This window comes from Trichomycterus rosablanca, chromosome 17 (assembly GCF_030014385.1).
Source record: "Trichomycterus rosablanca isolate fTriRos1 chromosome 17, fTriRos1.hap1, whole genome shotgun sequence".
Classification (NCBI taxonomy): Eukaryota; Metazoa; Chordata; class Actinopteri; order Siluriformes; family Trichomycteridae; genus Trichomycterus; species Trichomycterus rosablanca.
The window spans coordinates 1246841-1357476 of NC_086004.1; the positions used below are offsets into that span (position 1 = coordinate 1246841).

General features: G+C 43.8%; 6 protein-coding genes across 7 annotated transcripts; 4 read left to right on the forward strand and 2 right to left on the reverse strand.

Moving 5' to 3' along the window:
* Nucleotides 1–7894: 7894 nt before the first annotated feature.
* Nucleotides 7895–65373, forward strand: atp11b (ATPase phospholipid transporting 11B). Its single transcript, XM_063012890.1, has 30 exons — nucleotides 7895–8105; nucleotides 21606–21722; nucleotides 23017–23106; nucleotides 24130–24210; nucleotides 25464–25571; nucleotides 26231–26359; nucleotides 26456–26559; nucleotides 27005–27052; nucleotides 27152–27216; nucleotides 28398–28479; nucleotides 28570–28720; nucleotides 29592–29789; nucleotides 31190–31348; nucleotides 32123–32298; nucleotides 32516–32584; nucleotides 33353–33426; nucleotides 34442–34545; nucleotides 35905–36086; nucleotides 37816–38019; nucleotides 38777–38930; nucleotides 40083–40185; nucleotides 41114–41259; nucleotides 41372–41431; nucleotides 42068–42195; nucleotides 42286–42424; nucleotides 43048–43113; nucleotides 44759–44862; nucleotides 45784–45949; nucleotides 60529–60632; nucleotides 62266–65373. The coding sequence occupies exons 1-30, from the start codon at nucleotides 8079–8081 to the stop codon at nucleotides 62345–62347; spliced, it is 3420 nt and encodes a 1139-aa protein (XP_062868960.1). The 5' UTR covers nucleotides 7895–8078; the 3' UTR covers nucleotides 62348–65373.
* A 499-nt stretch (nucleotides 65374–65872) lies between these two features.
* Nucleotides 65873–79624, reverse strand: mccc1 (methylcrotonyl-CoA carboxylase subunit). Its single transcript, XM_063012876.1, has 19 exons — nucleotides 79530–79624; nucleotides 78254–78300; nucleotides 77611–77744; nucleotides 75964–76059; nucleotides 75411–75532; nucleotides 75167–75314; nucleotides 74775–74896; nucleotides 73481–73592; nucleotides 73230–73311; nucleotides 72302–72429; nucleotides 71344–71527; nucleotides 70748–70857; nucleotides 70260–70476; nucleotides 69950–70036; nucleotides 68791–68840; nucleotides 68572–68709; nucleotides 67417–67524; nucleotides 67256–67327; nucleotides 65873–66378 (listed from the first exon to the last, which is right to left on the reverse strand). Exons 1-19 carry the CDS (start codon nucleotides 79583–79585, stop codon nucleotides 66250–66252), a joined length of 2142 nt encoding a protein of 713 aa, XP_062868946.1. The 5' UTR covers nucleotides 79586–79624; the 3' UTR covers nucleotides 65873–66249.
* Nucleotides 79625–81439: 1815 nt separating this feature from the next.
* On the reverse strand, nucleotides 81440–87059 carry lamp3 (lysosomal associated membrane protein 3). Its single transcript, XM_063012886.1, has 6 exons — nucleotides 87005–87059; nucleotides 85549–85748; nucleotides 84448–84567; nucleotides 83909–83981; nucleotides 82955–83125; nucleotides 81440–81966 (listed from the first exon to the last, which is right to left on the reverse strand). Exons 1-6 carry the CDS (start codon nucleotides 87039–87041, stop codon nucleotides 81827–81829), a joined length of 741 nt encoding a protein of 246 aa, XP_062868956.1. The 5' UTR covers nucleotides 87042–87059; the 3' UTR covers nucleotides 81440–81826.
* A 4102-nt stretch (nucleotides 87060–91161) lies between these two features.
* Nucleotides 91162–97508, forward strand: kng1 (kininogen 1). Of its 2 annotated transcripts, none has more exons than XM_063012884.1 (7): nucleotides 91162–91435; nucleotides 92972–93088; nucleotides 93190–93259; nucleotides 94415–94590; nucleotides 95357–95467; nucleotides 95794–95889; nucleotides 96980–97508. In XM_063012884.1, exons 1-7 carry the CDS (start codon nucleotides 91238–91240, stop codon nucleotides 97370–97372), a joined length of 1161 nt encoding a protein of 386 aa, XP_062868954.1. In that variant the 5' UTR covers nucleotides 91162–91237; the 3' UTR covers nucleotides 97373–97508. The 2 variants fall into 2 exon arrangements, with proteins under 2 accessions (XP_062868954.1, XP_062868952.1); XM_063012882.1 differs by having other exon boundaries at nucleotides 91163–91435; nucleotides 96977–97508.
* A 1819-nt stretch (nucleotides 97509–99327) lies between these two features.
* On the forward strand, nucleotides 99328–100641 carry cart1 (cocaine- and amphetamine-regulated transcript 1). The gene is made up of 3 exons (XM_063012887.1): nucleotides 99328–99681; nucleotides 99770–99853; nucleotides 100475–100641. Exons 1-3 carry the CDS (start codon nucleotides 99553–99555, stop codon nucleotides 100580–100582), a joined length of 321 nt encoding a protein of 106 aa, XP_062868957.1. The 5' UTR covers nucleotides 99328–99552; the 3' UTR covers nucleotides 100583–100641.
* A 1251-nt stretch (nucleotides 100642–101892) lies between these two features.
* On the forward strand, nucleotides 101893–110126 carry timm13 (translocase of inner mitochondrial membrane 13 homolog (yeast)). Its single transcript, XM_063012889.1, has 3 exons — nucleotides 101893–102104; nucleotides 107581–107649; nucleotides 108820–110126. Exons 1-3 carry the CDS (start codon nucleotides 101985–101987, stop codon nucleotides 108916–108918), a joined length of 288 nt encoding a protein of 95 aa, XP_062868959.1. The 5' UTR covers nucleotides 101893–101984; the 3' UTR covers nucleotides 108919–110126.
* The last annotated feature ends 510 nt before the right edge of the window (nucleotides 110127–110636 follow it).

Consider the following 110636-nt stretch of genomic DNA (forward strand, 5'->3'; position numbering starts at 1 on the left):
ACCACCACTTCATCCTGGTCAGGGTCGCGTTGGGGCCGATTCATCCGGGGCGAATAACAGGAAACACCCTGGATTTGTGTCTTTGGACTGTAGGAGGAAACTGGAGCACCCAGTGGAAACCCACTTTGACACAGGGAGAACATGCCAACTTTACACAGAAAGGACCCGGACCGCTACACCTGGGAATCAAACCCAGGACCTTCTTGCTGTGACGTAACAGCAAATAATACATAAAATAATACATATGATTTTGTTTCCATGTCATTTTACTTTCACCTGGTCAGGGTCACAGTAGGATCAGTGGGAACAATGCAGTAACGCACCAATATCTCGAGGGGCCTCTGCCATCCCGTCCCATCAGACGTAGCCTTATTATGTCTGTGTAGACGTCCAGCCAGTTGATGGCACCGCCGAGATTCGGTCCTGGATCTCAGCAGCAACTAAAAAAGTTCCTCTTCGCACCCGGTTTGTATCTTCAGTTCCCCGGTTTACTCTGGCGGCCTCTGGTGGCAGCACGACGCCCTCGCCTGAGATAAAAGCCTCCGCCGACACGTCAGATCTTTACGCTGGTCAGTGATGGAATCTTACAGAGAATCGAGTAAGCGAGTATGGATGACCGCGCTCCTCGCTTCGTATTTTTCTGACGCTCGTAGCCACTGCTGCAGCAACAAGGACGTTATCGACCCTCGAACACGGATGAGAGAGTTGCGCCCAACCTACACCAGGCCTTTCTGATTTATCATTATGTGGTTAGAATTACAGCTGCTGACGTCTCTGTGCCCACGTCTGGACAACAGGCTAGTGTGGACAAAAGTATAGTGACGCCTCTTAAAATTTATGGATTCATGTGTTTCAGTCACAACAGCTGCTAACAGGTGTAATGAATCAATATGATAAAGGAAACTATACAGTATGCTTCCAATTTTGCAGCAACAGTTTAGGGAAGGTCCTGTCCTTGCCCATGAAGAAAGCCTGGATTAAAGAAACTCCAGTGTCCTGCAGCTCGGGAATGAACCTGAACATCGACATCAGAGCACAAATTCCCACAGACACACTCCAAAGTGTAGCGAGAAGCTTCTCAGAAAGACCACAGAGACGTCACTCTGTTTTAATACAGTTTGTGTTTGAACGGGACGTCCGACGAGCTCACGATCAGGCGTCCGAATACTTTTGATCGTCACCGTATGCTTCAGGGAAATTTGTGTAAATAGATGTTTAGTCTGAGGATGAACACACTCCACCATTAAAGCGTGAGTGTGTGTGTGTGTTGTGACGGTCGGACTCAGGCTGGAACAAGTCCCGGTGGAAATGGAGCGTGTGGTTAAATCCCCGCTAAATTCCTCTAATAGCCGCGCAGCAGCGGCAGCGTCTCAGCTCCCGTCGGCGCTAATTACGCTAGCTTTCCTTCCCGCTCGCCTACAGGCCCTTACTGAGAGAAAAACACGTTTTCCGACCACAATTATCACGTCGGGATGGTAAAGCTGCGATAATGAGAGAGTAGATTTTAGAATCTCTTGATCAAAGAGCTCGAGAGTAAAATCTAAAAAACAAACATGAGCAGGATGAGAGAGAGTCTGAAGTTTATTGCTGTGCACTGATGTTGCCGCTCGGATAAACGATAATTAGCTTAGCTTGCTCTCAGCTTGCAGATATTCTCTTATAAAATTAATCAAATTTCAATATTAAATATAATAATTTAAATACATTTGTTTAAAGAATGTGGAAATAATAAACTTTATGGCTCTGCTCTGCGATGGACTGGCCAGGGTGTTATAGTGTGCCTTGCGCCCATTGAAAAGCCCGCAACCCTGATTGGATAAGTGGTTAAGAAACTGAGTGAGTGAACGCCATGTACTCTTCTGAGAAGCTTCTTGCAAGACTTTGATGTATGTCTGTGGGAATTTGTGCCTGTACAATAGTTCAGTTGATGTTCCAGTTCATTCCGAAGCTGCTTTCCTTTTTGTATTTATAGAGCTTGATTATGCTGGAACAGAAAAGGTTCTTCCCTAAACTGTTGCTGCAAAGTCTGAAGCATATAACTTCCTTTTTATTCCGAATTATTACACCTGTTAGCGACTGTTGTGACTGAAACACATGAATTCAGTAATTAGAAGGGGCGTCCCAATAGTTTTGTCCATACAGTGTGTATTTTGATGATTGGACTCACTTGTACAGCTTTTTGGATGTGCAATAATTGAAAGGATGTGTTTAAGGACCACACACACACACACACACACACACACACACACGATATTCAGTCATCCATAGGAAAACATACAGCTGTATTTGAAGCAGGTCGGGTCAGTGACTGTGAGAGCTGCAGTGAGGGATGAAGGATTAGTTCCTGTAGGAACTCAATCCCACACACACACACTTAAATCAAGCCAAGCAAGACCAACAGGAACCAGACTAAGTAGGCAATTACAAGTATCTTCCATTAAATGGGATTACAGAGCAGCAAACAGAAAGCCGACTTGCCCAAACTCGACGAGTTTCAGTGACCCGCCGCTGCCACTGCTGCCGCCCTCATTCACTCCTTCACGCTCATTCACTCTTTCACACTTTAACCTGGAACCGAGACCTCCTCAGAGTGAACTTGCTTGCCGATGGTACTGAGCAACACCTCCAACTCTTTGTCAAGTTCCTCAAACCATCCCTGAGGATCATGTTTTGCAGGGTGGCAGGACACATTATCCTGAACTTGGTCTGCACCACTGCTCAGGTACTGTAGGTGGGTAAATGGGACGTGGCCGTAACATCCACATATGTTCCAGGACCCAAACTTTCCCAGTAAAACATTGCCCTGAGCATCACACTGCCCCCGCCGGCTTGCCTTCTTCACATAGTGCCTGGTAGGCGGTTTTGGAAGTGGACAGGGGTCAGCATGGGAACTCTGACTGCCAGTGCAGCCCCTTATGCAGCAAGCGGTAATAGACTGTGTGTGTGTTTGTGCTAATGCCTAGTTCACACTACATGACTTTTGCCCTGATTTTCGCTCGCCGACAGGTCGCTGCTAGATGTGGCAGCTTGAAGGCAAATCAGTGTTTGCCGACTCGATCCAAGCACCTCGCTGAGTGCTCACCAATCGTTCGCAGACTCAAGTAAAATATCTAGAATCCTACATATCTGGACCAGTCGGCGACTGATTGTTGTGAACGCAGGATACAGAGCGATTGAAAACCCAGGGGACGAGTGTAAATATGTGGAACAGGGGCATAATATAGTTTCTATCAGAATACATCGGCACACACAAGCTTTAGAGCAGGGGTGCACAACTTCTTTTTACCAAGGGCCGATTTCACATAAACACCTACACCAGAGGGCCACAAATTTCATTTTTACAGACCTGTCCACATGAATTTGTAAAACAGTTACATCAAATCAGGTACTTACAAGAAATGTCTCAGTCAATGGGAGATATTGCGGCGTCTTTCTGACACCAACTGATTAATGTGGTGGTCGCAAGTCTTTTAGTGCTTTAATCTTTCGCTTTCTGTCCTCACCTCGGAGATCACCGAGTTTTGGGTGTTTTGTTTCGTATTGCGTCCGTAAATTATATTTCTTTGCCACTGCCATGCATTCCAAGCACACCAGACATGAGGAAACACCATGGCCTGTTTCATAAAAAAAATACTTGTATGTCTATTCAGGGTTAAATTTCCAACGCTTAAGATCCACTTTTCTTTTTTTACTCGTACTTGGTTTGGACAAAGACATGGTATCGCTGAAGTAACTTGTATTTACTTCATTTAGCAGTCACTCTTCAGTCGCAATTTCATGGAATTACCAGGTGAATTTAAAGTGACAGCATCATATATTTAAAAATGCATCAGCACTTCATTTGGCGGGCCGGATTGAGAGTTTTGGGAGTTTGTGTGTCTGGCTCGCGGGGCCGTATGTTGTGCACCCCTGCTTTACAGTATTTGTGACCTTATCGTCCACGCCAAACCATAATACCCACGCTGCATTGCAAAAAATATTTATTAACCTCCACCTTTCTGCAGAACAGACGATCCCTGCTGGTCGCGTAGCCCAATCCACTCAGATTTGTTTATTTTTCCTACTTGCTTTTATGCTGCACATCAGATCGCTCACTTACTGTTGACGTGCATTTTTGGACATGGCGTCATTAAACCCCTCGTCACTTCTTGTGTGTGTTTTCGTGACTAAACGTAGTTTGGGAGACCAGACAGACTCGTCTGAGTTTCTCCCGGTGATAGATGGTGTAGTGTGAAAACCACAACGACTCCCGATTACAAGAGATCCAAGTCATGTACATAGCTCTACTTCGTGCTAGCCTGTGCTCGTCATGCACATCATCATGTCGATGGTTTAATGATGTCCTTCCTTGGACCTCTTTTGGTAGATAATGTCCACTGAATGCCAGTAACACCCCTCAAGACCTGCTGGTCATTTTGGAGATGCTCTGACCCATTCGTCTTGCTATTACCATTTAGCACTCGTCACAGTTGCTCAGATCCTTATGTGTGCCCATTTTTCCTGCTTTTAAATCATCAACTGACTGTCTAATATATCATATTTCTCTACAGGTACCATTATAACAGCACAATCAATCAAATTCACTTCACATGTCAGTTGTTTGAATGCTGATCGGTGAATATGCTAAGTTGTGTGGCTAAACACCCGAACTCGGTTGTTAGGACGGGTGTCCACATATTTTTGGCCATATAGCTTAGTAGTTTACAGTAATAGCTTAGTCAGTAATAAAGTTAATAAAGAAAAGGTCACTGATTTTAGGAAATATTCTCGTTTTTTCGTGTCGTTAAATGAATTTCTGACTATGCAGTTTCTCTTACTGTCCACCAGAGGTCGCTGTCGGACTATAAAAGGATTGACGGCGCTCTGGCGCCTGTATAATTCTATGCAAATGAAATAGAATTTCCATGCATTCAAAACACATAATTCAATTCTACACTTGTGCAAGACTCGATGTGTAGAGATTTGACAGTAATACAATAGCTGCCATTAAAACATTCAATCGTTTTGCCACAGCTTTATATTGGTCAGGGTCAAGGTGGGTCAAGCAAAATGCAGGAAACACCCCGTACCAGTCAGTCCATCACAGGCCGCACACACACATTTAGGGCAGTTAACCTGACTGCATGTCTTTGGATTTGTAGAATGAAACCAGAGCACCCGTAGGAAACCCACGTGGACACAGGGAGAGCATACAAACTCACACAGAAAGGACCTGGACCGCCAGCTGGGGAATTAAACCCAAAACCTTCTTGCTGGGAGGCGACAGAGCTTCCTACTGCACCCGTTTATTTTTATATATTTTGAAACTGAAATTGTTAGTATTTGTTGTAATGACTCTATTTTATTCTTATTTTAGTTTAGTGCCACCCAGAAATATACCCGGGACAGGCCACCAATCTACCTTCTGCATGTTTTTTTTTACTTAAAAGAACTAGAACTAGAATCCACAAAGGAACCTAAAGAAACATGGGGAGAACACTCCTCACAGACATGGAGGCAAGGATTAAACCCAGGTCTTATAACAGCTGCATCAGTAATAATCGTGGTCAGGGTCACGGTGGGTACGGTTCCAACAGAAACACAGGGAGCAAAGCAGGTACAGGAATTCTGCAACAGCGGGCAGCTGGACAGTGGCACTACTGGTAAAGTGGGTCCAGCAGAGCAACATGTGCTTTGGGGACCTGGGTTCAATCATTGCCCCCAGTCTGTCTGAGAGGAGTACCGCATGTTCTTTTTGTCTTTCTGGGAAGAATATACATTAGGTGGATTGGCTACTGCACCGCACCCCCAGATGTGAGTGAGTGAGTGAGGACACTGGGGGTCATGGAAATGCTGGTAACAAGGCAAAAATACCTCCTAAACAGGGCTCTAGACAATCGAAAGGCAAGTCTTCAATCAGATACTTAGACATACATAGGTACAATATAGTAGCCAGTGCACTTACTGGCATGTTTTGGGAAGGTTGGAAACCTGAAAACCCTGAGATAGAAAGTAAATAGAGAGACTCAAGCCCGAGTTCCCAGGAATCTAATACTGTGCAGCACCCAGGTGACCTGCTGATGTTTCTTTGCTCACTGAAAGTGGGAAAACCAGTTTAGTGATTACACAGAAAACAAAGAGCTGGCAGCATTTGACTGGCACAGCGGGCTATTATACCAACACATCTCTGCTGAGACTGGGTTGGAGTCTCAGAGGTGCCACCGGCAAAAATGTGGTCTGGTCGAAAACGTGCAGGAAGTGGAGGAATATTTGAGTATAGTGTGTTCCTCAGTGTGTGTTATGGCTCTGGATCGGTTACTCCATTGCAACTACTGTATGTGTGACTGAGTAAATAATTAAATGAATGGGTGAGTTTATGGTGCCCTGAGGTGAACTGGCACTTTGTTTAGGTTACGTTCACGTCTTAGTGTTCCCGGGTGGCGCCAGATAATTAAAAAAAAACAGATTTTAAAAAACGGCTGGAATATTTATTTGCAATTATGAAACAAAATTCCATTAATTTATTCTCACCAATCACTTCATTCTGGTCAGGGTCACAGGTCAGAAGCATTAGATCGTGAGATTGATATTGTTGAACATCCCATTTCAAAACCATGAGCATTAATCTGTAATGGCCACCTCTTGAGCAGATCAAACAGCCTCCACTCTTCTGAGAAGGCTTTCCGAAATATTTTGAACTGAATATGTGGGAATTTGTGACCATTTAGTGATTCAGAAAGGTCAGTCACTGTTGTTTTTGTAGGCCCGGCTCACAATGCTCTAGTTAATCTAGAAGGTGTTCAGAGGAGTAGATGTCAGGGCTCTGTACAGGGCGGTGAAATTCCTCCACACCAAACCACGTCTGTGTAGACTTCGTTGCAAAGAGGCAAAGCCATGGATTGCTCAATGTGCGCTGTTAGTCAGTCTGTATTGCATTTTCAACAGTATTACAACAGTGAGCTGTTGCATAAAAAGGAAATTGCACATCTGCACACTAGAGTGAAAAAATCCACTAAATATTAATATTAAAGAGTTTAATACAAATGAGGAAAGTTTTATTATAAAAAGGGGCGGTACCGTGGCTCGGTGGGTAGCACTGTCACCTCACAGCAAGAAGGTTCTGGGTTCGATCGCCAGGTGGGGCGGTCCGGGTCCTTTCTGTGTGGGTTTACTCTGAAAGCTCCGGTTTCCTCCCACAGTACAAAGACGTGCAAGTGAGGTTTGTTTGTTTATTGGGATTTTATCGTCATGTTTTACACTTTGGTTACATCCACGACAGGAACGGTAGTTACTCATTACACAAGATTCATCAGTTCACAAGGTTATATCCAACACAGTCTTGGACAATTTTGTATCTCCAGTTTACCTCACTTGCATGTCTTTGGACTGTGGGAGGAGACCGGAGCACCCGAAGGAAACCCATATGGACATGGGGAGAACATGCAAACTCCACACAGAAAGGACCCGGACCGCCTGGGGATCGAACCCAGGACCTTCTTGCTGTGAGGCGACAGTGCTACCCACTTAGCCACCTGCAAGTGAAGTAAACTGGAGATACAAAATTGTCCTTAACTGTGTGTTTGACATTAAACTTGTGAACTGATCAATCTTGTGTAACGAGTAACTACCGTTTCTGTCATTATTGTAACCAAAGTGTAAAACATGACGTTAAAATCCTAATAAATAAACGAATATTATAAAAAGACTGCACACTACCAATCTGGCAACCTGTCCTATATCCCTCTTTAACACTTCGCTTATATTAATCTAACCTGGCAACCCGGTGTGTATGAGGTGAACGGTTGTTTGGGTATCAGTCAGTCAAACTGATCTCTACGAGAGCGGAAAAACTGCTGAATTTCACTAATATCTCCGTAAACATGAAGGATTAACGCCTTCATTTATCACCGCACACTTGTACTCTGTGTGTAGGGATGTGCGCAACACAAGCGTCGAGGTTTTGGTGTGGAATTAAATGTTGTGGAGCTGTTTCGGCGGACAGAGCAGAGCTGGATAACTTCTGCTAAGCTAACCCGTTAGCAACCCGGCTATTGCGCGAGCTCTGCTACACTAAGCTAAGCTAAGCTAACGTCACCAGGATGCTGCGCTGGATCCGACAACAGTTGGTACGTTAAACTGGGTTTTTTTGTCTCTTTTAAAGCAACGTTTTGTTTTTATTTTTTAACTTTGAAAGGAACAGTGTGTGTTTATGATTGATATTGTTGTTTGGAGTATTTAATATTAGCTAGTTTGGTTAGCTTTTAGAAGAACAACTTAGGATGGTTTATATGTAAACGCAGGTAGATCAGAAGCTCATCGGTTCAAGTGTTTATAATATAAAATAAATATATTAACATATAATAAGTCATACAAAACCTTTTATAAAGTCTAACGTTTAAATACACTAGTAAGGGACATGATTAACCACTTTCCATTATTTATTATTTGTTTATTTATTACTGATTTTTATATCATTTACCAATAAGAAAAACAGAAGACAAAGTTGGTGACAGGCAATTTGAAAGTGTGTGTATATATATATATATACACACACACACACATACACTGACATACAATTACTGACTGTAGTCCATCTGTTTTTCTACCTACCTTCTTTTACCTACTGTTTCAGCCTGCTTTCACCCTGTTCTTTAATGGTCAGGACCCCCACAGGACCACCACAGAGCAGGTATTATTTAGGTGGTGGATGATTCTCAGCACTGCAGTGACACTGACATGGTGGTGGTGTGTTAGTGCGTGTTGTGCTGGTATGAGTGGATCAGACACAGCAGCGCTGCTGGAGGTTTTAAACACCGTGTCCACTCACTGTCCACTCTATTAGACGCTCCTACCTAGTCGGTCCACCTTGTAGATGTAAAGTCAGAGACGATCGCTCATCTATTGCTGCTGTTTGAGTCGCTCATCTTCATGGTGAACTTCATCTTCTTGGTACATTTTCAGTTGCCTGTATCCAAAGCGACTTACTAATTGAGACTGTATACACTATACATTGTGAGCAATTAAGTGTTAAGGGCCTTGCTCAAGGACCCGACAATGGCTGCTTGTCAAAGCTACATTAACTAGAGCATTGGTTGTGAGCCGGGCCTTCTGATCCTACAAAAACATCGATGCCTGACCTCATAGATGCTTTTCCTAAATCACTGAATGACTGAATGGGCACAAATTCCCACCTATTTGGTTCAAAATATTTCAGAAAGCCTTCACAGAAAAGTAGAGGCTGTTAGAGCTGCTCAAGAGGTGGCATCTCGATATTAATGCTTTATCCCAATTAGGGTTAGGGTGGGTCTGGTGACACTAATTTTACACTCTGGATACACCCAATCCGTTACACGGCATCACACAAGCACCGTTCTATGTACTTATTAACACCTAGAGCAGCAAATCCACCTTCTGTCTGTTTTAAGAGGTGTGAGGAAACCTTGGTAGCCAAAGGAAACACATGGGGGCATGGGGAGGACATGCCAAACTCCCCACAAACAGTGACCAAAGCTGAGTTGTGTGTTCTGAGCTCTACAGAACCCTGGAACCTTTGTGTTTTCATGCTTTACACAGTACCGTGTGTGTGTGTGTGTGTTTTTTAAAAACATTCAGGATGTTAAATGCAGTGTTTGTCTCATAAGCACGTCCGTGGTCGGTCACCAACCTGATGTCCACCCCTGATGACCAGGTGTGAAGTTTAAAGCAGGGGCGTCGGACTTAGGTCCCGGATTCTGCAGTGCTGCAGAGTTCAGCATTCTACCTCATTTCACCTGATTCAGCACAGCGGCCGCTCAGCAGGTCTCTCAGGGGCCAATTTTTGTGGTGGAGAGAAAACACAAACCGTTTCCTGTTTTTGTTTCCTTTAGGAGTTTGACAGCACTAGAAAAGTTTTACCTTTAAACCAGTAAATTATAGATGAAAGAGTTTAGTGTAGATCATGAAAACGCACCATAACGGGCAGCTAGTCGCAGTTAGAGTAGGTTTGTATAGTGTCACTGTCCTAGGTTGGAATCTCTAGGTACTGAAATGTGCCTATATATCAATTAATGACGCTTCCATTATTTAGTTTATGCTGGAAAGTCTCACTGATGCCTGTATGAGAGAATATTTCAAGTGTGTCGTCGATTAGGTTTGTTTTAGTGGTTTAAACAGTAACAGTGGAGACAGTGTTCACTCTTCCAGACTAGTGGAACAAACCACTATTAATCGTCATTCGTTCACTTCAAATTGCTTTCGTTTGTAATTACGATCAAGTCAGACAGAGTCCGAGAACGTGACTACGCTCGTGAGAAAATCCCTTCACGACACACCTGTAAATTCACACTTCCTGCACACCTCGACTCGACTCACAAGGCAGAATCCAGTCTGATCACAAACGGCCGCCATATCAGGTCTAAGCCACGTTTACATTCCAGCAAGGAAAAGAAACTGAAACGGAGACGTTGCTAAACATATTTCAGCACTCAAAGACACACAATCTTCCAGCTCTTTCGAGTAAACCATCCAGTTTCTAATGGAAAGCAACCGCGACTGGATTAAGACTAGTCTAAGTTGATCGTTTTATGTGCAAGAGGAGGAAGACATCTGACCATGAGCTTGTTGGGCATTTCTTTGCAAAACCATGCGCCACCACCTAAATAATACCTGCTCTGTGGTGGTCCTGTGGGGGGGTCCTGACCATTGAAGAACAGCATGAAAGGGGGGTAACAAAGCATGTAGAGAAACAGATGGACTACAGTCAGTAATTGTAGAACTACAAAGTGCTTCTATATGGTAGGTGGAGCTGATAAAATGGACAGTGAGTGTGCAAGTGCAGAGAAGATCCTTGATTCTCGTCTTCCTCGAGATCTGAATGGAGGATCAAGTCGAGCGAGACCAGTGGCTCTGAGGTTGTGTGGTACAGAACGGGGTCTTATTTAGACCTCAAAGGTAGCTCGGGGCTCGTCCTTTTTTTGGCTTTGTAAGCGAGCATCAGTGTTGGGCAGCATTCAGCATTCAGATTTAAAGAGATTCTGAGTTCGTCCAATCTGGATCATTCCTTGAGTTGACCTGGTAGAAGTTAAAATGAATTTGCAGCCTTGATAGTTTTTTATTTCTACTCTGAAACAGGTTGATAGTCGGATGTAAAATTCTCACGGGTGGTAGATTTATGCTGACAGTAAAATCGCTGGTTGTAGCTTTAGAGGAGTTCGATTTTTTTACTGCCTCAATGTCCCTGATGGTTATTAGTAGATAGATTTATTGCTGCTTGGCGTTGCAGAGGCTTAATTACCTGCAGATTCGGCCTGCAGGCAGAGCCGGTCTCACCTGACAGGTTTGTTGGTGTCACTGTGCTGTTGCAACAGGTATGTGTGACCTGCACTGGGTGCTCAGGTGATGCAATCGCGGACGGTTACAGGAGAGAAAAAATATGCTTATTATAATAAGTTTTAATACTAATTTATTCAACATTATTCTGTCTTTTTTACCAAGTACTTAATTCTGACTTAATTCGGTTTGTTGAGGGGTCCAGCGCTCTGTGGAACCTTTAAACGAGGCAGGAACACAATGGTGGACCACACTTACCCCTTTCACTTTCACACTCCGTTACACCCAGAGGCATTCGAGAGTAAACCATGTGAGCCTGGCTTTGTTTACATTTCTGTACTGTTTAGATGCGGATCATAAACTTGCTTTATATAGTTTTATTATATTCTCCTGATTTTTCCACCAGTCGAAGTCCCAGTAACTTGACCAGTGGATCTAAAGGAGGAAATAACTGAAGCCACTAGCATGTCTGTCCATAACTGAGGCAGCTCACCTGACTCTTTGTCTTTCTATAAACTGTGTTTATCTACCTGTGATGTTGCCGGTGCTTTTTACTCTAGAAATGTTTAACCACTCACCGACCAGTATTAGTTGACGGTTAACCAGTGACTGACAAGCTTATAGCGTCCCATCAAGATACAGAACTACCTCTTCTTGCGTCGCTTAGATTTTCATCATTTTCAACTTTTTTTTAAGTCGAAGGAGGGCCGTAACCAACACACACACCCGCCGACTGCTTCTTTTCACCCACATGAGGGTTCACATGGAGATCCGTATCGTGCACAGAGTCACTCATCAGTCTCCATTATCATTATCCATTAATCAGCCAGCAGGGGTCGTATTAACAGCCCTTCCTCTCTCGTATGAACCATTAATTGTCCGTACAGGCGTCCGACTTGCCGGTATCTGAGCTGAGATTTGAACTGGTGAATTTGTCAGCACTAGTGTGCATGTGCACTGAGGGTGAGTTACAGATCAGCATTCTGAACCCCCGTACGTCGAAATCTGTCTCTCCGTTCTCGGTTCATATCGAGCCTCATCTGACGTTTTTACCCGACCGCATTAATCCGAACATGGCAACATTGTCAGATTCCTCCTTCAGACGTAAAATTCATCGTCTGTGCCGAGCTTCCACCTACAGACAGTTCACTGTTAGTCTCATCAGTTATGAATGAGGTGTAACGTTAAGCTCCATGATGTGCATTTAACCTGTCGTCTTTGTTCTCGTGAACGGACTGTACTTGTACAAGCAGTATCTGTAAGCTCAAGTAGCAGTTTTGAATAGAAATGGTGGAACTAATAGGTCGTAATAAGTGCTTTAGTGAAAAAGAAAGGCTGGGTGATGGATGATCTTGCTCCACGAACATGAAGCTGCACATTTTTGGATGCAATCAGAGCACTGATTAAGATCCAGCCCATACTGTCTGCCCTGCCCTGCCCTGCCCTGCCCTGCCCTGCCCTGCCCTGCAGACGCCGAGACGTGGCTCATTATTAGAATTACCCTACAGACTTAAAACCCAGGAGACGTTTGTTGTACTGTTTTAGAGCGAGAGATGCACATCAGTACACATTATTGCACCTGAGCTCGGGAGTAAATGTGAAATTATTCTTATGATCATGACTTAACGGTTAATGTTCAATTAACCGCTCATGTCCCATTATTATTTTCATTCATTGCTGCTTACACTGATCAGCAATAACATTAAAACCACCACCTGTTTCTACACTCACTGTCCATTTTATCAGCTCCACTTACCATATAGAAGCACTTTGTAGTTTCTCTACATGCTTTGTTAGCTCCTTTCATGCTGTTCTTCAATGGTCAGGACCCCCACAGGACCCCCACAGAGCAGGTATTATTTAGGTGGTGGATGATTCTCAGCACTGCAGTGACACTGACATGGTGGTGGTGTGTTAGTGTGTGTTGTGCTGGTATGAGTGGAGTTTTTTAATACCGTGTCCACTCCTACCTAGTCGGTCCACCTTGAAAATGTAAAGTCAGAGACGATCGCTCATCTATTGCTGCTGTTTGAGTCGGTCTTCTTCTAGACCCTCATCAGTGGTCACAGGACGCTGCCCACGGGGCGCTGTTGGCTGGATATTTTTGGTTGGTGGACTATTCTCAGTCCAGCAGTGACAGTGAGGTGTTTAAAAACTCCAGCAGAGGGCCGCTCAGGTGGCGCAGCGGTAAAAACAGGCTGGGCGGCTATATGAACAACATATTGGCCTGTTGTTCAGGTGGGGGGGGGGGCGGGACCCCGGAGGGGATGCTCTCTCAGGAATGGGGCGGTGGCGCCCTCTGCTGGCTGGTCGGGGGCGCCTGTATGGAGACGGGAGGGGGTGCGGCGGAGTGTGCGATCCTCCGTGCACAGTACTCTGACGCGCTCCACTCGTCAAGTGTGGGTGATAAGACGGTCGATTGGCTGTGCACGTATCGGAGGAGGCGTGGAACGGCCTCGTCAGCCCCCAATCAGGAGCAGGGACCGGTACAATGAGAGATTGACTGATGGGATGAAAATTGGACGCGCTAAATTATAAAAAAAAAAAAAAAAAAAAAAAAAAATTATAAAAAAAATAACACTCCAGCAGCGCTGCTGTGTCTGATCCACTCATACCAGCACAACACACACTAACACACCAGCACCATGTCAGTGTCACTGCAGTGCTGAGAATCATCCACCACCTAAATAATACCTGCGCTGTGGGGGTCCTAACCATTGAAGAACAGAGTGAAAGGGGGCTAACAAAGCATGTAGAGAAACAGATGGACTACAGTCAGTAATTGTAGAACTACAAAGTGCTTCTATATGGTAAGTGGAGCTGATAAAATAGACAGTGAGTAGAAACAAGGAGGTGGTTTTAATGTTATGGCTGATCGGTGTATGTACACCATTGTAGGCGGGCATGAGGGCATGAAGTGTTGTTGCCAGATATACCAGTTCCTAAACATTTTTTAAACATGCCTGTGTTCAGACTTTCTATTCATGAGAAGATTTGTTTCTGTTTTTCCTGAGTTCCACATATTTGCATTTACATTTGCAGCATCTAGCAGACGCTTACATTTATGACTAAATACTGAATACAATTTAGGGTTAAGGGTTTTGCTCAGAGGTCCAACAGTGGCAACTTGACAGTGGTTCAGGGAGGGGCCTTGAACTGGCAATCCTCTTATTCACACTAGTCCAATACCTTAACTGTTGAGCTACCCCTGCACATGTTAAACTAGCCATGTGACACGTGCATTACTGGACGTATCAGACCTTTTTAAGGGAGCTTTTTAGTTCTTTGCACAAGTGGGTTATTTTCCATGAAGCCAGAACCATCATGGTACTTGTAATTTAAATAAATTCCAGAGGTTTAAATCTACAGCTAGGCTCACAAATACAGAAGCCATTAAGGGGACACATCAGTGCACCCCTAGCGCCGGTCTCAAGCCTGGACAAATAAAAAGGTGCTTCATGACGGTGGGTGTTCTAGTCTTTCACTTGCAATCAGACAAGCTTGTGTTATCGATTTTACTGGTGTAACAAGTTCATTTTTAACTTTTTAACTTTGGTACCAGTTTGACCCCCCAGTGTTCTGTTTATTTGGTGGCCTAACAAAGACAACCTAGTTCGAAAATAGATGCGGCACTGGACATGCAAAGTTAACACACTTTTTGCCTAATGAGGGGTGAGGCTGCCCCGCACTGTGAAACCTGCCAAGCTCCCCGTACAGTCGCATTTACAACCGCAAATCAGAAAAAGTTGGGACAGCATGGAAAATGCAAATAATAATAATAATAATAATAAAACACAGTTTCTTACTTTGACTTTGCCTTTTATTTCATTGCAGACAGGATGAACCTGAGATATTTCATGTTTTATCTGCTCGGCTTTATTTCACTTATTAATAAACATCCATTCCTGCATTTCAAACCTGCAACACATTCCAAAAAATGTTGGGACAAAGTGGAGATCCTCTGGCCATCTTTGCTCATCAGAGACTCTCAGCCTTTCCTGGATGCTGCTTTAGTACCGAACCATGATCACAATCACATCATTATTTAGTTTTTCCACCTCATTACTAGCCCTAAATTGCCCCCGTCCCAACTTTTTTTGGGATGTGTTGCAGGCCTGAAATGCAGGAATGGATGTTTATTAACAAATGAAATGAAGTTGAGCAGATAAAACATATCTGAGATACAGAAATATCTCAGGTTCATCCTGTCTGACATCAAGTAAAAGTGACATGAAAGATGTTAATTCTGCAGAGCACTAACAGTTAAGGACAGCTACACCTAAACCAAAGTTCCTATCAGTTACAGGACTAAATTCACATATCTCGGTACTCAGCTGTCTAGAAAATAGTCTATGAGCCATCTTGGGATTAAATCCCATCAACTAACTGGTGGCCTAGCAAACGATAATATTCGTGAGTCACAGATGGTGCACTTCACCAAAAACATGACGAGACATTTAAAGCATGTAATCATACAGTCATGCCACTAAAAACGCCTTCCCTGATTTCTTTAGCGCCGGAACAGTAATGGATTTCTAAATGCACGTGGGCGCAGCCAACAGAAAGCGTAAAAGCCTAACAGATGAAAGTAAATATGTTCGTCAGCTTCTAAACCTAACTTAAATACAGCAGGTGAAACGGTGAACTGCCATCCAGCCTGGTGGCTCATACTCACGTGCACGCTCGTCACGTCAGCTTTACAGAGCTGTACTGTGCAATCCAGGGTTTCACAGAGACGCCTGGAAATTTAGCATTGCGTCACGCTCGTCACTGTTTCTTAAATTGCCGTGGCATTTAGAAATAATCGCGTAAATCCAGTGGTTCGTTTACAGCATTTAGCAGGCACTTCTTGAATACAATCCAAGCAATTGAGAGTAAAGGGCCTTGCTCAGGGGCCCACCAGCTTTGACGACTGCCCAACCATGGATATTTTCAATCTATTGTTTCAATCTGTTCTTTTACATTTATGGCATTTAGCAGCACTTATATCCACCCTGACAGTTTGTGACTGATTGACTGGTAAGGAGCTTGGCGATGGTAGGGCTTAAACCAGCAACCTTCAGATAGTTTTAGGTGTGTTAGATAGATATAGGTGGTGGTGTGTTAGTGTGTGTTGTGCTGGTATGAGTGGATCAGACACAGCAGCGCTGCTGGAGTTTTTAAACACCTCACTGTCACTGCTGGACTGAGAATCGTCCACCAACCAAAAATATCCAGCCAACAGCGCCCCGTGGGCAGCGTCCTGTGACCACTGATGAAGGTCTAGAAGATGACCGACTCAAACAGCAGCAATAGATGAGCGATCGTCTCTGACTTTACATCTACAAGGTGGACCGACTAGGTGGGAGCGTCTAATAGAGTGGACACGGTGTTTAAAAACTCCAGCACAACACACACTAACACACCACCACCATGTCAGTGTCACTGCAGTGCTGAAAATCATCCACCACCTAAATAATACCTGTTCTGTGGTGGTCCTGTGGGGGTCCTGACCATTGAAGAACAGCACAGTCAGTAATTGTAGAACTACAAAGTGCTTCTATATGGTAAGTGGAGCTGATAAAGTGGGACAGTGAGAGTAGAAACAAGGAGGTGGTTTTAATGTTGATGTCGCACTGTGACGTTTCTGCTCGCTGTTTTACTTTGTAAATGAAGGGCAGGCAGTCGACATGCAAAGTAAATGTAAAGTAAAGGCTGAATTGGGCTGATTTACTTTAAAAGTCACCAGAAACTTTATTCCTGGTCGGATTCTTTACAGTGTTTTGAGTTTACAGATGTTACGAATGACTTCGGTTCCATTTGCTCCCCTTCCCACCACTGTGGGATCATTTATTTTGGGAAAAGACGGTAAATAACGTTACTAGACCATGTCATCGTGCTGATATCAAACATGGCCTTGATGTGCACGTAAATAACGACAGTCGTGTTTGTCTAATCCTTCTGCATCAGCCACTCTATACCCGTGTGTGTGTGTGTGTGTGTGTGTGTGTGTGTGTGTGTGTGTGCAGTGATCTCATACCCTGAGTGTGTATCGTAGCAGATGTATGAATTACCGGGGTTTATTTTTTTCAGCCCGACACAAAAGCTTTGCTTCAGGAAAGAGAGTTCGATGTCTGTCTGGCTACACGGTATCAGATGGTGAATGCACTCAGGTTGTACGTTAGAGCTCTGTGTGTGTGTGTGTGTGTGTGTGTGTGTGTGTGTGTGTGTGTGTGTGTGTGTGCAGTGCAAACACAGAAGCTTAGTAATGACGGCTATTGAAAGTGTGTGTCACCACATGGGTCGGATGACGTGGCTTCCTTTCTAATTTCCATGAGACAAAAACAGCAGCTTCAACTTCGTACCTTTTTTCTAATAGACACCAAAATAGCAGCTGGTCGTTTTTTACCTTGTTTTTCCAGTAATGACCTTATTTGTTCACCACCTGAGTTCAGATAAGATGAGTTTAAGCTGCGGCAAATAATTACAACAACTTTTATAATTACGTTTATCGATTTTTTTTTTTTTTTATATGTGTAGAGTCTATCAGATCTGTCAGATTTACGTTTAATTTGTGCTTCTCACAAACACAAGGATGTTTCCCAGTTATAAAAGATGTAAAGCAGGTAGGGCTGCAATAACTGTGACAAAATCAATAAAACAAAACAATACAAATCATTGGAGACAATTTCCATGATTGATTTCACACTAATATGGACAGTATTGAAAACGTTTCGGTGTTTTGTTTTAGCTGCACTCGCTTATATTTGCATTTACATTCGTGGCATTTAGCAGACGCTTTTATCCGAAGTGACTTACAATTGTGACTGAATACAGTTCAAGCATTAGAGAGTTAAGGGCCTTTGCTCAGGGGCAATGGTGGGGTTTGAACCGGCAACCTACTGAACCTTCATCTTTCATCTTTTTTATCAATTCACTTTTTTTCACTCATCTATTTACCCAGAGGGAAAAAAATCTTTAAAAAATGTGTTTCCCAGTGCGCCCAGGTGGTGCAGCGGGATATTCCGCTAGCACACCAGCGCCGAGATTCTGAACCCCTCGGTTAGAAACTCGGTGTTGCCACCGGTCGGCTGGGTGCCATTTAGCGGGCATAATTGACAGTGCCTGCAGCAGACACGTTTCTGCTAGGGCGGGAAGACCGGACTATGTGGGTGGGGTCTTCAAACGCTGTGTAAGGACCCTGCTTGGCAGATAGAGGCGCCTGTGCAGAATGCCCCCTCCGACACGTGAGCAGTACAGACCGCTTCTTTTCACCTGCACCAGGCGGGTTTATATGGGATCTTTCCACTCGTTTATTCAATTTGGTCTCATATTAATATCTAATCATGTTAAACTCATTGATCACTAATTGTGATTAGGCATTATAAAATAATTGTGGCATTTTTCCTATAAAGTATTATTTTTTAGACCAACCCTCACTGTGTTCCTCAGTTTTTAATCTGTCCTTGACCTTCTCTGTTCTGACGAGACGGCTCCAGAGCAGAGAGCTTTCTGAGATGTTTCATGGAAGCGACTCTCGGTCTCATTACCATCGATCAGGCTTTGATTCGGTTAGCGTCCTCATTAGGTTTTATCCTTCAGCCCGGATGCACGACAGCTCGGTTTTAAGGGAAATTGGAAAGACTTTGTAATCTGGTTACTGTAAGGATTAGCGTTCGCGTGATGTGGCAGGTTTGTCATGAGGTCACGTCCCTATGAAAAGGACTGACATCACATACATACATGCATGTGTTTTTTTTTTTTTTTTAATCATCGTGAATATAAATCTGCCGTCAGTGCGTCATGTCTAACGTACTGCGCTCGGCCCTGAGGGACGGTTAATGAAAAGCCAGTAGTGGAATTCAATAGTAAGTCATTAAGTCTCGAGTGCTGTGAACAAGAACGTCTCGGAATTAATAGTTTTGCCGCTTTACTTTTGAATTATTAATGACCCTTTCAGACTAGCTCGTCAGCTCTTTTGTTTTGATGATGTCTGCGGTGATGCTCAGGAGGTGGATTGTTCTTCTCAGATTTGTAATATTTGAATAATTTGGTAGGAATCGTGTTAAATGCACCCTTGTTGACTAGCCCTCTCAATTTGTCCTCTAAACATCCATAAAAATTAGTGCAAGTGATGTTTGTTTTATGACTTTTGGTGAGTGTTTTAGGGATTTGAAGTCTATGAAAAAAGCAGCTTTAGCTACGTTGTTCTTGCCCACACAAAGACTTTATTATTATTTGGTATTATAGATGAAGACTCAGGTGTTTATATGTTCACTCTACTCAACAATCTGATGGAAATCTCAGTTTACATACATGCACAATACAAGTAAATCCCATCCAAAGTGACGCTCATGTGTAGAGTACCGCTTAATGTACGCGTTACCATGACAACCAGCATCACGTCAGTCCGGCGATTATGCTTCTATTTAAGGGATTATTTAAAGCAGGGTGATAATTAAATAAACCAATTTTAACAAGTACATAATTACGGAATGAACTTCTCTGCGCACGCCCCCAGTGTGGAGGCTTTAAGTCACATCTTGTAAAGCACAGTGGGACCAGATTGCCACCGTTTCTATTAAGTATACACCAACCAGGCATAGCATTATGACCACTGATAGGTGAAGTGAATAACACAGATTATCTCTTCATCATGGCACCTGTTAGTGGGGGGGGGGGGGGATATATCAGGCAGCAGGTGACATTTTATCCTCAAAGTTGATGTTAGAAGCAGGAAAAATGTGATGTCTAGACGACCGGTTCAGAGCATCTCCAAAACTGCAGCTCTTGTAGGGTGTCAGTATCTATCGAAGGTGGTCCAAGGGAGGAACAGTGGTAAACCGGCGACAGGGTCATGGGCGGCCAAGGCTCATCGTTGCACGTAGGGAGCGAAGGCTGGTACGTGTGGTCCGATCCAACAGACGAGCTCCTGTAGCTCAGATTGTTGAAGTTCATGCTGGTTCTGATAGAAAGGTGTCAGAATACACAGAGCAGCTCAGTTACAGGGCTGTTTTGGCAGTTAAGGGGGACCACCACGCCTGATGTAGCTTGAAAACAAGTTTGAAAAACCCTGATTTAAACGATTAGCCGCCTCGTTCAAACAGGACAATGTGTGTAATCTAAAAATCCAGGCATCACACTTGTGCAAAACATCAGAGGAATGAGGAAGAGGGTTAAATCCTTTTTCACATCACCGTAGATGGGTCGAGATGAGCTGTGTGCAGCACGTGCGCTTTATAAATCGTTTGTGACGGACGGTCAAAACACACCCACACTCCTGCCTCCGGGAGAAAAAGTGTTTGGTTGAAACATCAAACCTGTCCTGTTTCATTTCTCCACTTCGGTGCGTCGCCGATAGGAAGTCACGTTAGCGTTTACACGCTGCAGTGACATTGATTAACGCGGCCTGTTCACGCCTTCCCTTCTTAGTCATGTCCTCTTCACCGCATCACAGCGGGAACGCACGAAACTAAAGACGTTTGTGCTTCCAGATCAGTCAGCAAACGACACGATCAAACTGAAATTCCACTAGAAAAGTACAAGAGTCTGGAATTCATTTTGTGCTTAATTTCACGGACCTCATTTTTCAAAAAACACAGATTTTACAGATTTTTTTTTTTTAATGCATTTTCTCCCCATTTGCTTCCTGATTTAGCAACTCAGTTTTGTCCTCCGCTGCTGAGGGATACCCGATTGCATCCGAGGAGAGCACGTCGCTGTACACGCCTCTTCCGACACGTGTACATCCCTGCTCTTCTCGCCCCTGCTTTCTGCACAGGCGTCTCTTCCGCCAGTCAGGGTCCTTACACAGCGTATGAAGACCCCACCCACCCACAGATAGTCCGGTCCCCACTCTGCAGATATGGTGGCCAGTTAGTATCTGCTGCAGGCACCGCCAATTATGCCCGCCAGATGGCGCCCAGCCGACCGGCGTTTCGAACACAGAGTTTCGAACCGTTTACAGATTTTTAAAGAAGTCAGTCATTACATTACACTTAAATTTAATGATAGAATAAATTGAAGCTACGATGCACAACACAGCTCTTTTAATAGTTGAATGTAAACCTAGAACATCCAGCGACCGTGCGAGGCTTCATGTTCCGTCTCAAATACCAAAATACTCGTCCACCGCCAGCCCCCCCCCCCCACACACACACACGTCCACAGAATCGGTTATTAGTTTTCCAAACTTGGTTGCCCGAGTCACTTCGACATCGTGGACGTTTTGACTAAGCTAACTGAATTGCCGTAGGATCGCTAGGACGTAAATGGTAAGGCTCGTCTCACCGTCGTGAATTAGGTCCGTTTCTGACCTTCTGCTCTCTTGTTTCTTGCAGGGTTTTGACCCGCCGCATCAAAGTGACACCAGAACGGTTTACATTGCAAATCGCTTCCCTCAGCACGGCCACTACATTCCACAGAGGTTCGCAGATAACAGAATCATCTCCTCCAAGGTAGGACTGCTTTATATCAGTGTCTTCATAATGTACAAACTACTAAATTTTTCTCCCAATCTAGTCATATCCAATTCCCTGATTGTATTAACTCACACCCCCCTGACACGTGTGCTATAGCTGACAGCTTTTCACCTGCACAGTATTGGTTTATATGGAGATCCGTATCACGCCCTGATCTCCATTATTCCCCGTCTCGAGCAGGCGCCATCAGCCAGCAGAGGTCTTGTTGTTATTGCAGCAGTTATGAAGAACCCCGACATCCCTCCCTCCCTCAGACAGTCCAGTCAACCTCCATGTAGGCACCTTTCCGGCCAATAGCAGAGCTGAGATTTGAACTTGCAAGCTTGAGCTGTTGTCGCATGATGAGCATCGTGTGCTTCGTTCACCGCCATGGCAGACGGATTTCGAACTCTCAAACTCTCCTAGTACTATATGGAGTTTATTATCAGCTATCAGCTGTTAAGTTAGTAAAATAATTGATCCCTTGATAGACGACTATTGTAGCTGCACACACAGCGCTGAATTTTTTTTACACTGTCTGAACTTTTTCAGCTGGCTCTAATCAGCCACTGGTGACCATATCACCATATCACACAAATAATTCCTGTCCAATCTGAGATTTAAAGATGGATATAAGGGTAATAATTCACTTAAAGGTCAAATTTTTGTTTATTTTTTTGCGTCTAAACTGTGGAACTCATTACCATTTACAACTAGGCAGTTAAGTTCTGAAGACGATAAATAAACATTTAAAGCTCTCAAGTTCGAATCTCAGCTCTGCTATCGGCCAGTCGGGTGCCTACACAGACGTGATTGGCTGTGTCTGATGGTGGAGAACCAATGATTACTCATTACAGGTGCTGCACGGTGAGGTGAATAATGCAGAGCAGTGCATGACTCTTAGGGTGTGATCCTGATCCCAGTATGAACCTGCCTTGCGCTGGTGAAAAGAAGCAGTCGGGTATAGCACACGTGTTGGAGGGGACGTGTTAAGTACGGCCCTCTTCAGTCAGGGTCGGGGTCTGCAGCAGTAAAGGAGATACAACTGGGGAACTGGATATGACTAGGTTTTTTTTTTGATGACGACTTATTTTTGTTTAGGAATAATTAATAAACTTTAATATTCTGCGTGTGTGAGTGTTGCTCTGTTACTAAATGTTGACGTAGCAGCTCTATATTGACCCATATACACTGTAATTCAAAATCAATTCGCATTTCAGAACACTTTTCTTGTGCTTTGCTTGATACAGTTAAGATTCACACTGATTTCTTTCTTCTTTTCTCTCTGCAGTATACGATATGGAACTTCATCCCTAAAAATCTGTTTGAACAGTTCAGAAGAATAGCAAATTTTTACTTCCTTATTATTTTCCTGGTCCAGGTAAGCGCCGCCGCTGCTCTGTGTTTGTCTTGGCGTGTGTGTGTGATGTTTTTACCAGCCCCGAAGGAATCTGGCACGTGTCTGTCAGCTTCTAAAAGGGTTTTAATTACAGTGAACTGACCGTCATGTGATCAAGAAGTTTCTGCTTTTCTGTCTAGCTTATAAAATAAATGCATTTTGGTCCCTAGTTGAATTATATGGGAGGAATGTAATTTTTTTTTGACCTGTGATAAATTCGCTGCCTTGTTCCCTCTGATAGGACCTTTATTTAATCATGCCGCTGGCCTTGAGTGCGCTCGGTCTTTATTAGATCTTCCTCTCCGGAGTAACGGAGTAAGGGTTCGCTTCCCGAGAGTCACGGCTGCGTGCTTCTGCCCAGACTCATTAGCGCTCGCGATTGGCGTGATTTGTGAAACCTCCGGGCTTCTCACACACAGTATCGGTGCTTTGGAAATACGCGTCTCCACTGTGTCACCGGTGATGCCACATCGGCCTGGTCTGATCGAGTAAACGTGAGACGGGAAGCAACAGTGACACCTACTGAGCGGTGCAGGAATACTAAAAGCTTAGCGTGTTCATTTACATTTACACTTTCAGCATTTAGCAGACGCCTTTATCCAAAGCGACTTACAGTACAGTGACAGTGTACAGTCTGAGCAATTGAGGGTTAAGGGCCTTACTCAAGGGCCCAACAGCAGCAACCTGGCAGTGGGGGGGGGCTTGAACCTGCGTCCAGTAACTTAACCACTAGGCTACGGCTTGCCCAAACAGTCCAGAAGTGTTCATCTATACAAGCTAATGTGCAAGACCACACCCTGATTTTATGAATAATATTTTCTCTTTATATGTAATACTCCCTAAATAAGTTTCACAGCTCAAACTTGTCTAATAAAGCGAAAATGAAAGGAGGTTTCAGACTCCAGTCTCGATCATTTAAAAATCATTGTGGTTTTGTTAAATAAAAGTACAGATTAAAGGTGTGATGTGTAGGAAGCTCTTCTCACACTCTTCCTTTTTCTACAGCTCATGATAGACACGCCGACTTCCCCTGTAACAAGTGGACTTCCTCTCTTCTTTGTCATTACAGTAACTGCCATTAAACAGGTGAGCTTTTCTGACTCGAATGTATATTTTTTAAAAGAAAATATAATGTTAGTGTTAAGAACATTTAATACAACCCCAAATCAGAAAAAGTTGGGACAGCATGGAAAAAGCAAATATTTCTTTGACTTTTATTTGATGTCAGACAGGATGAACATGAGATATTTCATCTTTTATCTGCTCAACTTCATTTCATTTATTAATAAACATCCATTCCTGCATTTCAAGCCTGCAACACATTCCAAAAAAAGTTGGGACAGTAAAGCATTTACCACTCTGTAATGTCGCCGTTCCTTTTCACCACGCTTATAAAAGACGTTTTGGCACCGAGGAGACCAAGTGATTTAGTGTTTCAGCTTTTATTTTGTCTCCTGCAAACACATCTTAAGATGTGCAGCAGTATGGGGGGGTCGTCGTCGTTTTAAAATCCTCCACACGTTCTCTATTGGGGACAGGTCAGGACTGCAGGCAGGCCAGTCCAGTACCCGTACCCTCTTCTTCTGCAGCCACGCCTCTGTAATGTGTGCAGCAGGTGGTTTTGCATCGTCTTGTTGAAAAATGCTGGACGTCCCTGGAAAAGACGACGTCTGGAAGGCAGCACATGTTGCTCTAAGATCTCAACGTACTTTTCTGTATTAATGCTGCATCACAGAGTGTAAATGACCTTTACCAAGGGCACTGACACACCCCCATACCATGACAGACCCTGGTACTGACACACCCCCATACCATGACAGACCCTGGTACTGACACACCCCCATACCATGACAGACCCTGACTTTTGGACTTATTGCTGATAACAGTCTGGATGGTCCTTTTTATCTTTGGCCCGGAGCACACAGCGTCCATTTTTTCCAAAAAAGACCTGGAATGCTGGTTCATCTGACCACAATACACGTTTCCACTGTGTGATGGTCCATCCTAGATGCCTCCGAGCCCAGAGAAGTGAACGCGGCTTCTGGACACGGTTAACATGAGGCTTCTTTTTTGCACAGTAAAGGTTTAAGTATGATTAGTGCAGTAACTCTGTATTGTAGAGCTTGATAAAGGTTTGATAAACTAATCCCTCACCCATGTGGTTATATCAGCTAGTGTTGAGTGGAGGTTCTTGATGCGGCTCCGTCTGAGGGGTGGAAGATCACGAGCGTTCAGATTAAGCTTCCATACTGTCCCAACGTTTTCTAATTGTATAATAGTGAGTATAATAGTTAATAATAATTCAGATCTTCTTTTCTCCTCTTTTCTACACACTGCAGGGCTATGAGGACTGGCTGAGGCACAGAGCCGATAACGAAGTGAACGGAGCTCCTGTGTTCGTGGTGCGCAGTGGCAGTTTAGTGCAGACTCGCTCCAAAAACATCCGAGTGAGTTACGTTCCTGCACGTCTCTTCTGTCCTTATTAAAAACTTAAACATTAGACAACAAGAGGCAGTTGAATAAAATGAGCTCTAGTAAAGAAGTATGATGACCACATTGCAAAACCGAAGATCTAAACATTTATATCTATAGCATAAATATATACATGCGGTGTTTCCCCCCTCTGAGTCTCAATCTTAAACCCCGATAACACAGAACGTTCCCAACGTTAGTCATTCGTCTGCACACGTTCGCTCCCCAGACTTATCATGTGCAGCGGTAGCTCGGCGGTCACGGTACTGGACTATTGATCACAAGGTCTCTGGTTCAAACCCCACAATCTCCAAGCTGCCACTCTTGTGCCCCTGAGCAAGGTCCTTAATCATCGATCGCTTGCATCGCGTTCTAAAGCCGTGGTGGTTTAAAATTAGGTCTCAGTGGGTAGCACTGTCGCCTCACAGCAAGATGCTCCTGGGTTCGATTCTGCATGTTCCCCCTGTGTCTGCGTGGGTTTCCTCCTGGTGCTCCGGTTTCCTCCCACAGTACAAAGACGTGCAAGTGAGGTGAACTGGAGACAACGTGACACGTGACATTAAAACCCCAATAAGTAAATAAATGTGAGTGTTTTATTACCACCGACCTGAAATGATTGTTTTTGGATCTGCAGGTGGGAGACATAGTGAGAGTAGCGAAAGATGAGACGTTTCCAGCAGATCTGGTCCTCCTGTCCTCGGATAGAGCGGAGGGGACGTGTCACATCACCACTGCCAGTTTGGACGGAGAGACCAACCTCAAGGTCTGAATGATGATACGTTTGTGACTTGACGTTCCTACACCCGGGCCTGATGGTGCAGGAGATAATATTTACCTCTTTATTCACGTCTGTGTTTAGACTCACAGTGCGGTACCGGAGACGGCCGTGTTACAATCCGTGACCCGACTCGAGGGCCTGCAGGCCGTGGTGGAGTGCCAGCAACCAGAGCCTGATTTATACAGGTAGGGAAATTACACTTTTATTATTTCGCTTGTGTTGAAAATATATTTTTGGAAGAAATAAACAAGAAATGTAGCGTCCAGCTGAAGGGGATTTTTCCCTTGGTGTGTTTTACACCTTAAATATCTAATACCTGATTTAGTCTGGTCTCCAGTCACAGATGGTGTCTCCCCGTGTCTGCGTGGGTTTACTCCGGGTGCTCCGGTTTCCTCCCACGGTCCAAAGACATGCAGTTAGGTGAATTGGAGATACTAAAAGTGTCCATGACTGTGTTTGATAGAACCTTGTGAACTGATGAATCTTGTGTAATGAGTAACGACCGTTTCTGTCATGAATGTAACCAAAAGTGTAAAACATGACGTTCAAATCCTAATAAACAAACAATCACAGATGGTGTGTGAAGCATTGGTCTCGACTGGTTTTATTAAGCATCTTTTCCTGCTGTAGGTTTGTTGGGAGAATTACAGTAACGCAGCACGGCGAGGAGATCGTCAGGTAAGAGTTCCGAACAGAAAGCTTCGTTTTTTATTCCATTTTCAGTGAATTTGGCCAAAATAGAAGAAAAAAATATGTATTTTAATATATTTGTTTCAGACCTTTAGGACCAGAGAACCTTCTGCTCCGAGGGGCACGACTGAAAAATACCAGAGAGATTTTCGGTACGTTTTTCAGTCTCCTGTTGTTATTAATGATAGGCGACACAGCCAGTCGTGTCCTTGTGCCACAGATCTTGCAATGGTGGGCAAGCGCATTAGACCACATATACAGTGTGTATGTGTTTAAACTTATTGCAGTCGAATCTGATCTGAATCTGCATCAGTGTGGAATAAGGTGCAGATCCAGGGTTACAGCTCCACATGTATCTGTGTTTATCTGGATTCTCCTCCCTGTTTCACTTTTAAACTTGTGTTACAGCTCCAGCTTCTGAGAAATGGTGAGAATCAGAATCAGCTTCTCCCAGAGTCTAAAACGCTTCTGGTTGAAAATAAAGCTTAACGTGGTTTAATGTAGTAAAAGAAGGAGACAGGAGCACTAAACTTCTCTTCATTATTACTGCTCATAAGTTCCTCCACTAATCACATTCCTCACTCGCTGTTTTACTACAATAAGTCACGTTGTAGCCTAGCGGTTAAGGTGCTGGGCTAGTCTTCTAAAAGACGCTGGTTTAAGCCGCACCACTGCCAGGTTGCCACTGTTGGGCCCTTGAGCAAGGCCCTTAACCCTCAATTGCTTAGACATTATACTGGCTTTGAATAAAAGCGTCTGCTAAATGCCGAAAATGTAAATGTTGGTCGCTTTTACCGCCTCGTATCAAACAGTTCGTCTCATTGGAGGAGCTTTGAAAAGGTCAGCAAACAGCAAACTGGGTCAAAGTTCAATCAGGTGAACTCGGAGCACAGCAGAAAGCACAAAAATCATTTTTGTGCCTGGGAATTTAGGGAATTTAGGTTGCCTGGGACCCGCATCTGCTCTGGCACCAGCACCAAGGAATTAGACTTGAATTTTACCATATTATCACAGAAAATAGGTGCTGAATAGAGAAATAAAATCAGTTCCCTTTTTAGAGTCAAACCACACACCGTGTTTGGATAGGTGTGGTCCAGCGTGGCTGTTAGCGTTGTTCTAAATGCTGTGGTTTTGTGACTAATAATGAGTTCACAGTTTGACTGATGTCTCCAGAACTGTCTGAAACAGAATATTAGGGTTTGTTTATTTATTGATATAAATTTTTTTGTTCTTTGCTCTTTAGACATCAAACAAATGTTTGCCTTTAAGATGAGATAACAAATAATCGATCAATAAATAATCTGTAACTTCATCTAATCCCGTTTCTACACAGGTGTGGCCGTGTACACAGGAATGGAGTCCAAGATGGCCCTAAATTACAAGTGCAAGTCCCAAAAGCGCTCGGCGGTGGAGAAGTACGCCAGCGTCCTCATTTTATCCCGTTTTTAAATAGCTTTTGGATTTCATGTTTTGTTGATCCGTAACGACGGTAAATCTCCTGTCAGGTCGATGAACACGTTCCTCATCATCTATCTGGGCATCCTGCTGTTCGAGGCCGTTCTCAGCACCATTCTGAAATACGCCTGGCAGGCGGAGAAGAAATGGGACGAGCCCTTCTACAACGAGAAGACCGCGCAGGAGCGCAACAGCAGCAAGGCAAGAACACTTAGTGTGAACGTGTGGGGTAAACGTGGAGAAATTTGGGACTGTGCTGTTATCCAGGGTTTGGGAGGTTAAGTGCCAACTGTGCCGCCAGCTAATGTAGTTGTGACTAGGAATCTGGGGCTAATTGTCCTCCTATTTATTACGCAACATCAGACTATTTCTGGGATCAATTTATTTATTTTTACTTCTTTCTTTGTCTCCCATATATATTTGGGGTCACTACCGTGGATCATTCTGGTCTGCATCCCTGATTTGGAACATTCCTGGCACAGACCTCCTATTTTTTAATGCATTTCTCCCTCCAGTTTTACTCCCAATCTAGTCGTATCCAATTCCCCGATTGTATTTCACCCTCCACTCCTGAACAAGGAGGGCCGTGGCTGACACATGCCCCCTCGGACACGTGTGCAGAATTGACCGCCTCTCTTTACCTGCAACAGGCGGGTTCATACGATTCATTTGGAGATCCGAATCACGCACGGAGAGTCACGCACCGATCTCTATTATCCCTTGTTTCTGTGCAGCGCCATCGATCAGCCAGCGGAGGTCGTTATTGCAGCAGTTGTGAGAAATCCCTGCTGACCTCCCTCCCTCTGACTAGCCCGTTATTGTCTTTTTGAGCTGAGATTCGAACTCATGAGCTCAACTCTACTTATTTTTATCTGGCACTCTTTTGCCACGTTTTTGCCAGAAGTGCCATAAACTGTTAGTTTATCAGCTGCATGTGTAAATATTTAAACAGTGTGTATAATAAAAGTCCCCACCATGTGTCGCTTGTGATTACATGTGCAAACTTCACGCTCCCTCTTCTCTCTGACCGTTTCCGGAGACCTTACGCTTGTCCGTGTCTCTCTGTCTGCAGATTCTCAAGTTTATTTCAGATTTCTTGGCTTTTCTGGTTCTGTACAACTTCATCATCCCCATTTCACTCTACGTCACGGTGGAGATGCAGAAGTTCCTGGGCTCCTTCTTTATCGGCTGGGATCTCGACCTGTATCATGAGGAGAGCGACCAGAGAGCCCAGGTCAACACGTCCGATCTGAATGAAGAGCTCGGCCAGGTGTGTGTGTGTGTGTGTGTGTAAATATACACTGGATAAAGAAAGTATTTAGACCCTGCGCTGTGGCTTTGATTGATTTACCTTTAATCACCCATGATGATGAAGTGAACGTGAATTAAAAACCCCTCAAGAAGCCCCTTTGACAGCAATCACAGCTTTAAACAATCTCTCTTAAGCTTTGTATGACCTGGATTTGGGCAGTTTAGCCCATTTTTCATGGCAGAGCATATGTAAACTGCATCTTTAGGTTTAGCCATGGATGTCAGACGGGGATCAAGTCTGGGAATGTGACATGTAGAGACGTGCCATGAAGTCACTTGGTGTTGTTTTTGCTCTATGCTTTGGGTCATTTTCATGCCGAAATGTTTGTAGTGTTGAGAACGTTCCTGTACATGGCTGCATTTATCCGTACGCCAATTCAAAAAATAAAACAGAGAAATAGTTCCTTCCGAATAAATTAAATGGAATGTAAACAAACAAGTTGCTTACGAAATTTACGACATTAAATTATAGGTTTGTGTTTACTTGAGCTTATGTCGTAGCTCTATGGTGAGATGCAAAATCCAGAGAGGAATTACACAGAAGATTGTACAGAAAACCAAACCTCCTCCTCCTTTATTGTTCAATTAGTTTAATTTACAAGGTTTGTGGAGGGTGGATTTGGGTCAAGAACATCAGTACAGGTCTGAGGAATCAACTTCAAATTCTGTAGGGTGAAAATAGAGCTCCACCAACGTGAAAAACTGAAGTACAGAAGGGATGGAACTCATGCACTTCATAAACGTGCCACCTATTTCTATCAAATGTATACTGACCGAAGGCCCTGAATACTTACAAGAACAACAATGTATAGCAATACCAAAAACTATGGAATAAAATAGAAACAATCATCATTTTTTTTTTTTACTAAAACAACGCCTGACAAGGACTATAGACTAATAAAAAATTACTTAACCTTCCATCCATACATTTAAGCATTGTATAAGCACGGTGTAAAACATCTAAATAAATTTAAATTAATAAAACATCATAAATGTCCCCAAATGTTCAGGGTTTAATTTATTTAATAAACTTACATTGTACATTATTATCACTTAAATCAGTTAATAGTTAAATATTGTGAATTCTTTGTAACATTGTATTTTAGAAGATCTGTTTAGCTTCAACATTCATTAGTCTGTGGAGTATAATTGCATAAAACACGTCTGATGTCCTGTCCCCGATGTCCAGCTTTGCGTCCAGTTCTCTGAAGTAGCCTTTGCAGCAACCGCCACCCTCATCAAGGGTTAAACAGATTAATTAATGAATAAGATCATAAATGTGCCAGCTTTGGTAACCCAGATGTGATGCTTGTTATTAAGAGATTATTATTAGTACATAAAACTTGTGCTCTGTCGCAGGTCGAGTACGTTTTTACTGACAAGACTGGAACTTTAACTGAAAACGAGATGCAGTTCCGGGAATGTTCCATCAACGGCATCAAATACCAAGAGATCAACGGCAAGCTCGTTCCTGAGGGCATGATGGAGGACGTGTCGGACGGCTCTCTTCCACGCCTGGTAACTAACTCATATTTATTAATAACACTTGTGTACTAATCTTGGTAGTTTCAATCTAGTCATATCCAATTCCCCATGAGCCCCTCTCACAGGTGTGCTGCAGCCAACCGCTTCTTTTTACCTGCCAGGCATGTTCTCACAGAGATCAGAATCAGGCACTGCTCTCCATTATTCATCATCTCTGCAGCGCCTTTACCAGCCAGCAGAGGCCGCAATAACAGCAGTGATGAGGAATCTTTTCGCCCACCCCACCTCAGACACAGCCAATCGTGTCTGTGTAGGTGCCCGGTCGAACTCCAGAGCTCATCAGAGTTGGCCTAATATATACCTGTATATGTTAGACACTATATGGCTAAAAGTATGTGCACCCCTCCTAATTAGTAGATAAGTTCAGGTGTTTCTGCTACGCCCATTGCAGTTGGTTGAGCACTCCAGTGGCCTAAACAGAGCCTTGACCTCGATGCCATGGGAACAAATTCCCACAGACACGCCAAAATCTTATGGAGCTCTTACATCTCTAAAACAGGGTTGCCAGGTGCACTGTTTTTCTACGGAATAGTGCTTTTCTGTAGATGCAAATTCATTCTTGGTCCATGATCTGGAGCTGAACACTCCAGTTCAGACCGTGTGGTTATTCTGTACAAAGAAGGGATAATTGCTTGATGCTGGCCATCATCAGAACCTTTAACCTAACGGCAGTTAAAGAAAACACACCGTTAACCCACGTTTACCTGAATATGAAACCCATCGTGTGTGTCGTGTCGTGCGTTTCAGAGCATGGAAGAGGAGCTGTTCCTGAAGGCCGTCTCCCTGTGCCACACGGTTCAGATCAGCTACGATCAGGCAGACGGTTTCGGCGATCCTTTCTCACATGCTAATGGGTTCACGTCTCACATGGAGTATTACGCCTCGTCTCCAGATGAGAAAGCCCTAGTGGAGGCCACCAAGAGGTAAAAGTAGATTCGCAATTGATTTACAAATGTAAATGGAAAGTCACTTTGCTGCCTCATGCCGGGATGATCAGTAATGGTTACGAACGACCTACAAACTTAATTCCAAAGAAGTTGGGACAGTAGATTCATTGCAAATATAAACAGCCTCGAATTTTTATTAATAATCTGCAATGTTTTATTTCTTTTTTGTTGACTTTTTTGCTTGATCGTGCAGGATGGGTGTGACCTTCATGGGGAGCAAAGGAGAAACCATGGAGATCAAAACACTTGGGAAATCAGAAAAGTAAGGCCTGCTTTGATAATGTAATTATTTTATATTTATAATGTGTAGCACTGTGAGAAATAAGGCTTAAGGGTTCTGCTCAGGGGTCCGAAGGTTTGTGATGATGGGACTTGAACCAGCAATCATTCAGGTGCTTTTCTTTTTACTAATTTGGTTAAATGTACACTATATGGCCAAAAGTATTTGGACACCTGATTGTGAGCTTGCCGGACATCCTATTTGATGTTTTTTGAGAAGGCTTTGAAATATATCTGAAGAAATTTGTGCCCATTGAGTCAAAAGATGACCGCATTCGTATGGCTGGGCACTGATTGATCAGTTGACGTTCCGGTTCATCCCAGAGCTGTTGAGTGGGGCTGAGGTCAGGGCTCTGTGCAGGACACTGGAGCTTCTTCATGTCTTTATAGAGCTCGCTCATGCTGGAACAGGGAAGGGCCTTCCCTAAACTGTTGCTGCAAATCAAGACAGAAGCATATAATTTACTTTATATCATTGATTTATTACACTTGTTAGCAGTTGTTGTGATTGAAACTTGTCAATTTAATAATTTAATTTAATAGGGCAGTGATAGCTCAGTGGTTAAGGTACTGGACTAGTAATCAAAAGGTTGCCGGTTCAAACCTCACCACCACCGGGTTGCCACTGTTAGGTCCCTGAGCAAGGCCCTTAACCCTAAATCCCGAAAATGTAAATGTAATAATTATAAGGGGTGTCCCCATACTTTTGTTCCTATAGTGTATCTACATCCATCTCTTCTGTTCCACACAGGTTTAAACTCCTGCATGTGTTGGAGTTTGATGCGAACCGAAGAAGAATGAGCGTAATATTACAGACTCCATCAGGTTTGTGTGTTTCTGTTTGAAGTGATCACTGATGTGTTCAAGGTTGAGACGTCAGCACCGGTGTGTTATCGTGTTTTATCGCTCCGCCACCCCAAACAACTGATCATTATAATAATCCATTAATCTGGTGATTATGTCTTTGATTAATCTATTAGACGGTTTAGTTTTAAAAACTCAAAGATTAAGTGCTTGGTTGGCATCCAGCAGACAATACAAGGGAGGAAGGGTGACAGGGTTTCATTCTTGTTGTACAAAATACGACCTCTGCTGTCTGGTCGAGGCCCATGCATGGTGGATTTCTTTTTTTTAATGCCTTTTCTCCATTTCTTCTCCCAATTTAACGTAGCCAATCCACTGCTGGGACCTTGAGGGCATCCAAGGAGGGTGAAGATTCGCCTGACACACACTCCCTTCAACATGTGCGCAGTCCATCAATCCATTCTTATTCCCCCGTAATTCGGTGGATTTGCACGTGAGGTCGGCTTCACATACGGAGAGCCACGCCCGATCTCTGTGCTCCTGTACAGGCGCCTGGGGCAACCAAGGTCCTTACCCAACATGGGTAAGGTCTGGTCTTTTTGAACACCGAAGCTCAGAATCTCGCTAGCACACCTGCGCCACCTGGGCTCCCTGTGTGGTGGATTTCTGGCGGTGGGGGGCATATCTGTGAGACCCCTCTGCCTGCAGGTAATAAGAGGCGTGTCGGCTCCACTTGGGTAGTGCAGGATGCAAGAGAATTGCAATGGGGAGTTGGAAACGACTAGATTGGTAGCAAAAGTGCAGACATATTAACTACAAGGATTTATTTGCTGTAATTTAATCAGATACATTTAGTTAGTGGATGCTAAAGGATGCAGCGGTGGATGAAGGTGGTACAGGAATGCAAACACAAATGATCAGTGCAGCATTTTTCTCGGTGCCATCTGAAAGGTTGTTGGTGAATGAGTGATTACCCACAGGGTTTAACCCACCTCATTCCAGCTGTTCTTATTGATGTGCTCTTGCTGTACTACAGGGGAGAAGATATTGTTCACCAAAGGAGCAGAATCGTCTATACTTCCCTACACCAAGAGCGGGGAGATCGAGAAGACCAGAGTGCACATAGACGAATTCGCTCTGGTAAGAGACTCTGCACATTCCTAACGCAGTAATTTAAGGTCTTTCTGCTTTATTATGCCGTCCACTTTGTATTGCATTACAGTAACACCAGTGTTGTTGGGTTTGAATAGTTCTCTGTCTTTGTTTAATCTGATCTCACAGCCTCTCCAGGTGGATGTTTGTCCATGTGATCAGAAAAAAATCTTTATTTAAGCTTTAGTAAAGCGCCATGGCTTTAGATTGAACTAACGTGGCCTAGTAAAAGTGTATCGTAGTGATAAACGTCACACCCATGCGAGAGCTCGTTTGGCAGCTGACCTACAGCCGACATGCCACATGTTTTCACTCACACACCCAAACACACACTTCATTCTCTGAGATCTGTTCGTAATGAGTGGTAATGCAGATCTGATGAGAGACCAGGCTCTCGTGATGGTTTTTCCTAAACAAATACACACTTTGTTTCAGTCTTGATGCGTCCAGATTGCTAACATCCATTCACATTATTTTAAGCAGCACGAGGATGTGTGCTGTCCCTTCCACCCATGTCATTTCATGTCACAGTTATGGTTTCAGCCATATTCAAGGACCAATAACACTATCGATGGACTAGAAATCTTATCCAGTACTGTGCATTGTCCTTTTAAATACAAAATCATATGGAACTAATGAACAACTCGTCAGAATTAATCAATGCCGGCTAAACAGCAGGGCTATTTCTTTCATTTTTCTAGATTTTCCCCCCTTTGTCTTCCAATTGAGTCATTTCCAATTCCCGATGTAAATCCAAGGTGAGTCGGATCACCACACTCCCTCCGACACGTATCCAACCTGCAACCACTTCTTATTACCAGCCAGTGTTGAGTTTCCACACAGAGATTTATCGCGCTAGGCTCCGTGTGCGTGAACCAGTCCCGGAAGAGACCCCGCTGACCTTCCCTCCCTTAAACACAGCCCATTCTGTTTGTGTGGATGCCCGGCTAGTCAGGCGTCTCGGCCAAAATTAAACCAAACAAAGCCGCCTTAATGTGCTTCGTGAATTCTGAATGTTTTGGAACAATTAAATAACCATTTTACCAAGTCTAGCCGATACTAAACTACAATCCCTCCCTCACTTGGATTCTCTTTAGGAGGAAATTAGTGTAAATCCTGGTTTAAGGGGAGTCTAAATTATTCTAATGTACATTACAAGTGGCGCACATTACTGTTCTTTACATTCAATTCTCTAAACATTTTAAATAAAAGTTTATTTTTCTTCTTATTATCTTTTATGAATTGAACAAATTGTTATATTTGCTTTCGGCAAAGCGAAGTATCATCGAACATGACTTCTTATGAGACCGGAACCTGAGCTGTCCCTGCCGTTCTCGCTGTTTGCAGAAGGGTCTGAGGACGCTGGCGGTGGCCTACAGGCTCTTCGGTGCGGAGGAGTATAAGGAAGTAGAAAGGAAGCTCCAGGAGGCTCGTACGGCTCTTCAGCAGAGAGAAGAACGTCTCAGCGAGGCCTTCAGCTTCATCGAGAGGGACCTGCAGCTACTGGGAGCCACTGGAGTGGAAGATAAGTGAGTTGCACATAGTTACACGTTCCTCATCATCCCAACCAATCAGAAGATGGATTATGAGCTTAAAAGCTAACAAGCAGGCCGAATTTGATCCTCACCATGGAATACAGTCTGTCGAGAGTTTTGCATGTTCTTCTCATGTCCATGTAGGTTTTCTCTGGGCCCCAAAACAAGCACAAGCACACAGACTTGCTCCTTAAATTTTCCCCTTGGTGGGAATGACCGTCCGAGTTTGTGATGCCTTGTGCCCAGTGTATTTGAGCGATGCTGGGTCCACTGTGACACTGACCAGGTTGAAACAATGAGCATATATTTTTGCTTATAGCCAAGCCTAGCAATTAAGGTACTGGACTAGTAATTAACCCTCAATCGCTCAGACTGTATACTGTCACAGTAATGTAAGTCGTATGGGATGTAAACTCCCTTTTTTGCTGCTGCAATAGTGACTCCTACTGGCTAAATGAGGGATTGGTACAAGTGGTGGAGGAATACAGAGTGCATAGCGTGGTCCACCAGCGTGTAAGAAGTGAGAAGAGTGCTGTTGGATAAAAAGAAGCAGTCGGCGACTGTGCCTGGGTGCAGTGGGTGTTTAGAGTGCAAATGGGAATTGGATATGACTAAACTCCAGTACACTAAACAGAGTGACTGGTATTATACAACTGGACAAATACTAAATGAATAACCCAGAATGACCTCATATTGAGGTAACATTGGTGTCATCGTCCTCCAGGCTGCAGAGTTTCCTTTATTGTGACCTCATCCCAAAATGAACTGTTTATTGGACCCTAAAACTAAATTGCCTCCCCTCAACTCACCTCACCCCACTCGTCCTTTCTTACCAACTCATTTTCTTTCTATTGCTTACTCATACCTCTCCCTCTCTCTCCCTCTCTCTCCTAATGTCTCTCGCCCGTGTGATTCAAGCATGTGACGAACGGTCCCGCTTCACCCCGGTCCTGTTCAGAACCCAAAACAGGAAACGAGCATCACAGATTATATTCACGTGAGCAGCGTGGTGTGACTGCATCACGTTTCCAGCCTCAGTCCCCCGAGTCTCCTGAGCTCGCTGGCGCTAATCGTACTGATCAGCCTGTCGTCCCGATGTCACGCTGAAACCGTTCTCGCCCCGTCACCGCGCTTACGTAACGCGGGCTCGCTTCCAAATCGCTCGCATCCTGCCTGCATGCTGAATCTGTTTTTGACTCAGGGCTCTTATTCAGGCGTACATGTAGCTCAGATTCTACAAATTGGAGACACATTACACGCTATTATAATACGTTATTACATTGAAATAAAGAGTAATAGTGTATTATATGAACAGATCATGTGCTTTTCACCCTGCTGGAGGAGCGTAATGTCAGCGGACCGTGAATCAGAGTCAAATTACAGCCTCTAAGGGCCAATTAGTGCTTCTTCACCCCAACATGAATTCTCTAATGACTGAGGTGAATAAAGTGAGCTGGTGCACTGATTTATTATTTATTTTTACACTTTCTTATATTTCTATATGTCGTACCTGTCCACTGCCGCTTGCACAATCTCTACATGCCTCGTCTGACACGTGTCCAGTCTTGTGACTTGGGAGGCCATTTATTATAAGGATCTATTCATTCATGCCTTTCCAGTGTACATTATATCACACAGAAGATTGTTTTTGTTTTGTTTAGTGATTTATAGGTCGTGTGATTATTATACAATGTTCTGGGTGGTGTGTGTTGAATATGTGAAGGCTCCAGGAGAAGGTCCAGGAGACGATCGAGGCTCTGCGATTAGCCGGGATTAAGGTGTGGGTGTTAACAGGAGATAAACACGAGACGGCGGTCAGCGTGAGTCTCTCCTGCGGCCACTTTCACCGCACCATGAACATCCTGGAACTGGTGCAACAGAAGTCAGATCACGAGTGTGCGGAGCAGCTCCGACGACTCGCACGCAGGTAAATAGACACCATTTGGTTTATTATTCTATGACTTATTATGGCAGGCTAGAGGATATCTAAATCAACACATAATAAATAAGTAAAAATAAAATAAACTAGGAAAAAAGGATGTCCTTCCTATCCAGAAGTTCAGAAAGAGAATAGCATGAGACAAGCATCCCTAATTATTACAGCATAATTAAAAGCGAGAACCAGAAGGTACCCCAGCCAGCCATGAGGGCCCTCACAGGACGTCAGTGCCTTCGTCTTGCACTGGCAACAAACCTGAGTGATTGCATGCGAGAGCCAGAACGACAGCAAACCTTAATGACCGTGAACGTTCAAGCTGTGCGGCTTATTCTAACGCAGAAGTGGACGCTTACAGTCCCGAATGAGGACAGCGGGTGGGACGGATCATGCGAGTACCAGACTGCTCAGACTCCAGGGATCGGAGCCCTAGGTGCATGGTTTGCAAGGACTAATCAAAAGCCCAGGAGTAAATAGATATGGTTTGAACGAGCAGCTCTGTTAAATCTTCTATTATGTTTAGTAATAAAAGTAAAGACTGTGGTAAAATAGACAGTAAATAACTGAATAAATGTGCTACACTATGTTACTTGACTTGTTATCTGTGTGTGTTAAGTGTTTAGGAGTGGGTTACGGCTCATTCTGACTCGGCTTGCCTCGAGCGTCAGCTGATTCATGCGGCGTCTTTGAAATCAGCCTTATGTTACGGCTCGTGATCGAACAGGATTTTACGTTTGTGTGTGTTCAGGATCAAAGAGGACCATGTGATCCAGCACGGGTTGGTGGTAGATGGTGTGAGTCTCTCTCTGGCTCTGCGCGAACATGAGAAGCTCTTTATGGAGGTCTGTAAGAACTGCTCGGCCGTGCTCTGCTGCAGGATGGCCCCCCTGCAGAAAGCCAAGGCAAGTTACACTCCTACACACCAAATAAAGTGATGATGGGTTTTAAAAATAATCGACACCCCAGGTTCTGTTTATTAGATACTTCCACATCGATCGGCTGCTTTAAATGTCATTCTTTTTGCCTTGTTGACCATTCCACTTGCAGTTCAAGCACATTTTTCAGGTTTAGGGGGGGTTTGGTGGCCGAGGCCCGGGGATAGATCGGCGTTCTGTCCGGGGGTGGGTGCGTACCTGTATTGCGACCAGTGAAAACTGGATCCACCGCAATCCTGACCAGGATGAAGCCGTGGTAAAACACAAATGAAATAGCTCATAATATTTATATCTGCCTAATAACAACAGTAATAATAATAATAACAAATAAATTAAGCGTTATTGTTAATAATAACAAATAAATAAAATTAATAAAAATTACTACTAATAATAATTATGTACAATGATGTGGCGAAGTGGTACAATGAGCTAGTGCTTTACTAGGGTTGAATTGATCAGTCTAATAATTAATAATAATAATAAAAATCTCCTAATAAATTCAAATAAATGTATAGTGAATTATAAATAAATAAATAACAGTATCAGACCCAGACCCACTGCAATCCTGACCAGGATAAAGAGGTGGCAAAATCTAATGGGAGGCTTAATAAAAATTGCTTATAATATTTACATCTGCTAAATTACAACAATCTTAATAACAAGTAGCTAAAAGAAATTAAGCGTTACTGTTTATATTGATGACAATTTTTTTTTTTATAAAACAATAATAATAATTATTGGGCACTGATGTGGCGAAGTGGTAAAATAAGCTAGTGCTTATCTGATGTGCTATCATACGATCGGGTGTCTACACAGACGTAATTGGCTATGTCTGAGGGTGGAGGTGATCGAACAGTCTAGTCTTTGGGAGGTACACTTGTCAGTGCGCTCACAGTGCCGGTCCCAAGCCTGGATAGGCATCCGGTGTAAAAGCTGTGCCAGATCGTGTATGAGGACTGAAATAATCAGCTGTGGTGAATCATACCTAATAATAATAATTATTAATAATAAATACTAATAAATTAGTAGTACATTATACATAACTATAATAATATTAATAGCAGACTGGTGTGTTGATTCTCCTGGAGCTGGTTGTGATCACGGCGCTGTGTTTAACAGATAGTGCGCTTGCTGAAGACGTCTCCAGAGAAACCCATCACGTTAGCCATTGGAGACGGAGCCAACGATGTCAGTATGATCCAGGAGGCTCATGTAGGGATAGGTAAGTGCTGTAGGAGTACACAGTCCTGCTAATCAAGCTAATAAAGTAAACCCAGATTCAACCCTGATGTGTGTGGTGTTACCATTCTACTGAACCTGCACCATTACAATCTCAGCTTAATAGAAATGGGTGACGGGGCCAAAACTGTCTCCAGTGGACCAGTTTAAAGAGCTCAAAGTGTTTGAAACCCACCACAACCACACAGAACATGGACTTTAACCAATCTTTCATTTATTTGTTTGTTTAGTGTTCTATTTATCTCTCTCATCACTGCTGCAACCCCCACCCCCGATTGAGGAGGGCTGAGGCTGTCACATTCCCCCTCCAACTAGCTCAGCTGTAGGTCACTTCTTTTAACCTGGCAGGGACACGGTCTCACAGACCGCACTATCACGTCATCAGCCACACCCCCGGTCAGCAGTGACAAGGAACTCATTCAGGCATTGTCCCTCCCAGTTGAGATATCTTAGCACTGGTGGCCTAGTGTGCTTTACTGTCGCGCCACCTGAGCGCCCACAGCGCATCTGGTCAGTTTTTACACTTCCCTCCTTATTTTCTCCGGGCTTGGAACCAGCACTGAGAGCGCACTGACAAGTGCACCTCCCAATGGCTGGGCTGCTCTGCCATTCCAGCCCCTCAGACATTGCCAGTCATGTCTGCGTAGACGCCCAACTGGTCGATAGCACTGAGATTCGAATCCTGGATCCTAATAGAATAATGCACTATATAATGCAATATATAAAATACAAAATTGCTCTGTATCGCAGATATAATAAACAGTTCACATTGATAGTTGAGTTTGCTCAGGGGTCCAGTAGTGCTGAATTCGCAGTTGTGGGGATAAAACCAGACTTTTAAAGAAATGCCCGAGTGTGTGTTATTACAGCGCAGCTTCATAACTGAGCTAACAGGGTTTGGTGATGTTCAGGTATCATGGGAAAGGAAGGAAGACAAGCGGTGAGAAACAGCGACTATGCAATCGCGAGGTTCAAATTCCTCGCCAAGTTACTGCTCGTCCACGGTCACTTCTACTACATTCGAATAGCCAACCTGGTGCAGTACTTTTTCTACAAGGTACGTTCATAGAGCGCGAGGACACACCTCAGTGTTCATGCTTTAATATCATTTAATGTTGTTTGTTTTATCATGGGTTGTGTGTGTGTGTGTGTGTGTGTGTGTTTTGTAGAATGTGTGCTTTATTACCCCCCAGTTTTTATACCAGTTCTTCTGTCTGTTCTCACAACAAGTAAGTGACTATGTATCATAAATCATTTAATAGTGTTTATTTCTATTAGCTTTTTGTTCTGAGACTGAATAATTGAAACAGATACCCTGTAAGGCCAAAAGTATTTGGATGCCTCAATTCAAAAACGAATTGTATTAACATAGATGGCTATTACAACAGACGCTCTTCTGAGGTCTATAGAAATAGGACCAGTTTGATCACAATCAGACTGAGCTGCAAACATTACAGATTCTCAGTAATCGTATAAGACAATTTCCCACGTCGGAGCAACTTGAGTCACTGTTCACAGTCAAACAAGCTTCATATTAATATGAGCTTACAAGTCGCTGCACAAGAACGAAGCCCCAGCAGTAAAACAAGAACCTTAACACTTCAGGGTCTGCTCAACCATTTGAACGTTATTTTCTTGATGACACCGTTAAAGGGTTGAAGTCTAATCTCCCTGTGTCTGTGTGGGTTTCCTCTGGGAGCTCCGGTTTCCTCCCACAGTACAAATAGTCAGGATAATTGTCCATGACTGTGTTTGTCATTAAACCTGAACCAGTAACTACCTGTCCTGTCATGAATGGAAACCAAAGTGTGTAAAGCATGACGTTAAAATCTTAATAAATAAATAAACCGGTGTTTGTTCGACAGACCCTGTACGACAGTGTGTATCTGACACTTTACAACATCTGCTTCACCTCCCTTCCCATCCTGGTCTACAGCCTGTTCGAACAGCTGGTTCATCCACATGTTCTCCAAAGCAAACCTGCACTTTACAGGTAAGACGCACTGCAGGTCGACACTATACAGGTTGCTCCGCCCGTCTGCAACAGCTCAGACTCATGGAACATTTCTGCCTTTATTAACAGAGACATCAGTAAGAACTCGCTGCTCTCCTTTAAAACCTTTTTGAATTGGACAATTTTGGGCTTCTGCCACGCCTTCGTCTTCTTCTTCGGCTGCTACATCCTGATGGGAGAGGACACCACTCTGATGGGAAACGGACAGGTCTGTCTAGACACACACACACACACACACACACACACACACACACACACACACACACAACCCAGAGTAAATGGATGTGCTGCAGCACCGTTAGTGTGAGTGTAGAAATGCAGATGTTTGCAGTGCCTTTATTAACATCGCGTACTCTGAATGTATTTGCGTATGCAAACCCTATTTCCGAACGTGCATTGTTTTCTTTTCCTCCTGCGTTTCTCATCTTCCTCTCTTTTCTGTCTCTCTTTCCCGCTCCGCATGGTCTCAGATTTTGCGAGCTAACAGGCAGCTGGTAAGAGATGATTGGATCACAGTGGATTCATGTGTTTCTGTCTGATGAACGTGTGTTATGATCTATACCGTCCTGTTCCAAAGAGCCGGTGCCGGACGTTCTTCTGATGTGGTGCCAGCTCCGGCACTCGTGGCTCACGTGACAGGAAAAAGCTTCCGATCGTATCTAGATTTCCGTAGCGATGTTCGTTCATGTGAAAGCGCTGATCATTTTAGCATCCGATGGATTAATCATCATCCGCTCATCATCTGAATGTGATTCTGCTCATAGCTGTTCAGTTATACCAGGAATTCACCTTTATTTATTTATTTATTTATGTATGTGTTTGTTTCTGTAGATGTTTGGAAACTGGACTTTTGGTACATTGGTCTTCACAGTGATGGTGATTACTGTAACCTTGAAGGTAAGAGCCCACACATCAGCCTGAAAACCTGACAAAGCACTATAGATATCAGAAATGTAAAGGATATAAGTTCATCATGAACCCTAATACACTTCATGTATTTTCATTAACCGCTTCATCCTGGTCAGGGTCATGGCGATCCCAGTTTTTAGATGTAGTCACTTGCGTCTGTTTGTAGCAATTGAGGGTTAAGGGCCATGCTCAGGGGCCCGACAGTCCTGGGTTGAACCCGACAGGCCTGAACCAACAACCATATGATTACTGGTCCAGTATCTTAACCACTGAGCTACCACTGCTCATAACTGTGGATCTTTAAGCTCTATCAACTGCTGCAAATGTGTACGAGATGTGTAGCAGATTTATAGGCCAAGTAGAAGTAGTGTACTAGTAGTTTAATAGTAGTGTACTAGTAGTTTAATAGTAGTGTAATAGTAGTGTAATAGTAGTTTAATAGTAGTGTACTAGTAGTTTAATAGTAGTGTAATAGTAGTGTAATAGTAGTTTAATAGTAGTGTAATAGTAGTTTAATAGTAGTGTAATAGTAGTGTAATAGTAGTTTAATAGTAGTGTACTAGTAGTTTAATAGTAGTGTAATAGTAGTTTAATAGTAGTGTACTAGTAGTGTACTAGTAGTTTAATAGTAGTGTACTAGTAGTTTAATAGTAGTGTACTAGTAGTTTAATAGTAGTGTAATAGTAGTGTACTAGTAGTTTAATAGTAGTGTACTAGTAGTTTAATAGTAGTGTAATAGTAGTGTACTAGTAGTTTAATAGTAGTGTAATAGTAGTGTACTAGTAGTTTAATAGTAGTGTACTAGTAGTTTAATAGTAGTGTAATAGTAGTGTACTAGTAGTTTAATAGTAGTGTAATAGTAGTGTAATAGTAGTGTACTCGTAGTTTAATAGTAGTGTCCTAGTAGTGTACTCGTAGTTTAATAGTAGTGTAATAGTAGTGTACTAGTAGTTTAACAGTAGTGTAATAGTAGTGTAATAGTAGTGTACTAGTAGTATAATAGTAGTGTACTAGTAGTGTACTAGTAGTTTAATAGTAGTGTAATAGTAGTGTACTAGTAGTTTAATAGTAGTGTAATAGTAGTGTACTAGTAGTTTAATAGTAGTGTACTAGTAGTTTAATAGTAGTGTAATAGTAGTGTCCTAGTAGTTTAATAGTAGTGTAATAGTAGTGTACTAGTAGTTTAATAGTAGTGTAATAGTAGTGTACTCGTAGTTTAATAGTAGTGTAATAGTAGTGTCCTAGTAGTTTAATAGTAGTGTAATAGTAGTGTACTAGTAGTTTAATAGTAGTGTACTAGCATAATTACCGCTGCTCCACCCATTTACATTCACTCCATTTAGCTGACACTTTTCATCCAAAGCGGCTTACAGCTGAAGCTATTGAGCTTTGCAACTTGCTGATTGTACGGCTTGAACCAACAACCTTCTGATCGCTAGTCCAGCTACCACTGGCCTCCCGAGCGCGTTAGTGTGTATACATTACAATCATTTAGGAGAGAGCATCCAAGTCTGCGCCTCTGTCCGATCCAGGAACACATATGGGACGAATTGCAACAGGGAATTGGAAATGACCAAATTAAGAAGTGACAGAAGGCGTGTCCATGTTAATGATTTCTTCTCACTGTGTACAGCTGGCGCTGGAGACACACTTCTGGACGTGGATGAACCACTTTGTGACGTGGGGCTCCATCGCCTTCTACTTCATCTTCTCCTTGTTCTACGGCGGTATTATCTGGTACTACGGTGTTTTATTCTCACACTGTCAGATCAACCTGTTTACCATCAGTACCATCGGTTACCTCAGGAGCTGAGCTGTGATTATTACTGGACACTGTGTGAATGAACTTTCATAACCTGAGCTGTGGAATCATCTCCACGTTGGAGAGGCTGGACGCTCTCGTCTGTGTTACCGTATTACATTTGTACATCTGATAATGTAAAATCACCTATATACACTCCTATATACACACCTATGTACAAAGAATGTGGACGCCTGAGCGTAAGCTTGTTTTATATCCTTTTTAAAGACTTAGTTCAGCCTCTATTCTTTTAGAAATGCTTTTTTAGTTCAAATTCTTAACAAATTTCTGAGATCACAGGCGTTCAGGCATTCCAATTCGTGTCAAACCTGTTAAATTTTGTCTGTTTTGCCCTTTACTTTGTGCACATGGGTACAGCCATGCTGGGACAGAAAGGAACATTAGTCCTGCCACAAAGGAAGCCTGGCATTCATGTAGTAGAATGTATTTTATACTTAATAATTAGACGTGGCGCGGTGGGTAGCACTGTCGCCTCACAGCAAGAAGGTCCTGGGTTCGATCATGTGCTCCCCGTGTCTGCGTGGGTTTCCTCCTGGTGCTCCGGTTTCCTCCTATAGTCCAAAGACGTGCAAGTGAGGTGAATTGGAGATAGAAAATCGTCCATGACTGTGTTTGATTTTAAACTTGAGCTGGTGAATCTTGAAACTACCATTTTTGTCATGAATGAAACCAAAGAGTGTAAAACATGTCGACAAAATCGTAATAAATAAATAATAGAAAGGGTCTTTACATACTTTTGGCCACATTGAGCCAAAACATTAGGACCAGCTCTGACCCAGTAGACAGGTATTTAATAGTGGGATGTAATGACATCCAGTGTGTTTCCTGTCCCGCAGGCCGTTCCTCCACACACAGGACATGTACTTCGTCTTCGTCCAGCTCCTGTCGAGCGGCTCGGTCTGGTTTGCCATCTTCATCATCGTGGTGACCTGCCTGTGTCCGGACGTCATCAAGAAAGTCTTGTACAGACACGTACGACCCACCAGCACCCAGAAATCTCAGGTCAGAACGCTTTTTCTGAAGGTGTCTAACACACCGTACGCTCGCTGCACGAGTCCGTCACTTCTGAACGACGTTCGGAGCAGATGGACGGATTATTTACAGAGGTCGACACTAAGCGAATGTGAGCATGTCACTCACTGCAAGCATGGCTACTCACTCACTCACTCACTCACTCACTCAAAACCACTGGTGAACCTCTAGCTATCTGATCCTTATCTAGAACATGAAGTTAAACCACAGTTTAACACAGTTTCAGGTTGTACCATGATGGGGTTTCCTGCTCGTCTTGTCTTCCTTTGTGAGATAAAGGTGCAGAATTCAATTCAGAGCTCGCTTTATTATCAGATTATTTACATTGTACTGCTGTCAAGTGAGTAAAAACCAAAGTCATGTCTTTTTTCTCCAGACATGTGAAAGGTGGACTAATTATTGTTGGTTCAGTCACTGTTTCTGGCAGAATTAATTTAAAGCTTACATTAGTGTCTTTTAACTGTTTGGAAAATCAGCAACTAACAGCAGTCCTTCACTTTTGTGTTTCCTTAAAGCCACGCCCTGAACACACATGCATTACAGCGTAGATATCAGACAGGACCCGGAAACTCCTGGTGCTTATTGTTATTGGGTAAATACAACCAGCCAGTGGTACCAGTGTTTTTTTATTTTTTTTTCTGTTTCTGGAGGTTTAAGGACCTCACAGCCAGGTTTTCCTAAACATGCTCTATGATCTGTGTAAGGCAGGGGTCATCAAACTTTATTTAACCGGCCCCTTTAACCACAGCAGCAATACATGTTGTCTGGCCCCTGTTCATCTCTAAACTCACAGTATTATAGTGGAAATAAATAACAGAGGAAACAAAAATTGGCCACCTGGAGTCTCCGTAGATTATACGGCAGCGATCCAACGGGTGGCGCTCCAAGCATGGTGGGTTCTGCGAGAGGAGCGATTGTGCGTATCAATAGAGAGATGACTGACCGCAGCCACTGCACTGCGTTGCAAAGCAGTTAAATGGAATTTCATTATGAAAATCGTCGTGTCCTGTGTTAATTTCATTAAAACTAATGCTCTTAACTACAGGCAGATTCAGGAATTATTGTCCTGTTTGGACGCGAACAATGTTGCTTGGTATACGACCTTTGTTTGGAATACGACTCGCGTGCTAGAACTTGTACGGGTCAAAATGAGTCATGACACCGCGCGCGACCCTTGTTTACCTCTCGCGAGACAAAGCCACGAGCGTTAACGGTGTGCCGTGTTGCTAAGATAAGATAAGATAAGATTAAGCAACATGAGGGCGAACATAACATTCGCAAACTATTACATTATTTCTTGGATGAAACACCCGCTTAATGATTAAGATTACTGTTTATATTAATCTGGACATTTCCATGTATAGTACATAGTGTTCAACCAAGTTTGTACTTGTTCTTTTCAGTGGCGTATTAATATGGGATGATGTGAGGTGGTCATAGGTGCGCGTATATCGGGGATTTTACAACGGCTTTGAACGCAGCTCAGCCAATCAGATTTTAGGACCGGAACTATCTGTTTTATAAATTATTTTATACAACCCCATCAGCGTATAATATGTCAATAACAATAGGATTTTTTTTTTCATGGGAACGGATTAATCATTTTCCCTTTATTTCTAATGGGAAGAATTCGTTTGGTACACGTCCTGTTTGGTATGAATCCAAGGATCTGGAACGGATTAAGGACGTATACCGAGGTACCACTGTACCTGTGAGCAGACTTTATCGAAGTTTAAACACCTTAAATCTCCAACCAGATTCAGACTCACTCATCAACACTTATTACCTATTATGACTGGCAGTAACAAATATGGAACCTGATGCTGACTGTCTCGTCAGGCAAAAGCAGACTCACAGTTCACACTGATTTTTGGGGGAACACTGTATGAGTTGGGATAATGGAAACGATTAAAATAAATAAAATGTCTGCATTATCATTATGAAGTAAAATTATACTAGTTATACACAGCAGACAATACATCCAGTATACATAGCAAATAGCTTTTTTTTGGGGTGTGTTTACCATTTCGTCTGCGGTCCGGCCCCCCAAAACCCTGAAGAACAGTAATCCGGCCCTTAAGTTAAAAAGTTTGAGGACCCCTGGTGTAAGGAATGTAAGAAGAATTTTTATCAAAGACTAAAAATAAATGTTCTGACTAAAATTTACTACAATTTATCCAAAATCATGCTTCGTTTTCTGTTACGTGTATTAAAATATGGACAGAACTCACCTCACAAAAACCTTGTCTGCGAGGTCCTGAATATTTGGGACACACGGCAGTCCAGCTAGCCAACCATCACAGGATATAGTGTCCAAGGAAAGCAACAGTGACTCCTACTGTCTGCTCAAAGCACGGCATGAGTGGTGGAGGAATACATGTTCATATATACATAAATCATTTAGACACCAATACCATGCCCTGCTGCCGATTCGAACCCTGGATCCCAGCAGTAGTAGGCTACTCTAATTAACCAAATATTTTTTATTTTTTTGAATTTTCTATTTTTCCCACTTTTTTCCCCCAATTTTTTCTCCTCCCCCTAATCTAGTCGTGTCCAGTTCCCCTGATTGCTCCTCTATACTGATTCGACCCTTCACCGCTGACTGAGGACGCCTCTTAACTGACATACGCCCCCTCCGGCACGTACAGTCAGTACAGACTGCATTTTTCACCTGCACGAGTCGCGTTCATACACCGACGGGCACCGTGTACGGAGGGCCACACCCCCATCAGCATTATTCCTCAGCCCTGTGCAGGCGCCATCAGTCAGCCAGCAGGGGCCGCAGTCGCACCGGTTATGAGGATCCGACTTTTTACCCCAAACCCTGAACAACAGCCAATCGTTGTTCATGCAGCCGCCCAGCCCAGAGCTGAGGTTCGATATGATGTATTCGAAACCCCAACTCTGGTGCGCTAGCGTACTTTACCGCTGCGCCACCTGAGCAGCTAATGAACCAAATATTTACTTTGCTGTAGTTAAATTTAGTGCAGTCTTTGGGTCGGTCTGAACACCTAGTGACCCGCCCTGCTCCCCACTACCTACCTGATCAGCTCCTTCAGTAGAGAGGATTCTAATAAGACCTGTAACTCATAATCAGATTATTTAGATGTCACCGCAGTTTTAGTTTACTAAGCTAACACAGTTAGTCTCAGGTCGTTTAACCTGCTAGCACGCCGGCTAACGTCTCCCTCTGTGTACCGAAACCGCTTAAACTGTCCCTGACGCCCCAATTTACCAACCACCGACACTCGTATACTTACACCTTTATACAGATTAAACATCAACCAGAATTTATTTACATGTGAAAGGAACTCATGGGACGCTCCCTCGTTACTCAGTCAGATTACTAAGGCGAATTAGTAGGAGCATTTTAAGGGAGCTAAGAATTTAGACATGCCCTGTTCTCAGGAGTGCAGGATGACGTAAAATACGCTGGCGCAAACACCTCCTACTGGTGCCTCCTACTGGTCTGGAGGATACACAGAGAGAAGCTTGGTCGTCCGTACATCCTGAGCCCGTCTGCATGAATCCGCTGCTAGTCGTACAGATACGAGTGTAATGGTGCGTGTGCTAGTCTGCAGCCCTCCATGGCCAGTGTGGGTGTCATGCAGCCAGCATAGTGCATAGGGAAATGAGGTATATCCAAATTTGTGGTAAAAAGCATGTTGTTTTGAGAGCATATTTAAACCTTTACTGTGAACAGCATGTCAGCGCTTTCTGGCTCAACGTGTATATTATGTCTGGTTATTTACTATATCATTAGTGCTTGTGATAACATAATTAGTGCTACTATATAATGCTGTTTACACATTCTTTAGATGATAATTAATACTTACTAATTTTATCTGAAGTGAGGCTAGACCTGGTTAGTAAAAGCTTCTTTGTCTGATGAGAGCCGAGCAGGTTTGGCACTGCGGTACATGAGTGCACATGCTCTGTGGTTTCTGCTCATTTCCTGTTTCTATCCTTTTCTTTGTGTTCGATTCTCTTTGTGTATGTTTATGTGTAGGGTTTTTCTGCCTGTGCAACACTGTGGGTGTGAGTGAAGTCTGTCTGTCTGTCTGAAAATGTTCTGTGTTACTGTATGTTTAAGTCCAACTCTGCGTACACACAACAGATTAAAAAAATGCTTCCTATACTGCTGCAGACCTCTACACCCGATGTAGGAGGGCTGTGCTTAGGACGCACCCCCTCTGACACGTGTGCAGTACCGACCGCTTCTTTTCTTTTCACCTGCACTTGGCGGGTTCATATGGAGATCTGTATCGTGCACGGAGAGTCGCTCACCGATTCACAATCTCTGTGCAGCTCCATCGATCAGCCAGCAGAGGTCGTAACTGCAGCAGTTATGAGGAATCCTTACAGATTTTCCTCTCTCTCTCTCTCGGACTAGCCAGTCTTTGTGTAAGCGCCCGGTCAGCACTGGTGCTCATGACCACGACCAGTTTGATTGGATTTGGGGTCCAGTACATGAGCAAGGCTAGCCTGTCAGACCCCTAATATTCACCAGTAAATAAAGATTATTTTTATTAGGATTAGTAAGTAACCTGGTGAGATTTGCTGACTGTTACTGTACTAGTCAAGCACTAGTCACCCTGAATCCCTGTGATTTTAATGATCGGTCTTAATACATCTGACCACTTTTTGATTCATCTTGCAAAAAATGTACTTTATTTAGAACTTAGTGTGTCTTATTTCTTATAAAAACAATAAAATGCCGCTCAGGTGGCGCATCATCGGTTCGAGACTCAGCCCTGCCATCTGGCTGAACCGGGCGGCTACATGAACAACGTTTGGCTTGTTGTTCATACAGGGAGGGAGCCGGATAAGGAGCTCATAACTGATGCAATTACGACCGCCGCTGGCTGATTGATGGCGTCTGCACAGAGTCGAGGAATAATTCTGATCAGGGTGCGTCTCTCCGTACACAAAGCTGATCCGCATATGAACTCGCCCCGTGCAGGTGAAAAGATGCGGTCTGGTACTGCTCACGTGTCGGAGGGGGCGTGTCGGTTCGCACTCCTCAGTCAGTACCAGTAGAGAGGAAGCAATTCCGCTAGACCACCAGTGCTGGGATTGCGAACTCCCAGAGTTCAAAACTTATCACTGCTACCTGTCTGGGCGCCCCCTGCAGGCATAATTAGCAAAATTGGCCATTAAGTCTGCGGGGTGGGAAAAGACAGACCGAAACAGTGGGTGAGGTGTTCGATTCTGTGCAAGGACTCCCGAGGCGTCCGTACAGAAAGTGAAGGAGCCGGGAGATTAGGGCGTGGCTCTCTACACACAAATTCACTGAAAGTCTGGGCGAATACGGCTGCGCAAGTGTCGGAGGAAGTGCGAGGCAACCCCTCCTCAGAGTCTCCAGCAGCGGAAGACTAATTGAATACGCTAAATCATCTTCCTGACGAATGGAATCGCATCCAGACGATGTGACAGCAGGGTTGCCATGTATGAGCGTGTTCAGTGTCTTCTGTCTTTGTCCTCTTTACTGATCCTGTGTGTTTTCCACCCCTCTCGCTCCTGTAGATGTACTCCAACAGAGTCGCCATAGGTGACGACTTCATCGCTCTGCAGCCGCTCTCCAGAGCCAAGAATCAGCTGGGCAAGATTAGGTAGAGTAGGAGAGCCTTTATCCCCCCCACCCCCTGGTCTCGTGCTGCATGCTGTTCTCAAACACCCACCCAACCCCACCAAACCCCACTTCACTAACCTGCATTCAGAGAAAGCGAGTGAACCGGAGACGTAGGGGAGGGCGGAGAGGTTGTGTCCCAGTACTAATGAAGCACGACTTTGTGGGATATTTTACTCTTATTATTTACGTCTTATGATATAACAGATTAACAGATTGTGCATCCTGTAGACTTCAGGTTCCGTATTCGCTGGTCCTGACGTGTGTCGATGTGAGACCAAGGCCGTGTTTCACAGTACTGGGAAGCAGCGGGAGAGAAAATCTGGTCGATAAAGCAGCGGTCACACGGTTCACAGTGCATGAAAACCTGCGTGAACCTGCATGTTCATGTTTATACGCTTCACCATTTCATGATCTGCTCCGTCAGAAAAGCAGTTTAATAAGTGATCCAGTATACAGTATACACGGACAACCTACGTGTGCATATAGTTTTTAAATCATTAATAGTCGGTGTGTACAATGGTATTGAGGCTCATACAGGACGTCGCTGTGGCGGTTTGGATGAACCGTATAGCAGAGCAGACGTCCTAGGTCGTAGGTTTGCCGAATTTGGCTGGACGTTTACACAGACGCGCGATCGACTTTGTGTTGTTAATTGCCGAAGAGGGTTCCTAGTAAGTGCTGCAGTTACGACCTCTGCTGGCTGATCGATGGTGCTGCACAGAGACGGGGGATAATAGAGATCTGTGCGTGATACAAATCTCCGTATGAACCCATCTGGTGCAGCACACGTGTCTGATGGAGGTGTGTTAGCAGTAGAGGGGAAATACGATACGGGGAATTGGATACGACTAAATTGGGAGGAAAATTGGGGGGGAAAGTGTTACGGCTCTACGTAGGAGAGGGCAGTGTAGCTCTGTGGTGAAGGTACTGGACTAGTAATCAGAAGGTTGCCTGTTCTGTTGCCACTATTGGACCCCTGAGCAAGGCCCTTAACCCTCAATTGCCGTTGGCTTTATACTAGTGAGCCAGCGGGAGGTAGTGAATCATAACTAAGCGTAAACCACAAAGAAAAAGGCGAGAACGAAGCAAGCCTCCCGACTAAACAAAGCCTCTCACTCATGTAAACAGAGAGACGTGCGCCGGCTAGTGGACAATCAATGAACTACTGGTCTTGGTATGCTCAACACTTGGACCGGACATTCGGTTTTCCAGATTTGGTCCATTAAATCCGGAATACAATAAATGGAGGTTCCTCTGTACAGTATATTGGGATTTTTATTGGATGGAATAAAGATGAATGCAGGTTTAATTCCCGTCCCATTGCTGCTTGGATTTTTTATAAAGCAGCTGTTTTTAGACACCAAGGTGCACTAAAGGTTCAGCCCTCTACAGCGCCCCCTACAGCCTGAGGCAGGAAAGGACTAGCAGTAAAGGGGTGGTGGACAATCAGAATCTAAATCAGTGAATCTGACCCAGTTGGGGTTTGTACGGGATTTTTTTATGGGGTTTGTTTAGGGTTTGTACGTATCGTGGTGACGCGCACGGCTGAGCGTCCCCCAGAAACCAGAACTGATCCTAGTCTCGACGTACAACACAGCGACTGAACCCAGTACACAGCCACCGCTCTGTAGTGTGTACATGGTATAATAATAATACGAGGGATCTTCAAAAAGTGTCTGCATTTTTATTTTAACTCTATTTCTTAAGAGTTTAAAAACAAACTCAATTGAGCTCGTAGCCACCGATGCGCCGCTGCTTTCACATCATCATCACATGAAAATCTGCCTCCACTTAAAGCTTCTTCTCTGAGCGCCCAAAAAGGTGTAAACCAGACGGAGCTAAATCCGGACCATAAGCGTCTCTCGGTCCCTCAGACACGCCCGATTAGTGCAGAAACTTTTTGAAGATCCCTGGTAATAATAATAGCCCGATCACACCGTACACCCTCACGCTGTTCCACGCCGTTCTTTTGTTTAGTGCATGGGTCTAGGATGCACATCTGGCTGCATTGTTCCCACCCCTGTTGCTGTTTGATGTTTTTCACGTCCCGAACCAAACCTGCATGCATCAGAACGAGCAAACCTCCGCTAACCAGCATGTTACCGTGAGCCGCATGCTCCACATCTGGATCGGTTCATCTGTTGTACCGTGTTTTATTGCAGTGAGCAGAGAAAATGATCCCCGGTCCATTTTACATGAGATTAGAGTTGTTATAATTATAAGAGGCAGAGGTAGCACAGTGGGTAAGGTACTGGACTGGTAATCAGAAGGTTGCCGGTTCAAACCTCACCACTGTCAAGCTGCCACTGAGCAAGGCTCTTAAATCTCAATTGCTTTAATTGTATTCAGTCCGTTTGGGAACTGGACCAGTAATCAGATGGTTGTCGGTTCATGCCCTACCACAGTTGGGTCCCTGAGCAAGGCCCTTAAACCTCAACTGCTTGTATTCAGTCATTATTGGAAGTCACTGTGGATAAAAGCGTCCGCTAAATTCCACAAATGTAAACGTTTTAACTCTAAGGATCCAGGGTTCGAAATCCCAGCAGTGCTATTAAACAGTCCACATACAGACCTGATTGGCTGTGTTGGTTATCAGTTCCTTATTAACACCCTATATGGCCAAAAGTATCTGGACACTCGACCATGAACAAACTGTATTAAAATAAAGTGAGCTCTGTGCGATATTTTCAGCTATAACAACAGCCACTCCATTGAGAAGGCTTCTTACAAGTCTCCGGAGTATGCCTGTGGGAATTTGTGTCCATGCAGTCAAATTATGTCAGCATTTGTATGGCTGAGCTCAGGGCTCTGTGCAGCTTTGTACAACGTTGTACACAGGGGCACAGTCAAGCTGGAACAGGAAAGGACCTTCCCTGAACTGTTGAAAGCCTATTATTTTCTCTATAGAGCTGTTTTATTACACCCGTTAGCAGTTATAATGGCTGAAACACATACCACTGGGACAGTGGGAGCCTAGTATAGAGCTTTGGACTATCAGTTAAAAGGTTGAGAGCTCGAATCCAAGTTCTGGGCCCTTAAGCAAGGCCCTTAACCTTCTTAAAGGCTGACCCTGGGATATGCGAAGACAGAATTTCGTTGTACTGTATTCTGTTCTATAATTCGATAATTAGAAGGGGGCGGGGCATCCCAATACTTTTGTCCACATAGTGTGCTCCTGAGTGGAACCCAGTGATTAGTGGCTGTGACACTAAGCAGCGACTCGTTGCCTAATATGTGGGTGCCGACGTTTAAAATAGGACGCCACCCAAAAAATAGGAGACGACGTAGATCAGGGTTTTTCAAGCCAAAAAAAATGGGTCACAGAGACAAAATGAAATGAGCCGCTGGTCTCACGATGCTGCGCGTGGACCTGGGACGTTTTCCTGCTCACTCTTTAGGATTTTTAATTTTTTTGGATGTTGTTCCCCTCCGTTCTGCTGTTTTCGTCCATTTGGGAGCCTTAACCAGCTGTTCTGTCCTTCCAGATGGAAGAGGATACAGTTTCAGTCGGCTCAGAATATGACTCTGCTGAAAGCAGGGACAGAGGGGAGGACAATAGGCAACTGCTAGCTGCTTCTCCTTGCTCTACCCATGATGCACCCCTCCCTTTTCCCTAGGTAGAACTGCCCAGCCTAGACCTGTGGATGTGTGCCGGAGACGGTGTGTGCGCATTGTTCCCATTGTGTGTGTGTGTGAGAGAGATGTACCATTTCTCGGGTTCATGGGGGGGGGTCGCATGGTTCATCATTATTAAATATAAATATATATGAATATATTATAAATACTGTGCCATCCATCCGAGCACCAGAGCCTGCGTTTTCTGCTCCTCACACTCGTGCCTTCAAGATGTGCATGCTTTCAGATCATCCAGTCATGACTTATATTTTTCAAAGTATATTTTCCAATAAATGGTTTTTTGCTACGTTACTACAGTATATGAGCGGTACTATCGTTTGATAATCCCGACGCACGTGATGATTTTTATTGTAACCGTTTCAGGTATTTTTATAGGATTATGATGATTTGTACGTGAACGTCTGAACAATTTCTGTTACTGTTACGTCATCTTATCAATAAATGTGTACTGTCAAGCAGTGTTTGTTTAGTCTGAGTAATGCTGGGAGGGTGGGGATGTGTTGGGAGGGTGGGGATGTGTTGGGAGGGTGGGTGGGGATGTGTTGGGAGGGTGGGTGGGGATGTTTTGGGGCCGAGAAAAAATCAGCATCGTCAGAAATAAGAATTCTGAACACCCCCATTCGAGTCTCGGCTCTGATACCGGTCGGCTGGGCGCCATCTAGCGGGCACAATTGGCAGTGCCTGCAGCAGACACAAATTCTGCTGGGTTGGGGAAATGACCGGACAAAGTGGGTGGGGTCTTCAGACGCCGTGTAAGGACCCTGGTTAGCAGATAGAGGCACGTGAGCAGCAGATATACCCTCCTCTAACGCATCCAGGGATCCACAGCGGCAGAAGACAAATGAATTGCACTAGATCGGGAGAAAAAGGGAGAAAATGCAGAAATAAATAGAAAAAGAAATGAGGATTCCTGAGATCACAGAACGAAGCTGAAGAGAAATCCAGTCCTGTTATTACGGCAAAATGTGGCTTTTCCAGGTCTTTTCCTGGATTTTCCGTTTCCAGTTCCTGATAGTGAACCAGCTATCGTCTGCACAGTCAACACACACCCCCTTCTTATCCCGTATCCCATAATTGGGTTCCCATACAGAGACTTATCGAGTACAGAGAGCCACACTAAGCTTCATACTGACTCTAGTTTCATAGTTCAGCATTTAATTTATATACACCGACTAGGCATAACATTATGACCACCTTTTCAATATTGTGTTGGTCCTCCTTTTACTGCCAAAACAGCCCTGCAACTGTGATGCGCACTGTGTATTCCGACACCTTTCTATCAGAACCAGCATGAACGTCTTCAGCAGTTTGAGCTACAGCAGCTCGTCTGTTGGATCGGACCACACGGGCCAGCCTTCGCTCCCCACGTGCATCAACGAGCCTTTCGCTGTGGTTTACCACTGTTCCTTTCTTGGAGCACTTTTGATAGATACTGACACCCCACAAGAGCTGCAGTTTTGGAGATGCTCTGAACCGGTCGTCTAGCCGTCACAATTTGGCCCTCGGATCCTCACGCTCGCCCATTTTTCCTGCTTCTAACATCAACTCCGTGATGAAGAGATAATCAGTGTTATTCACTTCACCTGTCAGCTGTCATAATGTTATGCCTGCTCGGTTTAAGTGCATAAAATCTTTATTTCATTTTCATCAGCTGTGCGGTGCATCTCTGCTCTCATCTGGAATCAGGTTTCTGCTGTTGGTAATGGATTTAAAACATAATAAATTAATGAAACAGTGATTTATCACAGTTATCAGTTAACCAGATTTCTTCGAATGCTACAGAACAGCCGCACTTTTAATCTTACAAAATATCCCATTTATTTTTTACTCCTGCACACCCTGTTTACACGAGATTTCCTCACCGGTTTCAAATCATATCCTTACCTTCCTACATAGTGATGCAATTTGACAGAATTTTATCATTAAAAAAATCTGTGTAAAATCTGAGTAAAAATCTGGTCCTGCAAGACTTTGATTTGTTGGTATAAAGAGGACTTTATATGCAACGGCTTTCTGATCGAATGGTTCAGGCTGCACCGCCAGGTAAGCTAACGGACCATCAGACCATCAGGAAGAATGACCAGTCCAGGCCCTGCTCCTCTGGAAAGGTTTTAGATCAGAATTTGGAACCAGACTGTGTACTTGGAGCGTAAGGACTCAACAAGCCAGTCAAGCAAACCGTGTCCTTATATAGTCACATATAGACTCAAGTGAAAATAACTTGAGGACGATCCTACCATTCTACTGCCATGTGTAAAACATACATATGGGGTCTGTCTGAGAACCTAGTGACCCGCCCTGCTCACCTACTATCCTACCTGATCAGCTCATCAGTAGAGAGGGTTCTAATCAGACCTGGAGCTCATAATCAGATCATTTAGATGCTCTACGTGACCACGGTTAGCATCACCGTTCAAACCGACGCCAGCACGCCAGCTAACGTCTCCCTCCGTGTACCGAAAACGCTTAAACCGTCCCTGACGAGCCCGAATGTACCCCGGACGAAAGTATTGGGACATCTTTCCTAATTACCGAATTCACGTGTGTCAGACACAGCAGTTGCTAACAGGTGTAATAAATCAATCATATAAAGGAAATGATGTGCATCCAGCTTTGCAGCAACAGTTTAGGGAAGGTCCTTTCCTGTTCCAGCTCGGTTTGAAGGAACTCCAGCGTCCTGCACAGAGCCCTGAGTTCAGCACCACTCACCAGCTCTGGGATGAACCGGAACACCGACGTCATCGGTTCGCTCTTGTATGCACGAAAAGTACAAAAATGCTTGGATATACCCCCCTCCCCTTCCCAAAAATCTGAAGAGTAACAGCACTTAGTTTATTCACCTCTTTATAATTCTGTAGATGTTTTATAATGATAGATTTCATCTCAGTATGTCGAGACACTAATGGATCAGTTCTGCTCCTGCGTTGGGGCGGAGGTGACGGGGGGGGGGGGGGGGGGGGGGTTATTTGTCAAACTGTCAGATTCCCGACGTCCAGAGAGTCGTGACCTGCAGGTTAAACACCACTGACCATGACCACAAAGTCCTCCACACATACTTTATTATTTATAGTATTCTGGTTCGGTCGCACCACATTTCCAAACGCAACATGCTTTCGATTTAGTGTCACATGCAACTATATATATATTTTCATCCCAATTTAGTTATATCCAATTCCCATTCGTGATCATGTTTCACCTCTGCTGCTGCAGACCTCCTCTCCTGACTGAGGAGGGGGGTAACTAACACTCGCCCCCTCCAACACCAGGTTCACATGGAGATCTGTATCGCGTACGGAGAGTCACGCATCGATCTCTGTTATCCCGTCTCTGTGCAGCACCATCGGTTTAATGATTCGGATCCTCTGAAGCTGCTCTGTGACCGTTTTTATTGTGCAATTCACTGTGCAAAAGTTTGGACACCCCTGTAATAATATCGTTCTGTTATATTTCCGTCTGACATACTAAATGGCCAGAAGTATGTGGACACCTCTCGTAATTGTTCAGGTATTTCAAACACACTCCTCCACTTCTGCACAGGCGCCTCGGGGTACTAACCAGGGTCCTTCCACAGCATCCAAGACCCCGCCCACTTTATTAGGCTAGTCTATTCCCACCCAGCAGACACGATGGCCAGTTCTTTCTGCTGCAGGCACTGCCAACTGTGCCCGCTAGATGGCGCCCAGCCGACCGGTAGCAGAGCCGAGATTGGAACCGAGGAACTCAGAATCTCTGCGCTGGTGTGTTTTCCTGTGCTTTCAACTTTGTAGTAATAGTTTAAGGATGGACATTTCCTGCACCAGTGCACAAAGACAGTTACTTTGGCAAGCTGTAGCCTAGTGGTTAAGGCACAGGACTAGTAATCCGAAGGTTGCTGGTTCAAGCCCCACCACTGCCAGGTTGCTAAACGTCTGCTAAATGCCGTAAATATAAATGTAGCTCTTACTGTACCTCATGGGCACAAATTCCTATAGACATACTTCAAAATGTTGTGGAAAGCCTTGCCAGAACAGAGTAGGCTGTGACGTCCACAAAGTGGGTGCCAACACGATACTCAAGCCCTCTATAAAGACCATGTGTCCACATACTTTCGGCCATATAGTGCTTTACAGGGACCAGACCTCTACACATGGGATTAAATTTTCATTCAATTTAATTTCAATTCAGCAAACCAGTAGAAGTTCTGTTTTAATGTGGAGACGTGGTCACTGTGAGACGGAGTCGATCTCTGATGTGATTTTCTGTCTCCCGTCACAAGGACGTCCGGCGTCTCGGAGCAGACGGCTCCATTCCATCGATCACTCTCATCCATCCGTTCGGCCGTGTGATGTCATGATCTCGTTATCATCTCGTCACTATTAATTATAATCACACTGTGATTCATGTCGTGTTTGTGTGCTGTGATTATTCTACTGAATCTAACGTCTCTCCCACATTTCCTCTTTTCTTTCTGTCTCCATCATCTCGTCTTTCTCTGTTTTGCTTTTCTTCTTCTCGTCTCCTCTCGTCTCCTCTCGTCTCTTCTGTATTTACTGTCTGCACTTGTCTTTCTTCTCTTCCTCTTTCAAATCTATTTACTTGCCTTCTCTCTTCTTGTCTTATTTTATTTTCTTCTTGGTTCTTCTCTTCTTGTCTCATTTTGTCTCTTCTTGTCTCATATTGTTTCCTCTCGTCTCCTCTCTTCTCTCATTTTATTTCCTCTTGGCTCCTCTTCTTGTCTCATTTTGTCTCTTATCATCTTATTTTGCCTTTTCCCGTTTAATTTTATTTCCTCTTGCCTCCTCTCCTCTCATCTCATTTTGTCTCTTCTCATCTCATTTTATTTCCTTTTGACTCCTGTCTCCTGCCCCATTTTCTCTTCTCATTTTGTCTCTCCTTGTTTTAATTTTATTCCGTCTTGACTCCTCTTTTCTCGTGTCATTTTGTCTCTTCCCGGCTCCTCTCACCTCGTCTTCTGTTGTGTTCTGTGACATCTCCTCCTGACTCTGTGCATCTTCTTTTGTCTCCTGGCCTGTTGTCTTGTCTCATTGCTTTTTTGTCTCGTTTTTACATCTACTGTCGACTCCTATTGTCTCACATTTTCTTTGTCTTGTCTCTCACCTCACAATTTTTTTCTCCACACTTCTCTACTTATGTCTTCATTATATCTGGTCTCTTCTGGTCTCATGTGTTGCTGACCCTTTGCTCCGTTCCTTTCATGTCGTGTCTCTTCTTGTCCTGTTGTATTTTCCTCTCGTCTCTTCTTCTCCCTTCTCCCTTCTCTCTCTCTCTCTCTGTACAGGGTACCGAGGCGTACCAGGGCGTGGCCTGCATGGACTCGATGTGCTGTTTCTCAGGAGCCGGTGGGGTCTGTGGGATTCTGGAGCGTCTGAAGCGAGCCAACAGGTGCCAACACACATTTTAATATCTCCAGCCCCTTCACCTCCTCTAACTCGAGCCAAAGCAGCGGTTCTCCTCACGCCCCCCAGAGCGTCTACTCCGGGGGTAGTTTATACCTTCAGATTAGCTTCAGTTTGTAGCTCCTTTCCCTAAAGCCATGAGGTTTATATAAACCATGTTGTCCTTTCTGGTGGTTGTCTGTCTCCTCTGGGGGTTTGTCTCTTTTTGGAATGTTTTTTGGTTTCTGTCCTCTTTTTTGATAAGTTCTTGTGTCTCTTTTATTATGACGAGATGTTCAGTCCTAAAGCTTAGTGGCACGGCTGAGATTCGAACCTCAGACCAGCCGAGCGCCTCTAAATACACCTTATATCTTATGAACTATTCCTGTAATGCTGAAACACTGCCACAGGGGTGAGAGATGATGCCCTATTAAATGCCCTGTTGTCAAAACACCAAAAAACAAGAGAAACCTGAAGAGACACTAGAACTGTAGCTCTGGATCGCTACCGTAGGTCCACCGGGTGCCATCTAGCGGGCACAGTTGGCAGTGCCTGCAGCAGATGAAATTGCCCATCGAGTCTGCTGGGTGGGAAAAGGCCAGACTTAATGGGTGTGGTCTTCAAACGTTGTGTGGTTTCATGCTTGGTGTTGGTTGGTGTGTGTGTGTGTGTGTGTGCTTTTTGTTGTTCTGCTTTAATGCTCATTAACGCTTACATTTTGCTGGGTGGTTTTAATGTTTTGGATCATCAGTGTGTTTCCCGTCCTTCATATTAACACACGTGCTGCACCCGGAACTTGATACTCCTAATGGCTTTTAAATCAGATGGATTTATATGGCTTTCCTAAAAATTCTAACCTACAGAGCTTAAAACACTGAAGAACAATATTTATCAGATCTTTAAATATTGGGACATTGTTGATTATTAGAAGATGCCCAGTATTTTCTAGAATGAATATAAGATATTTTTGATCAGTTTTAAATAACGATGTGTATTTATATCTGAGTATTTATCAGACTGTTGTTTTACGTGTAGACTGATGTAGCATTCGAACCCGTGACCCGAGGGTTGGGCGTAAAGTCTCGTACTGCATCCACATGCCATGTTTATTTATTTCTTTTCATTAGTCCATTATCTGTGCTTCTCATCAACATCCAGAGCTACTAACCAACCCTAAAACCAATCCGAGCGTTATTTTGAACAGGACGGCACTGAAAAGTCCAAGTTTTTGGGTTCCGGCAGGGTCGGCGAAGGCTGGCCCCACAGACGAACTCCTGCAGCTCAAACTGCTGAAGAAGTTCATGCTGGTTCTGATGGAAAGGTGTCAGAATACACAGAGCATCGCAGTTTGTTGCTTGTGGGGCAGCAAAAGGGAGACCAACACAATATTAGGGTGGTGGTCATAATGTTATGCCTGATAGGGGTATTTTATACTGTAATATATTATAATTACTAATATAATAATATAATAAATATAATAATTTATCATTATAAATATTAATTTAAAATAATAACTTAACGTCACTTAGAAAGCGTTTCAGTTCCACGAGAGTCTGATTAGTACCTCCCTAATTAAGAGTAGTGCTCTCACTGTTCTCCTGTGCAGTCCTTACTCACCCCACTGTAATTGCTGCTTCCAGATCGTGGAGCGAATCGGATCCGTTCTACTCCAACGACCGCAGCGTTCTGACCCTCTCTCCTGTGGAAGCTTCTCACTGCTAGACTAACCGAGAGCAGGAACCTTCAGCTCCACGCGTCCATCCTAACCAGGATCTGAGGGACGTCCGTGCACGTGGAGCAGCTGGACCTTCAGGATTCAGGGTTATTGTTTGTTTGTTTGTTTGTCTGTTTGTTTGTGTGAAGCTGTTCTGAATGGATGCACGTTCAGCACCCGCTCGTTCTGGAGCACCTTTCTTAATCGTGTAGGACTGCGAGGAAGAGGAACGTTTGTCTGTCGCGTCCTGAAGGAACCGGCGCGTCTTCAGCTTCATCCATCGCTCACCTGCATCATTTCGCTTCGTCTTCTAATCAATCGCGGCTGAACAATCACGCGTTCGCTTTCCTCCATGCGTGTTCACGTCCCGTCAGGCTGTTCGCTCTGTGTGTGTGTGTGTGTGTGTGTGTGTGTGTGTGGTACTGAGCTCGGCTGTGGCCTGCAGGTCCCGTTACAGCTCCGATCAGATCTTGGAGGCCTTTAGTTACAAAGATATTGACCAGTGAGATCTGACAGCTGGTCAGGTCAAAAAAATCAAATAATAATAATAATAATAAACTCAGATTTATGGATCTGTAGGACGTGTTTGGTGTCGGCAAGGCTTATGGAGCTTGGAGCGAAGGGAAACCTGACAAAAAGGACGTCGTTATTCATATAGAACACACTGATGCTCCTGATTTATTTATTTATTTTGTAGTTTTATGTTCTAATCACCAAACACGTCTCAGCTGATTGAAGATCGAAACATTTCGGGTGATTGGAACGTCACGTAAATATGTACACATGTGCAGAGGCTCAGCAGTTAAGTTACTGGACTAGTAATCAAATGGTTGCAGGTTCAAGCCCCACTGCTGTTGCGTTGCCACTGTTGGGCCCCCGAGCAAGGCCCTTAACCCTCAGTTGCTTGAATTGTAAGTCGCTTAGGATAAAAGCGTCTGTTGAATGCCATAAATGTAAATTAATATATAAAACTTTGAATCATTCATCTTTATTTAAAGCTTGTAGCAGAGTTTGTTTTTGCTTTGTTTTAAATGATGTCACTGGAGGGACTGTTATATTCACTATAGGGCCAAAAGTATTCGGACACCAGCCGCTCAGGTGACTCGGTTTCAAACTGGTTAAAGCCGGATAGGGACTCTCTCATAACCGAGAGAATTACGACCCCTGCTGGCTGATTGACGTCGTCTGCACAGACTAGAGGAATAATGCTGATCAGGGTGTGGCTCTCCGTACACAAAGCTGATCAGCATATGAACTCGCCTGGTGTAGTCGGCTACTGCACACGTGTCGGAGGGGGCGTGTGTCAGTCTTGCTCTCCTCAGTCGGGGCACGGGTCAGCACCAGTAAAGAGGAAGGGAAACGCAATCGGGTGAAAATTGGATGCGCTAAAAATTGGGAGAAAATGCATTCCAAAAAGTATATGGACACCTGACTGTGAGCTTGTCGGGCGTCCTGCTTAAAACAGAGCCCGTGTGTGTGACCTTTTGAGCTAGAACAGCCGCTCTCTTGAGTAGTGTGTCTGTGTGTGGGAATTTATGTCCATTCACTCAAAGCTGAGCTCAGCCTTTCTTCATGTCTCGTGCTGGAACAGAAAAGGACCTTCCCTAAACTGTTTCAGGGTCATAGACATAGAGTTCCCTTAATATCATTGATTTATTTCACCTGTTAGTGATTGTTGCGACTGAAACCCATCAGTTCATTAATCAGAAGGGGCGTCCCAGTACTTTTGGCCATATAGTGTGTTTATTTATATATGTATGTTTTATTTTCTGTCTTTGTTTATGTGTGTAAGATCACTTTTCATGTAAGGAAGAACCACAGATCACTCAGGCCTAGTCCACGCTAGCATAGACGAATGGGCGTGGTGTCAAATCCCAAATGCTCCCCCCTCCCCCCTCCACTTCTGTGCATTACAGAGGGAACAACATACCGGCCTCTTCTACTTACTGTCTGGTTACTATTAGAGCAGCGGTACCTTAGAAGTTAAGTTACAGCACTAGTGATCAGAAGGTTGCAGGTTCCACCGCCGGGCCCCTGATCAAGGCCCTTAACTATTAAGTGCTCATATTGTATCTAGTCACTATAAAAGCGTCCGCAAAGTGCCGTAAATGCAGCCAGAACGAGAGCAAGGTTTCTCTGAATTCCTTGAATTTTGGACGGTGGTGGCTCAGCGATTAAGGTACTGGACTAGTAATCAGAAGGTTGCTGGTTCAACCACCACCACCAGCTCAAAATTGCACTTCTGGGCCCCTGAGCAAGGCCCTTAACCCTCAGTTGCTTTGGAAAAAAGCGTCTTCTAAGTGCTGTAAATGTAGACAGAACGAGAACAAGGTTTCTCTGAATTCCTTGAATTTTGGACAGTGGTAGCTCAGCGATTAAGGTACTAGACTAGTAATCAGAAGGTTGCTGGTTCAACACCCACCACCAGCTCAAAATTGCACTGGAAAAAAGTGTCTGCTGAGTGCTGTAAATAAAAATAATATATAAAGGTATTTCGGACCTCCTGACTCGCTCGTTCTATCACAGTATTTGTTACAATTGGATCGAATGCAGCATTTCAGTCTGAATAAAAGAACCAAACAATTCAAATTAATGCATTAAAAATGATAATAATAAATCCATGTTCGTCTGGACTAGGCTGTTGTGTTGGGTTGCCATGTTTCCCATTTTCACCCGTCTAGCTGCTGATAATCAGGTCGTTGGGCGTGGACACACGTGGATTTCTTTATTTATTAAGCTGAACTCAGACGTGCAGAGCTTCACGCCACAGGTCGAGCGCTGGACTGTGTAGCGCCGCGTATCCGCCGTGTGGCTCCTCAGAGACGTTAAGTTAGCAATAAGAACCTCACAGGACCGACCGGCGGATTTTTCGCTCCTCGTGTAAAATAAGTCGTTTGTATCGTGGTGGGTTTGCATCGTTTTTTTGTTTTCATCAAACCGTCGCTGAAGTTACTGTGATTCTGCTCCTGACAAAGTGTTGAAATGCTGATGTTTGTGGAAATTTTATTTACAGAATAAAAATTAAGAACGAAAACTAAGTGAGTGATTTAATAAGCTCCTGATGTTAAAAGTTTACACACACCTGGAGAAGACACGCCTGTCATTACAGTCTTGGGATTTTTGATGATTTTTAACAGTTTTTTCTTTTTTTCTAATTTTGTTCCAGTTTTTCATACAACGTACATTTCATAATACGCCATTTTTAGTCGGGTGTCCACATACTTTTGTCCATTTAGTGGTTCGACGTTTGAATTCAGCCGTGCGTGCAGTAAAACAAACACATCAGGTCAAGAATGAATGAGAACGTCGATGAGACTGAGACGGTACTGAAAACACTGGGGAGCTTCAACTTCTAGCTGGAGAAGATGAGGGACGTTCACTGCTGCTGAATTTGAATTAGATGTGGATGTGATGGTGAGGGTGAGGGATCTATTAGATGTCGATCTGATGGAGGTTCACATGTTGAATCCATCAGATCTGATCAGAATAAAGACCTGAGCGACTTTGATAAGGACGATGTGACCAGCCGGACGTGCTGTATGAAAATTAGTCTTTTAATTTGATTCACATACAGATTTCTACAATATGAAGAGCTTCTACTCACGATTAACAGAAGTGAGAATATCTGGAGGCACAAACATCGGGAGATGCCAAACCCAGGGTTCAAAAACCACTATATTCCCTCCCAAACCCCCCGAAAAATCATTTACAAACCATAATTTACTCCAGCAGCAGCAGCCTGTAGTGTTTCATCTCGGCTCATAAACTCCTAACCCATCAGTAACTAATAACATTAATACCATTAAAGGTTCTAAACCTCTGTGTCGCTTCACGTTCATACATCAGATTCAGAAGGTCCCTGCAGGACGCCGTTAGTTAAATCTGGAGCGTGAAGCTGGTCGAGTCGAGTTCACGACTGTGTCGCCTCCTGCTGTTCCTCCTCCTCCATCTCCACCAGCGCAGCGTGGCGGTTGGCCTGCGACCCCTCCTTAAACAGCACCCTCTTGATCACGCCGGCTTTAGGAGCTCTGATGGTGTGCTGCAGGGAGGAACGAGAGGAAGAGTGTCAGTGATGGAACATCTAAGGTTGAGAAGGTTCTGGAGCGTCTACAGCGGTAATTCGAACCTCAAATGTACCAAAATGTCCAACCGATTAAACCCAGAATGATTTCTTAGTCACTTTTACACTGGAGGATACGGTGCTGCTGAGGTACACTGCATGGCCAAAAGTATTCGGACACCTGACTGTGAGCTTGTCGGATGGTATTTAAATTGAGTGACCTCTATGCCAAAAAAAATAATAACAATAATTAAATAAACTTGTACGTGAACTCCCCCTTGTGGAGGCTTTATGTTACATCTTGTAAACCACAGTGGGACCAGATTGTACAGCGCAGAGAGAGTAAGTAGGACAAAATGGACAAAACTCTGGCCTGTGCTGCTCTTCTGTGAAAGCTTCTCATAAGACTTTGGAGTATTTCTGTGGGAATTTGTGCCCGTTCGGTCAAAACATGACAGGGTTTGTACGACCGGGCGCTGATGACGGTGTTCCGATTCATCCCAGAGCTGTTAATTGAGTGAGGCTGAGCTCAGGGCTCTGTGCAGGTCTTTATAGAGCTTGATCATTTCCTTGCCCCTCATAAAAAGACTTTCCTAAAGTTTTTTGGAAAGTGTCTGTAGGAATTTGTACCCATGTATCCTGGAGTTTCTTGTTTTTTTTTTTTAAACCAAGCTTATCCAAGCTTATATGTAAGGGCCTTCCCTAAACTGTTGCTGCAAAGTTAGAAGCATATTTCCTTTATATGACTGTGTGGCTGAAACACACACAATTTAAAATGAAAAGGGCGTCCAAATACTTTTGTCCACATAGTGAACGCCTGATTACTGAAGCGATCAAGTAAAAGTGCCGCCATCACCTCCATCTTCATGGCGATCATCACCATCAGAGGATCTCCCTTCTGCACGGCGTCTCCCGCCTTCACCAGCACCTGCACGTACACAAAGAAGCTGCTCAGAACACGACAGGAGTGATCCAGCCTCTTCTCCTGTGCAGAAGAGCTGCAGGACGTCTACCCACCTTCTCAATGGTTCCAGTCATGGGTGCCACAGCGGCATCTTGTGTCCCAGAGCTGCTCACGCCGGCCAAGAACTTCGGGAGGGGAACCTGAACCTCCAAGCTGCCCTCCTGCACACGAGCGCAAACAAGACGAGGGTCAATTTATTATTTATTATTATTATTTATCAGTATTATTTATCATTATTATTATTTATTATTATTATTTAGCATTATTATTATTTATTATTATTATTATTTATCATTATTATTTATTATTGTTATTTATCATTATTATTTATTATTATTATTATTATTTATCATTATTATTTATCATTATTATTTATTATTATTTATCATTATTATTTATTATTATTTATCAGTATTATTTATCATTATTATTTATCATTATTATTTATTATTTATCATTATTATTTATTATTATTTATCAGTATTATTTATCATTATTATTTATTATTATTATTGTTTATTATTATTATTTATCATTATTATTTATTATTATTATTTATCATTATTATTTATTATTATGATTCATCAGTTAACAGTCACAGACAATTTAGTATCTCCAGTTAACCCACACAGACCCGGGGAGAACATGCAAACTCCACACAGAAAAGACAGCGACTGCTCCACCTGGGAATCGAACCCAGGACCTTCTTGCTGTGAGGCCAGTGTACAGTGGTGGTCAGGGTCGCAGTGGACAGGGTCTGATTTATTGGACGTCCATCATAGGGCACACACACTTAGGGCAATATCTAGTAGCTCCAGTTGACCGAACTGCACGTCTTTGGACTGTGTGAGGAAACCGGAGCACCCGGAGGAAACCCACATGGACACAGGGAGAACATGCAAACTCCACCTGGGGATCGAACCTGGGACCTCCTTGTTGTAAGGCAACAGCGCTACTCGCGCGCCAATGTGCCACCCTGTTCGAGTACATCAAATCGCTGCGTGTCTGTTAGTGCGTCGACTGTTTCAGCAACTAGAGGTCTGGAATTCACACAAACGTCAACGACAAACCAGTTCCACTCTCCAGTCCACCCACTGATCATAATCAAGCTGACCGGATCATTAGGGCTACCTAGCGACCAGGACGTGATGTCAGGACGCCAACCGATCATGACGCTTTCTGGAAAGCTATCAATATCGACATCTCACCATGGAGAAGAGATGAACCGTGTCGTCCAGTGTGACCAGTTTGGGTCGAGACAGAACTCCGTTCACACAGCAGTGCAGGTACGTGGCTCCACCCGCTTCCTCCAGCTCACCTGACACCTGGAACACCTGTCCGCCCGTCTAACACACGAACACCACAGGTGTTATTATTACTGTTATTATGGATCACGGCTGATGATACAGTACAGTAGGTGTGAGTACCTCCATGCTGTAGGTGCCATCAGGATTATATGTAACAGCTACTGCCACTTCTGTAACACACACACACACACACGGCGCTCAATCACGTTCCTAATACAGGAAAATCGAATCATCGTTCAGTTTGATCAATAGTCCATTAGAACTGGTGCATAATGCAGAAGAGGCTATTTCAGGAAAATCATCTGCTGACCTCGGTGTGTGGGGAAGCGGTTATGTTTAATCAGCTCGGGATTCATCAATCAGATCGTCATCAGTACAGGAAACGGGTCATTTATTAAATACACTGATGAGTCTGTGGTACCTGGTACCAGAACATCCTCGTCCACGGGTAAACCATGCACACATGTCCTCGACAGGTTGGCGTCGCCACTGAGACTCAAATCCGGGTCTCCAAGGTGGTGCAGTCACCACCATAGAGGTCCACTTCCTCCACGGCTCAGTCCGATGGCCGGTTCCGGGGCCTGCGTGCCATCGTAGGTGCTTCCAATGTCAGTGGAAAACATCAACTCATACACAGCAGGGTTAGATGCTCTGTGTGGGACACATTCGCCTCATCACCGGTATTAAACCTGTATGGTGGTGTCTGCATTTGAGTCTCTGTGGCGACACCAACCTGTTTGGGAACTTCACAGACACAATAAGCCACGTCTGAGGGAGGGACGGCTGGATGAGGCGTCACCTTTATGCAGCTAAAAAGCACAGCCTGGTCCGTATGAGGGGTGTGTTGCATGTGACAGGGGTGCTGGATTAGGGAACTGAATGCACAACAGCATTTGGTTGTTACTGGGTGTAGGAGGGCAGTTGTAGCCTAGAGGTTAAGGTACTGGACTAGTAATCATAAGGTTGTCGGTTCAAGCCTCACCACTGCCAGGTTGTCACTGTAGGGCCCTTGAGCACGGCCCTTAACCCTCAATTGCTTAGACTGTGTACTGTAAGCATCTGCCAAATGTAAATGTAAATGTAGGAGGTGACAGATTAGGTTTCCCACCCAACCCTTGCAGGAGACCACTGTTCCACATGCTTTTCAATAGGTGCACTCTGTTTAATATGTGCACAAAGAAGTCACCAGCTATTCAGAATAGAACTAACAGTGTTTGTTTCGGTCACACCTCGACCCTGACCTGTGTGTTTGTGTGTAATGAAGCAGGTAAACACTCACTGTCCTCCCCGAGCTGCAGCGTCAGGTTCCGGCAGAAGAGCAGGTTCAGCCGGTTCCCGTTACTCGAGCCAAAGGGAGAGAAGACGTCTGAAACGAGAACACGGAGCGTTCATCTCCAGCACTGAACGCCGACCCCACGACGTATATACGTACATTTATTTATTTACATTTCTACATTGGAAGCATATCATTTCCCTGATATATAACTGTTATGGCTAAACCAGGTGAATTTAAACATTAGAAGGGGCGTCCCAATACTTTTGTCCATACGGTGTATGTAGTGAGTGTAGTAGTGTGTTCAGGTTCTAACCATGTGACCGGTGCAGAAACTCCCGGGTGCGTTCCCTCTCCTGGAGGACGAGACCCAGGGCCGCCTGGCAGACGACGTCTCCCCCCGGTACCTTGGGTGCCGGAAACAGCTGATCGTGGTGCTGCTGGATGAAGCTGGTGTGGACGTTACCCGCCTCAAACTCGGGGTGACCCGAGAGATTCAGCAGGAAGTCGATGTTGGTGTTGAGACCCACAATCTGAGAACAGAGGTTAACGTTAAAAGAGTGGAATTAAATTTGGTGACAGCTTATATTGCGCCAGCCAATCACACGTCTTTAGGACGGTGTAAGCAGGCTGTGTCCTGTACTAAGGTCGCTGGTTTAAGCCCCGCCACTGCCAGGTTTCCACTGTTGGGCCCTTGAGCAAGGCCCTAAACCCTCAATTGCTTAGACAACATACTGTCACAGTCATGTAAGTCGTTTTGGATCAAAGCAGGGTGTGGTCTGATCCAGGAGATGGCGCTCTTACGTTGTACTGGCGTAGGCAGTAGCGCAGCTTCTGTAATGCGGCCGAGCGATCCTCTCCCCACACCACCAGTTTGGCAATCATGGGGTCATAATGCGCCGAAACCTCGTCCCCTAACAGACAGACAGACAGACAGACAGAGTTAACTTAATACACTACCGCAATTCCTTACACTATGTTGCCAAAAGTATTTGGACACCTGACCATGAGTTTGTTAGACATCCTGTTTCAAAAACAAATGCTAGTAAACCAAAGCCTGAAATGATTTCACAAGACTTTGAAGTATGTCTGTGGGAATTTGTGCCCATTCCGTCAAAATATGACAGCATTTGTACGGCTGGGCACTGAAGTCAGTAAAAAAAAGCCCAAGAAATGATAAAATGTTGATGTTCCGGTTCATTCCAGAGCTGTTCAGTGGGGCGGAGGTCAGGGCTCTGTGCAGGACACTGGAGGACACAGGAGCACAGACATGTTGGAACACGAAAGGGCCTTCCCTAAACCATTGCTGCAAAGTTGAACTGATTTTTTTACACCTACAACAAGCTCATGATCACGTGTCCAAATACTTGGGTTGTTTATCGTGATTGCCCGTCTCTCACCTTGTCGTACCCCCGTCTCGATGCGGGTGTCGGGCTCCTCCTGCGGTGTGGACAGGTGCAGCAGGGGTCCAGCTCCAGGTAAAAAGTTGTTGCTGGGGTCCTCGGCGTAGATTCGAGCTTCGAACGAGTGGCCCCGCAGTACCATCTCATCCTGAGAGAGAGGAAGCTTCTCACCGGCAGCAACCTGAGATACGACCAACGATATTTCATTACACTGCACCATAAACAGCCCTGTGATCGGTGGGTGCACTGGTCAGTGCGCTCTCAGTGCAGGTCCCAAGCCAGGACACAGTAAGGAGACTGTAAAAACGCTCCCAAATCAGGTACTCGGACCAGAAAGGGGAAATGTATTAAAATCACATAGTGTGGGTGCTCTACAACTGGGATCCAGGGTTTGAATCCACAGCGGTGCTAGGGGCCAGTCAGGCGTCCACATACAGACATGACAGGCTGTGTCTGAGGGGAGGTTGCATGTCTGACACCCAGCTAGGAACTACATTTATTCTTAACAGCCAGATAATCAAAGCCTATTTTAAATAAATATAACTGCAGAAAAAAAAAAAAACCTCACTGGCTGTGTCCCAAACCACATACCGATCTAAACCTTAAGTTCTGTTAGCATAAGTGTTACAGCTACTACACAGTATTTAGATCAGTATGTGGTTTGGGACACAGCCAGTGAGAACAGTCATACTCAACTTTTAATCTGCATAATGCAGTTTGTTAGTTTACTTTTCCTTAAACTTTATTACTGTACTGCATTTATGTTTAGATAAACGTGTATGTTTATATAAAATACATTTCTCTATATCATTTTACTGCATCTAAATGTTGACGCCTGCACCAAGAGAAATTCCTGAAGATTCTGATTCTGACATGATTTGTGGTTTGTAAAAATGCAACCTGTGTGAAATCCATCATCTGAAACTCCTACAATAATGTCAAATCCACCACAAACCCTGAGCTGCCACTCCACCAGGTCCGTCCCGGTGATCATCTCGGTCACGGGGTGCTCCACCTGCAGACGAGTGTTCATCTCCATGAAGTAGAAGTTGTGCTGGGAGTCCATGATAAACTCCACGGTACCTGTGAGGAGAAACCACCAGGCCGAAGTGATTCAGGAGACGCACCGACACGAATTGTGGACATTTATGCCCATTTACTCAAAAGAGAATTTGTCAGGCCAGGCTCTGATGTTGGACCAGAAGGCCTGTGCTTGCTTCTCCCCAACAAACTAGTCAAGTGATGCTCAAGCTTTACCCGATCAGCTAAACCCAATCATTAAAATCCATTTCAGAATTTTGGTGTCTGATGCTGCTTCAAGGCAAAGTCACAGAAGCCTGACGGGACTCATAAAAGAGAAAAAAACCATCATTTCAACCAAATCTCAGAGTTCAGGAGCCACGGCGGTGCCACCGGGCTGGCTGGGTGTTCTATAGACATGTGTCATAGAGGGAGGGCTGGTTACAACTGCAACCCTGACCGTCTGGCTGGTTTTATCACAGCCAGCACAAACGGTGGAGAAATACCCAAGCACAGTGTGTTCCTCAAGGTGGCTTCCAGCTCCATATGGCTGGTAAGAGGAAGTAAAGGACTCCAAATCTCTGACTTCAGTGCCACCGGGCTGGCCGGGCATCCTACAGACACACTAGGTTGTGTCATGGTGGGAGGGCTGGTTTGGGTATCACCTCATCACTGTTGCAACTGCGACCCTGACCGCCTAGTTTGTGTTATGTGTTATAAGCGGTGGAGAAATACCCGAGCAAGTGTGTTCCTCCTCAGCCAGCACAGAGAGGCTGAAGATGCAATGGAAGGGAACCGGACACGTCCAATTTTTTATTCAGCTCGAACTGAAATGTGAAGGTCACATGATGATCCACACTCACCTGCTCCTACATAGTTAACGGCTTTAGCTGCTCGAACCGCTGCCTCGCCCAGTTTACGCCTCACTTCAGGACTAATGCCAGGCTGAGCACGTGCACGCGCACACACACACACACACACACACACACACACACACACACACACACACACAGACAGAGAAAAAAATCTTGACTTTAATCATCTGATTCTGAACCTGAACTGAATCACCAGCCCATCGTTTGGGATCGTTACACCCCTCTGAAGCGCCACTCACCCCCGGTGCCTCTTCAATGATCTTCTGATGTCTTCTCTGGACGCTGCAGTCTCTCTCGAACAGGTACACGGCATTACCGTGCTGATCTCCAAACACCTGAACCTCCACGTGCCTGATAAAAGGAACAGAAGAACCGTCAGGGGACGGTCAGTTTTTTAGAGCCTGGAATTGGCCGACACCTTAGAGTAGGTCCAAGGTGCCGAACTGGAAGCTAAAGTGAGGTTCTGAGGATCTGGTTGATCTGCTCACATCTCTTTTTGGCTCAAGGGCCACGCTGGGTTTTAAATTTTGACAGGCAAACCAAACCAGAAGCAGACGAGGGGGTAAAGTTATATAAATTAGTGCTCAAAGAACGAATATTTGTGTGTAGAGACGATCGAATCGACTTTAGAAAAAGCTCGTAGTATTTGGAGTGCGCCATCTAGTGGAAACGACTGATACGCAAAGTATTGCATTAAAAAGACAAAATAAACGGGTTTTTAGGACAATTTTGTAAATCCTAACAGGCTGTAGATTGCCCACCACTGTTGTAAATCTAATTATTAAGACGGTAGAAGGCTGACGCAGTTAGCGATGGGATCCGAGTCTAGAAGAACACCAAGATTTCTTCAGTGCTTTGTACTCGAGGTGAGAACCAGGCTTTCTCAGAAGGTAACTGCATTCTATGTTCTGATGCTCATACCATCACCTCGTTGCTGTCTGGTTGATGCACCCACAAGAGCGGTGAAGAAAAAACTCATATTGATTGACTGATCGATTGATCGACTCCTGAGGTTCTTCTGTGTTGGTCTTGGAGCCTCCTAAAGGCTTCATCATAATTTATTTCCTCTTTACTTTCCATTCAGGGGTGCCCAAACTACGCCCGATTGTGGCCCGTAACCCTTTCTAAAACGGCCTGTGAGGTATTGTACAAATTAAAAGGAAGAACACTGAACACTGGGTGTCGCTATCACATAAAACCAGTCTAAAACGCTCCAAACCTCCTCTCATAATGTTCCTGAACTTCATGGCGACTCCAAAGAATATATATCTGGTCCCAGAGCTGGTGCCGGTTCCTGCGAACTAGTGAACCTTTTGATAACGAACCCATGTTTACACTGATTTGAAAGCCCAGAGGGTTTCCGCTGTACTTTTCGGACCCAAGTCTGTGGACTGAAGCTCCTGCCAACCGTCCCCCAACGATAAACCCCTTTCTCCAGGACCATTTAATTTTTCTGTCTGAAAGGATTTATTAAACCTCACATATTGAGGTCTGTATGGTGTCAGATGGGCCCTGTAGTGTGGGGCGGGGTACCTCGGGTTCTCCACAAACTTCTCCACCAGCATGACGTCGTCGTTGAAGGATTTGCGCGCTTCTCTCCTGGCGGATTCCAGCTGCTCGTGAAACTCGGCCTCAGAGTGAGCGATACGCATTCCCTGCACGAAATAACGCAAGACATGAGTCTGAGTGTGTGTGCTGGGGTGAATCTTTAAACCTAATAAATTTAGTCTATCCTGGTGCTACAGTGGCTTCGCACTGTGACCCCGGGGTGGGAGGGTCACTCATATCGCACCCTTATTTATGCAATGCTAGCCGGGGTCAGGGTTAACCCCACCCGTCCGACCTTCCCTCCCTCAAACACGGCCTGCTGTGTTTGTGTGGACGTCCGGCCAGGTTGGTGGCGCTGCTGAGATTCGAACCCTTACCTTCCCGCCTCCACCTCGAACGGCTTTGATCATCACAGGGTAGCCGATCCTGGCGGCTTCAGCCTGCAGCTTCTGATCCGATTGGTCCTCTCCGTGGTAACCCTCAATGATGGGCACACCAGCAGCAGCCATGATGTGTTTCGACGTGCTGATGCAGAAATACAAACAAGGCCGTTACAGAACGCACAGAACGACGATAACGAGGGGTAACGGTGGCAGACCCGGGGGGAATTTCGTTACTCACCTCTTGATTCCCATGTCGCGGATCGCTGAGGACGGCGGTCCGATGAAAATGATTCCTTCCTGTTTGCACAGTTCGGCAAACTCCGTGTTCTCAGAGAGGAAGCCGTAACCAGGGTGGATCGCCTTGATCATAAAACGTTTACATTCATTTAATACTTGCTACAGCCAAAAGTATGTAGATGCCCTAACAATGGTTTTTAGGTCTCATAATCCAAAAACAAACGCATTAAAATGGACTTGCCACCCAAATTTGCAGCTATAACAGCCTCCTAGAGAGGATTTTGAAGTGTATATATTGAAATTTGTGCCCATTCAGGTAAAAGTCAATTGTGCAAGTTAGAATAGGCTTACGGGAGTTCCTCCAGACCAAAGAGGAACGGTCCTCCACAGACCCGAGGTCACGTCTGTTAGCAGTGAGTGTGAATGAAATACCCAAACTCACTAATCAGCAGCGGTGTCCACATACTTCTGGCAATATACTGTATATTATATTATATATTACATTAAATTAAAGTAGAAATCTTGTTTTGTGAGATGCCCAGAACAGGACGTACCTGCGCAGAAGATTTCTTGGCGACATCTAGAACCTTCTCCATGCACAGGTAACTCTGCTGTGACGGCGCTGCGCCGATGTGAAACGCCTCATCCGCCTGCAATTTTAACAGGTGCATAAACACAAAATCAACCTGTACACATACGGCCCCATGTGAAGGCTTTATGTTACATCTTGTACACCACAGTGGGACCAGATTGCCACCATTTTCATTAATTAATTTCATTTCATTTTGTGTTTTGATGTATTGTTTGTTGTATTGGGTCGAAGTAAAAATCATGGACAAATTGTGGCTCACTTGAAAGAAAAAAAAAAAAAAAAACCTGCGCTAGCCCACCACCACTGGGGTCCGGGTCCAAATCTGAGGCTTATACACAGACCCGATGTATTAGTCTGAGAGGGGATGGCCCTGTGATGGATTGCCGCCCTGCCCTGTGTTTCCCGGTGCAACTGGATACACTGTGACCCTGACCGGGATAAAGCGGAATACAGATAAGGTGGAGGTTAAAAGTTTACATACACATCCGTGCCTGTATAAATAGGGCTAGTTTGACCTCACTGGTCTTTTTAAGGATTAAAAATCTTAGTAATCTAACGCTGTGGGGGAAAATATATGACACTGTTTACAGTCAAACAAGCTTGAAACTTCACTGCCATGGACTTGCTGTCTCGTCACAAAAAGCTGCTGCATTAAAATCGATGTTGATAATCACATAGACCAAAAAAAGCATGAAGAGTATTCTCTTAGCCCATGCTGATCTAAAGCCTGCTTGAATGTGGACAGTGTCAGTCATGTTTCAGCAGCTTCAAATTCAAGGCAGGACGAATCCGGATGAATTTCCTCTCAACATAAGGTGACAGTTTGGGTTTGCTTTCTGACCTTGGCAGGACGCCACTGTTCCATGTACTATTTCTGTTTGTTCAGGCATTTTTGCTATTCTCTCTCAATTTAGTCATTTCCAATTCCAGATGCTACGGGGGGCGCCACTGATCTTTTCCGCGTCCAGAGAGTCACGCTGTGCCCTCTGTGTTCCTCCAGGATCTGTACTGGCTCCACGACCAACTGCAACAGCATCCTGCCAACCTTATCGACCATGCCCAGTTGACACCCAACTGGTTGGGATAGCACATCAGATATCTGTGCCAATCAAGCGCCAGTTCTATGTACTTTTAATGGGTGCAAACTGTGCTCAAACTAGACCTATTTACATGGGTATGGTAGAGTCGCTGGGTGTAGTTAACTAACGTGACCAATGAGGGACTATGAGACCACAAGCAGTCAAATTCCATAATAAACCAACTAAATGAATTCGAGGATCATTTGTACATATATATTTGATTTGGCACAGTTTTTATGCCGGATGCCCCTCCTGACCCCACCTCTCATATTTAACTGGGTTTGGGACAGGCAGTAAGGGTGCACTGACATGCCCCCCCCTTCTGTATTAGTGATTCCAGCCCAGGATTCGAACCTGTACTGTGAAGGCAAATTCATGACACACAACCGTTGATGAATGGAACCCAAGACGTGCGTGTCCTGCACACTCAGTACAAGTGCACATAAAATTCTGCTTGTCTTCACACCCAGTGAGAAAGTGCTGACGGCTCGACGGCCGTGAAGTGTAAGCGTAACGTCTGTTTTTCTCACCATGGCCACATGCATCGAGTGTCTGTCAGCATCACTGTACACGGCGACCGAGCGCACGCCCATCTTTTTGGCTGTACGCATCACTCTACACGCTATCTCTCCTCGGTTAGCGATGAGGACTTTCTCTATTCGCCCTGCACAGAGAAGAATAAAAAACACACACACACACACATTAGCTTCAACTGCAAACAAACATGACATATATATGAATATATATTAATCTGAAATATTCAGCAACCCATTTTATACTGATTTTATCTCCTTACAAGGATCTGTGAAAGTGTGTTTCATTTTTATAGTAACTTTAACACTTTAATACGTAGCTGTTTATATTCATCACTGTTTTCTTTGGAAACGTGAGCTCAGAGACCCAGAATTCCAAGCTGATACTTCATACTCATCTAAACGTATTCAGGTTCAAAAAACAATCCTGGGCGCTCAGGAGGAGCAGCGGTAAATTATGATATTCTGTTACCACTGGGATCCAGGGTTCAAATCCCCAGTGATGCTATTGGCTGGTCAAGCGTCCACACACAGGCATGATCGGCTGTGAAACCGGACTCACTGTGACCCTGACCTTCACTCCAGCACCCAAAGCCTGTATGATCTGAACTGTAATGTATACGCATTACTGTCCACTTACCCATCGATGCATGTCTGACACCACATCCTTTGGTCCATATTAAGTTCCTATGGACAAGAGAAGAGACTGAGAGCTGATTTTGTTTAAAGACGATTACAATTTAAATACAAGCCTTGAATCTCTGCATCAACAAAAAGCTCATCGCCTGTAATCCAAATTAAAGAGGATTTTTGGACCAAAGTTGATCTAAATGGAACAGTTTTTTAGGGATGGGGTGGCTGAGGCTGGACTGAATTTGGGTGATGGATTGGCAGCCTGTCCGGGGTGCGTTACTGCGTTGTGTCAAGTGATTTACGTCAGATTATTAAAGATTAAAGTTAGGACTCAATTTTTATTGAGTAATAAGTTTATTTTAACACAGTGTTTTTCATTAGACATCATGTCATCAATAAAAAAAACTGAGTATTAAGTTAAATGATTATTATTATTGGATTAAACTTAATTTAAATGCAAAATGCAAAATAGAAGCCTTTTCACAAGTGCACTCTGACCCTCACTGTATGACAGGTCCACATTCACTGAAATACGACTTATTAAAAAATAAACATTCATACTTTTAGTTAGTTTTATTTATTACTTCTATAACATGATGATTGTAATATTAAATTATAATAGAATATGAGGTATTAGGTGGTGCATCCGCACAGACATGATTGGCTATGTCTAAGTAACGGGTGGCTGATGCCCTATAATGGATTGGCACCCGATTTGGGTATTCCTGCCTTGCGCCCAGTGTTTCCCTGTGGAACCGTCCCGCCACGACCCTGACCAGAGTAAAGCTGTGATAAAAATGACATAGTAAAACATAATACAACACAATGAAAAACAATAAATAGTTCTTGAACAGTAAAATAATAAAATAAATAGAATGTATGAATGATTTTAATTCCCCTTACAGCTCTGAAGGATTTAAAATGTTATTAAACCATTTTATTGTTTATACTATTTATTTATTTAGGCTTTTGTAACTTGTGTGTCTGTTTAACCTTGCCTGGGACCTGCTGTTGAGTTTGGTGGTACTAAACTAATTTAGTTTTAATGATTTAGTAAATAGAAGAGTAAACTAACAGTAAATATATTAAAGTTTATACACAGCAGTATTAATATGGAGATTTGCACATTTATCTGCAGGTTTTTGGCTTAAAGTCGATTTTCTGAACAGATCCAGACACAAAACTCATTTATTTAGGAGTAAAATACTGAACGAACCCGCGATGCATGATGTTACACTATAAATAAAGTAAATAATAATGTTTGAAGTGTATAAAGAACTTACCGTAGATAAAGTCTGACAGTACGACTGACCTGCACCTTCAGCACTGCAGCAGCCATGTTCACCCACAACCGCTCTGCTAACCCAGCTAAGCTAACACAGCTAAGCTAACCAGCTAAGCTAACTCACCTCTCACTGATACAGATACACTAATTACTCATTACATTTAAATACATCCCATATACAAAATCAAATCGAATTATTTAAACTAAATTCACACTCAGCCCTGAATAAAAGCTCATGTACTGATATAAATAAAGTGTTAGCCGGTATTAGCTTAAGTGCTAAGAACACGGATTGGCCCTGTTGGCAATCCGTAGTTTAATGTGCCAATAACGTTGCAGGATAATGAGGTGTGTGTGTGTGTGTGTGTGTGTGTGTGTGTGTGTGTGTGTGTGTGTGTGTGTGTGTGTGTGTGTGTGTGTGTGTGTGTGTGTGTGTTATTTATTAAGAATTAATCGTCATGTTTTACACACTTTGGTTCCATTTATCACAGTACAGGTAGTTACTCAAGAAGTTTAATGTCAAACACAGTCATGGACGATTTTGTATCTTCAGTTGTCCTGACTGCATGTCTTTGGACTGTGGGAGGAAACCGGAGCTCCCAGAGGAACACACGCAGACACAGGGAGAACATGCAAACTCCATACAGAAAGGATTCGAACCCAGGAGCTTCTTGCTGTGAGGCGACAGTGCTACCCACCAAGCCACCGTGCCACCTGTGTGTGTGTGTGTGTGTGTGTTTTAAACGTATTATTATTATTATTATTATTATTATTATTATTATTATTATTATTTATCACAATATTAATATTTTTATTATAATACTCAGTATTATTAGTATAGTGTAGTAGTAGTATAGTAGTAGTATGGTATTATTTCTAATTATTATTATTATTATTAATAATTATAATATTCATTATTATTTTTATTATAATTTGTAATATCAGTATCTTTATTATTAATATTAATAGTATTTTTATTATATTTCCTATTATAACTGTTATTATTATCAGTATCGTTATTACTATTATTATTATTTTTACATTTTTCATCATTATTATTATTATTATTATTATTATTACTAATATTATTATTATAATTATTATTATTATTATTTTTACTTCTTCTTATTATTATTATTATTACTACTATTATTATTTTACATTTCTCATTAATATTATTATTGTTATGTTATTTCTCATTATTATTATTATTATTATTTTATTTCTCATTATTATTATTATTATTATTATTGTTATTATTATTTATTATTATTATTATTATTATTATTATTATTTGCTGGTGACCATGTGGATGATGTCTCTCCAGAACATTCTGTCTCCTGTTTGGTTCCTCAGGCACCTTAATGGCTCGGTCATCATTATTTCATTTTCATCAACTGCTTTATCCTGGTCAGGGTTGCTGTGGGTTCGGTGTAAACACATGGTAAAAGGCAATGATACTTAGGACTATATTTTAATAACAGTAAAGAAAATGTAATTACGATTTTAATTTAATTTGTTTAATAATATTTAAAGGAAGTATTTAAAATGATATAATTTTTATTAAATTATACATTTTAGAATCAATATTATCATTTTACTTATTATTCCTTTATATACTTTATTGTATATGCTGTGGTTTGTAGTTTTAATTTACAAGCAAACTTAAGAGTGGTAAAATTTTATTAAAATACAAAACAAGGACTTTTTATTTTATTAAAATACAAAAGAAGATAAATAAAAAATAGCAAATAACAATCAGACAAAAGAGTAAAAAATAATAAGATGTTATAATAACGTGAGCCGTGAGCCTGAAATTTACAAAGCACACATATGAACTAAACATGAATAAAAATGTGGCAAATCAGTGAAATGTTGCTTTAATTGATAGAATTTACAAAGCAGACCTTAAAACTTAAATGATTTTATTACACACATTCACACATTAAAGTCACAGTCCAGAATTTAATTGGAGTGAAAGATTAATTCAGTGCTGCTTCACATTCATAAACATAAAAAACACACATTTACAGATAAATAATTTATTATTATTTAGAATAAAGGGGACGTGGCTTCCTGTGTGCTGGAAAACCTCAGACATTTAAGACTATCTAAAAGACTGGAAACACAGAGACTGAGAAACACAGAGACACTGGAAGACAGAGACTGGGAGACACAGATACTGGGAAAAACAGAGACTGGGAAACATATAGACTGGGATGAGTGCAGCATGTTCCTACAGAGTAAACCGTGTTGTGTGAGGCAGGTTTGATGTTGAGGACACACGTGGACGTTCTAGAGTGGTTCGTAGCCCTGAGCACGATGTTCACGCATCAGCACAAACACCAGAACTGCAATGAGGAAGATGCCCACCACCACCGCGCCAACCACGATCGGCATGATCCGCTTGGCGTAGTCCGCCCAGCACTCGACCTCTGTAATAATGAAAATAATAATAATAAATAACATAACTCTAAATAATCCTCTGTCTTTATATAAGTAGGCTAGATTACATGACCATGTCTAAGGCTCTAAGACTCCACAGAACCACAGTAAGAGTTGTGGCAACACCCCACTAGCAGCATCAACATCCTATCCAAGTGTACTACAGAGGGAACACTTTATGGTCAAAACTATGTGAACACTAGGCATTGAGCTTGTTAGACTTCCTGTTCCAAAATCATGAGCATTACTATAAAGCCCCCCCCCCCCCCCCCCTTTTTTTTTGCAGCTATAACAGCATTCACTCTTCTGGGAAACCTTTTCTCCAGATTTGTATGTGTGTCTATGGGAATTTGGGCCCATTCAGTCAAAAGAGCACCTGGAATGGTCATCAAAACTCCAGTTCATCCCAAAGGTCTCAGACATGTCAAACCAAGTATTTATGGTTCTCGCTTTCGTCATGCTGGAACAAAAAAAGAGCCTTCCCCAAACTGTTGCCACAATGCTGATAGTGGAAGCCACAGTAACCAAGAGACACAGAGACTGGGAGACAGATACTGGGAAACAGAGACTGAAATACAGAGACTGGGAAACAAAGAGACTGGGAGACACAGAGACTGAAAAAACTGAGTGAAAGAGAGACTGGGAGACATGAAGACTAGGAGACAGAGAGACTGGGAGACACTGAGACTGGGAAACGGAGAAACTGGGAAACAGAGAGACTGGGAGACACAGACTGGGAAACAGAGACAGAGAGACTGGGAAACAGACTGAGAGACACTGAGACTGGGAGACAGAGAGACAGAGACTGGAAAACAGAGAGGCTGGGAGACAGAGACTGGGAGACATGGAGACTGGAAAAAAGAGAGACTGGGAAACAAGGAGACTGGGAAACAGAGAGACTGGGAAACAAGGAGACTGGGAAACAGAGAGACTGGGAAACGAACGTGGTACACGGTGCAAAATGTAAAATCTTGGTACCTTTTCCAAAAGTGCCGTTGGGCAGGTTGAAGGCCTGAACCTGCAGAGGAACGAGCTTAATCCTCAGATTCTCCGCCAGGATTAGTTTAGTCGATGACTTGCACTTGAAGCTCTGCCCGTTGGCGGTTTTGAAGAGCTCATCATGGTTCAGAATGCCAGGATAACGTGTACCTGCAGAGAGGAACGAGGAGGAACGTGGATCAGTCCCAACAGAAAACTGATGCTCCAAATCTTCAGTAAAACAGCTACACAATGTGGACAAAAGTATTGGGACACCTCTACTAATTACTGAAATCAGTTATATGCTTCCAATTTTGCAGCAACAGTTTAGGGAAGGTCCTTTCCTGCATTTTGTGCACAAAGCGAGCTCTACAAAGACATGAAGAAAAACTCCTTGTTCGTAGCCCTGACCACGATGTTCACGCATCAGTACAAGCACCAGAACTTCACTGAGGAAGATGCCCACCACCACACAGTGCTTGGCGTAGTCCGCCCAGCACTCGACCTCTCTAATAATTATAATAAATAATAATAATTATAGAACTACATCTAAATAATCCTCCGCCCTTATATAAGTAGGCTAAGACTACAATGTCATGTCTAAGGCTCTAAGACTATGCTGAACCACAGTAAGAGTTGTGGCAACACCCAACAACAGCAGCATGAACATGCCAACTTATCCAAGTGTACTAACAAAGGACAAGAAGAAACTCCTGACCTCAGCTCCACTCAACAGCTCTGGAATGAACCGGAACATCAACTGAGACTGAGAATCAGCACCCATGATTGGGCACAAATTCCCACAGACACACCTCAAAGTCTTTGTGAGAAGCCTTCCTAAAATACTTTCGGCCATATAGTCTGCAGAATTAACTAAAGCAAACAGAACACGTCCTATAGAGGTGCCGTCCTAATATTTTTGCACGCATTTAAGACGTGTTGATGTGGCCATACGGTTGCAGTTCTTGCAGGGAGGTTCGGGTTCGAGGAACGCCCTCAGGGTCTTCACATATGCCACGGTGCCGTTCTACAGGGTGAGGAAACAGAAACCGTACTCATTATTATGACCAGGATTCATTTATTTATTCTATTTTATAACTACTTTTATTTTTTATTAACAGAGAACATACCAAACTCCTCACAGGAGCATGCATGAGGTGGACTGTTTGCTTTAAACGTCTCCTATATGTGTGGGTGAGTAAATTCATGATCTACAACATATACGTACAAGCTAAAAAAAAGTGCTGCATGCTGTATGACACGTTATTGTAGGTGTTGCAAGCTATCATGTGTCCTGAGGACGTGGGTTCTATCCTCCCCTCCAGTTACTGGCTGTGAGGAGTTCAGCTCTGGTTTCCTTCCACCTCTCCAAACTGTGGAAGGTGGATTGGCTTGTCTAGATCACTTCTACAGTAGGTGAGCATGTAATGCATGTATGGTGTGGTGCCCTGCGCCGGATTGGGGTTCGGTCCATGACCGTTGCCATGTTGTACCTTGACGAAGGTAAACTGCAGACTTCCTCCATCAAACTCGAGCGAAAGAACCGCATCAGTGCTGGCACAGTATCCCCCCGCTGTGGTGGATTTCGGGTCCAGATTGTAGTACGACGTGTTCTACAGAACAAACAGAGACGCTGTTTTAATTGGTGACATTTTTTACATCCTTTACACAACACAGTTAAAAAAATGGTGTTAATCACATTCACTGCTGTATGTATGTTGTGAGTGTGAAGAACTTTACTCAGATAGGTGATTGTGTGTATTCAAGCACGTATTTGGTGTGTGTGTGAATACTTTTGCTCAGATAGGTGTTTGTGTGGGGCAAAACAAGAAGAGATAGAATGAAAATGGGCCAGCTACTCAGTTCTCAGAAAAGAAAAAAACAGGAGCGTTTTTTCGGTGGGGGTTCTTTTGCTAAAAAACAGAGTAGGTGAGATAGGTGATTGTGTGTATGCAAGCACGTATTAGGGGGAATACTTTTGCTCAGATATGTGATTGTTAGAATGAAATTGGGCCAGCTACTCAGTCCACCAGCATGTGACAAACAAATTTTTGGAAAAGAAAACAACAGAAGCATTTTTTGGTGGGGGTGTGAACACTTTTGCTCACATTTGCCCCTGGGGTTCAGGAGCAGTTGTGGGTGATTCACTTACCCACAATGCTCTGATTGTGTTTGAACAAATAGAAAATGCACCATCGTGGCAAAAAAGTATTTCCACCTGGCCAGAGTCTAAAGTTGGTATGCTTTACACCACTTTAGCTGACGTTTGCATTGCACATGTTGATCTTAGGCTTGTGTGCAGCCGCTCGGACATGGAAACCTACGCTATAAAGGCCTAGTGATTGTCGTAGGCGTGGTAGATGAGTTGTTGTTGCTCCTAGATGTTTCTGAATTGCTGGAAGGTGAATTTTTTGACAGCGCCACACTGAAGGCTCTTCGTTCGACCTGTTAAATTTTATGCCTCGTTAGCAACGGATGAGACGAAAACCGCTGAATCTACTGTGTTGGTGACACTTCTGGGGTTTTTTTAGGGGTGTGAATTGACTGAGCGCTGAGAGAGGAGAAAAAAGTGCTGAGGATTTAGCGAGTGGTACCTTGTCCTCCGTCACGATGTAGACCACGCCCAGCGACGCCCTCAGGCACACTCGACCCTGGTTTGCTATGGTATAATTCCCGACGGGCGGCTTGCTCTCTTTGGGCTGGAGTCTGGGCTTTCTGGACACGTTGTGCGGACCCTGGTCCAGAGAGGTTTCAGAAAGTGAAGGCTCGTCCACGTCTGAGGGCGAGACGCTTCCTGTGGGCATAAGGCCGGGGCAGGGTTTCACAGCTGACATGATCACACAACCATAGTTGAGGCCAAACAAGACTCCAAAATAGTACGGACAGTTTTACTAGATATTTATTGTTTACCTTATTAACTTAATGGTAATTCCTAATTTAATGCATCCAAAACATTCTGAAAAAGTTGGGACGGGGCAATTTAAGATCAGAAATATTGTAAAATCTGATAATTAGGGCACAAAAGGAATGGTTTGCCACTTAGTTACCACTACAAAAAGTAATTCCTGCCCACTGCAGTGGCATTTTATAATGATTCACCCTGTTTTGCACAATGCACAACTGCACACCAATTATTTAAAATGCACAATTTAATTTTATTGTCCAAAAGTTTATTGTTTTTATTGTGGGTGCGATTCACCAGGCGAAAGGTATGAAACACCCTGGACAGGTCGCCAGTCCACTTAGGGCAATTTTAGTACCTCTAATTAACCTGAGGGCGGCTTGGTGGCTCGGGGGGTAGCGTCGTCGCCTCACAGCATGAAGGTCCTGGGTTCGATCCCCAGGCGGGGCGGTCCGAGTCCTTTCTGTGTGGAGTTTGCATGTTCTCCCCGTTTCTGCGTGGGTTTCTCTCCTGGAGCTCCGGTTTCCTCCCACAGTGCAAAACATGCAGTCAGGTCAGTTGGAGACACTGAATGTGTGTGTGTGTGTGTGTGTGTGTGTGTGTGTGTGTGTGTGTGTGTGTGTGTGTGTGTGTGTGTGTGTGTGTGTGCCCTGTGATGGACTGGCGCCCTGTCCAGGGTGTTACTGTGTGCCTTGCGCCCATTGAAAAGCTGGGATAGGCTCCAGCACCATGCCACGACCTTAACTGGATAAGCAGTTAAGAAAGTGAGTGAGTGAGAATTAACCTGACTGCAAGTCGCATGTCTTTGGACTGTGGGAGGAAGCCGGAGCACCCGGAGAAAACCCACACAGACACGGGGAGAACATACAAAACTCCACACAGAAAGGACCTGGGAATCGAACCCCTGTGAGGTGATAGTGCTACCCACCAAGCCATTGTGCCGGTCATAGCTCAGCAGTTAAGGTACTGGACTAATCTTCAGAAGGTTGCTGGATCAAGCCCCACCACTGCCACTTATGGGCATTTGTGGTACATTGTGGTACATTTCCCTTTAGGGTTCAAAAATGTAATGAATCAATCAATTAATCAATATAAATATGAGCATCATAAGTCTATCACAACAAACGCAGACAGAAAACCAAACTCACCGAGAAGCAGCAGAGCAGCGAGGACGAGAACGTTCATGCTGACACGTCTTGCATCAGTCCTGTTGAGAAATGCGAGCGTCTGGTGTGAACGTTGGGTAGAAGAGCCGTGGTTGTTGTGTTGGTACATCCTCCACGGGGAAGAACGCTGTGGTTTCCTACAACTGACTTGTTTCAGAAGCCTCTTCCTGTACGGCCGAGTCGCTCGAAAGCTTTGTTTCTCGACGGCGAATAATAAAGCGCTTTATTTTTTCACATGAACAAGCACTGACAACCAACCTCATGTAGTTTAAATTCACCAGTTTATTGTGGGTTTCTGAAAATATAATGCCGGGATAAACACACACACACACACACACACAAATTAAAAAAAATAAATTAAGTGGCAGGGCCTGAACCAGCAACCTTCTGATTACTAGCCTAGTACCTTAACCACTAGGCTACAACATTTGTAGTATTTAGAGGATGCGTTTATCCCAGATGACTTACAGTACAGTGACAGTATACTATCTAAGCAATTAAGGGTTAAGGGCCTTGCTCAAGGGCCCAACAGCGTCAACCTGGTAGTTATAAGGCTTGAACCAGCGACCTTTTAATTACCAGTTCAGTACCTTAATCGCTAGGCTACATTTTCAGCATTTAGAGGATGTGTTTGTCCCAAATGACTTACAGTAGTGTGACAGTATACTGTCCTGCTTAAGAGCCCAACAGTTATGGGGTTTGAACCAGCAATCTTCTGATTACTAGTCCGGTACCTTAACCTGCCATCAATAGAACGCCTTTATTTGTCTTATATATATACAGTGTACGAGTGCAGAGCGCATGGTTAGCCATCATACAGGACCATCATACATCAACGACTGGAAATCTTGGACGTATCCGCACCTTCTGCCCAGTGCCAAGTGTTCTTCAGAACCAGATAGTTATTAGGTAGGTAGGTGAGTGTATGGTACAGCACCATGGACCCCGGGGACCTGGGTTTAATTCAGGACTAAGGTCACTGTCTGTAAGGTTTCATGTGCTTTGCTTAAGGTGGACTGGCTTTCTTAAGGTGGATAACTGCCCCTAGGTGCTGTCCAGAATATTTATTCCTTTTATTTCCACTTAGTGTAGGTGTACGGTACAGAGAACAGGAGTTCTGAGAAGCAGATTTTTGGAATCGAGCAGCCTCGGAGCGTCCGGGGTCGAAGGTGGACGAGGCCAAAGTGTAACGTCCTTAATTACACACTGCTAGAGTTTGTCTAGCCGATTAGCACGACTGTGCGTTCGGGCCGTGTTTACTCATCCAAAGTCTTTACGAAGAGCCGGACTGGGGGGATCTGGGTATTTGGATTCTCTCGTCCTGGAATTTAGGAACTCGCTCACCCGAGCTCCGAATCGTGGAGATGAGAATGTGATTTTTAAAGTCATTTTCGATTCTAAAAATAAGCATTGTATTTTTAAATAAGTGCTCGATGGCGGAGCTCTGCTGTAGGAACGAGAGATCAGGATTATTTTGTTAGATGTTGAAGTTCTGTTTGTTCTGACCTCTGAACCGTGACTCTGAGTCAACCTTTAGACTGTAAACATCAAGAGGAATGAAGGTCTGAACTGTAATCACAGCACAGCGACCAATCATCAATATACGTACGTGTAAAAACACACACACACACACACTTCAGAGTTTCGGAGTTCAGGACTGATACACACTGTCGTGACAAAGCAGTCGTTCGGTTTATGACCAAAACTACACCTGATCATGAACTTGTCCAAAAATCGTGTGTATTTATACTGAATCGCTCCCTCTTTCCTCTTTCTACAGGACTTTGGAGTGTGTCTGTAGGCATTTGTGCCCATTCAGTCGATGAGTCAGTGAGGTCATGCATTAACGTAAACATTTAGATTTTATGGTATTTAACAGGCACTTATCCAAAGGGACTTTCACTTATGACTGAACACAACTCAAGCAATTGAGGATTAAGGGCCTTGCTCAGGGGCCCAAGAGAGGCAACCTGGCGATGGTGGGGCTTGAACCAGCAATCTTCTGATTACTAGTCCAGTACCTTAACCGCCCTAGGGTTATGTTGGAACAGCCCCACTCAACAGCTCTGGAATGAACCGGAACACCGACATTGGTGCTGAGCTGTACAAACACTGTCATGTTTGGACTGAACGGGCACAAACTCCCACAGACGTACTCCAAAGTCTTGTGAGAAGCCTATTTTAATACAGTTTGTTTTTCAAACTGGATGTCCGACAAGCTCACGGTCAGGGGCGTCCAAATATTTTAGGCTGTACAGCATATAGGGCAGTTGATTACACCAGAGGGACGGTTTAAAGCAGCCAATCCACCTTCTGCATGTGTTATACAGAATAGAATGAATAGAACGCCTTTATTTGTCATATATACAGTGTATCACAAAAGTGAGTACACCCCTCACATTTCTGCAAATATTTTATTATATCTTTTCATGGGACAACACTATAGACATAAAACTTGGATATAACTTAGAGTAGTCAGTGTACAGCTTGTATAGCAGTGTAGATTTACTGTCTTCTGAAAATAACTCAACACACAGCCATTAATGTCTAAATGGCTGGCAACATAAGTGAGTACACCCCACAGTGAACATGTCCAAATTGTGCCCAAAGTGTCAATATTTTGTGTGACCACCATTATTATCCAGCACTGCCTTAACCCTCCTGGGCATGGAGTTCACCAGAGCTGCACAGGTTGCTACTGGAATCCTCTTCCACTCCTCCATGATGACATCACGGAGCAGGTGGATGTTAGACACCTTGAACTCCTCCACCTTCCACTTGTGGATGCGCCACAGGTGCTCAATTGGGTTTAGTCCATCACCTTTACCTTCAGCTTCCTCAGCAAGGCAGTTGTCATCTTGGAGGTTGTGTTTGGGGTCGTTATCCTGTTGGAAAACTGCCATGAGGCCCAGTTTTTGAAGGGAGGGGATCATGCTCTGTTTCAGAATGTCACAGTACATGTTGAAATTCATGTTTCCCTCAATGAACTGCAGCTCCCCAGTGCCAGCAACACTCATGCAGCCCAAGACCATGATGCTACCACCACCATGCTTGACTGTAGGCAAGATACAGTTGTCTTGGTACTTCTCACCAGGGCGTCGCCACACATGCTGGACACCATCTGAGCCAAACAAGTTTATCTTGGTCTCGTCAGACCACAGGGCATTCCAGTAATCCATGTTCTTGGACTGCTTGTTTTCAGCAAACTGTTTGCTGGCTTTCTTGTGCGTCAGCTTCCTTCTGGGATGACGACCATGCAGACCGAGTTGATGCAGTGTGCGGCGTATGGTCTGAGCACTGACAGGCTGACCTCCCACGTCTTCAACCTCTGCAGCAATGCTGGCAGCACTCATGTGTCTATTTTTTAAAGCCAACCTCTGGATATGACGCCGAACACGTGGACTCAACTTCTTTGGTCGACCCTGGCGAAGCCTGTTCCGAGTGGAACCTGTCCTGGAAAACCGCTGTATGACCTTGGCCACCATGCTGTAGCTCAGTTTCAGGGTGTTAGCAATCTTCTTATAGCCCAGGCCATCTTTGTGGAGAGCAACAATTCTATTTCTCACATCCTCAGAGAGTTCTTTGCCATGAGGTGCCATGTTGAATATCCAGTGGCCAGTATGAGAGAATTGTACCCAAAACACCAAATTTAACAGCCCTGCTCCCCATTTACACCTGGGACCTTGACACATGACACCAGGGAGGGACAACGACACATTTGGGCACAATTTGGACATGTTCACTGTGGGGTGTACTCACTTATGTTGCCAGCTATTTAGACATTAATGGCTGTGTGTTGAGTTATTTTCAGAAGACAGTAAATCTACACTGCTATACAAGCTGTACACTGACTACTCTAAGTTATATCCAAGTTTCATGTCTATAGTGTTGTCCCATGAAAAGATATAATGAAATATTTGCTGAAATGTGAGGGGTGTACTCACTTTTGTGATACACTGTACATACCCTCATCCTGTTTTTGGAACCTCGGACCGCGTTTTGTGACCCCCGCCTGCCTACCCACCCCCGTGGTGCAGAGGTGCGCTTTCCAAATTCCTCGCACTCTGAACCCAAAGTTATTGATCGATCCGGACAGACGTGAGTCCACGGCTGAGCAAACATCTGCATTTCGTCCTGAGCGCCGCAGTGGTCGGATCTCAGCTCAGTCTCTTCAGCTCTTCAGGCAGGACAGGGCATGATCAAGGTCCCTGAATAATGCGCCAGCACGGGATTTGGGTGATTTTGGCCTCGGCGTGGCTCTTGTGCTCCGGAGCTCGTGGTGACGAGGAGAAGAATCTTCAGTGTGATGAGAAGAGCGTGGAGGATCTCGTAGCTTCGGCTCTCACGGCTCATAATAAAGAGCTGACTGACGGGGCCCAGCTCGCTCTCTATCAGGTCCTGGAGGCCACCAAGGTGGGACTCATTAATATTTATATTTATATTTATAAATTAGAGGAAAATTATACAAGAGACACTGCTGGTACTGGTGCTTGTACTGGTAGTGCTGGTGCTGATTGGATCGGCTGAGATTTTTAGATACGACCAAAAGTATTTGGACACCTGAACATGAGAGTGTCGGATGTCCCGTGACCAACTTCCATGTGAGCTGCTCTTCTGAGAAGGTTTCTCACAAGTCTAGCTGTGGGAATTTGTGCCTGCTCAGTAAAAAGATGTCAGGTTTGTACGGCTGGGTGCTGATCGATCAGTTGATGTTCCGGTTCATCCGAGAGCTGTTGAGTGGGGCTGAGCTCAGGGCTCTGTGCAGGACGCTGGAGCTTTTCTTCACGTCTTTATAAGGACCTTCCCTAAACTGTTGCTGCAAAGTTGGAAGCATGTCATTACCTGTTAGCAACTGTTGTGGCTGAAACACATAAATATTCCAATACTCAGTAATTAGAAGGGGCGTCCCAATACTTTTGCACAATCTGGAGTGAATTAGAACTACGGAATTGTGAGTCCTGAATCTTTTTTCTAACATCTTTAGATGTGCACCCTGATCAGGGTCGCGGTGTGTCCCGTTTCTCCAGAATCACACCCCGAACAGGACGCCAATCATTCATGCCCCCCCTCCCCCCCCCATCAGACACAGCCGATCATGTCTGTATGTAGACGCTGATAACACGCTCAACCGGCTGATAACACAGCTGGAAATTCAAACCCTGGATCCCAGCAGTAGTTTCTATATTTAGAAACTTTATATTGTAACATAACACAACATAACAGTGTTTATGATAACCAAAACGTAATTAATTCTTAATTAAATTAATTCATTAAATTAAAAAAATATCTTAATTATTCATTTAATTAATTAAGCAAAACAAATAAAAAATTTTCTGTTTTAATTTTTTGTTTCTGTTTTATTTATTTATTTTATATATTTTTATTTTTGTTTTATATATTTTTATTTATTTTATTTATTTATTTTATATATTTTTATTTATTTATTTTATATTTTTACTAATTTTATTTATTTATTTATTTGGATTTTTATTTCTTTTGTTTACACCATATTTTTAGAATATTTATAGAAAAATGTGGGGCCTTTACTAACAGTGTATTAAATGAATTATATAAAGAAAATTACATGCTTCTGACTTTGCAGCAACAGTTTAGGGAAGGTCCTTCCTTGTTCCAGTATGATCAAGCTCTATAAAGACATGAAGAAAAGCTCCAGTGTCCTGCACAGAGACCCTGACCTCAGCCCCACTCAACAGCTCTGGGATGAACCGGAACACCAACTGATTAATCAGCACCTAGTTGTACAAATGGGCACAAATCTTCACATACACAGACATAATTCAGTCATGTGAGAAGCTTTCTAAAATAGCAACTCTTGTTCTAGCTGAAAACATTACATAGAGAGGGTGTCCAAATACTTTTGGCTGCATCTGGGTCCTAAAAATGAGTCTCTGAACCCTTCGTCATGACTTTTCTTTTAATCTGTACCAGGTGAAGAATGAAACGGTGAAAACGGTGACGGTTCATTTCACGGCGCGGGAGTCCGACTGTGCGGCAGGATCAGAAAAGCCCTGGCAGGAATGTGACTACCTGCAAAACTCTACAAAGGTACGGGGGGGGGTAACCAGGTTTGGTTCTCATCGTGGTGACGTGATCATCGGACGGAACGCCGGCTCGTCTGAACCGTTTTGTTTTTGTTGTTGTTTTAGGTGCTCAGACACTGTCACGTAAAAGCCGTGATGGAGGAAACAGCCGAGATCTTCTCACTTCTCTGTTCAGGTGGGACCACAGATAACGTTCACCACGCCCGCTGTACCCAGCACACACCCCTCTGCTTTTATCTTCGCACTTTTAATCTGATCTAATTCTCAGATCGTATTTTTACACCCCCTATATGACACGTGCAGCACCGACCGCTTCTTTTCACCTGCCTTTTCATCATGCAGATTCATACGGAGATCTGTATAGCGCACGGAAAATCACACACAGATCTCTATTATCCCCCGTCTATGTGCATTGCCATTGATCAGCCAGCAAAGGTCGTAACTGCAGCCCTTTCTCCCTCTGACATTTCCATTCCATTTCCATGTTTTACCACCCGCTTCATACTGGTCAGGATTGCAGTGCATCCGGTTTCCCCGGAATCTTTGGGCGACTTTCAAACATTTTGTCCATGATTTTTACCGTGACCCAGGCAACACAAACTAAACACAAAACAAAATATACTTAATTTATATAAATGGTGGCAATCTGGTCCCACTGTGGTTTACAAGATGTAACATAAAACCTCCACAAGGGGGCGTTTGTGTACAGGCCAAATATGCCCAAATAGTCACCCTGCTGGACAAGAGCACAGTTATTCATGTCAGCAAGTGATGTGTGTTAAAATATTCCATTTTCATGTTTTAACACAGCTTAATCCTGGTCAGGGTTGCAGTGGGTCCAGTTTCCCTGGAATCTTTGGCCACAATGCAGTAACACAACTTTTTTTTTCAACGATCCACAATTTGTCCATGATTTGTCCATAAAACAAAATATACTTCATTAATAAAAACAGTGGCAATCTGGTCCTACTGTGGATTGCAAAGTGTAATGTAAAGCTTCCACAAGAGGACGCTTGTGTACAAGTTCAATTCGTGTTCATGTGCCTGTTAAAATTCATATGTTAGTATTATTTTTCTCTGCGACCCATTTCTTTTAGTTTGTGACCCACAGGACAGGACAGACAGCTAATCATATCTGTATGTAGACGCCCAACTGGCTGATAGCACCGCTGGGGAGTCGAACCCTGGATTCCAGCAGTGGTGGACCAGCGTGATTTACCACTGTGCTCCCAGAGCGACCCATATAAAAGATATATAATATTTAGAAAGAATAATAATAAAAGAGGATAATAATGGGTTTTGTTTGTTTGTTTGTTTGTTTTGGTTACAGTGGACCCCCCGGTTGCGCGCGGCGTGCCGCCACCCTGCCTGGGCTGTCCAGAGAAGATCGACTTGGAGAGCGAGGACATAATGGACCCCCTGAGCTACTCTGTTAACAAAGCGAACATGATGGAGGATTACAACCATCACTTCCTCCTCAACTCCATCGCCTGGGTTACCAGACAAGTAAGAGTTACCCCGCTAGTGTCGTCATGATCAGGGTCGCTGTGGGTCCGGTTTACCCAGAAACCCAGAAACCCAAAAAAACAACCAAAACAGGGCACCAATTTATTGCAGGGACTTGATCATTCGGCTAACCCCCCCTCAGACACAGCCGATCAGTAGTACTGCTGGGATTCAAACCATGGATGCCAGTAGTGGTGGGTTAGCATCATTTACTGCTGCACCACTTGAGTGCTCATTATTATTATTATTATTATTATTATTATTATTATTATTATTAATAATATTATTATTATTATTATTATACTATTGATATTATTATTATTATTATTATTATTATATTATTGATATTATTATTATATTATTACTTTTATTATTATATTATTATTATTATTATTATATTATTATTATTATTATTAAGATTATTATTGTTATTATTATTATTATCATTATTATTATTATATTATTATTATTATATTATTAATATTATTATTATTATTATTAATATTATTATTTTCATTATTATTATTATTATTATTATTATTATTATTATATATTTATCAATATCCACAAACATGATTGGCTGTGTCTGGGGTGGGGGGACGTGGATGGGTGCCCTGTTTGTGCCATGCGCCCATTGTTTCCTGGTAGAACCGGACCCGCTGCAACCCTGACCAGGATGAATAGAATAATAGAGTTTACAGACCACTGCAAGTGTATTTCCATTAGAGTCAATACTGTGTGTGTGTGTGTGTGTGTGTGTGTGGAGGTGATCGCTGGATTCAGATACAGGCTGCAGTTCGACATGCAGAAGAGTAACTGCAGTAAAGCTGATTTTAAGGAACTGACAGACGACTGTCACCCAGACAAGGAGAATCAGGTAACCCGATTACAGGAACTATTTTAATCAGCCTTCACTTTAACGTCGCCCGCTTGAGGGGCGCTCCAAAGTCCAATCGTGCCTAGACAGACACACGAGTGTCTGTAGGGGGGGAGCGGTTGGTAAAACAGGGTTCGTTGTCTCTGGTGTAAGTGCGGCCTCTGCTGGCCGGTCGAGGCGCCTACACAGGGGGGCGGCTGATCATGGATGGCAGTGCGTGGCTCCCCGAATGTAAATAACACTGCGCTCTGTGAGACCCCGCCCCTAGGTGAAAAGAAGCGGTCTGCTGATGTGCAGTCGGGAATGATGTGATTTTTCATGTGCAGGAGTTCATAAACTGTAACTCGACGGTGGACGTGGCCCCCTGGAGACACGAGCAGCCTGAGACGAACGTGCAGTGCGCACCAGGACCGTTAATGTTGGTGAGTATGAACACGGCGCTTTCACCCTCCTAAACGTTTTATGTGAGTTTAATAATTACATTTTACACCTGAATTTGAGTAAACACGTCGTAACGGGCGCTCGGGTGGCACAGCGGTGAATTACGGTCTATTACAGTATAACAGCGGTGCTATCAGCCGACTGGGCATCTAATATATAAAAATTATGGGACACTCAGGTATTGCAGCAGTAAAGTATGCTAGCCCACTATTGCTGAGATCTGGGGATCCAGGGTTCGAATCTCAGCAGTGCTATCGGCCGGACGGGCATCTTCATAGATGGGATTTCCCATGGTTAGCCACTAGGAGGTGCACTCTCAACATCGGTGCACTCTCAGTGCTGGTCCCAAGCCCGGATAAGAATATCTGGTATGTCACATGGATGGCCGAGTGCGTGTGCATCGCTTACCTGGGGAACACATGGCACCAGGATGCATTATGGAAACAGGATGCACTCGTAACTTACAGGAGTTAAAGGATCTGCTGCTGACATCTTGGTGTCAGATACCACAGCACACCTTCAGGGGTCTAGTGGAGTCCATGCCTTGATGGGTCAGGACTGTTTTGGCAGCAAAAGGGGGACTAACACAATATAAGGAAGGTGGCCATAATGTCATGCCTGATTGGTATATACACGTATATATACAGTATATATTCAGTAGTGCACCAGCGCTGGGATTCTGAACTTCCCGAGTTCGAGTCTCAACTGTGCTACCGGTCGGCTGGGCGCCCCCTAGTGGGCACAATCAGCCACTAGTCTGCTGGGTGGGGAAAGACGGGACTAAAAAGTGGGCGGGGTCTTGGACACTGTGTAAGGACCCTGGTTAGTAGCCCGAGGCGCCTGTACAGAAGTGGAGGAACGTGGAGATCAGCGCGTGACTCTCCGTGCGCGAGACCGACCTCACGCGCCGATCCACCGAAGTACGGGCGAATAAGAAGAGGTGGGTGGAGCATGGGCGTGACAAAAGGGAGGGCGTCAGGAGAATATACCCTCCTCGTACACCAATAAAACAAAAAATAATAGAAATAATGCTAAACAAACCTAAACGCTAACCCCGCTGTATTCCAGAAGACCGTTATACGTAGACGCCCCCCCGGGTGGAGCCCTCTGAGGAACCTCCAAAGCTTCGTCGTCAAGGAAAAGAAGAAGGACTCGTCAGAGGAGTGCCAGGAGGGCAAAACAAGCTCCTGCGAAAAACCAAACGCTGCATCTACGATCGACCAGTCACCGGAACAAAGTGCCACGCCCGACGCAGGCACCGCCACGCCCGACACAGGCACCGCCACGCCCGACGCAGGCACCGCCACGCCCGACGCAGGCACCGCCACGCCCTTAAACTGTCCCAGCAAACCATGGAAGGAGTTCAATCCTCCTCCGCCCGCCCCCTCGGCTCCTCGTGCTCCTCCCCCTCCACCTCGCCCCCTGTCTGATTTAGATCTGGCGGATCTTGTCCCACCTGTTTGAACCCCCGCCGCCGCCCCCCACAGCTTCAAAGCCTCAAGTTCCTTTGATGAGTCTTTCTGATTGATCTTCATGCTGATTGTCACATGATGCAGCTTCAGTCGTCGTTTCTCTGTATTAATAAAAGTTACACAAATCACACGAGTTCAAAGACGTTTTATTTTCCCGAAACATCAGAGCAGGAATCTGATAAAGCTACACTATATAGACAAAAGTATTGCGACGCCCCTTCATGTGTTTCAACTGCAGCAATTACAGACGAATCAATTCTACAAAAGAAACGACGTGCTTACAGTTTTGCAGCAACAGTGTAGGGAAGGTCCGTTACTGTTTCAGCATGAGCGAGCTCAAAAACTGACCTCAGCCCACTTAGCAGCTCTGGGACGAATTTATTTACATTTACATTTTCGGCATTTAGCGGACGCTTTTATCCAAAGCGACTTACATTATTATGACAGTGTACAGTCTGAGCAATTGAGGGTTAAGGGTCTTGCTCAAGGGCCCAACAGTGGCAACCTGGCAGTGGTGGGGCTTGAACCGGCAACCTTTTGGTTACTAGTCTAGTACCTTAACCACTAGGCTACACCTGCCCTACTGCCGTATAGTGTATGTATCTAAAGCTGAAGTCAGATATTTACACATGTACCAGATAGGTAAGTCCTGACAATCCTGCAAATCCTTTCAATTCCTTAATAATGATCATGACTGATTACAATTACTGACTTCTCTGTGCCCATATAAATAACACTATGATAAATGAATGAATGATTTTTAATCACTATAGTTTGCAGGGGTTTATTTAGCATATTCAGAAGAATTAAAGCCTATTGAAGCCTCTTTACCTTCACACTAGTACACTATATGTACAAAAGTATTGGGACGCCGCTTCTAATTCCAGAATTCATGTGTTCAATCCACAACAATTACTAACAGGTGTAATAAATCCATGCTGAAGCTGAAGAGAAGTCACTCACTCACTCACTTTACTAATCACTTATCCAATCAGGATTGTGGGGGGGTACTGGAGCCTATTCCAGCTTTTCAATGGGCGCAAGACACACAGTAACACCCTGGACGGGGCGCCAGTCCATCACAGGGCAGACACACACATATATTTACCTATAGGGCAATTCAGTGTCTCCAATTAACCTGACTGCATGTTTTTGGACTGTGGGAGGAAACCGGAGCTCCCGGAGGAAATCCATGCAGACACGGGGAGAACATGCAAACTCTGCACAGAAAGGACCTGGACCACCCCACCTGGGGATCGAACCCAGGACCCTCTTGCTGTGAGGCGACAGTGCTACCCACCAAGCCACCGTGCCACCCTGAATAGAAGTCAATCGTTTGTGAAATGAGACGTCCAGCAAGTTCACAATCCGGTGTCCAAATACTTTTGGCCATATAGTGTATCTACCCACACAGCACAGTGCCGCACAGCAACATGGATCCCGAGGACCCGGGTTCGATCTTTACCTCTGATCAGCGTCAGTAAAGAGTTTTACACACCCTCACGTCTCTTGTGGGTTTCCTCGTAATGTGCTGGTTCCTTCCACCTTCCAAAAACATGCAGATGGTGGATTGGCAGCAAACTCACCATGACCTGATCAGGATCAAGATGACAGAGTAGCCCTGGTGTTTTGCATGTTCTTTCCATGTCTGTGTAGGCCTCTTCTGAGTATGCAATTTTGTCTGACCTCCCAAAATAATGCAGAGGGTGGATTGGTGGATTTAAACTGAATGTGCGCTTCCTGCCAGGACCAAACGAAACCCAGGTCAGGATGAAGCGCTCGGTAAAAAATAAATGAATGATAAAACAGTGCACGTTTAATATTAGGTTTTCGATCCTCGCTTTATATCCCTCGCTGCGCCAAAAATAGAATTAACGGAGGTCACGTGAGGTCATGTGTACACAACATCAACGAGAGGAGCGCGTGACGTCCAGAACCGAAATCAGATGTGACCTAGTTAGGAGCGTAACTGAACAATGTTTGCTCCATTAGCACGTGTCAGAGGTGCTTACACGGAGTCATGACCTCACATTTTCCGCCGCATCTCTAAATCATGAATTTTTAGTGAAGCGGGGTGACGTGCAGGGGTATAAAGGTCCGAAACGAGCTCGGGTTCCTCTCACAGCGTTCGATTCCGTCAGATAAACCCAAAGCCCTGAAACCTTCAGCATTATGGGTAACGAGCGCCTCCTGCTCCTCACGCTGACCTGCTACGTTCTGATCTGGGTCGGAAACTGCGACGATCCGGTGGAGGTCCGTGCCGCCGAAGATGACTTCATGGTGCATGGGGAGAAAGAGCTGGTAAGTTTTTTAAAGCCCCTAATCCAATCCCGCAAAGGCAGGGATGTCGTCTAGACCTCACCCTTATCTGATCCCGTGTGCTCTACAGATCGAAGCTCTTCAAGAGGTCCTCCAAAAACTGAAGAGGAAACAAAACCCCCCCAGTGAGAAGAGGTTAGGTTGGGTTTCTCTGGTGAGTAAATTCGTTACTTGACTTCCACATACACACAAAAAATAACGTTTAAGCCTGCAAGTTCGAATCTCAGTTCTGCTAACCGGCCAGACACCTACACAGACGAGGATCGACTCGTCTGAGGGAGGGAGGGAGGGTTGAAAGATATTCCTCATAACTGCTGCAGTTACGACCTCTACTGGTTGCACAGAGACGGAGGATAATGGAGATCAGTGCGCAATACGGATCTCCGTATGAACCCGCCTGGTGCAGGTGAAAAGATGCGGCTACTGCACACGTGTCGGAAAGAGCATGTGTGTGTGTGTGTGTGTTAATTATGGCCCTCCTCAGTAAGGAGCAGTAAAGGTTGACTGCATGGGCACCAATTCCCACAGACACACTTCAAAGTCTTGCGAGAAGCCGTCTTAGAAGAACTCAACAAGCTCATGGTCAGGTGTACAAATACTTTTGGCTACACAGAGAACACGTCCCTTACTGGCGTACGTAAACTTAACTGTGCTGTGCACATGTTAACCATCACAGTCCATCATCTCTGCAGTCCTGTTCAGTCGTGCTTATACAGTATACTGTGTGTATGGTGAATTTAATTGATATCATATTTATATTAATCTTGTATTTCAGTGTGATGCAGGTGAGCAGTGCGCTATCCGTAAAGGAGCTCGTTTTGGGAAGGTGTGCACCTGTCCGGCTGGAACCATGTGCAGCTTCTCCATCCTAAAGTGTTTGTGAGAGTGTTTGTGTCCTCCAGCTGTAAATAATGCCGTCATTAAATAAATGCATTTTATAAATACAGACTTTTCAGACTTTTCATGGGGTGGATGTGATTGCAGCAGACCAATTGGGATTTGGGGATTTTGCCAAGTAATCCTGGGATTTTTAATTTGCACTCAAGCAATTAAAATCTGCAATTTTAGGGTCTGCAGTCAACATCATAAGGAATGATAAAGTGCACTACTACTAAATAATAACCTTTGGTTGTTCGCTGGCCATTTCTATGCCTACTGTACATTTACAGTATAAATAGAGATATTTAATACTTCTGGCTAATGGTGTATTGTAATGGCGGTGATTAATAAAATCACAAAATCAAAAAAGTGATTAATAAAAAAATGACACCATAACCATAATCATATACACAATCTATGCATTACAAGACCATAGCCATGAATTAAACATTGCAGGACCAAATCTGCCACGAAATCTGTGTGAAGTTTGCATGTTCTCCCCGTGTCCACATGGGTTTCCTCTTAGTCAGGTTAATTGGAGATACTAAAGTGCCCCTGTGTGTGTGTGTGTGTGCCCTGTGATGGACTGCCGACCTGTCCGGGGTGTTTCCCCGCGACCATAAAATAGTGGAGTTTGCATGTTCTCCCCGTGTCTGCGTGGGTTTACTCTGGGTGCTCCGGTTTCCTCCCACAGTCCAAAGACATGCAAGTGAGGTGAATTGAAGATACTAAATTGTCCAAGACTGTGCTTGATATAAACTTGTGAACTGATAAACCTTGTGTATCGAATAACTACCGTTCCTGTCATGAATGTAACCAAAAGTGTAAAAACATGACGTTAAAATCCTAATAAACAAACAAACAAACGACCCTCCTTGGTAAGCAGTGGTCTGCAGCAGTAAAGGTGAAATACGATCGGGTAATTGGATACGACTAAATTGGAGAAAAATGCATACATAGAAAACAAGAAAGTGAATTTGCAACTGGTTTTTTTTAGATTAAATTAAATCCTCATGTTGCGTTTTTGCAGAAATGCATCGCCCGATACTTTTTCCCGATGTCTTTATTTCAGCACTTACATGTTCCCCCGTCATTAAACACGGACGTTTGTTCCCTTAAAGAAGCAAACTTTGTAATATAATTTCAGTCAAAAATGTCATACATTTAACTTTAAATTTGACCAAACTTGTTGATACGCTAACATTTAGCTTCCGTGTGTAGTTCAACTGCCGTTTAAAAACTACATTTCCCATGATGCTTGAGCTCTTGACCGCACCGCTGTAGTGCTTCCGGTGTGTGTGAAGGTCATTGAGTGAAGCTCTCACATGTGAAGTGAAGTGATCAGCTGAGAGAAGCTGAATCGCACTTTGTTGCATTATTACAAACTTATTAAAGTTTAAAGAACCATGGAGGGTTTCGGATCTGATTATTCTGGATCGGGAGGATCTGGTAAGATGGATACAGGAGCGATAATGGAGCAGGTGAAGGTACAGATAGCGGTGGCTAACGCTCAGGAGCTGCTGCAGGTCGGTACCACTGTTAGCTCAATGCTAACTACAATACACGAATAAAACAACAGCTTAGAGTGAAATCTAAATTAGGTTTTATTTTATGCCTGGATTAGATGTCCCGTGTTTCCCCGGGCATGCATTGTGTCTGATTTGTGTTTTGTTTTTATTTATTTAGACTGATTAGATCACAACCAGTTAGCATCATGCTAATTGCTATCGTGCTTATTAGAATGGTTTCTGATTCTTCCACACTAAAGTCATTCAGGTACAGAGAATAAAAGTGTTAAATTGAGAAAGAATCACTTTCAAAAGGTCACTTAAAGATTTATTGTACTGTTAATTATGTAGTTTGTTCTTTATTCATATCGCAGTCTTGTGAAAACTGACAACCAGACCTGCAGATATTAATAATAATATTATTGTCATTATTATTATTCATTTATTCACTACATTTAACACACTGGGATTGATGTTGGGGGCCCCTGGATTGCCCATTTGGGTGTGAGATGTGGTGTTAGGGGTCTGTAATGTATTTTATTTATAGAATTAGAGGTAGAATGAAATAAGCCAGTAAAAAACTGATGTATGACACAACACGGGCTTGATGTTTGGGAGATACTTCAACCCAGTTCCTTACAGCAAAAGGTCCTGGGTTCGATTCCCAGGTGATGCAATCTGGGTCCTTTCTGTGTGGAGTTTGCATGTTCTCCCCGTGTCTGCGTGGGTTTCCTCCGGGTGCTCCGGTTTCCTCCAACAGTCCAAAGACGTGCAGTGAGGTGAATTGAGGATACTAAATTGTCCATGAGTGTGTTTGATATCACAAACTTGAGCTGATGAATCTTGTGTAAGCAGTAACTACCTGTCCTGTCATGAATGTAACCAAAGAGAGTAAAACATGACGTTCTATCTCTCTATTACCTTCCTGACACGACCCTCCTTATTTATCCGGGCTTGGGACCAGCACTACAATGCACTGGTTCATGCATCCTAGCGACTGGGTATCTATAGAACAATTCAGTGTCTCCAATTAGCCTGGCTGCATGTTTTTGGACTGTGTGAGGAAACCGGACCACCCGGAGGAAACCCACGCAGACACGGGGAGACTCCACATAGAAAGGACCCGGACCGCCCCGGCTGGGGATCGCACCCAGGGCCTTCATGCTGTGAGGTCAAGTCAAGTCAACTTTATTTATATAGTGCTTTTTACAATAGACATTGTCTCAAAGCAACTTTACAAAATCCAGGACCAACAGATACAAAAACCCCTGTTGAGCAAGCCGAGGGCGACTGTGGCAAGGAAAAACTCCCTGAAAATTACAGGAAGAAACCTTGAGAGGAACCAGACTCAGCAGGGCCCATCCTTCATGGGTGGCCTGGAGGATACTTTAAATAAATACACGATTTACACAAATCATACAAACACAGAATTAAATGATCTAAAAGTCATAACTGGTAATAAATAGATAAATAAACAATTAAATAATAATAGAGTTGTTATCCGCTCTAGTCTTCAATAAAGTCTGTAGTGATTTCTTGTCGTTGCAATTACTCCAGACCCGTCACATCTGACAGGAGCAGCATCGTTGTCCCGGCCGTCTCGACTTCAATCCTTAACCTCGGCGGGTGAACAGGTTTCCATCAGAATGCCCTCGGGGTAAAACAACAGAGAATGTAGTTAATAATGTACAATGCTAGTTGACAAACAGTTTTACAGAGAGTTTTAGACTCCGGCAGCCCTAATTATTACAGCATAACTAAAAGGGAGAGCGAGCAGGTAACAAGGTCATGAAGGCTTTCATAGGACATCAGCGCCCACCTCTCCTACCCAAACCGGAGTGATCGGACAAGAGAGGCAGAACGACAGCAACCCAACATCCCTGATCACCACAAGTTTCTATGACCAAGAACCCCCAAGCTCTGCGCCTTTGTCTATACTAATCAAAAGCCTGAGAAAATAAATATGTTTTCAGTCTAGACTTAAACATTGAGACTGTGTCCGAATCCCGAACAGAGGCAGGAAGATTATTCCAGAGTTGTGGAGCTTTGTAAGAAAACGCTCTTCCACCAGCCGTGGTCTTTTTAATTCTAGGAACTATAAGTAACCCTGCATCTTGTGAACGAAGTGGACGCGCTGGGCTGTAGTAATTAATAAGCTCACTCAGATACTGTGGAGCCAGACCATGTAGCGCTTTATAAGTTAGTAAAAGTATTTTGTAATCAATGCGAAATTTAACTGGCAGCCAGTGTAGAGACGATAGAACAGGAGTAATATGGTCAAATTTTTTAGTTCTAGTTAGCACTCGAGCTGCTGCATTTTGAACTAACTGGAGTTTGTTTAAGGATCTACCAGAGCATCCAGTTAGAAGAGCATTACAATAATCTAACCGAGAAGTTATAAACGCATGGATCAGTTTTTCGGCGTCATTAACAGATAGTATATTTCTTATTTTAGAAATGTTACGCAAATGATAGAAAGCAACTCTAGTAATATTATTAACGTGTGTATCAAATGAGAGATCTGAATCTATTGTGACACCTAAGTTTTTTACATCTGGGCTGGGAGTAACAGAGAACGTGTTTAAGTTTAGCACCAGGTTAGACAACTTGTCTCTTGCAGCTTTAGAGCCAACAGGTAAAACCTCAGTTTTATCTGAATTAAGTAAAAGAAAATTACTCGACATCCAGTTTTTTATGTCGTTTACACAATCTTCTATCTTACTGATTGTGTCAGTATCATTTGGTTTGGCTGATATATACAGCTGTGTGTCATCTGCATAGCAGTGAAAGTTTATGCCATGTTTATGAATAATTTCACCTAGTGGAAGCATATAGAGTGTAAATAATAGCGGTCCAAGTACCGACCCCTGTGGAACACCACACTTTACTTTTGTAGTTTCCGAGCATTTATTATTTACATAAACGAATTGAGAGCGGTCAGTCAGATATGATTTAAACCAAGAGAGTGCGAGTCCTTTAACACCTACTGTATTTTCTAGCCTCTCCAGTAAAATGTTCTGATCGACCGTATCAAACGCTGCGCTAAGATCTAATAGAACAAGAAAAGAGACACATCCATTATCAGAAGACATTAACAACTCGTTAACTACTCTAATTAATGCGGTTTCGGTACTATGATTGGGTCTAAATCCTGATTGAAATTTTTCATGAATACAATTTTCATTCAAATAAGAACATAACTGTTTGGAAACGACTTTTTCTAATATCTTAGAGACAAAAGGAAGGTTTGAAATTGGCCTATAATTAGATAAAACATGTGGATCAAGATTAGGTTTTTTAATCAGGGGTTTAATAACAGCACTTTTAAACAATTTAGGTACATATCCAAGGCTAAGGGATGCATTGATTAATGTAAGCAGGGGCTCTACAATAGCTGGGAGTAAATCTTTAAGTAAACGAGTTGGAACAGGATCGAGTATACACGATGATGACTTCGATGATTTAATCAACACAGTTAGTTCATTTTGGGAGATTGGATTAAAGGAATTTAGTTGGATTAACTCGTTACTATTATCACCAATGCTGCTCGGAGTGAGTCCATACTTAACATTGGCAGGTGACACACTCTGACTCTGAAGTCGTATTTTTTCTATCTTGTCATTAAAGAATTTTTAAAAATCATGGCTGGTACAGTCAGGCGGTTATTAGATTTAGTTTCATTAACGTTTTTAGTTAATTTGGACACTGTCTCAAAAAGGAATCTGGGATTGTTTTTATTTTTCTCTATTAGGGACGAATAATATAAAGATTTAGCTTTTATAAGTGCATGTTTATACTCAGTTAGAGCATCTTTCCAAGCAATCTTATACACTTCTAGTGTAGTGTGACGCCACTTGCGTTCTAATTTTCGTGCTGCTTGTTTAAGTGCGCATGTGTGGTCATTGTACCAAGGAGCAAGTTTTTTCTCCCTAATCAGTTTAGTTTTGAGTGGGGCTACGTTATCTAAGGTTGCGAGCAATACAGTCTCTAGGTTTTGAGTTGCCTGATCTAGTTCTTTAGGTTCTGATGCTGGTATATTTGGTAATTCTGGTAGGCAGTTTATGAACGCTGCTGCAGTTGCAGATGTAATAGTGCGCTTACATTTAAAACGATGCGGTTGCTGTATATTATTGGACAGGGACACTTCATAAATTAGTAGAGAGTGATCAGAGATTAAGTCATTCTGTGGTACAATTTCCAGGTTGTCTATGTTTATACCATAAGTAAGTATTAAATCTAAGGTATGTTTACAGCGGTGAGTGGGTCCTGTTACATTTTGGGTGATGCCTAAAGATTCTAAAATAGAATCAAACGCAGTTTTGAGTGGATTACATTTATCCTCATAATGGATATTAAAGTCACCAACAACTAAAGCTTTCTTAGTTGATAAAACTAATTTAGAAAGAAAATCGGCAAATTCGTTAAGAAATTCTGAGTAAGGACCAGGGGGTCGATAAACAGTAACCAGCTTAAACATACTATTTTTATCAGATGAACATTTATTGGTTATGTCAGAGATAAGAACTTCAAACGAGTTTGTTATGGGAGTTGATTTTACAGTGAGACCTATGTCCTTGTCATAAATTGCGGCTATTCCTCCACCACGACCGCTAAGACGTGGCTTATGTTCATAACTGTAACCCGGAGGAGATGCTTCATTTAAACCTAGATACTCATCAGGTCTAGCCCAGGTCTCAGTTAAACAAAGTGCACTAAGACTATTATCTGTAATTATTTCATTTACAATTACTGTTTTACATGCAAGTGACCTGATGTTTAGAAGTCCTAACTTTAGTTTAGCCTTACTAGGGTTTTCATGATGCTCATTTAGATTAATATTAATTAAGTTATTATGACATACTTTTTGATTTTGTTTTGGCTTACACCTGCCACGGTAAACAGACACAGTCTCAATGGTTTGTGACCTAAGGATTCCGGGTGACGTCCGATGGCGACTCGCAGACAGTCGGTTAGGCCTGTTAGTCTGCTGCCTGGTCTTGGCTCTGGATAGTCATTTAACACTATCTGCCGCTACACTAACGCGGTGGTAAAGCCTGTCACCTATGCTGCAAGAAATGCGAGCAGCACCCTCCCACGTGGGGTGGACACCATCCCGCTTCAAAAGACCAGGCCTTCCCTCAAAGGTGGACCAGTTATCTACAAAATCAATGCAGTTTTCTGATCACCATTTAGACATCCAGCGGTTCAGCGACAACAACCTGCTGTAGGTTTCGCCACTGGGTCGAATCGGTAAGGTGAGGTGACAGTGCTACCCACCCAGCCACCATGCCGCCAGAGTAAAACATGACGTTAAAACCCTAATAAATAAATAAAATAAAGTCTAGTTCTTGATGCTGACTCTGAAAAGTAAATTGTGGGAACGTTGCTGCACAATCGCACGTTTTAATCTCTACTGTGTGTGTTAAATACAGTATTGATGAAGCTCCAAGTCTATGATGTGTCAAAAATAAATTGCGTAATTTATACTTTTCAGAAAATGACCGATAAATGCTTCAAGAAGTGCGTGGGCAAACCAGGCAGCACGCTGGATAATTCTGAACAGGTAGGACTCGCGGTACGGGGTTTAAACTTTAATATCCCAGCACACATCTTTAATACACACGAGTGTCTTCAATTGTTCCACGTTCCAGGAGTCCAAAATGCTCCTGGTCCATGTGAGGATGCTTTGAACTAAGCGTGCCTTTCATTTCATGACCATATTATTTTTGATATACAGTCTTGTGTATAAGTTTGGACACCCCCTTGCTGAATCAGACATATTAGGGTGTGAGGCTCTGCCATAAAAGTCAAACACAGACTTTACCACTGACATTAATGGAATTCTACTCAAATTTTTACAAACACGCTGTAACCTTGGTGTTACTTTTGACCCACTGATCAATAGGTGGCGCAGCAGTACAGTGCGTTAGCCCTCTACTGCTGAGATCTGGGGATCCAGGGTTCGAATCTCAGTGGTACTTTCGACCATTCATTGTCACCTGCACGCACAATGATTGGGTGATCTGGTAGAGTTAGTGCAGCTGTAGCCTAGTGGTTAAGGAACTAGACCAGTAATCAGAAGGTCTCTGGTTCAAGACCCACCACTTCCAGGTTGCCACTATTGGGCCCTTGAGCAAGACCCTTAACCCTCAATCGCTTAGATTGTATGTATACTGTAAGTCAATTTGGATAAAAGCGTCTGCTAAATGCTGAAAATGTGAATGTAAGGACACTTTATAACTGCTGCAATTGCGACCTCTGCTGGCTGATAAGTGGTACTGCACAATTTACATTTCCAGCATTTAGCAGACGCTTTTATCCAAAGCGATTAAAATTATGACTGAACATGATTTTTGAGCAATTGAGAGTTAAGGGCCTTGCTCAGGGACCCAACAGTGGCAACTTGTTTGTAATGGGGCTTGAACCAGGAATCTTCTGATTACTAGTCCAGTACCTTAACCACTGAGCCATCATTGCTGGGATACTGGAGATCGGTGCGTGACTCTCTGTGCACGATACGCATCTCCGTTTGAACCCAGCTAGTGTAGGTAAAAAGAAGCGGTCGCTACTAGTTACGACCCTCCTTGGTCAGCAGTGGTCTGCAGCAGTAAAGGTGAAATACGATCGGGTAATTGGATACGACTAAATTGGAGGAAAATGCATACATAGAAAACAATTTGCAACTGGTTTTCTAGATTAAATGAAATCCTCGTGTACTGTTGTGTTTTTGCAGAAATGCATCGCCATGTGCATGGACCGATACATGGACGCCTGGAACACGGTGTCTCGCGCCTACAACTCCAGACTGCAGAGGGAGCGGGCGCGGATGTGATGCTCACCCCCCTCCACCCGCACCTCGACCCTGGATAGAGCGGCTCGGGCCGGATCGTGCGGATCGCCCCCCGCCGCTTCACCGTCAGAGAACCATCGGGGGAACCTGAGGCGAGAGAGTTCGGGACTTGTTTCGTTTGTTTGTGTTATGAACAGGTGGACGTTTCGCTCGATTATATATTTTTCGGAGGGATACGAAGACGATCGAAATACACTGTACGGCCAAAAGTATTCGGACGCCTGACCGTGAGCTTGTCTGATGTACCGTTTTTAACATAGAGTGACCTCACTGACCTTTTCAGCTAGAACTGACGCTCTTCTGAGAAGATTGATCAGTCTGTGTTCCGGTTCATCCCAGAGCTGCTGAGTGGGGCTGAGGTCAGAGCTCTATACAGGACACTGGAGTTTCTCTTCACGTCTTTATACAGCTTGCTCATTCTGGAACAGGAAGGGGCCTTCCCTAAACTGTTGCTGCAAACTTGAAAACACAATTTCCTTTATATTATTAATTTATTACACCTGTTAGCGATTGCTCTGGCTGAAACAGCGGTAGTCTAGTGGGTAGAGCTTGTGGGTTTGAATCCAGGCTCTGCTATGCAGCAGCTGTTGGGGCCCTTGAGCAAGGCCCTTAACCCTGTCTGCTCCAAGGGCGTCGTACAACGGCTGACCCTGAGCTCTGACCACAGCTTCCAAACAAGCTGGGATATACAGAAATATAATTGTATTGTACTGCACACGTGTAGACGTATATATGACAAATAAAGGGGTGTCCAAATACTTTTGTCCATATAGTGTGTGACTGATGTCTTTGTTTCTGAATCGTGTGTGTGTAATAAAAATCATAAGAATAAATCAGGGAAGTTTGAGGTGGTGGACTGAACTCTGCCGGTCGTATGAAGTTTGTGTCCTCGTGTGGGCGCTACACCTCCCTCCTCTTCCCGCCCTCTGCCCTCGAACCTGCTTCCGTTCCCGGGGGGAATTTAGGAGCATCCCTCTCTCAGAACCGCAGATCCCACTGTTCACCCGCTCCCAACAAAAGCTTCATTCTTCCCTCCGGATCCTGATCTTCTGATGACAGTAGCGGCTTTGTGTGAATGCAGATCGCTGCGCTACAGATCCTGCAATAATATCACCTCGCTGTGTGTGTGTGTGTGTGTGTGTGTGTGTGTGTGTCCTCAACCAACCTCTTAAATAAAAACACAGACTGGATTTTAAAGCCTGATTTTTTTTATTTTTTACATTCTTTATTATTTTTTCCCTCTTTTTCACCCAATTGGAGCTCATCTCGACCGGCCAGCAGAGGGCGCACTTTCACCACTTACATTTTCAGCCTTTAGCAGACTTGCAATCATGTGTCAGTATACAGTCTAGGCATTTAAGGGTTAAGGGCCTTGCTTAGGGGCCCAACAGTGGGGCTTGAACCAGCAATCTTCTGATTACTAGTCATGTATCTGGGGAGCCCCAATCTGGCCGCCGTCCTCTCCCCTGCGGACGCACAGCTGATCGTGCATCAGTGTGTGTGCCCGGATGGCTGATAGCACAGCTGAGATTCGAACTCGAAGGCTCGAGATGTGTCCCGATTCTTCTCTCCACAATTTAGTCACATCCAATTCCTCCTGACTCGCTGATGGACGGGAGCTGCAGACCTTCCCTAAACTGTTGGTGCAATGTCAGAAGCATGTATTTCCTTTATATCTGATTGATTTATTACACGTGTAA

Coding starts and splice junctions, on each gene's coding strand:
- atp11b (XM_063012890.1), top strand. CDS start 8,079: ATGCTGCGCTGGATCCGACAACAGTTG. Junction 21,723..23,016: donor ACAGAATCATCTCCTCCAAG/GTAGGACTGCTT, acceptor TTCTCTCTGCAG/TATACGATATGGAACTTCAT. Junction 41,260..41,371: donor TGCAGTACTTTTTCTACAAG/GTACGTTCATAG, acceptor TGTGTTTTGTAG/AATGTGTGCTTTATTACCCC.
- mccc1 (XM_063012876.1), bottom strand. CDS start 79,585: ATGGCTGCTGCAGTGCTGAAGGTGCAGGTCAGTCGTACTGTCAGACTT. Junction 77,745..78,253: donor TGTCAGACATGCATCGATGG/GTAAGTGGACAG, acceptor TTCTCTGTGCAG/GGCGAATAGAGAAAGTCCTC. Junction 75,315..75,410: donor CGCGACATGGGAATCAAGAG/GTGAGTAACGAA, acceptor TTTCTGCATCAG/CACGTCGAAACACATCATGG.
- lamp3 (XM_063012886.1), bottom strand. CDS start 87,041: ATGAACGTTCTCGTCCTCGCTGCTCTGCTGCTTCTCG. Junction 85,749..87,004: donor CGCTGCTCTGCTGCTTCTCG/GTGAGTTTGGTT, acceptor TTATGCCCACAG/GAAGCGTCTCGCCCTCAGAC. Junction 84,568..85,548: donor ACATCGTGACGGAGGACAAG/GTACCACTCGCT, acceptor TTTGTTCTGTAG/AACACGTCGTACTACAATCT.
- kng1 (XM_063012882.1), top strand. CDS start 91,238: ATGCGCCAGCACGGGATTTGGGTGATTTTGGCCTCGGCGTGGCTCTTG. Junction 94,591..95,356: donor TCGCCTGGGTTACCAGACAA/GTAAGAGTTACC, acceptor GTGTGTGTGGAG/GTGATCGCTGGATTCAGATA. Junction 95,890..96,976: donor CACCAGGACCGTTAATGTTG/GTGAGTATGAAC, acceptor GCTGTATTCCAG/AAGACCGTTATACGTAGACG.
- cart1 (XM_063012887.1), top strand. CDS start 99,553: ATGGGTAACGAGCGCCTCCTGCTCCTCACGCTGACCTGCTACGTTCTG. Junction 99,682..99,769: donor TGCATGGGGAGAAAGAGCTG/GTAAGTTTTTTA, acceptor TGTGCTCTACAG/ATCGAAGCTCTTCAAGAGGT. Junction 99,854..100,474: donor GGTTAGGTTGGGTTTCTCTG/GTGAGTAAATTC, acceptor CTTGTATTTCAG/TGTGATGCAGGTGAGCAGTG.
- timm13 (XM_063012889.1), top strand. CDS start 101,985: ATGGAGGGTTTCGGATCTGATTATTCTGGATCGGGAGGATCTGGTAAG. Junction 102,105..107,580: donor ACGCTCAGGAGCTGCTGCAG/GTCGGTACCACT, acceptor TATACTTTTCAG/AAAATGACCGATAAATGCTT. Junction 107,650..108,819: donor CGCTGGATAATTCTGAACAG/GTAGGACTCGCG, acceptor GTGTTTTTGCAG/AAATGCATCGCCATGTGCAT.